The sequence below is a fragment of the Myotis daubentonii genome, chromosome 4 (assembly GCF_963259705.1).
Source record: "Myotis daubentonii chromosome 4, mMyoDau2.1, whole genome shotgun sequence".
NCBI classification, from domain to species: Eukaryota; Metazoa; Chordata; class Mammalia; order Chiroptera; family Vespertilionidae; genus Myotis; species Myotis daubentonii.
In genome coordinates, this window is record NC_081843.1 from 9045154 (window position 1) to 9185893 (window position 140740).

At 51.6% G+C, this 140740-nt stretch overlaps 4 protein-coding genes and 2 pseudogenes across 5 annotated transcripts in view; 2 read left to right on the top strand and 4 right to left on the bottom strand.

Annotated features, from left to right (window-relative positions):
• Positions 1-19228: 19228 nt before the first annotated feature.
• On the bottom strand, positions 19229-29087 carry LOC132232550 (large ribosomal subunit protein eL15-like; annotated as a pseudogene).
• A 2031-nt stretch (positions 29088-31118) lies between these two features.
• Positions 31119-31816, top strand: LOC132232322 (cytochrome c oxidase subunit 6A2, mitochondrial). The gene is made up of 3 exons (XM_059691810.1): positions 31119-31290; positions 31405-31541; positions 31688-31816. Exons 1-3 carry the CDS (start codon positions 31206-31208, stop codon positions 31769-31771), a joined length of 306 nt encoding a protein of 101 aa, XP_059547793.1. The 5' UTR covers positions 31119-31205; the 3' UTR covers positions 31772-31816.
• Positions 31817-32514: 698 nt separating this feature from the next.
• On the bottom strand, positions 32515-62282 carry ITGAD (integrin subunit alpha D). 2 transcript variants are annotated; one of them, XM_059692158.1, is made up of 30 exons: positions 62153-62282; positions 60538-60643; positions 58492-58595; positions 58293-58363; positions 58066-58180; positions 55416-55546; positions 51952-52097; positions 49030-49183; positions 48767-48917; positions 48505-48578; positions 47258-47390; positions 46972-47114; positions 46665-46805; positions 46362-46571; positions 45603-45733; positions 45343-45500; positions 44445-44599; positions 44051-44182; positions 43190-43263; positions 42801-42942; positions 38737-38850; positions 38548-38627; positions 38364-38447; positions 34855-34933; positions 34585-34692; positions 34404-34481; positions 33990-34103; positions 33738-33839; positions 33369-33479; positions 32515-32892 (listed from the first exon to the last, which is right to left on the bottom strand). In XM_059692158.1, the coding sequence occupies exons 1-30, from the start codon at positions 62181-62183 to the stop codon at positions 32794-32796; spliced, it is 3471 nt and encodes a 1156-aa protein (XP_059548141.1). In that variant the 5' UTR covers positions 62184-62282; the 3' UTR covers positions 32515-32793. The 2 variants fall into 2 exon arrangements, with proteins under 2 accessions (XP_059548141.1, XP_059548140.1); XM_059692157.1 differs by having other exon boundaries at positions 45343-45518.
• Positions 62283-80633: 18351 nt separating this feature from the next.
• ITGAX (integrin subunit alpha X) lies at positions 80634-100174 on the bottom strand. The gene is made up of 30 exons (XM_059692159.1): positions 100039-100174; positions 99364-99466; positions 98415-98518; positions 98051-98121; positions 97798-97912; positions 95092-95222; positions 94832-94977; positions 94442-94595; positions 94029-94179; positions 93556-93629; positions 92872-93004; positions 92591-92733; positions 92284-92424; positions 91983-92189; positions 89975-90105; positions 89699-89856; positions 89441-89595; positions 88401-88532; positions 88241-88314; positions 87885-88026; positions 86047-86154; positions 85885-85964; positions 85714-85797; positions 83308-83386; positions 83099-83206; positions 82906-82989; positions 82563-82676; positions 82324-82425; positions 81941-82051; positions 80634-81120 (listed from the first exon to the last, which is right to left on the bottom strand). Exons 1-30 carry the CDS (start codon positions 100073-100075, stop codon positions 81022-81024), a joined length of 3471 nt encoding a protein of 1156 aa, XP_059548142.1. The 5' UTR covers positions 100076-100174; the 3' UTR covers positions 80634-81021.
• A 15371-nt stretch (positions 100175-115545) lies between these two features.
• The window catches only part of LOC132232700 (integrin alpha-M-like), a 50804-nt gene continuing 25609 nt past the window's right edge, over positions 115546-140740 (bottom strand). The window contains exons 11-30 of the mRNA XM_059692162.1: positions 138832-138961; positions 138460-138602; positions 127489-127629; positions 127188-127397; positions 124364-124494; positions 124122-124285; positions 121594-121748; positions 121373-121504; positions 121142-121215; positions 120795-120936; positions 120583-120702; positions 119692-119771; positions 118817-118900; positions 118395-118470; positions 117544-117651; positions 117283-117366; positions 117041-117154; positions 116860-116961; positions 116510-116620; positions 115546-115865 (exon numbers count right to left, since the gene is read on the bottom strand). Of these exons, the coding sequence (XP_059548145.1) occupies positions 115794-115865; positions 116510-116620; positions 116860-116961; positions 117041-117154; positions 117283-117366; positions 117544-117651; positions 118395-118470; positions 118817-118900; positions 119692-119771; positions 120583-120702; positions 120795-120936; positions 121142-121215; positions 121373-121504; positions 121594-121748; positions 124122-124285; positions 124364-124494; positions 127188-127397; positions 127489-127629; positions 138460-138602; positions 138832-138961 (2373 nt within the window). The 3' untranslated portion in view covers positions 115546-115793. The remainder of the gene's footprint in view (positions 115866-116509; positions 116621-116859; positions 116962-117040; positions 117155-117282; positions 117367-117543; positions 117652-118394; positions 118471-118816; positions 118901-119691; positions 119772-120582; positions 120703-120794; positions 120937-121141; positions 121216-121372; positions 121505-121593; positions 121749-124121; positions 124286-124363; positions 124495-127187; positions 127398-127488; positions 127630-138459; positions 138603-138831; positions 138962-140740) is intronic.
• On the top strand, positions 135943-136062 carry LOC132233959 (small nucleolar RNA SNORA31; annotated as a pseudogene).

Sequence of the window (140740 nt, forward strand, 5' to 3'; positions counted from 1 at the left end):
AGGGGTCTTGCACAGGCTTCCTCTTGCTGGTGGGAATGGGCATCGGCCGGGTGGGACGACGCCTGAGATACACCTCCTCTGGTGTGCGAGACTTTCGGGCCCTCTGTGTCTGCTTCCCTTTCTGGACCTTCAAGGGTCTGCAGGGGCCCTGTTCTCGGTGATGATCTGCCATTGGCCACACCGCCTAAGACCTTCAGGTCTTTCCTTCTGGGCTGTGGACTTCTGGAACTCCTGCTGTGACTGGGTTGGCTGGGGCTCAGATCTCAGACCTGGTGCAGAACCAGGGCACTGACTGCAGAGCTGGAGCACTCTCAGGAAAGAAATGCTGTTCACCCTGACTTCAGCTAGAGCTAAAAGGAAACCAATGCAATGATTTTCACCCTAACTTCAGAGAGTGCCAAAAGGAAACCAATGCATTTCATCCTAACTTCAGGGAGTGCCAAAAGGAATGCAACGTTTTTCAACCTAACTTCAGACAGTGCCAAAAGGAAACCAATGCTTTTTTCATCCTAACTTCAGCGAGTGCCAAAACCAATGCAATGCTTTTAACCCTAACTTCAGAGAGTGCCAAAAGGAAACCAATGCTTTTTTCATCCTAACTTCAGTGAGTGCCAAAGGAAACCAATGCAATGGTTTTCACCATAAGTTCAGCGAGTGCCAAAAGGAATGCAACTTTTTTCAACCTAACTTCAGAGACTGCCAAAGTGAGTGCATCATGTATCATCCTAACTTAGGAGAGTGCCAAAACCAATGCAATGTTTTTCATCCTAACTCAGGAAAGTGCCAAAATGAATGCGATGTTTGTCACCCTAACTTCAGAGTGCCAAATGAATGCAATGTTTTTTATTCTAACTTCAGAAAGTGCCAAAACAATGCAATGTTTTTCATCCGAACTTAAGAGATTGCAAAAACGCAAGCAATGTTTTCATCCTAACATCAGAGAGTGCCAAAATGAATTCTGTTTTTTATCAGAACTCCAGAAAGTGTCAAAATGAATGCAATGTTTTTCACCATAACGTCATAGATTCCCAAAAGGAAACCAATGTTTTTCTTCCTAACTTCAGGAAGTGCCAAAAGGAATGCAACGTTTTTCACCCAATCCTCAGAGAGTGCCAAAAAGAAACCAATGCTTTTCATCCTAACTTCAGGGAGTGCCAAAACCAATGGAATGCTTTTAACCCTAACTTCAGAGTGCTCCAAAAGGAATGCAAGTTTTTTTCATCCAAACTTCAGAGAGTGCCAAAATCAATGCAATGTTTTTCATCCTAACTTCAGAAAGTGGCAAAAGAATGCAATGTTTTTCATCCTAACTGAAGAGATTGCCAAAATGCAAGCGATGTTTTTCATCCTAACATCAGAGAGTGCCAAAATGAATTCTGTTTTTTATCCGAACTCCAGAAAGTGTCAAAATGAATGCAATGGTTTTCACCCTAACTTCATAGAGTGTCAAAAGGAAAACAATGTTTTCGGGGTTTTTGCAGAATTTTATTAGTATGGAATAACAAGTATATAAAACAGAATTTAATAAAACATTTCATAAAGCAAAGGCACAAAGTCATCAGAAGAGTTCTACTGCAATAACACAGCTCAGGGACACAGTGTGGCCTCAGGGCCACAGGCACTGCTGACAAACTGCAGACCTCACAGGGGGCCCTGGCCCAGGTTCCCCAAGGCAGACAGGGGCACCGCTGGTAGAGCTTCATTACATAGCTTCCTATTTCCACTAGACTTGAAGGCCACTATTGAATCTAAGTTTCCAATACAATGGATTAACCCTTACAAAAAGAAATCTACTTCCTTCACCCATTCTATAAGTACCAAGTACAGTTTCGCCTAAAACTTCCATTTGACATCTCACACGACCCCCAGTGAAAAGTGCAGTAACTGGGACCCTGTGTCAGCAAGCCTTGTTGGACTTGCCACCATCTGAACACACAGCAGCAGGGGGGCTCTGGTCCACCAGAAACAGCTGCACCCGGTGGTGTCCCCTTCCCAGTTCCATAGTCTCCGCCAGGAGGCCTTTAGGCCAAGGAACAAGTCTTGGCTGACAAGGGGCCTCTCACTGGCCATCGCTCTCTTCAGAGGAAGAGGAGAGCTGAAGGTCCTCTTGGAGGACAGCCCAGGGGCCCTGTGACGGAGTCCCTCTGACTTGTCTGAGGTGAGGAGGGCTCTGAACAGCAGACCTGGGCTTCTCAGCAGGAGGGCTGGAGGGAGCTGTCACCAGCCTGCAGCTCCACTGGCCTCCATGGAATCTCTTAAATGCCATTCTGATGGGCTGGTATGGGATCCGGGGACTTGGTGGGACCTGGCAGGGCTGCAGGGTCTTGGCCAGAGGGCCGACGACCTGCGGAGGCTGGAGGTCTGCTGTGTGCGTGCTCTTCCTGCGGCACAGGCAGGGCCTGATTCTGCGTTTCTTTCTGGCCTTCTGGCAGAGCTGGATGGATGTCTGGGCAGCTCTCTTGCCTGGTGCCTTGGTGCTGAGATTGGAGTCCTGGCACCCACTCTGTGCAGCAGTATGTGGCATGCTGGGCGAGTTTCCATCAGGGAACCTGGCTTGTTCCTGAGACATCACGGTGTGGCCCAGGCAATGGGTGCTGGAGCCAGAATGGGGCTTGTGCATCTGCTGGACAAAGCGTGCGCATGCTGGCTGAGGGGTGTCAGTGACAGGAACTGACCGCCCAGGATTTAGCCCAGAAGGTGAGCAGGCGCTCCCCTCAGCGTTTTTGAAAGGAGGCGCTGGGGATGTCACCTCAGGTTTCCTGCCAGGTGACCCAGGGCTGAGACAGGGGTCTTGCACAGGCTTCCTCTTGCTGGTGGGAATGGGCATCGGCCGGGTGGGACGACGCCTGAGATACACCTCCTCTGGTGTGCGAGACTTTCGGGCCCTCTGTGTCTGCTTCCCTTTCTGGACCTTCAAGGGTCTGCAGGGGCCCTGTTCTCGGTGATGATCTGCCATTGGCCACACCGCCTAAGACCTTCAGGTCTTTCCTTCTGGGCTGTGGACTTCTGGAACTCCTGCTGTGACTGGGTTGGCTGGGGCTCAGATCTCAGACCTGGTGCAGAACCAGGGCACTGACTGCAGAGCTGGAGCACTCTCAGGAAAGAAATGCTGTTCACCCTGACTTCAGCTAGAGCTAAAAGGAAACCAATGCAATGATTTTCACCCTAACTTCAGAGAGTGCCAAAAGGAAACCAATGCATTTCATCCTAACTTCAGGGAGTGCCAAAAGGAATGCAACGTTTTTCAACCTAACTTCAGACAGTGCCAAAAGGAAACCAATGCTTTTTTCATCCTAACTTCAGCGAGTGCCAAAACCAATGCAATGCTTTTAACCCTAACTTCAGAGAGTGCCAAAAGGAAACCAATGCTTTTTTCATCCTAACTTCAGTGAGTGCCAAAGGAAACCAATGCAATGGTTTTCACCATAAGTTCAGCGAGTGCCAAAAGGAATGCAACTTTTTTCAACCTAACTTCAGAGACTGCCAAAGTGAGTGCATCATGTATCATCCTAACTTAGGAGAGTGCCAAAACCAATGCAATGTTTTTCATCCTAACTCAGGAAAGTGCCAAAATGAATGCGATGTTTGTCACCCTAACTTCAGAGTGCCAAATGAATGCAATGTTTTTTATTCTAACTTCAGAAAGTGCCAAAACAATGCAATGTTTTTCATCCGAACTTAAGAGATTGCAAAAACGCAAGCAATGTTTTCATCCTAACATCAGAGAGTGCCAAAATGAATTCTGTTTTTTATCAGAACTCCAGAAAGTGTCAAAATGAATGCAATGTTTTTCACCATAACGTCATAGATTCCCAAAAGGAAACCAATGTTTTTCTTCCTAACTTCAGGAAGTGCCAAAAGGAATGCAACGTTTTTCACCCAATCCTCAGAGAGTGCCAAAAAGAAACCAATGCTTTTCATCCTAACTTCAGGGAGTGCCAAAACCAATGGAATGCTTTTAACCCTAACTTCAGAGTGCTCCAAAAGGAATGCAAGTTTTTTTCATCCAAACTTCAGAGAGTGCCAAAATCAATGCAATGTTTTTCATCCTAACTTCAGAGTGCCAAATGAATGCAATGTTTTTTATCCTAACTTCAGAAAGTGGCAAAAGAATGCAATGTTTTTCATCCTAACTGAAGAGATTGCCAAAATGCAAGCGATGTTTTTCATCCTAACATCAGAGAGTGCCAAAATGAATTCTGTTTTTTATCCGAACTCCAGAAAGTGTCAAAATGAATGCAATGGTTTTCACCCTAACTTCATAGAGTGTCAAAAGGAAAACAATGTTTTCGGGGTTTTTGCAGAATTTTATTAGTATGGAATAACAAGTATATAAAACAGAATTTAATAAAACATTTCATAAAGCAAAGGCACAAAGTCATCAGAAGAGTTCTACTGCAATAACACAGCTCAGGGACACAGTGTGGCCTCAGGGCCACAGGCACTGCTGACAAACTGCAGACCTCACAGGGGGCCCTGGCCCAGGTTCCCCAAGGCAGACAGGGGCACCGCTGGTAGAGCTTCATTACATAGCTTCCTATTTCCACTAGACTTGAAGGCCACTATTGAATCTAAGTTTCCAATACAATGGATTAACCCTTACAAAAAGAAATCTACTTCCTTCACCCATTCTATAAGTACCAAGTACAGTTTCGCCTAAAACTTCCATTTGACATCTCACACGACCCCCAGTGAAAAGTGCAGTAACTGGGACCCTGTGTCAGCAAGCCTTGTTGGACTTGCCACCATCTGAACACACAGCAGCAGGGGGGCTCTGGTCCACCAGAAACAGCTGCACCCGGTGGTGTCCCCTTCCCAGTTCCATAGTCTCCGCCAGGAGGCCTTTAGGCCAAGGAACAAGTCTTGGCTGACAAGGGGCCTCTCACTGGCCATCGCTCTCTTCAGAGGAAGAGGAGAGCTGAAGGTCCTCTTGGAGGACAGCCCAGGGGCCCTGTGACGGAGTCCCTCTGACTTGTCTGAGGTGAGGAGGGCTCTGAACAGCAGACCTGGGCTTCTCAGCAGGAGGGCTGGAGGGAGCTGTCACCAGCCTGCAGCTCCACTGGCCTCCATGGAATCTCTTAAATGCCATTCTGATGGGCTGGTATGGAATCCGGGGACTTGGTGGGACCTGGCAGGGCTGCAGGGTCTTGGCCAGAGGGCCGATGGCGTGCGGAGGCTGGAGGTCTGCTGTGTGCGTGCTCTTCTGGGGGCACAGGCAGGGCCTGATTCTGCGTTTCTTTCTGGCCTTCTGGCAGAGCTGGATGAATGTCGGGGCAGCTCTCTTGCCTGGTGCCTTGGTGCTGAGATTGGAGTCCTGGCACCCACTCTGTGCAGCAGGATGTGGCATGCTGCGCGAGTTTCCATCAGGGAACCTGGCTTGTTCTTGAGACATCAGGGTGTGGCCCAGGCCATGGGTGCTGGAGCCAGAATGGGGCTTGTGCATCTGCTGGACAAAGCGTGCGCATGCTGGCTGAGGGGTGTCAGTGACAGGAACTGACCGCCCAGGATTTAGCCCAGAAGGTGAGCAGGCGCTCCCCTCAGCGTTTTTGAAAGGAGGCGCTGGGGATGTCACCTCAGGTTTCCTGCCAGGTGACCCAGGGCTGAGACAGGGGTCTTGCCCAGGCTTCCTCTTGCTGGTGGGGATGGGCATCGGCCGGGTGGGACGATGCCTGAGATACACCTCCTCTGGTGTGCGAGACTTTCGGGCCCTCTGTGTCTGCTTCCCTTTCTGGACCTTCAAGGGTCTGCAGGGGCCCCGTTCTGGGTGATGATCTGCCATTGGCCACACCGCCTAAGACCTTCAGGTCTTTCCTTCTGGGCTGTGGACTTCTGGAACTCCTGCTGTGACTGGGTTGGCTGGGGCTCAGATCTCAGACCTGATGCAGAACCAGGGCACTGACTGCAGAGCTGGAGCACTCTCAGGAAAGAAATGCTGTTCACCCTGACTTCAGCTAGAGCTAAAAGGAAACCAATGCAATGATTTTCACCCTAACTTCAGAGAGTGCCAAAAGGAAACCAATGCATTTCATCCTAACTTCAGGGAGTGCCAAAAGGAATGCAACGTTTTTCAACCTAACTTCAGACAGTGCCAAAAGGAAACCAATGCTTTTTTCATCCTAACTTAGGAGAGTGCCAAAACCAATGCAATGCTCTTAACCCTAACTTCAGTGAGTGCCAAAGGAAACCAATGCAATGGTTTTCACCCTAAGTTCAGCGAGTGCCAAAAGGAATGCAACTTTTTTCAACCTAACTTCAGAGATTGCCAAAATGAGTGCATCATTTATCATCCTAACTTAGGAGAGTGCCAAAACCAATGCAATGTTTTTCATCCTAACTCAGGAAAGTGCCAAAATGAATGCGATGTTTGTCACCCTAACTTCAGAGTGCCAAATGAATGCAATGTTTTTTATTCTAACTTCAGAAAGTGCCAAAAAAATGCAGTGTTTTTCATCCTAACTTAAGAGATTGCCAAAACGCAAGCAATGTTTTTCATCCTAACATCAGAGAGTGCCAAAATGAATTCTGTTTTTTATCAGAACTCCAGAAAGTGTAAATGAATGCAATGTTTTTCACCCTAACTTCATAGAGTTTCAAAAGGCAAGCAATGTTTTTCATCCTAACTTCATTGAGTGCCAAAAGGAAACCAATGTTTTTCTTCCTAACTTCAGTGAGTGCCAAAAGGAATGCAAGGTTTTTCACCCAAACTTCAGAGAGTGCCAAAAGGAAACCAATGCTTTTCATCCTAACTTCAGGGAGTGCCAAAACCAATGCAATGCTTTTAACTTTAACTTCAGCGAGTGCCAAAAGGAATGCAACGTTTTTCACCCTAGCTTCAGAGAGTGCCAAAATGAGTGCAATGTTTTTCCTCCTAACTTAGGAGAGTGCCAAAACCAATGCAATGTTTTTCATCCTAACTCAGGAAAGTGTCAAAAGGAAAGCAATGTTTTTCATCCTAACTTCAGCGAGTGCCAAAACCAGTGCAATGCTTTTCACCCTAACTTCTGAGAGTGCCAAAAGGAAACCAATGCTTTTCATCCTAATTTCAGCGAGTGCCAAAACCAATGCAATGCTTTTCACCCTAACTTCAGAGAGTGCCAAAAGGAAACCAATGCTTTTCATCCTAACATCCTAGAGTGCCAAAATGAATTCTGTTTTTCATCCTAACTCCAGAAAGTGCCAAAATGAATGCAATGTTTTTCACCCTAACTTCATAGAGTCTCAAAAGGAAAGCAATGTTTTACATCCTAACTTCAGTGAGAGCTAAAAGGAAACCAATGCAATTCTTTTCACCCTAACTTCAGCGAGTGCCAAAAGGAAACCAATGCAATGCTTTTCACCCGAACTTCAGAGAGTGCCCAAAGGAAACCAATTCTTTTCATCCTAACTTCAGCGAGTGCCAAAAGGAATGCAATGTTTTTCACCCTTACTACAGAGAGTGCCAAAATGAATGCAATGTTTTTATCCTAACTTCAGAGAGTGCCAAAATGAATGCAATGCTTTTCATCCTAACTCCTGAAAGTGTATCATAATGAATGATATGTTTTTCATCCTAACTCCAGTAACTGTTCCATAATGAATGCTATGTTTTTCATTCTAACTTCAGAAGGTATGCCATAATGATTTCTATGTTGTTCATCCTAACTCCAGAAACTGTGCCATAATGAATGCTATGTTTTTCAATTTAACCTCCAGAAAGTGTGCCATAATGAAGGCAATGTTTTTCAACCTAAACTCCAGAAAGTGCCATAATGAATGCTTTGTTTTTCATCCTAACTCCGGAAAGTGTGCCATAATGTATGCTATGTTTTTCATTCTAACTCCAGAAGGTGCCATATTGAATGCTATCATTTTATCCTAAATCCTGAAAGCCTGCCATAAAGAATGCTATGTTTTTCATCCTAACTCCAGAAAGTGCCAAAATGAATGCAATGTTTTTTACCCTAACTTCAGATAGTGCCAAAACGAAAGCAATGCTTTTCATCCTAACTTCAGAGTGCCAAAATGAATGCAATGTTTTTCATCCTAACTTAAGAGATTGCCACAGGAAGTAAATGGAGGAGGTATAGACGGATGTGTCCCATACCTTGTCCCAGAGCAGATAAGGGTGAGCAGCTGAAATGGGTAACATACAGCCCTAATAAGCAGAAGATATTCAGCTGGGAGACAGTTTGCAGCTGGGAAAGACAGAGGATTCCTGGAGAAAGGGGACGGTTGGAGACTGCTGCTGAAATCTCTCCCAGAGTGCCGGCTCAGCCGCAGAGAACGTGCCATCTTGAGTGGCTGTTATTGGGAGCGTATACATCCAAAGACCTGGCATCCACGGCATCCAGAGATCGGTTACTAACCTGGAAACAACGGACCCCAAGCAGCAGGACTACATGAACTTAGAGGAACCCTGCTTCTCCCCACAGAAAGCAGAGAGAGAACTATATAACCAAACATCTGGAGAAAAGAGATCATGGTGAAACAAAGAACCAGCCCACATATGAAAGAAAAACAGGCATCACCAGAAAAGGAAATAAATGAAATGGAGGAAATGGAGGCAAGCAACCTGTCAGAGAAAGAATTCAGAGAAATAGCCATAAGGTGGATGCAAAGAATGGAAGACAAATTCAACAATATGTGTAAGAACCAAGAGGAAATGAAGAAAAACCAAGAAGAAATGAAAAATGACATCACTGTTATATAGAACTCAATAGAAAGCATCAACAGTAGACTAGAAGAAGCAGAGGACCGCATCAGTGAGCTAGAAGACAAGGTAGGAAAAAATACCCAAGCAGAGCAGCTTCTAGAAAAAAAAAAATTAAAAAGCAGGAAGAGAGCCTAAGAGAACTCTGGGACAACATGAAACAAAACAACATTTGAATAATAGGGGTGCCAGAGGGAGAGGAAACTGAGCAAGGAATAGAAAACCTGTTTGAAAAAATAATGACAGAAAACTTCCCTGATATAGGGAAGAAAAAATTCACACAAATCCAAGAAGCTCACAGAGTCCCAAACAAAATGAACCCCAAAAGACCGACACCAAGGCACATTATAATTAAATTGGCAAACACCAATGACAAAGCAAGAATCTTAAAAGCAGCCAGAGAGAGACAGAAAGTTACCTACAAAGGATCCCCCATCAGACTAACGACTGATTTCTCAACAGAAACACGTCAGGCAAGAAGGGAATGGAATGAAATATACAAAGTCATGCAAACGAAGGGTCTGAATCCAAGAATACTGTACCCAGCGAGGCTATCAATCAAAATTGAGGGTGAAATCAGGAGCTTCACAGACAAAAAAGAACTACGGGAGTTTATTACCACCAAACCAGCAATGCAAGAAATGCTGAAGGGTCTTCTGTAAAAAGAAAAAATAGGAAACGAAGAAGGAACATGGGTAAAGAATAAAAATGGCGAGAAACAAGTATTTATCAATAATAACTTTAAATGTAAATGGATTAAATGCCCCAATTAAAAGACATAGGGTAACTGAGTGGATAAGAAAACATGACCCATATATCTGCTGTCTACAGGAAACCCACCTCAGAAAAAAAAGATGCACACAGACTGATGGTGAAGGGATGGAAAAAGGTTTTTCAGGTGAATGGAAGTAGAAAAAAAGCCAGGGTAGCAATACTTATATCTGACATCTCAAAGTGAAGGACATAAAAAGAGATAAGGAAGGCCACTTCATAATACTAAAGGGAGCAATCCAACAAGAAGAAATAACTCTGGTAAACATATACGCACCCAATATAGGAGCACCCAAATACATAAGAAATCTTCTGGAGGAGATCAAGGGAGAGATTGACAGCAACACAATCATAGCAGGGGACCTTAACACCCCATTATCACTACTGGACAAATCCTCTAAACAAAACTCAGCAAAGAAACATCAATCCTAAATGACACACTAGATCAGATGGAATTAATTGACATCTTCAGAACATTTCACCCCAAAGCCACAGAATATACATTCTTCTCAAGTGCACATGGGTCATTTTCAAAGATAGACCATATATTGGGTCACAGGCAAAGTCTCTTCAAATTCAAGAAGATTGAAATCATATCAAGCATCTTCTCAGACCACAATGGCATAAAACTGGAAATCAACTACAATAAAAACAATCCAAAAAAATCAAACACATGGAGACTAAATAGCACGCTATTAAACAATGACTGGGTTACCAGAGAGATCAAAGAAGAAATAAAAAGCATCATGGCAACAAACGATAATGAAAACACAACAATCCAAAACCTATGGGACACAGCGAAAGCAGTCTTGAGAGGGACATTCATAGCTCTACAAGCCTACTGCAAGAAACAAGAAACAATGAGAATAAATTACCTAACCCTACAACTCAAAGAGTTAGAAAGAGAGCAACAAGAAAAGCCCAGTGTAAGCAGAAGGAAGGAAATAATAAAGATCAGAGCGGATATAAACAACATAGAGGCAAAAAAACCCCACACAGTACAAATGATCAACAAAACCAAGAGCTGGTTCTTTGAAAGGATAAACAAGATTGATGAACCTCTAGCCAGGCTCACCAAGAAACAAAGAGAGAGGACCCAAATAAACAAAATCAGAAATGAAAGAGGAGAAATAACAACAGACCCCACAGAAATACAAAGGATTGTTAGAAAATACTATGAACAACTCTACTCCAACAAACTAGACAACCTGGAGGAAATGGACATATTCCTAGAAAAATACAACCTTCCAAAACTTAATCAGGAAGAAGCTAAAAATCTCAATAGGCCAATCAGGAAATTGAAGCAGTCATCAAAAAGCTTCCAGCAAACAAAAGCCCAGGACCAGATGGCTTCACAGGGGAGTTTTACCAAACATTCAAGGAAGAAATAAAACCTATCCTCCTCAGACTACTACAAAAAATTCAAGAAGAAGGACCACTTCCAAGCTCATTCTATGAAGCCAGCATCACACTAATACCAAAACCAGATAAAGACAACACAATGAAAGAGAATTACAGGCCAATATCCCTCATGAACATAAATGCCAAAATCTTCAACAAAATCCTAGCAAATCAGATCCAGCAGTACATCAGAAAGATCATACACCATGACCAAGTAGTATTTATTCCAGGGATGCAAGGATGGTACAATATCCACAAATCAATAAACGTAATACACCACATAAACAAATTGAGAGAAAAAAAAACCACATAATCATATCAATTGATGCAGAAAAAGCTTTTGACAAAATTCAACACCCTTTCCTGATAAAAACTCTCAGCAAGGTAGGAATAGAAGGATCATACCTCAACATAATAAAAACCATAAATGACAAACCCACAGCCAACATCATAATCAATGGGCAAAAACTATAACCATTCCCCCTAAAAACAGGAACAAGACAGGGATGCCCCCTCTCACCACTCCTGTTCAACGTAGTACTGGAAGTACTAGCCATTGCGATCAGACAAGAAGAAGAAATAAAAGGCATCCAAATTGGAAAAGAAGAAATAAAACTTTCCTTATTTGCAGATGACATGATACTGTACATAGAGAACCCTAAAGACTCCATCAAAAAATTATTAGTCTTTTTTTTTTAATTAAATCTTTATTGTTCAGATTATTACAGTTGTTCCTCTTTCCCCCCCCCCATAACTCCCCTCCTCCCAGTTCCCGCCCCACCCTCCGCCCTCACACCCCACCCACTGTCCTCATCCATAGGTGCACAATTTTTGTCCAGTCTCTTCCCGAATCTCCCACACCCCTTTCCCCCCCAAGAATAGTCAGTCCATTCCCTTTCTATGTCCCTGATTCTATTATAATCACCAGTTCATTCTGTTCATCAGATTATTTATTCACTTGATTCTTAGATTCACTTGTTGATAGATGCATATTTGTTGTTCATAATTTGTATCTTTACCTTTTTCTTCCTCTTCCTCTTCTTAAAGGATACCTTTCAGCATTTCATGTAATCCTGGTTTGGTGGTGATGAACTCCTTTAGCTTTTCCTTATCTGTGAAGCTCTTTATCTGACCTTCAATTCTGAATGATAGTTTTGCTGGATAAAGTAATCTTGGTTGTAGGTTCTTGGTATTCATCACTTTGAATATTTCTTGCCACTCCCTTCTGGCCTGCAAAGTTTCTGTTGAGAAATCAGCTGACAGTCGTATGGGTATTCCCTTGTAGGTAACTGAGTTACTTTCTCTTGCTGTTTTTAAGATTCTCTCTTTATCTTTTGCTCTTGGCATTTTAATTATGATGTGTCTTGGTGTGGTCCTCTTTGGATTCCTTTTGTTTGGGGTTCTCTGCGCTTCCTGGACCTGTAAGTCTATTTCTTTCACCAGGTAGGGGAAGTTTTCTGTCAATATTTCTTCAAATAGGTTTTCAATATCTTGCTCTCTCTCATCTTCTGGCACCCTTATAATTCTGATGTTGGTACGCTTGAAGCTGTCCCAGAGGCTCCTTACACTATCTTCGTATTTTTGGATTCTTTTTTCATTTTGCTTTTCCGGTTGGGTGTTTTTTGCTTCCTCGCATTTCAAATCATTGACTTGATTCTTGCGCTCCTCTGGTCTGCTGTCGGGAGTCTGTATAATATTCGTTATTTCAGTCCGTGTATGCTTAATTTCTAGTTGGTTCCCCAATATAACATCGAGGGTCTCATTAGTTTTCTTGTAGATCTCATTAAGTTTATCGGCGGCTTCTAAACAGTTCTTGAGAGACCTTAAGAGTGTGGTTCTGAACTCTATATCTTCCATTGACAATTTTGTCCTGTTTCTTTGTCTCCGCATTTTGTAATGCTTCCTTGGTGCACCCCCTAGTGGTCTTTGTTCGCAGTCTTATAGTTAAATCTTGATTGTTGTAGCTAATACCAGGGAGGGTTTGACCTCCAGGCCAAGTGGCTATGAGAATCAGCTGTGTCAGCAGTGAGAGAACTTCTGTCCTCTAGGGAGGTGCTAATCTAGCCTTTGCCTGAGGCTATCCCGCAAATGCCTCTGTGCAGGGCTTGGGTAGGGCGGGTCGCACAGGATCAACAGGGTGGGCTGGAGAGAGCAGTTATGGCGGCTCTCAGTCCTGTCCCCAGGGGCTCTGCCTCTCTGAGTCCCAGCACCCGCTGCAAAGCTGGGAGAGAAAGCTGCACTCGCTCTGACCGAAGCCAGATAGTCCCGCTTCTCCCGTTTGAGTCTGGGTCCCTAAAGACTCACCTGTATCTGGAGCTCAGAGTCTGTGACTCCCTCCCGATTGAAAACAACAACCGCGCCCTCCGCCGCCAGCCCGCTCCGCGTGCACTCCGCACCTCAGAATTTGACTTCAGCACTGTGCTTCCTCTGAGTGTCCGTATGTGTTTCTCTTTCCTCCTAGTTGTAGGACTTCCACTCAGCCAGCATTCCTGTGGTTCTGGGTGATGTCCGTTCAGTCTTTTAGTTTCACTTTTGAAGTAGTTGTTCAAAGCAGCAAACTCCGGCGTTAAACTATGCCGCCATCTTGGTTCTCCCTCCAAAAAATTATTAGTCTTAATAAGTGAATTCGGCAATGTAGCAGGATACAAAATTAATGCCAAAAAATCCATGGTATTTCTTTACACCAATAGTGAACTTACAGAAAGTGAGACTAAAAAAGCAATCCCATTTACCATCGCACCAAAAAAATTAAGATACCCAGGAATAAACTTAACTAAGGAGATAAAAGACATATGCGAAAAACTACAAGATACTGAAAAAAGAGATAGAGGAAGACATAAACAGATGGAAGAACATACCGTGTTCATGGATTGGTAGAATCAACATCATCAAAATGTCCATACTACCCAAAGCAATCTATAGATTCAATGCAATCCTCATTAAATTACCAACAGCATATTTCACAGATCTAGAACGAACGTTCCAAAAATTCATCTGGAATAAAAAAAGACCTCGAAGAGCTGCAGCAATCCTGAGAAAGAAGAACAAAGTTGGTGGGATCTCAATACCAGATATCAAACTGTATTACAAAGCTACTGTTCTTAAACAGCTTGGTACTGACACAAGAACAGACATATAGATCAATGGAATAGAATAGAGAACCCAGAAATCTACCCAAACCACTATGCCCAATTAATATTTGACAAAGGAGGCAAGAGCATACAGTGGAGTCAAGTCAGTCTCTTCAATAAATGGTGTTGGGAAAATTGGACAGATACATGCAAAAAGATGAAACTAGACCACCAACTCACACCATACACAAAAATAAACTCAAAATTGATAAAAGACTTAAATGTAAGACGGGAAGCCATAAAAATACTAGAGGAATCCACAGGCAGCGAAATCGCAAACATATGCCGAAGGAATTTCTTCTCTGATAATGCTCCTAGGGCAATGGAAACTAAAGAGAAAATAAACAAATGGGACTACATCAATCTAAAAAGCTTTTGCACAGCAAAGGAAACCATCAACAAAACAACAAGAAGACCCACTACATGGGAGAACATATTTGCCAATGATATCACCGATAAGGGTTTAATCTCCAACATTTACAGGGAACTCATGAAACTTAACAATAGGAAGATAAACAATCCAATCAAAAAATGGGCAAGGGACTTAGATAGACACTTTTCGAAAGAGGACATACAGAAGGCCGAAATACATATGAAAACATGCTCAAAGTCACTAATTATATGAGAGATGAAAATCAAAACGACAATGCGGTATCATCTCACACCTGTCAGACTGGCTATCATCAACAAATCAACAAACAACAAGTGTTGGAGAGGATGTGGAGAAAAAGGAACCCTTCTGCATTGCTGGTGGGAATGCAGACTGGTGCAGCCACTGTGGAGAACAGTATGGAGTTTCCTCAGAAAACTAAAAATGGAACTCCCATTTGACCCAGTGATCCCACTTCTAGGAATATATCCCAAGAAACCAGAAACACCAATCAGAAAGGATATATGCACCCCTATGTTCATAGAAGCACAGTTCACCATAGCTAAGATTTGGAAACAGCCTAAGTGCCCATCAGCAGATGAGTGGATTAGAAAACTGTGGTACATCTATGCAATGGAATACTATGCTGTGGTAAGAAAGAAGGAACTTTTGCCTTTTGCAACAGCATGGATGAACTGGAGAGCATTATGCTAAGTGAAATAAGCCAGTCAGAGAAAGATAAATACCACATGATCTCACTCATTTGTGGATTATAGAGAACAACATAGACTGATAAACAGGGACAGATCCAAAGACAGAGAAACAGCGATCAGACTATCACTCCCCAGAGGGAAAGTAGGGGAGGGAAGGGATAAGGGGAAGAGATCAACCAAAGGACTTATATGCATGCATATAAGCCAAACCAATGGACATGGACAACAGGGGGATGAGAGCATGAGTGGGGGGGGGGGGTTAATGGAGGGGGGGATAAGGACACATTTATAATACCTTTACTAATAAAGATTTAAAAAAAAGAGATTGCCAGAAGGAATGCAATGTTTTTCATCCTAACTTCAGAGAGTGCCAAAACCAATGCAATATTTTTCATCCTAACTTCAGAGAGTGCCAAAACCAATGCAATATTTTTCATCCTAACTTCAGGTGTGCCAAAATGAATGCTATGTTTTTCATCCCAATTCCTGAAAGTGTGTCATAATGCATGCTATGTTTTTCATTCTAACTGCAGAAGGTGCCATAGTGAATGCTATGGTTTTTATCCTAAATCCAGACAGTTTGCCATAATGAATGCTATGTTTTTCATCCTAACTCCAGAAAGTGCCAAAATGAATGCAATGTATTTCATCCTAAATCCAGAAGGTGCCATAATGAATGCTATGTTTTTCATCCTAACTCCTGAAAGTGTGCCATAATGAATGTTATGTTGTTCATCCTAACTCCAGGAACTGTGCCATAATGAATCCTATGTTTTCACTTTAACCTCCAGAACGTGTGCCATAATGAATGCTATGTTTTTCATCCTAACTCCAGAAAGTGCCAAAACAAATGCAATGTTTTTCACCCTAACTTCAGAGAGTGCCAAAATGAAAGCAATGTTTTTTATCCTAACTTCAGAGAGTGCCAAAATGAATGCTATGCTTTTCATCCTAACTCCAGAAAGTGTGCCTTAATGAATGCTATGTTTTTCATCCTAACTCCAGAAAGTTTGTCATAAGGAATGCTATGTTTTTCATTCTAACTCCAGAAACTCTGCCATAATGAATGCTATGCTTTTCATCCTAACTCCAGAAATTGTACCATAAAGAAGGCTGTGTTTTACAATCCTAACCTCCAAAAGATGCCTTGAAGGCTATGTTCTGGAGTCCTAACCTCCAGAAGCCTCCATAAAGTAGGCTGTGTTCTGGAGTCCTAACCTCCAGAAGGTTCCATAAAGAAGGCTGTGTCCTTGCAGAATTTGCACTTGGAACCACTGTGTGAGTTCTGGGGTGTATGACCCCTTTGAAGGAGAACTCTCTTTATAGGGTAAACTAGAACTGATGGGGCCCGAGGTGTCCAAAGTGAAGGTCCAGGAGACTTGTCTGTTGAGTTCAGGGGTGATTTGTGGCATTTCAGGGCAGGGTCGAAAGGCCCAGGGTTTGTCTTCTGCCCCATTTCCTTAAGTTCCTTCCCTCACAGGTTCCCCAGGCTCTTTCTCTGCTCCCTCAATAAAGGAAAACATGGTGAAGATTCACTCGTGCCCGGACACTGGGGCCTGAACATGGCCCTTGGCCTGGGCACTGGGGAGGGCGGCCCAAGCAAAAATGTCTATTAGTAAAAGTTAGAGTGTATGGGAGCGAGATGGAGGTCTTCCCAAAGCACTACATGATCTGTGCTCGGAGCACAAAGGCCCTCCTCTTTCTTTCTCATAGCTGCCGTGTTCCTGAGGCTGACCAGACCCAATGTCCAACGCTGCTGGGCTGTCCTTCCACGGTTAGCCCCATGCATTTGGTGCCCTGTCTCCAGATTTTGCCTTCTTTTTTTTAAATCCTCACTCCAGGTTATTTTTCCATTGATTTCTTAGTGAGAGAGAAAGAGAGAGGGGAAGGCAGAGAGAAATATCAATATGAGAGAAACACACCCATTGGTTGCCTCCTGCACGTGTCCTGAGCACGGCCTGGGTTGGGGAGAAGCCTGCAACCGAGGTATGTGCTCCTGAAAACAACCAAACCCAGACCCTTCGGTCTGCAGGCCCACGCTCTATCCACTGAGCCAAACCAGCTAGGGCGGTTTTTGCCTTTTTTTTATATATTAAATCATTATTGTTCAGATTATTACAGTTGTTCCTCTTTTTTCTCCCCATAGCTCCCTTCCACCCGGTTCCCACCCCACCCTCTGCCCTTACCCCCCCCCCCCCCCACTGTCCTCATCCATAGGTGTATGATTTTTGTCCAGTCTCTTCCCGCATCCCTCACACCCCTTCCCACCCCCACCCCCCACCGAGAATAGTCAGTCCACTCCCTTTCTATGCCCCTGATTCTATTATAATCACCAGTTCATTCTGTTCATCAGATTATTTATTCACTTGATTTTTAGATTCACTTGTTGATAGATGTGTATTTGTTGTTCATAATTTGTATCTGTACCTTTTTCTTCTTCTTTCTCTTCTTAAAGGATACCTTTCAGCATTTCATATAATACTGGTTTGGTGGTGATGAACTCCTTTAGCTTTTCCTTATCTGTGAAGCTCTTTATCTGACCTTCAATTCTGAATGATAGCTTTGCTGGATAAAGTAATCTTGGTTGTAGGTTCTTGGTATTCATCACTTAGTCACCTCAGAAAGGTGAAGGTGGAGGACTAGGGACTGGACAGGTATTATGAGAAAGACCAGGAAGTGCATGGGAAAGGCTAGCCTCACATGAATGGGTTTACAAGGCTTTGAAAATCATAGCCTAGCCCCACTCCAGAGAGCCAGCCTTCTTTCCAACTTCAGCTGCTGAGGCCTCAACATGGAAAGAAAAATACGGTTCAATTGCATATAATAAATGAATAGATTCTGTTCTACCTTGATTCGTTACCGATCACTGCCACATTGCCATAGGAAAGCCCATGTCTTTTTGTCTTACTGACCATCAGAGAGAGCCAGCAGTAAAGAACTGGCCCCTGTCTCACCTCCTCAAGAGATTTAAAACAACAAACGGTTTCTGTGGGCCAGGAGTTTTGGCTCAGCTTAGCGAGGCTCTTCTGGTTGCAATCAGGTGTCACCAGGGCTGATGTCATATCAAGGCTCGAGGGGGGAGGGTCCACTCCGAAGGTCACTGTCATACCTGTTGGCAGGCTTCCGGTCCTCCCTGGCTGTTGGCCAGAGACATCAATTCCTTGACATTTGGGTGAAACCTTAGGGCATCGTACAACTTGGCAGTTGGCATCAATGGGTCAAGCAACCAAGGGAGTGACAGAGGACACCCATGTGGAAGCTGCAGTCTTTGTAATGTGATTTTGGAAGTAGCATTTCTGCCACATTCTATTTGCTAAAAGGGAGTCACGAATCTAGTGCACACTAAGGGGCAGGGATTGCACAAAGGCATGATTCCCGGGAGGTAGGAATCATTGGGGCCATCTTGGAGGTTGCTTCCCACACTCCCAGAAAACTGTTGTTGACCATGCACATGCCTTGTGAACTGTCTCTGGCTGTCACATGTAACCTTCCCTAATTTCCACCCAATTTTCAGGGTGTGGCTACCTAAGGTGGTGGCAGCATTTTTCTGGGCTAATAACCCCAAAGAGTTGCGAGGAAAGGCTTGGCAAGGGTGAGGAGGTGGGGACATGAAAAAAAGTCAGAGGCAGACAAGAGCAGAGCACGGAGAACGGCTTCCGGAGCCTTCATCCTCACACTTATTGGTCACTCTGTACCAGTAGTTGCTCACATTTTCCAAGACGTTGGGTACAAGGAACTAGATTCTCAGAAATAAGCAGATGTGAAAGTGTTTGCAACCTAGAAACCGTGAGTTTTTTTCAGCACCCTGGACAGTATATATTTTTACAAGTAAGAATATCACTGTATTTATTTTCCTACAGGCAATTTTTCTATTTCTTCATCATTTACTCTTCAAAATTAAAAGAACAAAAAAATTCCTGAAGCTTAGAATGATATCACTTGGCTCTTTCTCTTTTATCCTCTCCCAGTTTGAAAGGCTTGCATCTCTTCATGGCCAGTGTCCTCTTGGATCTGAGGTAGGCACAACACATTCAAGCCTCAGCACAAATCTTTGTAAAGTCTGAAACTCTTTGGATACCAAGAAGGTCCCTGCAGATTTTTTTCCAGCCCACCCATGCCGACCTCTTTATGCCACTCTTTACCCCTCCCCCAATCACTTCTTCTCTCTGGGCTTCAGTTTCTTCATCTGTAAAATGAGCAGATAGGATAAAATGGTCTTCAGGGCCCCTTCCAGAGCAACCCCTCGATGAATATTATTCTCCTAGGTGTAGGGGGCACACTTATGAGCATGGGTTCACGCCTGCATTAAAACTTGCCTTCCCTGCAGTTTGGATGTCATTTGACTCTATTGTCTCCTTCATCTAATGAGCCTCTCTCGGCTGTAGATGTTGGAAAAGTAAACACCACATTTCCTACTTTCCCTTGCATATGAGGGTCTTCCATTTAGCCTTGAGAGCGGAGACCACCTCTGTCTTGTTCACTGCTGTATTAGCACAAAATCTAGCACTTGGAAGGCGTTCAATAAGTGATTTTGAATGAATGACGTTACTCAGTATATCCCAAGGAAGCTGAGGAATGTCACAGCCAACAGAGCCTGGAAGAGGCGAGGAAGGATTCTGATCTAGAGCCTCCAGAGGGAGTGCAGCCCTGCCCACACCTTGCTGTCAGACTTCTGTCTCCAGGACTGTGAGCGAATGAAGTTCTGTTGTTTTAAGTCGCCCAATATAGGGGAATTTAGTATGACAGCCCTAGGAAACCAACGTAACTCCCAAAGTCCTAAACTTCCTGCTAAGTTGAGAATTCCTTGGTTCTCCTGCCATCCCTGACACACTCCACAGCTGTATGCCGGGGGGGTGAGGATGTAGAAAAGGAGCAGGATACAAGCACCCTTTCTTTTCAGGAAGGGGGATTGTGGAGATAGTGAGGAGTTATTGTCAACATTTCAAAAAGTCAAACAGAAGTCATACGTTTTCTTACACACACCCCGATAAGTAATTACCTTGGCCTGAGGTAACTACCGTCACCCCATTAACCTGATGTCACCAAAGCAAAGAAACTTAGCAGGCCACCCAGTCAACTGGCCAAGGGTTCCCCTCCCTGCAGAAGCAGATGTCACAGAATCACAGGATTTTAGAGCTGGAAGGAACCTCAGAGTTTTGAGAAGTTTCACACGTTGATGACTCTTGTTATGACAGATACTGCATTGATTATCTATTGCTGTATAACAAATTATCCCCAAATTTAGCAACTCAAAACGACAAGTATTTATTATGTCACAGTTTCTGAGAGTCAGAAATCCAGGAGCAACTTAGCTGGCGATGCTGGCTCGGCGTCTCTCGTGGGAGTGCAGTCAAGTTATCCTCCGGGGCTGTGGACGTCTGAAGGCCTGACTGGAACTAGAGGACCCACTGCCAACATGACTGTTGTCAGAAAGCCTCAGCTCCTCTTTGCCTGTTGGTTGAAGGCCTCAGTTCCTCCCCATGTGGGCTTCTCCACAGGGCTGACCACGACCACCTGCTGGCTTTCCCCAGAGTGAGTGATGGGGGTTTGGGGAGCAGAGAAGGAGAGAAGCTGTAGTGTTTTTTGTTTGTTTGTTTTACTTTTCGAGACTGTTTATTAGGTAAGCATTTTACATATATTACTTTTATGGGTAATGGTGGAGCTGGGCAGTATTGCGCCTTCTCCAAGCTGCAGGTGAGAACCACGATAGTGTGGCTCTTTCCAAGGCCATGGCTCTTGCAGCCTGCAGACGTCAGCCCTCACATCTTCCTATGCTTGTGGACCGGTTTGGTGAGCAACGGGGGTCAGGATTCCATCTGATGGCTTCATGGATTGGATCGATGAGGATAACCTCAAAGAGTCTGTACATGGAATCTTCACCAACCCAGTAAGAATTCAGGACTCTCAGAGCCCCACAGTGGCGCCCAGTTTGCTCCTCCGCAACAGACTGAAGACTTCGAGTGAACTTTAGCTGGTTACCACCGTGATGGACAGGATTGTCTTAGGTCTCACCCTTAGAAGCTGGGTATTTGCAACCATAGCACACATAAATCTGATATCCTATACAATAAAAGACTAATATGCAAATCGATCAAACAGTGGAACGACCAGTTGATATGATGCACACTGACCACTACGGGGCAGACACTCAATGCAGGAGCTGCCCCCTGGTGGTCAGTGAGCTCCTAAAGAGGGAACACTGCTCAGCCAGAATCCGGTTCACGGGCTGCAAGTGCAGTGGCGGTGGCAGGAGCCTCTCCCGCCTCTGCAGCAGCGCTAAGAATGTCTGACTGAAGGCTTAGGCCCACTCCCTGTGGGCCTAAGCCTTCATCCAGACATCCCCTGAGGGCTCCTGGACTGCAAGAGGGTGCAGGCTGGGCTGAGGGACCCACTTCCCCCCACAAGTGCACAAATTTCATGCACTGGGCCTCTAGTATGACATAACCTTGGTTGGCCTGGTATCCCAGCCTGTGTGCTTTATCAGGCTGGGTGGAGGCTGTGTAGCACAGAAAGCTGGCAGTACTTCTAGGAGTGCACCCTGAGAAGAAAACACATCGCAGGGTACTGCTTCCTCCACAGGTCCTGGACGTCCTCGTAAGCTTCACCTTGCTTACGATGGCTGGAGCCAGGCAGAAAGGGGAGAGGCTGCAGTGTCTTTTTGAAAAACAGCTTTATTGAGACATACTTCACATACCATACCCTCCGCCATTTCAAGGGCACAATTCAGTGGCTTTTGGTATATTCACAGAATTGTACAGTCACTACCCTATCCTTTAGCTGTAACCCCACAATCATCCTGGACACTAACCCTCACACATCTCTCGTATGGTTATTACCAGGGAGGAGAGGGTAAAGGGGGATAAATGGTGATGGAAAGAGACATGAGTTGGGCTGGTGAACACACAATACAATATCCAGATGATGTATTATAGATTTACACCTTAATCCTATATAATTTTATTAACCAGTGTAACCCAAATAAATTCAATAAAAAAGGAATGAAATACTGACACATACTACAACATGCATGAACCTCGAAAACATCATGCTGAATGAAAGAAGCCAGACACAGAGGACCACAGGCTACATGATTCCATTTATACGAAACGTCCAGAATAGGTCATCTAGAGAAATGGGAAGTGTATTAGCGGTTGCCTAGGGCTAGGAGGATAGGGAGTTTACTGGACAAACTTTCAGAGGGATTTGCATTTTGAAAAAGTTAAGTGAATTTAACTTCTTCAAGGAGAGGCCTGAGTCTTTTTTTTTTTTAATATATATTTTTTGTTGATTCCAGAGAGGAAGGGAGAAGAGAGATAGATAGAAACTCAATGATGAGAGAGAATCATTGATCGGCTGCTTCCTGCATACCCCCCACTGGAGATCAAGCCTGCAACCCAGGCAGTTCCCTTGATCAGAATTGAACCTGGGACCTTTCAGTCCACAAACCGACATGATCCGCTGAGCCAAGCCAGCTAGGGTAGGAGGGGCCTGACTCTTGAGCATCCCCAGGACATGGTGCAACTGAGAGCAGTCAGGAGACATTCTGAACAGGACTGTGGAGCCTAGTGGGCCCATCAGGCTCAGTCCTTCCCTGGTCTTCAATTAATTGTCTGAGTCCACTAATGGGTCACCAGCCCAAGAGGACTAGGTAGGGACAAGTGAAGAAGGCATTGATGGTGGGTTAAGGAATTGCACCAATTCCTCAGATGTTAGATTTAGATGATGTGGCTGTTTCTGTAACCCTGTTATAAAAGTAGTCGGGCTGGCCCTGGCCGGTGTGGCTCAATTGGTTGAACACTGCCCCATGCACCGAAAGGTCTCCAGTTCGATTTCCAGTCAGGGCACATGTCCAGGTTATGGATTCATTCCCCGGTCAGGGCATATGTGGGAGGCAACCAATCGATGTTTCTCTATCACATCAATGTTTCTCTCTCTCTCTCTCTCTCTCTCTCTCTCTCTCTCTCTCTCTCTTTGAAATCAATGAAAACATATTTTTTAAAAAGTTGGGCTGGAACTTCAAGATCATGCGTTTGGGTGATAAGAGGTTTAATCCCTTTGAGGGTTCTGGAGACCTGGCAGGAGCTCACCAGGACACCAACCCTCACACATCTCTGGTAAGGACTCGAGAACACTTGCTCTTTGCACTTAGCTCAGTAACGTCTTACCACCGAGACTCCATCTTCACCACGATTCTGGCCTTGGCTTCTGAGCAACAACCTTGGGGCCATCCTGATTCTGCCACTTACTGCCTGACAAAGGGTCGGCTACAGCACTAGGACATTTCATTCATTTTGCAAACTATTATTGAATATCTACCATGTGCTAGGCACTGTTGTAGACACTTTCCTACCTTTTCCAGCATTCAAAAAAATGTCCTATGTACAGAAAAGTACATAAAACCTATGTGTGCATCTTAAAGAACAAAAGGCAAGATTCCTGTGACCACCACCCAGGGAAAGAAATGTACCCAGAGCCGCCTTGGCAGTTCACACCTGCTTCTTTCCTGGGGCTATAACACTATCCCGACATTTGTGGTAATTTATTGCTTGACTGTTATAGCTTCTCATCTACATATAGATTTCTAAGTGATATTTGCTGGGTTTTAGACCTTATAGATATGGAATTGGACTGTATGTTTTCTCTCTCGTTTCTTTTGTGATACAACGTTAGTAAAGTTTATCTCTGTAGCTGCACATGGTTGGGATCATTCATTTTGGCTGTGTAGTTTGAAACGCCACTCATTTATCCATCCATTTAACTGCCGATGAACGTTCTTTCCAGCTCTTGGCTACTAGGACCAATGCGTCTAGGCTCGCTTGGTGCTCACGTAGAGGCACGTGACATTCCCACACTGTGGGAATCACCGCTTTTGAGAATTACCAAGACTGTCCTCAATTGTGTAGCTGGAGTCCCCCTACTGTTACAAGGGTCACTGAAGCTAAGGGGGAGTGTGACTGGCCCAGGGTCACTCAGGCAGCTGGTGGCAGAACTGAGCCCACAATCGGGGTCTCTTCTGAATGTAGACTTGGCAGAGGCAGCACTAGAGCAAGATGAGAGGGGCACTAGCCTCTGGTGCAAAATGTAAGGGGACGCAGACCTATTTGGCACCCAAGACAAGTAAGACGTGAGTGCCACCTTTAACCAGGTACCTACAGCCTGTGCCAGCCGCCTGTCTGGGGTGAGGCGAGTGAAGGAGGGTCGTGAAAATATGAGGTCGAATGTTTTTATTTTAAAATTTGATATTTTATTCATCATCGATTTTTCACATTAAATTTTTGGTTGTGTGTGGTTGTTTTTTTTAAGATTGCACTTAAATGTTGTTTACCTTGATTGCTGCTTGGGGCGCCCCCTTAAATTCTGTGCTCGAGGCCAGTGCCTCCCTCGCTTCACCCAAATCCCAGCCCGACCACCCAGCGTTCCTCAACTTCTTCGCCTTAACCCTCCAGCGCCTTCCAGCCCGGCCCCTCGCTGCCTCCAGCCACTAGGGCGCGCTGTCGTCCTGCCCCGCGCCTCACCCGGGAGAGGAGCGCAGCGGGGGCGGAGGGGTGGGGCGCGCTGGGCGTGGGGGGGCGAGGCTGGGTGAGAAGGCGGGGCCCTCGGCACCGGGACTGGGAGGGGGGTTCATGCACCGCCCACTCCCAGGCGGCTTTCGGAGCGGAGCTGGCACGGAGGCTGCCTGCCCTGGGCCTCAGGGGCGCCCATTTCCCGGAGCAGAGCGCCTCTGAGCCGCCGCGTCCCCTGGGATGGGGGGTGGGGGCCTTCTCGGGGTTGGGGCCTCTGCAACACCACCCCATGGCCCTTCAGGAGCGTGGGGTGCGCCCCCAGGCGTCATGCAGCAGACGTGGGCTCGGCATCTCACTGGGGCAACGCTAGCCCAGGACAGCAGCCTGGACACACCCCTTTGCCCTTGTGGTGGTGACCTCACCCCCCCCCCCCCCCCCCCCAGCACATGGTGCTACCAAAGCTGGGAGGACTGCTCACGCCGTTAGCTTTCCTCTGAGAAAGCCGTCCATCTGCTCCAGCTTCTCGGACTTCCTCAGTGTCAGCCCATGGTCCTTGGTGCCGATTCCAGGCCCACAGGAATCCCCAATTTGGGGTGCAATGAAGAAGGAAACTTCATTCAGCCCGAACAGCCCAGCTGTGGTACAGCAGCGGGTGAGAACAGCACGGCTGTGGGCAGCTCAGTGTCACAGCTTAGCTGTGAGGCCTGAGGTGGCGCTGGGGTGAGGCCGCCCCGCCCTGCCCAGAGGTCCATGTCCTGGCGAGGGTTGGGTGGGGGGGGGGTGTGGGGGGGTGTCCAGCCAGAAAAAGCACAGGACTCAGTAGGAAGGGGAATTCTTTGCTCTCTGAGCCAGAGGGGAGCTGACCTTTAGAGACAGAAGTGTGTCCTGGTGGCCCCCTCCCCCCTGGTCCCAGATGAACCAGTCCACATGTAAATAAACAACTTTACATCCTTGCAGTTTGGTTGGTCCAGAAGGCTCCGTCCTGCTCTGGTTGGCGGGGAAGATGCTGATGTGGATGGAGTTGCACAGTTCCAGTTGGTCAGGGAAGCCTCACAGGGTGAAATACAATTCCAGACACGCCTTATAAGCGCCGCCCAGGTGTTGGGATGGCCCAGGCCGGTAGCTCAAGGAGGCAGGCAGCTTGGCGCCGGCTTGTCCTGAAGCTGGTTCGTGTGAAAGGCCCTGCTCCCTGTGGGCTCTAGACCCTGCTTTGACCTTGAGCCCAGTGAGCCCCAGGAGTCTACGTGGGAGGCCTCTTCTTTCTCAGCGTTGGCGGCTGTAACAAGTATTCGGGCACCCACGAGGCCAAGACCAGAAACCCATGATGCCCCCATCCCTTTTTAACAAAAAGTGAAATGTTCTTATAACCAGAGTCCAGACTCCAACTGTGATTAGACAAACGAAAGGATAACAATTATGACACAAACATATGAAGAAGAAAACAGTCTGGAGGAAGATCACCATTCAATTCTGGTCAGGACACATGCCTGGGTTTCAGGCTCCATCCCCAGTAGGGGGAGTGCAGGAGGCAGCCAATTAATGATTCTAATCATTGATGTTTCTGTCTCTCTCCCCCTCTCCCTTCCTCTCTGAAGTCAATAAAAATATTTTAAAAAAATCAATGGATGCTGTACACCTGAAACTATTACAAAATAATATTGAACATAAACTGTAACAAAAAAAAGATTTAAGGGCTGTAAGTAATACTGTGGTTCCTTTACATCCTGTAACCCCAATCCACATACCTTACTTACTACCATTCCAGCAAACAGCAACGATTTCTCACTGGTGGAGTTAGGCAGTGCATTTTTTCAGTATTCCAGTAGACCAAGACAGTCCATATCATTTTGCCTTCACCTGGGAAGAACACCAATATATGTGGACTGTTATGCCCAGGGATATAGTGAAAGTCTCACTTTTCTCAGATATTGGAAATAAACGTAGATGACCTTGAATTTCCAAGAAATTCGACATTTTTTTCAAAACGTAGGTCTGTTTCTGACACTCTGGGACTCAAGATACTTTTCACTTATTACAACAATTGGCCTCCAGGGGGCATAAGGTCTCTAAAGACAGGCTCCGTTTTTGCCTACCTAAGGTAAAATATCTTGGACATTTAATATCACAGGCTGGACTGTTAATTAATCCTGAACAAGCCAAAGGAAGTTCAGCTTTCTTTCTTCCCCAAACAAAGAAACAATTAAGAGGACTTTTAGGACTAACAGGTTATGGTAGCAATTGGGTGCCAAATTTTTCACTTGTTGCTCAACCTTTATGTGCTCTACTCGACTCAGACCCACGTGACACGATCGCATGAACTCCAGGTGAAAAAGCTGTAAATACCTAAAACCCCACTTAACTCCAGCTCCAGCTCTTGGGCAGCCTGACTATGATTTGTCATTCGTTCTTTTTATATATAAGGATAAAGGTAACACTTTAGAAATGATCACCCAAAAATACCGTAATCACCATTGGCCTAAAGGCATTACAGTCAACATCTAGATTCCATAGCAAAAGGGCTGTCCCAGGCACAAAAGCCACCCACAGTGGCCCTGTTATGCAGGCTACTGACGGAATTGTCTGAACTGTCGATGCCCTACATTCAGTTGAGACTCTTAAACTCTCACTATACTCAGGATCGCTCAATCAGCTGTTTAGCCTCATGTGAAGCACTGTGTTGCTTTCTGTACCCAACATTACTTTAGCTCAATAACATTCTTATTTTACTTTGTTTTGTTTTGTTAATCCTCACCCGAGGATATTTTTCCATTGATTTGTAGAGAAAGTGGAAGGGAGGGGCAGAGACAGAGAGAGAGAAACATTGATGTGAGAGAGACGTGGCTCCAACCAGACCTGGGGATCAAGCCTACAACTGAGGTATGTGCCCTTGACTGGAATTGAATCCTTGACTCTTCAGTCTGAGGGTTGATACTCTAACCACTGAACAAACCCAGTTAGGGCCAGTAACATTCACACTGCTACTTTGCTTCCTTCCCACAGAACAAAGATGGCCATGACTGTGTTCTTGTGCCCGATTATCTTCTGACTCCTAGGAATGATTTAAGGGAGACGCCTATTGACAATGCTGGTCTATTTTGGTTTACAGATGGATTCTATTTAAAGGGTGAACAGGGAAATTATCATGCTGGGTATGCCATTACCTCTTTAGCTGACCTAATCGAAAGCTTTTATCTGTCAGGAATAAAGTCAGCACAACAGGCTGAATTAATGGCATTACCTTGGGCCTATCGAGCATGTCAAACTCACGGCCGGCAGGCTGCATGCCTCGTTAAATAAATGTGAGTTTGACATGCTTGAAAGATCTGCCAGCAAACACATGTGCTGACAGCCACTGTGCTTTGGGAGTAGCACGTGACGTCAGCATGCAAGGGAAACATGTTCTGCTGATTCAGTCTCTAACCCAGCCATGCCCATCTCTCCCTGACTTCTCACCTCAGCCCTTCTTTTCATGGTCTCTGAGGCACCAACTCTCTCTCCGGTATTCAGCCCTCTCTTATTCCTCCTCCACCCACCCATCCCCAGCATTCCTCCCCGTTGCCACTGCTACTGCCTGAAGTGCAAGTCCTTGTCATCGTTTGCCTGAATTATTCCAAAGGACTCCTAATCGGCTCCCTTCTCCCCGTCTCTGCTTTCCGGTTCACCTTTCATATCATCCACCAGTTAGATTCCTTCCTTACACCCCAGACTCCAATACTAGTCTGACATCACTCCCTGCCTGAAAGCAGCCTGCCCGCCACCACCCCACTCCCCAGCATGGCCTGCGGAACAGAGCTCCGTGCTTCAGCACAGCCTGCAGGCACCTCTCGGTCTAGCATTGCCCAGCGTCACCGGTCATGGTCACTGGTCATGGCCTTTGACCCCTCTGCGCCCTGTACTTTTTTTAGTTCCCTCATTGCCCAGAGTGCCCTTCCCCCTTTTCTGTCACCAGAACTTGAGCTCCGTGAGAGCAGAGACTTTGGCACAGAGCCTGACTCACAGTAGGCACTTAGTAAGTGTTAGTTGAATCAAGGAACCTTCCCAGTTGCTCAAGTGTGTGTGTGTGTGTATGTCTGTGTGTGTGCGCGTGCGTGTGCATGTATATTGCGTGCGTTGTGTGTGTGTATGTTGCATGTGTTGTGTGTGTGTGTTCTATGCTAACTCAGGTTTCTTTTATCCTTGTTGTTCTCCCAAGATACACTTGGAAAGTTAACCAAAGTGATCACGAAAGTGACCACACCTGACCCAGGTCTTCCTGGCCACTTTGCCTGCCATTCAGCGACTGGATGGTTATTTCTTTTAAAATATATATATATATTTTATTGATTTTTTACAGAGAGGAAGGGAGAGGTATAGTTAGAAACATCGATGAGAGAGAAACATCGATCAGCTGCCTCCTGCCCCCCCCCCCCCCCACTGGGATAACTTAACATGACATAACATCTGCCTGTTTCACATGGTTACTAAAGAACCTTACTCGGACAATGTACCTTCCTCTTTTTCCTTCTGCATGTTTCGTTTAGGCTCATAAAATCCCCTTTCCTTTTGTGGGTTCGCATTAGGTGCGTCCGCTCTGGCTCGAAGCTGGAGGTACATTGTTATTAACTTAATTAGGGTATTCCTAAGGCTTAGGAAGAGCCACATTCAAGGGGCCAAAGAGCCGCATGTGGCTTGCGAGCCGCAGTTTGCCAACCATGGGTCCAGTCCCTTCCAGGGGCAGAGGGAGCTAACGCCTCCTTTAGACCCTATCATACCATTGTCATCAGCCCACTGGGGGCTCCACCTTGATCGTCATCTCCAACTCCCTTTCCCATTCCTCGCAGCTAACCATGTCCTGAATCACCACTCAGCTGTCTTTCTGGAACAGTTCCAATGTCAAGTATGCTGTCCTAGAGCCCCATAAGCAAAATGTACATTTAGTAGCTCACATGTTGGGATTCTCTCTGCTCTGGAAAGCATGCTCCTGATATGCAGCATCTCAGGAAGGAGGCCCAAGAGAACTGACATGGAGGCCTCCCTCCACCCCCTTCACCTCCAACAACTGAGGAACGTTTGAAAGGGGCTGGGATGCTGCCCGCAGCTCTCAGTAAACACGGGCTTGTGCTAGCAGAGCGCCTGCGCCTGCGCCTGCGGGTCTGCCCTGCCCAGGACCGCCGCCCTCTGGTGACCTTCGTGCCCCAGGCCTGGGGGGCTCTCTTCATTCCCTCCAAGTGGTCAGACTTTCCAGGTTGAAATGACACACTGAGCAGGAGGCAGTGGTCAGATCTGTGGCTGTCCGGGATCTTCTGGATCCTCTTCCTATATTTGGGGATTTTCTCCAAGATAGATTCCGCCCCCCTAAGGCAGCAGCCAGAACTCAATTACCCGGACTTCCTCGAAACTAGAGCACAGGCCAAGGCCTGGGTGCTGCCAGTGGGGCCCGCGCGATTCTCGGGTCCAGAAGACAGCAAACCACAGGGCCAGCTTCCGAAGAGGCCCTTTCGAGAGGGGGTGAGAGTGGAGGAGCTGGCTTTCCCGGGCAGCACTGCTCACGTTTGGCACCCAGCGTCCAGCGCGGGAACGTGTGGTGTCTGCCTGCAGCTGCCCCAGAAGGGTTCGCGTCTGCTGTGCAGATGGCAGGCCTCCTCGGAGGTCCTGTGAGCTGCCCACGATTCGCAGCTGCTTGTCTTTTAGAAACTAGTTAGAGTGAGTTCTGCTCTTTGCAAAGAAGTGTGACTGCCCAAGCCGGTTTGGCTCAGTGGATAGAGCTTCAGGCTCCTTGGCCTGCGGACTGAAGGGTTCCAGGTTCGATTTCAGTCAAGGGCATGTGCCCAGGGTTTGGGCTCTATCCCAAGTAGGGAGCGTGCAGGAGGCAGCCAATCAATGATTCTCTCTCATCATTGATGTTTCTATCTCTCCTTTCCTCTCTAAAATCAATAGAAATATATATATTTTTTAAAAAGAACAGCGACTAATCTATTTATTGAGGTACTGTTATCTGCCAGATTCTAAGCTGGTATCTCTTATGTTACTTTATTTAAATTTCATAAATATAATTTAAAGTACAAATTATTATACATTTTATAGATTTAAGAAACTGATACTCAAAAAGACACAATTCGTTTTACAAATGTTTTTTTAAAATATATTTTATTGATTTTTTTACAGAGAGGAAGGGAGAGGGATAGAGAGTCAGAAACATGGATCAGCTGCCTCCTGCACACTCCCTACTGGGGATGTACCGGAAACCAAGATACGTGCCCTTGACCGGAATCGAACCTGGGACACTCAAGTCCGTAGGCCGACTCTCTATCCACTGAGCCACACCGGTTAGGGCTTTACAAATGTTTACCAATGGCCGACGGTGCGCCAGCCACTGGGAATAGAGTGTTGAACAAAATCGCTCCCCGCACCATACAGAGCGGCGTGTTGTATCTGAAACGCCCCGTAAGCAAAATAGGAGGCGCCGCGCAGCAGCTGTCTGCTCGGAAGGCCCGCATGCCAGTCAGGCTTCATGTTAAATATAGAAAACCCCTAAAATAGCCGCCCAGTCACAGACTCAACAGGTGACTGGCCCCCGCGAGGGGAGGGGACAGGCCCCGGCGAAGGAGAGGGAAGGACAGACGGCGCTGCGGACCGGCTGCGGGCGCGATGGCTCTGGCTCTGGCTCTGCCGCTGAGGTCCTGCAGCCGCGGCCTGGCGAGCGCGGCCCAGGGCGGCCACGGAGGCGCCGGAGGTGAGTGGGCGCCCCCCACCCCCCCCCCCCGCGGCCCCGCGGCTTCCCCACCGCGCACTGTCCCCGCGCGGACACCCGCCGCTGACTCCCGCCCCCGCCCTGTCCCCGCTGCAGCCGGCACCTGGCGCCTCCTGACCTTCGTGCTGGCGCTGCCGGGCGTGGCCGTCTGCACCCTCAACTGCTGGCTGCACGCGGGCCACCCGGAGCGCCCCCCCTTCGTGCCCTACCACCACCTGCGCATCCGCACCAAGGTAGCGGGGCCCCGCGGCTGGCGGGAGGGGCACTGGGGTGTGTGCGGGAAGCGGGGTGCGGGGGCAGCGGCCGCGGGACGCTGGGGTGCGGGAGGGGGGGCGCGGGGCGCCTGGGGTGACGGCTCGCTCTCCCGCTCTCTCCGCAGCCCTTCTCCTGGGGGGATGGCAACCACACTCTTTTCCACAATCCCCACGTCAACCCCCTGCCCACCGGCTACGAGCATCCCTGAGGCCCAGGCGGAGGCCCCGCGCTCAATAAAGATGTGGAAGCCGTGGCTGCAGCTCCGTGGGGACCGGGCGGGAGGGATGGGGCGGGACGGGCGTCTCGGGGTCCGCCTGGCGCCCGCGCATGCACACAGTGCGTGCTTCCCTCGCGTCTCCCCCCACCCCCCAAGGCCCGATGCGGGCGGGGCTGGGAAGGCTTTCTCTGGCTCACGTGTTAATAACGTGTTAATAACGAGGGCTCCAGGCTGCCCAGGCTTTCGGGGTGAACGCGTGAGTCCGGCTAACGGAACAACCCTGACTTCAAACAGGGTCTGCAGCGCGCTGGAGGCTCGGGCCCCAGCTCCGAGGGGGAGTGCTTCCCGTTCTCCACGGCCACCTGTACGGGCCTCTGTGCGGGTTTGGGGAATGAGGTGCTTCCTTCTGGAAGCCTGGCTCTCCTAGCTTCTGGGAACCCATTCGAGGGGGGCACTGGGTAACCAGCTCTGGGCATTGCACTCACTAAGACAGTCTGCTCTGCTCAAGGTGCATCACCAAGGGGCACGGAGCCTGGGCTGAAATCCAGTACCCCCCCGCCCCCCCCCCCACACCTCCTCCCCTGACCCTACTCACACCACTAGAAGGCAGAGGCAGCCTTCACCCGAGAAAGAGCGAGAACATTGTCTCCACACACAAAGGGTTCGCCCGACGCTTCCGCTTCCGGGAACAGCACTCGTGCCCTGGATCGGAGCTCTTTTATTCAAGGAAAACGTATTTTAGATCCCCATTTAATGTGGCAATTCCCACAGGTAAGAAAACCCCTGCTGGCCTCAGGCCTGCTTGGGTACAAGGGGCTTCTCACTGAAGGAGGTTGGCAAGGCCTGGGGAGGGGGTGCAGCGCCCGGCGAGTCCCTCAGGCCAGTGCGTTCTATGCAGAAGTTATCCCCAGGGAAGTGGGTATAGACTCTATATTGTCTGTAGTATACCTCTATATACTATAGAGGCTCAGCAAGACCAGCCCATGGGGGAGAATAAACAGAGAAGCAGACTATTAGGACAAAGGCAAATTGGGGGCCTCCCCGCTGGACATGGCAGCGTCTTCGGGCTTGTCATCCATCATTTCTTTATACCGACGTTTGAAGAAGCCAAGCTATGAAGGGAAGTAAACAGAAGATCTGGGTAAGAGGGCAGGGGAGACGCTGGGAGTGAGGAAGGAGCCGAGCGAGAGGGGAACCAAGCTGACGGTACAGTGTGCAGAACATGATGTGAGCAAGCTGCACGTTCCCAGTCGCCACTGTGTTCCAGGTCAGTGGTTAGACACATCATCCGGAGCAGGAAAAGCACAGATACTGTCTGTGGTCAGGCAGGCCTGGGACGTAACCTGGCCTCATTTCTGTCTTGCTGTAGCCACTCCGTGATGCAGGCATTATTATTATTATTTCAAAAATGGGAAACAAACCCAGAGAGCTTGAGCAGCTTGCCTGACATTAAGCGGTAAGACGGAGCCGAAATGTACCCCCAGGCCGGCCTGACTCTGTGGTCTGCGCGCTTCCTGCTGGGCCGCCCGAGTGTGGGAGGCCTTGGGTCGGCTGCGGGTAGCCCCAGGTGTGGGAGGGGAGCACTCACCTTGAAGAGTGTGGCTGTGATGAGAGCCAGCAGCAGCAGTCCTCCCACACAGCTGCCCACGACGAGGGGCAGAGGGTCATACACCTCATACTCTTCCAGCACCATCTCCATCTGATGGGGGAGCAGAAAGCATCGGGCCTCTGGCTGCCCCGGCTCCTCCCAGCCTCTCCAACCTTTAACCTCCTCCCCGGCCTCCCCAGGCCAGACTCCACGGGCTGAGCCACAGAAGCCCTCGGGGGCTTAGGGACAACTGTCCCCCTCAGGGATCTTCACCCCCTCCCTCCAGCCTTGTGAGCCCCCACCCGGCACACGGATTTAGCATCAGAAGCTGCTCACCAACCTGGCTGCCGCCTAGCACACAGTCACTACCTGGGCTCTCAGAGACGCCTCCTGGCCCGGGAGCTGGGCATACACAGATCTGTCAAACGTGATTTCTGCCACACTCACGACCGATACCTTCTTCTGCAGAGTCTGCAAAAGGGCAGGAGAGCTGGCAGCTAGTCATGGGGAAAGCTCAGGGTCAGGGAAATGCCCTCGCTCTCCACTGAGGCCGGGCACAGACATTCAGGGCCCACCGGAGGCGGAGGCTGGGGGCGGGGCTCTGCCGCGGGGCCCACCCACCTGTCTGACCCAGCCGAAGCTGAGGTTGCCCTTCAGGGTGAAGTCCAGTTCCTCCTGGGTGCCGAAGGAGGGCACGTCACAGCGGAACCTCCGGCAGGCAGCAGCGGAGCAGTCCTGGGGGCAGAACAATGAAGTTAAGCAGGGCCTTAACTTAGGAACCACAAGACGAGAAAAAGTGTCAGATTTGGGGTGAGGAACAGGTTAACAATGATAGGACATATACAGGATGGCCAAAAAATGTGTATATACTTTCACAGTTGATAGTTCAACTTTGAAAATGAACTGTATTTTAATAAACACTGCCCTCATACATTTTCGGGGTTACCCTATAGACAGCTCTGCAACCTAGCTCTGCATGTCCCTGTGTGCCCCGATGAGTGCTGGTCCTATAGGGGAGCCCAGGGCCTTGCTCACCAGCACAAGACTCCGTGGAATCAGAGTCTGGAAGTCAGAATGCCGGGGAGGTTCCGTCTCTGACACACAAGAGAGATTCTGGTGAGAGAGAAACAGCCGCAGAATGATCCAAACGTCACTGGCGAGAGGGTGCGAGGCACCGTGGGTCAGCCCTGCACGCGGAGCCGAGCCAGGCAGGCACCTGTGAGGCAGCCACCGCAGCCACATCCCACACAGCCACGCCGTTCAGCAGGACGGGAACCCAGAAGTGAACGCTGATGGCCAGATCCCGCTGACTCAGGTTATTCACCTGCAGAAAATCGAGACAACATTACGGTGGCCCCTGGAGCATCCCAAATCCCATTTCTTTCCTTTTGGCTCCAGCCCTCAGGTCCTCTCCACCTTTCCCCACCAACTTTCCATGTCAGCAGCACCGTGGGAGGGCAGACACGAATGTTTCCTGGCCTCTCACATGATATCGATGCTCAGCTTCTGTCCTGCTCTTCTCATCAGAAGCGGAAAAGTTGAGGTACTTGGTGGAGTCTTCCTTCCTGGAGAAAGAGGGCTTGTTGGTGAGACAGGGCGCTGGGACCGTCCGCAGGTGACGCAGGGCTCCCACAAGCCTCTGCGGCAGTCTCAGCGTCAGCTCCCCCGGTGCCCTTCGCCCACTTCACCAGAGCTGCCAGCTCGTCCCTGGGTGCCCTGGCCCTCCCAGATCCCCATGCCTCTGCCCTTACTCACTCCCCTTCTGGAAATTTTCACTCAAAGGCATAACTTAAACATCACCTCCCATAACATTTGAACATTTCCCACGGGAAAAAGGTGTTTACATGCTTTTTGTAGATTTGCTTTCTCTAGCCCCAATTTTCAATCTGTGCTGCAAGAATTTTTAAAACATGCAATACCTATTTATTTAGTCAGGAGCGCTGATCTCTTTTCCCTTAGATTGTTAAAAAAAAAAAATGACAACGGCCAACACAAGGATAGCAAGCCAATGTGAATGAATCAAAATTATACCTATTTTTGGTCAGATTGGCAAAACATATATCTTCTGGGGGTGCCACAGAACTTTAGTAATTAGTTTATGTGCCATGAGACAAAAAGGCTGGAAACTGCTGCTCTAGTAGATTATGGTTGACTTCGGGTGAGGCTTGCTCAGGCTACTGTAAGAACACATAAGCCTAAGGAGACTCGCAGGAATGATGACTGGATCACTCAAAAAATGGAGCATGAGCGCCTCCAAAATGGGGATGAAGAAAATAGACATGACTATCCCGGGCAGTTAAATAAACGTGATGGAAGATGGCACATGGACACAAGCTCATGGACTGGACATAAATGTTCTTGGCTGCAGGTGGCTTACCATCCTTCCATCTTTCCATTCATCCATCCATCCACCTATCCATCCATCCATCCATCCATCCATCCATCCATCCATCCATCCTTCCTTCCATCCACCTATCCGTCCATCCATCTACATATTCATCCATCCATCCATCCATCCATCCATCCATCCATCCATCCATCCTTCCATCCACCCATTCATCCATCCACCTATCCATCCATCCATCCATCCATCCATCCACCCACCCATACAACCATCCATCCATCCTTCCATCCACCTATCTACCCATCCTTTCTTCCATCTATCCATCCATCCTTCCATCCATCCATCCTTCCATCCATCCATCCATCCATCTGTCCATCCATCCATCCATCCATCCATCCATCCATCCATCCATCCTTCCATCCACCTACCCATCCATCTTTCCATCCTTCCATCTACCCATCCATCCATCTTTTCATCCATCCATCCATCCATCCATCCATCCATCCATCCTTCCATCCATCTGTCCATCCTTCCATCCATCCATCCATCCATCCATCCATCCTTCCATCCACTTATCCATCCTTCCATCCACCTATCCATCCATCCACCCATGGCCTCCTCCAGTAAACATTTACCCTGTGCCAGGCTGTGTGCTTGGCTCTGGAGAGTCAACAGTTAAGTCATAAATCTTGCCTTTGCAGACCCCACAGCTGTGGCTGTCACTTTGATGATTAAGAACATAGGAGCCAGCCCTGCCAGTGTGGTTTTGTGGTTGAGTGTCAACCCCTGAACCAGGAGGTCATGGTTTGATTTCCAGTTATGGAACATGCCCGGGTTGTGGGCTCGACCCCCAGCAGGGACAGTGCAGAAGGCAGCCGATCAGTGATTCTCTCTCATCATTCATGTTTCTATCCCTCTCTCCCTCTCCCTTCCTCTCTGAAATCAATTGAGAGAGAGATAGAGAGAGAGAGAGAGAGAGAGAGAGAGAGAGAGAGCACACAGGAGCTGACTACCTGCATTCACATCTCAAGTCCACCACTTCCTGCATGAGTAATTTAAGGCAAACTATGTGGTCTCTCTGGAGCCCTGTAGTTATTTACTCTTTAAAGTAGGGCTTCTAAGAATAGTGGCAACCTATAATGGAGTTGTGATGTTTGCAGCAGTGCATAAATGTGAGAAGTTGTTTCCTTTAGTATTGTTAGTCTTCCTCTCTGCTCCCCACCCAGACCCCCTTCTCTGCATCAGTTTTCCACCTTAAAATATTCTCATTTTAAATCTCTTTTCATATTTGAGTCAGTCACTCAGTCTTCCCACTCCTTAGAGAAGATGTTGTCTGGCCGCTGGCATAAGCTCTGGACCATCTAGGTTTCACTCCTGGTTCTGCCACTTACCAGCTGAATGTCAGGGCAAGTTATTTAACCCCTTGATTTCTTTGTTGGTAAAAAGGGGGTAACAATATATCATAGAGTTGCTAGAAAGATTAAATAAACATAAATACATGTGAAGTACTTCAATGCCTGGCACATCATAAGCACATATCACTGTAAGCTCTTATGATAAGTTTTAGTACTTTCCCATAGACATAAGGGGAAAATGCGCAGAGTTTGGATGGGCAATGACATTGCTTGACCCCCATCCCTCGTTCCCTAAAAATTCACACATCAGCATCAAACTGTTCCATGGCAACATTGCAAGTTCCTACCAAGTCTCTAAGCCTCTGGAGTTTAACCAGGTTGTGGAGTCCTTGCCCTGCTTCCCGCCTGGCCTGCCCCTACTCTTCCACCCTCATCACCCAGAGCAGCGTCCCTGCACTGGCCTTTCTTGTGGCCTGCCTTGGCCTTGGGCTGTTAGAGGCCTTCCCCACGGTTTCTCACACCTCTGCTCTCCTCTCCGTTTTGTGAAAACCTGACCTTCCTTTCCTCTGTGTGGGGAAAGACCATATCCTGCCTCCGGGTCTCAGAAGAGCCCCAGTCTCAGTCTAGTAGCCTAGCGTTGCCACACTCCTGTTTAGCACAAAGGACAGGACTGGCTCCAGGTTAAAGGGAGGCTGCATCTCAGAGAGAGGAGGTGGCACACAGCAGCAGCCAGGGGTGTGCATCCCCCCGGCAGGCCAAGTCGTCAGAGAAGAAGCAAGAATTATGCCACAGGCGCACCTCAGAGATATTGTGGGTTCGGAACCAGACTGCCTCTATAAAGCAAATATTGTAATTGAGTCCTTCGAGTCTTTTGGTCTCCCAGTGCCTATCAAAGTTATGTTTCCAGGAACACTGTAGTCTATTAAGTGTGCAATAGCATTATGTCTAAACAATAAACATACCTTAATTAAAAAAATATCCTTGCTAAAAAATGCTAACCATCCGAACCTGTTGGAAAATGGCACAGATAGACTTGCCTGACCCGAGGTTGCCACAAACCTTCCCTATGTAAAAAAACACAGTATCTGTGAAGTGCAAGAAAGTGAAGTGCAACAAAGATATGTCTGCATGGGGTATTGTGGTGTAAGCATATGGCAGGTCACAGATATTTACATGTGAGGAATCAGAGGGACTAGTTTAGCTACCCATCCCCAGAAGAGCAGGCTGGGCTGCAGGGGGAGGCACTAGCCTTGGAGGAAGGTCAGAGGTCCCAGGGAAGGGCCAGGGATTAGTCACCTGCTGATCACTGTATAGACGGCATATTTCACTGGGAGCTCCAACTGGAAGGTGGTCTTGTTGGCTGCAGGCTTATTATTCTCACTGGAGAGAGAGGGGAGCCCAGTTGGGAAGGAAACCAAGAGAGGAATCTCTGGCTGGTACAGGAGACGGAGAAGGACACACCATACCTGGTCTGGCTTACTTGCTTACATTGGCCCTCAGAAGCAACGTGTCTCCCAGGGTGGCCTTGTAGAAAACATCAAATGTGACTATGAAGGTGCCCTGATGGAGAAGAAGAAGGAATGGGGAGAGGGAAGGTATGGGGGACTGAGGGAAGGAAGTGGGTCAGGACAGTGAGAAGAGTGATGAGGATTTGGGAGTAAGCACTGACCTTACTGCCCTCTCGGAAAATGGGGTGGTTGATGCTACAGCTACTGCTCCTCAGGCTCTCACTCCCTGTGGGCACCGCCTCACATGCCAGGTGTAGTGGGCGCTGATGGGGTTGCTTCCAGAGCAGGAGAAAGAATTCAAAACAGTTACCCACATACATATATGGGCTTGATATATGACAGGGGTGGCATTACAGAGCAATAGAAGAAAGGACAAACTTTTCAATTATCCTGGGAAAATTGGCCCATACAAAACAAACAAACAAACACAATGAAATTGGATCCCTACCTCACTCCATACATTAAATAAATTCCAACGAAAAGACTTAAATGTCAAAAGGCAAAATTATAAAGCTTTTAGAAGATAATATAAGGGAGTATTTTTTTTCATTACCTTGAAGGAGGGAAATATTTCTTAAATAAGATCCACACATAAAAACACTAGAGGAGGACCTCTGGTCAAGATGGCAGAGCAGGTAAACTCTGTGATCACCTCCTCCCATGGCCACATCTAAAGTACAGGCAAACTACAGAACAAGCATCACTGAGAAGCACCCAAAGACTAGCTGAATATAAGTCCTATAACTAAGGCCATACAGGAGAAACCACATGGAGACTGGAAGGAGGGGTGCAGACATGGAGCAGGCTGGTCCCAAACCTATGTGTGGTGGTTAAAAATCAGGAGGGATATTTTGGCTGTGGGGGTCCCTTCTGAGGAGCAAGGAGTCTCAGCCGCCCACCAGGCTCCCCAGTCCAGGAAGAAAAGCATCCTTAACTTCTGGCTGTGATAACCAGCAGGGATTGTGGCTGAGTGAGATGGGAAACACACAGATGGAGATTGAAAACAAAAAAGAACCAGTCAAAAATAAAGAATACAATAATTGAAATGAAGAATACCTTAGAGGGAATCAACAGTAGTTTAGATGAAGCAGAGGGTTAAATCAGCAGTTTGGAAAACAAGGTAGCAGAAAACACAGTTTAAGGGGCCTCTGGGACAACACCAAGTGCACTAGCATTTGCATCATGGGATGCTGGAATGAGAAGAGAGAGCAAGAATTTGAAAACCTATTTGAAGAAATAATGATGGAAAACATCATTATTGTATGTAATGGAGGAAGAGGAGGAGAAGGAGGAAGAGAAGGAGGAGGGAGCAGGGAGGAGAAGGAGAAATAAAAATACGAATAATAAAATGGAAATAACTACATACCTATCAATAATGACTTTATTTAAATGTTTTGGTGACTGGATAAAGAAGTTGAAGGGATTAGCTAAAGAACATAGCAGCAATAACTTTAAATGTAAATGCATTAAATGCTCCAATCAAAAGACATAGGGTAGCTGAATGGATAAGAAAACAAGATTCATCTGTATGTTGTCTACAAGATACCCACCTCAGAATGAAAGACACAGACTAAAAGTAAAGGAATGGGAAAAGATATTTTATGCAAATGGAAATGAAAAGAAAGCTGGGGTAGCAAAACTATACTAGACAAAATAGACTTTAAAACAAAAGCTATAACAAGAGATAAAGAAGTACTCAGCAATGCCAGGTCTGGGCATTTATTTAAAGAAACCCAACACTACTTCAAAAAGACACATGCATTGGTCTGGCCGGTTTGGCTCAGTAGATAGAGCGTCAGCCTGCGAACTGAAGGATCCTGGGTTTGATTCTGGTCAAGAGCACAGGCCTGGGTTGCAGGCTCCATCTGCAGTAGGGGGTGTGCAGGAGGCAGCCGATCAATGATTCTCTTTCATCATTGATGTTTTTGTCTCTCTCTTCCTCTCCCTTCCTCTCTGAAATCAATAAAAATATACTTAAAAAAAAGACATATGTATCCATACGTTCATTGCAGCATTGTTTACCATTGACCAAGATATAGAAACAACCTAAGTGTCAATTTGATGGATGAATGGATAAAGAAGATGTGGTACATATAAACAAAAGAATATTACTCAGCTACATAAAAGAATAAAATCTTGCATTTGCAACAGCGTGGATGGACATAGAGGGTATTATGCTAAGTGAAATGGGTCAGACAGAAAAAAATAAGTGTCATTGATTTCACTTGCATGTGAACTCTAAAAAACAAGCAAACAAAACAGAAACAAACTTAAAGCTACAGAGCATTTTGATGGTTTCCAGATGGAAGGGGGTTTGGGGAGGATGAATGAAAAAAGGGAAGAGGCCCTGGCCAGTGTGGCTCTGTGGATAGAGTGTCGGCCAATGCAACAAAGGGATGTGGATTCAATTCCTGGTCAGGGCATGTACCTGGGTTGCAGGTTCAATCCTAGCCCCAGTCGGGGAGGTTACAGGAGGCAACCAATCACTGTGTCTCTTGCACATCAATGTTTCTCTCCCTTTCTCTCTTTTTCTCTCTCCCCCCGCCTTCCTACCTCCCTTACACTCTCTCTAAAATTCAATGGAAAAAATATCTTCTGGTGAGGATTAACAAAAAGAAAAGGAGGGCAGGAGATTAAGGTATACAAATTGCCAGTTATAAAAACAGTCATGGGGATGTAAGGTACAGCATGGGGAATGTGGTCAATAATGTAATCACCATGTATGGTGTCAGATGGGTAGTAGACTTATGGAGGTGCATACTTTGTAAATTATATAAATGTCTAATCACTACTCTGTACATCTGAAACTAATATAATATTGTGTCAACTATGATTAAAAAATGAAAAATTATTTAAAAATATACTAAAGATTTATAAAAATCAACCGCAATCAAATTAAGACATTTATTTTTTTTAAATATATTTTATTGATTTTTTACAGAGAGGAAGGGAGAGAGATAGAGAGTTAGAAACATCGATGAGAGAGAAACATCGATCAGCTGCCTCCTGCACACCTCCTACTGGGGATGTGCCTGCAACCAAGGTACATGCCCTTGACCGGAATCGAACCTGGGACCTTTCAGTCCGCAGGCCGACGCTCTATCCACTGAGCCAAACCGGTTTCGGCAAATTAAGACATTTATTAAAAGACACTATAAGGAGACTGAAAAAAACAAACAACAGAGATATTTATTAGAAAAGATATTTGAGCACATGTAACTGGAAAAGGAGTAGGAACCAGAATATGTATAAATTCTTACAACTCAATAAGGAAGAGGTGGACAACTCAATAGAAGAATAAGAAAAGGACTTGGACAGGAACTTCCTAAAAGAAGACACCCAAGTGACCAGGAAATATATGAAAAGTTGTTCAACTTTATTAGAGAAATAAAAAAACTGCAAGGAAATATCATTACTCACCCACTGGATAGATGAAAATTAAAAAATTGGACAATGCCAAGTGTTGGAGTGGATGAAAGTCACAAGAACTCTCATACACTACTGATAGAGTGTCAATAGGCAAAAATGGTCCGGCTTTACTTAAGAAAATTGAAGACACACATACCCAATGATCCAGCAATCCCACATGTGGTACATACTTCCAAATATTAATGCATAGGCACACCAGAATATATGATCAAGAATGGTCATGGCCAAAATCAGGAAACAACTCAAAATGACCATCAATTATGGAATAGGTAAATAAATTGTGGTATAGTCATACAAAAGGGCTTCTATATAGCAATGAAAGTGTCCCACAGCCACAAGCAACAACATGAATGAATCTCACAAACATAGTATTAAAGAAAAGGAGAAAGACAAAAAGTAACATGCTTCTATTCAAATAAAGTTCAAATATTGGCAAAATTGAACAGTATTAGGGATGTACTCATGGGCGGTAAAAACGATAAGAAATACCAGGAGTTGATTGTCACAAAGTCAGATAGCGATTACACTGGGGAGAGAGTGAGGTCATGATGAGGAAGGTGCATATTGAGAGGGTTTCTGGGGGTGCTAGCCCTCTTTTATTTCTTGACCTGGATTTATTTCCCACGGGGGTGCTAATTGCATAGACATTTACTTAATATTATTTGTTAAAGTATATATCTGCTGTACACACTTTCTGTGTGTTTTATATTTTATCATAGGAGACATAAAAAGAACCTACTATAGCCCACGGTAGGGCAAAGGTCCCAGCCAACCAGAGCCCAAGGGAGCTATTTACCTGAGTAACTAACACTCGTCGATAGGACAGCCCTGCTGGGTAGTAGAAGTTGATCACAGTTCTGTAGGAATCCTCACCCTCATTCCACACAGCCACTGTCATGTTGAGTTCTAGAGAGCTTCCCACCACCAGGGCCTGTAGGCTGAAGGAGGCAGTACAGCACTGAAGAGAGATCCACTGGAAAGGGTTTGGAATTGGATCAGGGGCAGGGGCAGGGGCAGGGGCAGGGGCAGGGGCAGGACACTGGGAACTCATGAGCTATTAGCTGATAACATTGCAATCATTTCTCGGTTATAACGCCAGCCAAAGGGGAACACAAGCACTTCTCATCCTGCTGGTAGGAGACCCAAAAGCTTGAGTGCCCGGATATGGCAGGAGATAGCACTCACCCTGAGAAGCTGAGGTTGACATTCAAGTCCCCTTCACAGAGGTGATCTTGCCCACAGTTCTTCTTAAAGGGGAGCTGCAGCAAAACATCATGTCTCTTTCCATCCACGTCTTAATCCTTCTCCAACTCCCTCATGAAGAGCTCTCCTCAACATTGACTATTACTGAGCCCACACCCTGCACCAGGCACTGTGCTAGCCACTGGCAAGGGGTGGGGTGGTGGGAGACGGGCAGTTAGACTATGAAAGAAAGCTACGACAGATCCTTGGCTTTGAGGAACATAATGTTTAGCTGAGAAATCAAATCTAACTCACACTGGAACAACTATTCAACAGACGTTGTTGAGTCGATACTGGGACAGGTTTTGGGTTGGATGGGCTTGGAGAGGTGGGAAAGGTAGAAACTACAGGTGGATTAGACCTGGTTCTTGCCAAGAGAGCCACAGAGGTGGGTGCAGATGGCTATGATTCCAGCCATGCGACAAGTGGCACGTCACCATGACAGGCTACGAGGCCAGGGGAGAAGAGACAGATGCCGAGTGTGGATTCCCAAAGAAAGGGAGAAGAGACTGGGGCTTTAGGGACTAACGATGGCTGAGGTGGAGAGAAGAAAATGTCTTCCAAATCAGAGATACAACACGGTCACAGGCACAGGGGTAGGAGCGAGGCAAGTTAGGAAGGATCTGCAGAACGAAAACCAGAGTTGATGCATGTGTAGGGTCCAAGCGGACAGGGTCTCGGAATCGGGCGGTGCCCTTTTGGACCTGATGTGGTCAGTGGGCGATTGGGAGCTACTGGAGTTTCTTATGCACATGAGGACACATGGACGGCCACCCATCCCTGGGACTTCATCGTGAGACTCACAGAAGCAGCGAAGAGGTCCTGGGAGCCCACAGCCAGCACCGGGCGGAGGTTCTGGGCGGAGGGGATGGGCTGCCCCACCAGGGAGAAGTTGACCCGCAGGACGATGGGGCTCACCACATCCTCCACACAGCCCTGAGGGGGGATGGGCTTTTCAGAACCCACTCTCTGCCGCCCTCCTTTCCCACCGGGGACTTCTCCACTGGACTCATTTCCCACTGTCACACACTGCCCTCCCCACGCTGTGGAGCCAGCCTCTCTGACCCCAACTTCCCTTTCTCCAGCCCCAGGCCCTCTCCCCACTCCCACTCCCCACCTCACTCAGCGGGGAACAGGGAGGCCAGCCCTGGGCTCCCCCTCCCTCTCCCCCTCCCTTCCCAGAATCCAAAGTCCTCACTGATAAAAACAACTTCAGGGTTTCACAGTACTCTCCCAGCCCCAAGATTTTCCTTCCCGTCCAAGTCCAGTTCTTGGTCTCTTCAAAAATGGCGCGAGAAATCAGACGGCCTGGGTCCAAGGCCAGGTCATACCTGACGGAGCTGTGGACGTCCCCTGAGGTGGAGGAGGATGGAAGGTAGAATGTGAAAGGGAACCTCCAACGTTCTTTCATGTGTTCATGCAGCAGGTACTCATGTCGTAGTTGTTCCAGTGTGAGTTAGATTTGATTTCTCAGCGAAACATTATGTTCCTCGAAGCCGAGGATCTGTCGTAGCTTTCTTCCATAGTCTAACTGCCCGCGTCCCACCACTCCACCCCTTGCCAGTGGCTAGCACAGTGCTTGGTGCAGGGCGTGGGCTCAGAGCAGTCTCTATGGTCCATGTGGATTAAGGGGGAATGGGGCGAGGAGAGGCTGGAGTCGGGAGGGGCCAGGTCACTGTGGAGAGGGGCTTTGGTCTTCACAAACAAAGGCAAGGGGAGAGCTGAGGGGTGTTAAGCAGGGGCATGAGGAGGCCAGGTTTGCATGTTAGGGCTAATCACTAGGAGGAGGATGGGAAGGTGCAAGAACAGACGTGGGAAGAGCTCCAAGTGGAGTAGGAAGACGAAGGGTGGCCTCCAGGCAGGCAGTGGCTGGGCGGGTGGAGAGGGGTGCGCAGACTCCAGAGTGATGCTGGAGACAGGCCTTTGGCCTGGGCCGGGGTGAGGGGGAGAGAAGGGACCCAGGTTTCCAACACCAGCAGAAATGGATATGCAAGTGAGATTTGGCTTCAGGGCCCCTCTGTCCTGAGGATAGGGCTGGGGACTTGGGGGTTGGGGCCTTGGGGGCTGAGGGCCTGGGTCCATGGGAGGAAACTCACCTAGCTGGTCAGGTGAGCTTTTGTGGATAGTGAGACAGACTGTGGCGCTCGCAGCTTCCAGGCGGGAGGGCGCCTCTTCCAGGCACTGGTCCTCAGGCTGCCCCACCTCGGAGGGGGCAAATCTGATGGCCACGCCCACGCTCAGCACTGGCCGGCTCCTGGGGGCACGCACAGGGCTGAGGAGAGGACTCTGCCTCTGGGAGGACCAGGAAGGGTAGGTCGGACGCACAACCAGCAGGGAGGGGTGTGGGAGCTGTCACCTGAGCAGCAGCACGTGACCTCGGGACCCCACAGCCAGGTCTGCCAGTCCATCCTGGGTGAGGTCCTGACCTCCGCTCAGCGACTGCCCAAAACTCTGGAGCCGGGGGGAGAGCTGGGAGCCTGCGATGCGCTGGCCGGGGAGAGGAGAAGTAGAGGTCAGGGGGAGGCGAGGAGAGATGTGACAAGAAAGATTTGGGAAGGAGGCTGCAGCGAATCGGATCTGAGTGGAGAAACGGAACAGAGGGGATGGGGGTGGGATGGAAGGCAGGCAGAGTGAGGGTCTCAGGGACCCTGGGCAAAGAGAGGGGAGCGCTTTGGGGCGCACTCATCCTGAGGGTGCAGGCTGACGCCAAAGTAAAAGCCTAACAATGGGAACACAATAGAGCCCGTTATTAATTTGTGTGTTTATTCATAAACGTGTGATGAACGGACTCCCATTGAGCTGTAGCTACACGAAGCCTGTGGAGGTGATTTGTTATTTAATGTTTCATAGGAGGAAACGAAAGCTAACTCGGCCCTTTGCCTGAAGGCGCACAGCTGACTGGCTGGCCAGGCGTTTGACACGGGCCTGCAGGCTCTTTCCGATCAGCCCCCACAAAGGCTGCCTGAAGCCTGCTGGAACCACAGGAGAGGAGACAATCTTCGCGGGGCTGGTGGGCGGGGCGCCGAGAGGAGGCGGGGAGGGCTCCTGCCAAGGCAGGTGTTGGAGCAGCAGCAGGTGACTCTAGGAAATGCGAAGGGGGCTGAGGGGGCCTCACCTGGCTGTGGGAGGGGCTGATGCCCGGCTCCGAGGTTCCGTGGAACAGGTACACAGCACCCCGGTTCTCCTCCTCCCCCGGGGCCCCGATGGCCACGTCCGTCAGCTTGTCGCCATTCACGTCCCCCATGGCGGTCAGGGCTGCCCCAAAGCGGCCCCAGGGGTGGCCCTGCTCCCCACGGAGAATGGCCCGGCACTGCCACCTGGCCCTCTGCAGAGCAGAAACAGTGCCAGTCCCAACCCGGGCAACCCCTCCACCCCACACACCCAGGCCCCACCCAGCCAGGCCTCCTCAGCCACTCACCCCCCGGGGAAAGGGGCACACGGACACCTGGCCCCCCCGGGTCGGCTCGTAGTAATGGGGAGCCCCGATGAGGACCAGGTCGGAGCTGCCATCTCTGTCCACGTCCACGGAGCAGAGGGAGGCCCCGAAGTAGGAGCCAATCTGGAGGGCAGAGCCTCACGTCACCCTGCCTGCCCTGGCGCAGGGCACCCTCTGGGCCAGGTCCCGCCTCTCCCTGGCACCAGGACCTCCCCCCATGAGGCCCGAACCCCTTCTTCTGCCCCCTCCTCCCCAGAGACCTGCCGCCCTCCGGTCTTCCACACCCAACCTGGGTCCCTGTGACTTCAGCCTTCGGCCTCCACTGCCCGGCCGCCGGGGTGAAGATGACGGCCTTCCCGGTGTGCTGATGGCGGGGGGCCCCCAGGACCAGGCTCTGCACCCCCTTCCAAAGGGCCAGCTCGGTGGAGTAACCTGAGGGACTGGGCCTCAGCACAAAGGCCATCCCCTGCCCCCCACCCGTCCCACCATGCAACCCCCCCCCCCACCCCCACCCGTCCCCTGTCCCCCAGGCAGCTCATCTCCCGCCTGTCCGCCCAGCCAGAGCCTGTTCTCACCCAGGTAGGAGTCCGCCATGTCCAGGTTCTCCTGAGACATGTTGATGAAGGTGGGAGGTTTCTTGTTTGGGGGGTACAGGAAGGCACCTCCAGACCAGCTGAAGCTCCCCACAGCGCCCAGAACTGGTCCGTCCTGGGAAGGAAGGTCTGGGCTGAGCCGGGGAGCAGGAGAGACAGCAACTCCAAGGCGGCCTCACCCATTGTTTGGAATTCCTCTTCCCCATCCGGGGCCCCTGCCCGGTCAGCCCCATCGCCTCTCACTGCCCCAGAGCTAGGTCCCCTCAAACCCAAGTGTGGAGCCGCCACCCTCCCGGGGAACCAAGATGGCACCCGTCACCAAGCCCCTGAGGGTGGCATCTAGGATCCACCCCAGTCAAACCTGTGGAGTCCCCTCTGTTCCCAAACACACCAAGCCTTGCGGGGCACCTCTCTCCCTCCTGCTGGGACTCAGCGCCTCCCTCTGGAAGCGGCAGCCTCCTCCCTCCTCTGGGGGTTGCTCCTCCCTCGGGAAGCCACGGGCATTCCCTGCTCCACACAGACCGTCTGCTGGTAAACTTTTGATTGTGGATAATTGAGAACATTTACAAAAGTGGAGAGAAGCGTATAATGAGCCCATAGTACCCATGGCTCAGCTTAGGGACCAATTCATGGCCAATCTCATTCCACTTCTATGTCCGCCTCACTCTCTCCACAAATTGTCTGGAAGCGAGTCCCTCTGGACATATGGCCCACACACCGACCTTCGGACAAGGCGTGCGATGTTGTCATGTCTGGTCTGCATGGTCTGGGCCTTCCCACCGCCTCGGCCATCTCCTTCCCCGCTGCCCTGCCTGCACTCTGCCCGGCTCTGCTGCCCTTCCAGCTCCCTATTGCAGTGACCTTGCTCCTGCCTCAGGCCCTTTGCATGTGCTTTCCCCTCTACTGGAGCCATCTCTCCCCACGTGTGTCCAGGGTTGGCCCTTTCTCATCGCCCAGCTTCAGTTCCCACTCCCCGGTCTCCTCTGAGCACCTCCCTTGCTCTCTCCCGACTCCCACAGTCTGAAAGGTGTTGTTTCTCGGTTGTCACCTCCCCCAAGAGAGAAGGAGCTTCGGCTAATCTGTTCTCTGCCGTGTCCCCAGTGCCCACACGCGCCCTGAACGTCTGGGCCGAACAGATGCTGAGCTGGAGGACAGGGTCCCAGCTGCCAACCGAGGGCTGGCCCAAGGTAGTGCCCGAGACCCGCTTGCCGTGCGCGCGCTCCACCCACCTTTGCGAGTGCCGAACTGAAGCCTTCTTGTGACATCTCATACTGGAAGGCGCTACTTGTCCTCGACTGGGTTCCTGTGGGAGCAGGTCGCTGCAGCTCCCGGAGGCCAGGAGACCGCAGGGGCTCGGAGCGGAGGAAGGAGGGGAGCCTGGGCTTGGGCTCAGTTTTGGGTGAGCTGTGCCCAGGGATGGACCTCAGACCCGCAGGGGACAAGTGGGTGGGGCACCTTCGGTGCTGAGACCTCAGCTCTTTCCCCATTTACCCTCCACCGCGAAGATCTTCTCCTGCAGCTGCTTCTGGATGCTGCCGAGCGCCGCAAAGTTGTTCACCTTGAACACGTGGTCCCGCGCGGGCGCGGAGCCGATGGTGTCCAGCTCCCGCCTGGCGGCCGTTTCCTGGAAAGCGCCTCCCACCTGCGCAGAGAGGCGGCTGAGGAGGAGCGCCCGGCTGCTTGCTGCGGGGCAGGGGCAGGGGTGGGGGGGGGAGCAGGCCGAGCCTGGGGCTGTCCACAGGGACAGCACGCACCCCAATGGCATAGCGGACGATGCCGGCTCTCTCCGCCTGGGGGATGACATCACTGTACTCCAGGGGGTCTTTGTACTTCTGTCCATCCGTGATAACAATGAGGATCTTCTTGGCACTTTTGCGGGCCCCGTTCCTACTGTGAAATAGGTCCTTCCTGGCAGGGAGGAGAGGGAGATGGCTGCTGAGGGGGACCGACTCCGGGAGGAAATGGTCTGTGGTACCAGTAGCTCATCCGGAGGGCTGGGGAGTCCTGGCGCCCTAGGCTGCCAGGCGTGTGAAGAAATCCATCCCTTTTTGAAAACCACGCTGACAATGATCAGGAAGGCCAATAACGAAGATTCCCGGGTCCTCTGCTCCTAGAATTCCGCCCACGGTGGCGTCTCACTCCCAGGAGGCAGCGTGGTTGCGGGCGGGAGCTCTGCAGGTGAGTTACCTCGGCTCTCTGAGCCTCTGCTGCTCTCCAGCAAGGTGAGAATGACGACTGTGCCATGGCTGGTCTCCCAAGATGGCCCCAGGGAGCCCCACCCGACCCCCTTCCCATACTGAACCCGGCCTGGGACCTGCTCTACTCGCCCGCATGCAGTGGAGGAGACACCATGCCCAGCTTTGGTAGCTTTTGCCCCTTGGGGAGCCCTTGAACCCCATGAGAGAGGTCTAGCTCCCCTGTTGGAGTGGCCACACGGAGAGAGGCCCAGCCAGCCCGGCTGAGCCCCGCCTTACAGCCACGGGAGTGCCACTCTCATGTTCCAGCCCAGGCGCCCCCTGACCAGCCCCACGAGGGACGGAGAGCCTGTGTGACATGGCTGAGCCCCGGATCATGAAAATAATAAAAAAAAGAGCTGCAGTTTAAGCCACCAAAGTTGGGAGTCGTTAGGCAACAACAGATAATGGAGGCAGATGGTATCGGGTGATTCTGAGGCCCCAACAAGGCCAAGCTTTGACTGCAGTGAGCGGCCTCTCAGGAAGCGTTAACTCTGTGGAGCTGCCGCACACCATTCACACTGTGGCCGTGTGCTCACATCCGCGCACAGGTAACACCGGAAACAGCCCCCGTCCAACATTAGGGAAGGTGCGTAGCACATGACCCAGAGCCCTGGAGAAGCACACAGACATTGCAGAGGAAAGCAGTAAAAGCTGTGGAGGCGGGTGGACGCGATCCACACAGCAGACGGAAACAAGGCGGACGGAAGCAGTGTCCACCTGGTCGTGACCACGTGAAATGTGTCGGCACGCAGACGGGGATGGGAGCCACACTGCTTTGCAGGCGGGATTCTGTTATCCGTTTGTACTTATTTCCTCTTATTGCAAAAAGCTGTGAGGGACCCCAGCCAGGTGGTCCAGTTGGTTGGAGCATCGTCCATACAGCAAAAAGGTTGTGGGTTCGATTCCCAGTCAGGGCACATGCCCAGGTTGCAGATTTGATTCTGGTTGGGGTGCGAGTGGGAGGCAACCAATCAATGTCTCTCTCTCTCTCTCTCTCTCTCTCTCTCTCTCTCTCTCTCTCTCATCAATAAACCTATCCTCGGGTGAGGATTAAAAAAAATAAAATACAGTGAGGCGTTTGGCTAGAGGGACAGTGGGTCCCCCAATATTTCCTTAAAGTTATTGCCCTTTTGTCTTTTTTGTAATAAAATTCCTACTCCCCACCCCAATCCCAGTCCGCGGCAGGAAGGAGCGGAGTCAGCCTGAGGTGGCTTGGCTCTGGGGAGCGGCGGGCTGTCCGCTGTCTGGGAGAGAGGAGCCGGGCGGCGGGAGGAGCAGGGCGGAGGGAGGAGCAGGGCGGCGGGAGGAGCAGGGCGGCACTGAGAGAACCTCACTGTGGCCGCCCCTGGACAGACCCCAGAGAAGAAAGGGACGACGGACCAGGACAGAAGCCTCACTCGGGGACGGAGGCTGTTCTCATGGTTGTCTGTCCCCAGGGGCCAGTGGCCAGTTCTGAGCCACAGGAGTGAAGAGGGGGCATTTGGAGAAGCACCTCTCTCTCCGGCACCACCCCCAGAGCCGCGCCCCGGAGCGTGCGGGCAGCAGAGCACCCAGGACACTCAGCCGCTCTCCCACGAGAGCCACGTCTTCCGTGCGGGCCTCGCACCCGGGCCCTCTCCCCGCCTCCGCACCCGGTGCTGACAGGTGCCCGGCCAGCGCCCAGCCGTGGGGCCGGGGCCACGTGTTATCCTGTGGCACATGTTAGTAATGCATCACATGTGCTGGCTTTAAAGATAAAGCAAACGACACCAACAGATACAGAATAAGACATAAGCACCAGCTAATGAAGAGGGCACGCGTGGGTGAGGAAGGAGGGGAGGGCGGGAGCGGGAGAGGCACGGTGCCTGCGGCAAAGGGGGCGAGGGCGGGGGCTCCCAACCCTGTCGCTGATCCAGCACCTTCCCTGCTCCTCACATGTTACCTCGTTTCGCCCTAAACAAACTGGTGGTTTACTCATTTGAAATGTACCGAGACAGAAAGGGTCAGTAACGCCCAGGGCTGCCCAGATAACCAGTGGGGAGCCAGCATGGGAACCCAGATATGTCTGAACCAAAGGCCAGGAGCTGGCTGCCCCAGGTGGGCTCTGGGTCCAGCCCAGGCAAGGCCAGGCAACCAGAAAGGGGGCAGAGGAGCTCTTCCTGCAAGGGGTGGGGGAGGGGAGGGGGGGATGCGGGGAGCAGGAGGCCAGAAGCGCTCCAGGAGGACTCTGCCTGCAGCCTCTCCCTTCCCTTCTGCATCCCTTTCCCGAGCCTCCCTCAGCTGGAGGAAGGGTGAGGCGGGGATCCCGCAGGCAGCAGGGGGGTGGGAGGCGGGGTCCCGCAGGCAGCAGGGGGGTGGGAGGCAGGGGTCCCGCAGGCAGCAGGGGGGTGGGAGGCGGGGGTCCCGCAGGCAGCAGGGGGGTGGGAGGCGGGGGTCCCGCAGGCAGCAGGGGGAGCTTACACCACCATCTGGATGGCTGAGGCTGTGAAGGTCAGTCCTTTCAGCTGGACGATGGGATCCAGCAGGCTCTGAGGGCCCGGGCTGCCCTGGAACTGGGTGAAGGTGAAGTGTGTCTCCATGATGTTGGAGTACTGCATCAGCGAGAACTGCGGGCAGGCGACAGGGGCCTGGGCTCAGGAGCTGTTGTTTTGGGGTTTAGTACGCTTTTTATTTCAGAATAATTTTGGGCTTGCAAACCATGGCCTGTGTTTTTTTGTTTGTTTGTTTTTCCATTTTAAGCACTTTTATTTTTTTAAAAATATATTTTATTGATTCTTTACAGAGAGGAAGAGAGAGGGATAGAGAGTTAGAAACATCGATCAGCTGCCTCCTGCACACTCCCTACTGGTGATGTGCCCGCAGCCAAGGTACATGCCCTTGACCGGAATTGAACCTGGGACCTTTCAGTCCGCAGGCCGATGCTCTGTCCACTGAGCCAAACCGGTCAGGGCCTGGTCTGTGTTTTTGAGGCCCAGCAAATATATACTGAAACCCACAAGAAAAGAAAATGACCCAAAAAGACAACCGGAAACTCAAAATCCAATAATGCTTCTTTCATCATCTGCAAAGAATAACCTTGCCAACCACAATATTTGTTAAACTTGCATCTAAAAAAATGATAACGCATGAAATCAATTTGTAGCCGTGTTTCCTCACTCCTCAAGAATGTGTACATACACATTCACTAATTACTGGGAGATAAAATAATAAGATGAAGAAGCCATGAATTAAGAATTATAAAGAATCATCAGGAGAAACTAAGATGGCGGCATAGATAAACACCGGGAAATTGCTGCTTCCCACAACAATTGATAAATGCATCAAAAACACAAGCCGGACATCACCCAGAACTACAGGAGAGCTGGCTGAGTGTAAATTCTACGACTAGAAGGAAAGAAAAGCACACTGAGAGCCAGAGGAGCTGAGGAGGTGGAGTGCAGAGGTACGGGGGCTCGCGCGGAAAGGGTCTGGCACCTGAGGACGCGGCTGTCTTTTTGAATCCGGAGGGAGACACAAGCTCCCGACGGCTCTGAAATCCGGTTCCAGGAAGTCTCTGGGGACCCAGGACTCATACAGGGAGAAACTGGTCTGTCTGGCAGCGAGCGAGCTTGAGGACAGCTTTCCCTCAGAGGTGCTTGCAGCCATTGCCAGGACACTGGGACTCGCGACTCCTTAGGGCGGGGCTGAGGCTCCACCATAGCTGCTTGCTCCGCCCTTTGATTCCTTGAGACCCCGCCCCGCCCAGGCTGCGGCAGAGGCTTTTGCATATGAATGCCCCGGCCATTTGCAACCTGTAATTACCTAACTGCAGCGGGCCAGATAGACCCAGAGCTTCCAAGAGAAGGCCCAAGGCCCCACAGCGGCTTGCATTGCTACACAGCTGAGCAGCATCAGGGCACTTCCAAACTCCAAAAAAAGGAAGGGGAATCTGCAGTTCTCTTCGTAGTTCCTGCTGTGTAACCTCAGGCAGAGGCTAAATTAGCACATCCTTAGATCCAAGAGCCACTGTACCCAGTGGTCAGAGGGGGACCATCCAGATCACAACTCCTCAGATCCATAAGGGACACAGTCAGGGTGCAGTCTCAGTGAGCACCAAAGCCCCACTTAAGCAAGTCTTGCCCCAGAAGGGTGTCTCCAGCACAGAAGTTCTCCCGCTGCAGACCCAGCTGATTCTCACTGCCAATTGGCCTGGAGGTCAATTCCTCCCAGTGATCCTACAACAACCAAGGCATAGCTACAACAAGACTGTGCACAAAGCCCACAAGGGGGTGCACCAAGAGTGTCCACCTCAGGTAACTGGGGAGGCTGAGCCACTGGGCCCTACAGGACACCTAGCACACAAAGCCACTCTATCAACACAGGGAAGCAGCCAAAATGCGGAGACAAAGAAACAGGTCACAAATGGTAGAAACGGAGGAAAGCAAACGACTGGATATAGAGTTCAAAACCACGTTTATAAGGTTTTTCAAGAATTTTATGGAAACTGCCGATAAATTTAATGAGTCCCTCAATAAGTATAGTGAGACCATGGAGGACATGAAAAAGGACCAACTAGAAATTAAGCATACACTGACTGAAATAAAGAATAATTTACAGAGATCCAACAGCAGACAAGAGGATCCCAAGAATCAAGTCAAAGATTTGAAATACAAAGAAACAAAAAATACCCAACTGAAAATGAAAAAGAAAAGAGATTCCAAAAATATGAAGATAGTGTAAGGAGCCTCTGGGACAACTTCAAGCGTACCAACATCAGAATTATAGGGGTACCAGAAGAAGAGAGAGGGCAAGATATTGAAAACCTATTTGAAGAAATAATGACAGAAAACTTCCCCTACCTGGTGAAAGAAATAGACTTACAAGTCCAGGAAGCGCAGAGAACCCCAAACAAAAGGAATCCAAAGAGGACCACACCAAGACATATCATCATTAAAATGCCAAGAGCAAAAGACAAAGAGAGAATCTTAAAAGCAGCAAGAGAAAGACAGTCAGTTACCTACAAGGGAATACCCATACGACTGTCAGCTGATTTCTCAACAGAAACCATGCAGGCCAGAAGAGAGTGGAAAGAAATATTCAAAGTGATGAATAGCAAGAACCTGCAACCAAGATTACTTTATCCAGCAAAGCTATCATTCAGAATAGAAGGTCAGATAAAGAGCTTCACGGATAAGAAAAAGCTAAAGGAGTTCATCACCACCAAACCAGCATTATATGAAGTGCTGAAAGGTATTCTTTAAGAAGAGGAAGAAGAAAAAGGAACTCTTACCATTTGCCACAGCATGGATGGAACTGGAGAGCGGATAAATACCACAGGATCTCACTCATTTGTGGAATATAATGAACAACATAAACTGATGAACAAGTACTGATCCAGAGACGGAGAGGCATTGATTGGACTGTCGGGCTTTGGAGGGAGGGTAGGGGAGGGTGGGGGCAAGGGGGAAAGATCAACCAAAGGACTTACATGCAGGCATATAGGCCTAACCAATGGACACGGACAACGGGGGGTGGGGGGGGGTAGAGGGTAACGTGGGGACAAGGACACATATGTAATATCTTAATCAATAAAAATATATTTAAAAAAAAAAAAAAGAATCATCAATGATCTGGCCAAGTTACTTTCAGTCACATTTCACAGCAGAATTATTTTACAAAGTTTTCAATGCTTTTAAACAGCAAAAACGTTATATTTTCTGTGGCATGTGGGAACCTATTAAATGCAATGGGGGGTGGGGACCTCCTAGGGTCAGGATGCAAATTGGCCTGCGCTGGCACCTTACCTGGACCCTGGACCCTGGCCTCATTCCAGCACAGGCCCGCCGGTCCAGCCACCCCAGCGATGCCACGCCCCCTCCCGGCTGTGGTCCCCAGAAGCAGACCCTCCCACCCCACTCCTCAGGCCCAGGGGACCCAGTCTTCACCAGGGTGCTGTTGCCCTTAAACTGGCCCATCACGGCTCTGACGAAGTTCTTCATCTGCTTAAAGTCACTTTGGCCAATGCTGCCCGAGCCATCGATGAGGAAGACAATGTCCATCTCTTGGTGCGGACACTCTGTGGGGAGGGAGGGAGGGAGGGGCCAGAGACGCACGTGTGGGTGCCAGCCACCTCCGCGGGCCCAGAAGCCTCCCCCCTCCACAGACGCGGGGGCTGTCCTGGGCATAGGAATCAATTCCCACCCGGTTTCCACACCCTCCACGGAGGAGACCCACGTCTGTGGCCCCAGCCCCGCTCCCCTCAGCGAGTCCCGGTGGCTCCCCTCTTCCCACAAGGCCTGAAAGGGGAAGGAGGAAGTAGAGAACAGGGGCCCAGTGGGTTCCTCAATCATTTAGTTAACAAATATCTATTGAACACACACTCTAAAGAGGCCATCGAGGTGAGGAGAAGGCAGTTTAGCAAAGTGGTCCAGAGTGTGCACCCTGGAGCCAGCATGCTGGGCTCAAGTCAGCTCCACCACCTGCCAGTGGTGGATTCAAGCAAGTTGTGTAACTCCACCGGCCTCAGTTTTCCCATCTGTAAAATGGGCATAAGAATAGTGCCTCCCACTTGGGATCATTGCCAGGATAAGAAGAACTGATGTGAACACAAAGTGTCTGAGGTAGGGGGTGCCCCCAATGAGCGGTCGCTGTTATCCCCATGGGCACCACAGGCTGGCGTGGCGCTGGGCCCAGGGAAGGACACACTTGCAGCTGGGGCTGCCACCAGGCCCGATCCCTATCGGGACGAAGCGCTCATCCCAGCCACAGGGAATTCGCTGTCCAGGGCTCCCGGTGGAGTCCCTCCCAGGAATCATGCCAGTCCAAACGGGAGCTGTCTTGCCCCCCGTTACACCTCCTGTTCCTGGAGGCAGCCTGTATCCAGCCACGCTCCCAGCTCTGAGCTCCGGGCTCCCAGCTCCGAGCTCCGGCTGAGGCCTCTGATCCAATGCCTCTGCGTCCACCCTCTCCCTCTGCGCAGTCCTGCTTTCCTCACACTCAGGGGCATTGCTCCCGAGACCATTCCCAAGGGAGCCTCAGAGCCTGTTCAGGGAGATGCACTATAAGATCAGAGCTTCAAAAAAGATGCCGTCCCTGCCCGGAGTCCACACTGCAGGGGAAAGCCAGGCCTTCAGCACGTGACAAATAAGACATTTCAGATTGTTCCCACACTCGTGCGGGGGGCGGTGGCCTGTCTGCCAGACCTCGTTGCTGCCTCCACTGTGCCCACATCCTGTGCTGCCCCGGGCTGGTGGGGGCCAGGGACCCAGCACTGAGGAGTGAGGCTGAGCTGAGGCCGCTCCTCCCCCGTCCTCCCGCTCAGCCAGCTGGTCCTCCCGCTCAGCCAGCTGGTGCAGAGAGCAAATGGGAAATCACATCCCCGTTCTCCCCAGGACTAGGACATCCAGCCCCACTGGCCACTGGCAGGCTCAGAGGCCCCCGGGCCCCCTTCTCACATTACCCCCGCCCCCAGCTGGGAGCTGGTGTTCCTGTCATCCTATCTCACACTTGTGCCCACTTTCTCAGCTGCATCTCGAAAGCACCGCCACACCCTCTCCGCCAATACGAGCTCCCTCGTAATTCCCTTCTGTGTCTTGCTCCTTTCATGCGATCCCCTGGCCTCCAACAGCAGCCCCTGCTGTACGGCGTCTTCTGGAAAAGGACCCGGCCAGGCAGGCTGCGCCCGAAGTCCCCCATCCCTAACAGTGGCGCTCACCTCTGGGACCTGCTTTCTCGGCTGTGGTGGGAGTCACCCTGCCCTGCACCCAGGATCTATCTCCTGAGGATGCAACTAGGTCGGGCGCCCTCCACTGCCTGGACGCTGCCCTGCCCCTTCCCTTCCAGGCAAAGGCCTTGCCTGCAGGTTTACCTCCCGAGGCCCATTTCCTCAGGCCCCGGGGACATCCGGGAGGCATTTACTTCCGAGCGTTTAAATGCCCCATCCCGGCCGGCCGGGCTGCACAGCCTCCGGGCAGGGCCGGGCACCCGAGGGCGGACACCCTCCTCCACGCTCTCTCCCTCTGCAGACCCTGCGGCCTGCGGGGCTCCTGCTGCTGCTTCACCTTCGGCTAAAAGCCCGCCACGTCTGGCGTCACGGCTTCCCTGACCCAACGCACTGTCCTCGGTCACATCCTCAGTCAGCACCAGGGAGGCCGGCCCTGCCCTGGGCCCGCTCTCCCCTCGGCCACAGAGGCGGCAGCGTGGTCTCCCTCCTCGCCACGGAGCCCTCGGCTAGGCCAGGCCGCGCTCTATGACTATTTAATCCCCACAAGCACCTTGGTGATTTGGCGCCATCTTACCGACGAGGAAACCAAGGCCCAGGGAATGAAGCGACGGCCCCGGGACACAGGAGGTGACCACGGGCAAGAGCCGCCTGCGGCGCCCAGGCCCATGCTCTGTGCACGATGCCCGTGCCGGCGCCCTGTGCACCCTCCCACGGCCTGCCATTCGCTGCCCTTAAGGGGGAAGAGTTCATCGGGGACTCTGGCAGCTCAGCCCCGAGGCCGCCTCAGCAGGAGGCGGAGACCAGGCCTCACGCCTGCCCGCTGCTCGGCGCCAGCACGCGGCCCCACGGCACTGCTGCCCTAGGAGGCCTACCTGGCTGGGCAGCGGGGACTCTCCGGACCACCTGCAGCTGGGAGTCCAACAGGAGGCAGGAGCCTTCCACGTGCATGTTCTCCCCGCAGGCTCGGTGCACGGTGGGGCCGCAGGCCTGGGGCAGAGGCCGGTGTAGGCAAGGGGCCCAGGACACTCCCGCCCCGGCCCTTCCCCAGCCTCCGCTGGCCCCTGCCCCTCTCGCCCCTGCCGTGACCCAGGAAACTCACCAACAGCCAGGGGCGGTGGACGGAGGCCGCGAGGGACAGGCCGAGGGACATGTTCACAGCCTCTAGGGGGACTGAGGGCCAGACACACATGGTCACATTCACGGCACACCCTCATTTTCGGGGAGAATCTGGGCTGGAGGCTGAGGGGGGGACTCAGGCACGGAGAGTCGAGGCCGGATTTCCGGGCAGAACCACTCACTGTGCAGTGAAAGGGGCTGACACAGGCCGGAGGCAGCGTCGCAGTCGTACAGCCGTCCGGTCTGGTTGGCTCCCACCACCTCCAGGGGCGCTCCCACCACGAGTCTGGAGGCACAGCCATGACACACGTCGCAGGGGGGGTGGGGCACAGTGTGCTCCCGGGGGGGGGGGGGTAGGGGGGAGGAGAAGTGAAACTTTGCTCTTGGCATTTGGCACTTGTGAGGCGACTCAAAAATCAGGGCCTAAGTTTAACCCACAAATGGGAAGGACCATGCGGGGCGTCGTGTGTGTGTGTGTGTGTGTGTGTGTGTGTGTGTGTGTGTGTGTGTGAATATATGTGTATTTATGTACACAAACGGTTTGGTTGTTTTTGGCGTGTGTTTTTTAACATTCGCCAAAAATAAAACTGTTCACAACAAAACAGCATTTCCCAACTGTGGGTAAGTGCCCTTTGTTTCTGGGGTGCCATCATTCTTAGTCACCCCAAGAAACAGATCACCTCAAGTTCAATGGAAAATTTTCTGAAGTCCTAGTTTTCGAAACCATCTGATGATTCTGTAATGAATTATAGAAAAATATAATAGAAGCAATTTAAATTGGACAATTTAAAACAGCTATAGCTATATCAGAATCCATAACTATATCTATCCTATATAATAAAAGCGTAATATGCAAATCGACCGAACCGAGGAATGATCAGTTGGCGGGGGGTGGGGTCTGCAAGCAGGCAGCATCAGGCCAGCCAAGGCTCACGCCAGTGGGCAGAGGGAGGGAACGGTGAATGGGGGAGCATGGTGGTGAAGGGGTGATGTGGGGGGGGGGGCTGGCACCATCCCCTGATTGGGCCATCCGGTCGTCTCCCACAGAGGGAGGCCAGACTGCACTTAGGCCCTCTCCTGAGCCGTCAGTAGGACATCCCCTGAGGACTCCTGGACTGTGAGAGGGTGCAGGCCCCGGGCTGAGGGGACCCCCCCCCCCACCCCCGTCCAGTGCATGAATTTTCATGCACGGGGCCTCTAGTAGTCATAGAAATGCAATGGTTTCTTTGCAAAACTTGAGAGAAGAGACTTTTTTAACTTTGGAAAAAAATTTACCACCACCAGCAACTCCCCCACTTAGATGAGAAAATCAGAGAAATACTGGTGTGTTTTAATTAATTAGCCGAGCAAGGCTTCGTTAAGCTGGTATTTACAGTGGCTTCCCTGGAGCCGCTCCTGTAGGGAGCGCTGAGGCCCCTGAGTGTCTAAGATGCTGGTGGGAACCGGCTAGACCCGGAGCAGCCTGGCCTGCTGGTCTCCAAGCACGAGCCAACGTTTAGTCAAACTATCATTCTGCGTGCTCTTCTTTATCCCATGCCTCACACGTAGGCTCCGTCTTTTCAGTATTTGGGCTATCATTCAGCAGGAACCAGGAAAAACAATAACCCTGTAACAATGGGAACTTCACCCAATATACACTCTTTCCTTTATTATAGATGCGGTGAACAGTGGCCAGTCAGTAGCTCTATATTCTTTTTTTTAAGACAGAGGGGCCTGAGCACAACGTGGTGGTGAAGGAAGTGGGACGGTGGCTGCCTTGGGATTTGTGGGGCACAGAGTGCTCCCGGGGGCTGGAGGGGGAGGAGAAGTGAAACTTTGCTCTTGGCATTTGGCATTTGTGAGGCGACTCAAAAAAGCAGGGCTTGTTGGGTGCTGAGCGATCAGCAGGGGCCCGGCCCCAGGGGGCCGGGGGTGGGGAGCTGGAGCTGCTCTCCGTGTTGATCTGGGTAGGGTTACCTGGCACACACAGCAAAGGTATTGAGTTGGGCCTTTCGGATTTCTGCTATTCAGTCTGTGTGTTACATTCCAAAGCAAACAAAGAAAAAACAAAACTCAGTGCAGGAGGGCGGATTCGCGGCCTCTCCCCCACGGCCATGTGTTGCCCAGCGTGTGGCCCGGCCCGGGATCGTGAATAGGGGTGTCCGCACCTCGCTGCGCTTGCCCCGGGACACCTGGGCACAGCCACCGGCTGAGGCGGCAGCGGGAGGCGAGGGGAGTGGGGGGCCTACCTAGATCTGCCAAACTGGGCCACGCTCTGCCCGAAGCCAGCACCGTCCTCCTGGAAGACCCTGGGCTCCTCCACATCCAGGTTGAATCCGTGACAAGCAGCCAGAACTGAGGGGATGTGGAGCGGAGGGGCAGGGTGGAGGGTCAGAGAAGCCCCCCTCCGGACCCCCCTTCTTGGACTCTTGATGCCCGCCCTCCCGCAGCCTGGGGTTCCCATCTGCCCGTCTTTGTTGTTGCCTGGTTTGCCGGCTGTGTGGCTCCTGTCTCCCTCCCTCCCTTAGAAATAATCAGAGCGCACTGCGAGGGACAGCGAGGCAGAGGGGGCCCTCGGGACCGCAGGGGGCGTCCAGAACCCGCATCAGGCCCGGCACCGCCTGGGATGTTGCATCAGGAACGCCTTCTAAAGACAAAGTGGCCACAGGGTTTACTGTCTACACAGGGACCTTCTGAGAGTGAAAGGAACACCATCAACACTGACACCAGGGACGCTGGGGCTGCCCCGCAAACCAGGGCATACGGTCACCCTGCGTCACCTTCTCCTCATCCAGAGGCCCTGGGGGCCAGCTTGGAGAACACACTTAGAATTCTGGGATTAGCCCTGGCCGGTGTGCGCAGTGGCTGGAGAGCTGGCCCGCGCACAGAAGGGTCGTGGGTTTGATTCCCATTCAAGGGCACATACCTGGGTTACGGGTTCGCTCCCTGCCCCTAGTGGGGCGTGTGTGGGTGGCCACCAGTCGATGTGTCTCTCTCACATCAACATTTCTCTCCCCCCCCCCCACTCCCTCCCCCCTTCCACTCTCTGAGGACCCGACTTCAACCCCAATGCCAGGGAAACTCCAGGGAAGCCAAGCCTCAGGCTGGGCCGAGACAGGGAGGGTCCAGACCCTCATGCCCGGGCTTCGGGGAGGAGGACAGACGTTTGGGGATCTGGGGCCTACGATGGCCACGTGGGGGGAGCCTCACGTCCTAGGCCTTCCTGCCAAAGAATGGCTCCGCCGAGGCCGGCGCGGCCCCAGGATCTGACAAGGAGCCTGGCGTCCAGGCCTCAGGGTGCCGTCAGCGAGAAGCGGCGTGTGAGCCCGGGAGTGAGGCCCTTAGAGACGCGGCCCTTCCCCAGGGGCCGCCATCACCTGGCACCAGAGCTGCCGGACCTTCCCCCTTCTGAAGAGAAGCCGGAATCGGGGTTTCTGTGTGAAGTCGGACTTTAAGACACACACACGACCGATTTTCAAATGATTCCTGGATGTGGGCCTGACACCGCTTCCAACGTCCAGAGTTTTCTCTCGGTGGCAGTGTGAGTGCCAACCCGAAACCAAGATTCGAGGGAGACGCAGGACCGGGTACCCAGGTGGTACCCAGCCGTCCCCCCTCTGCTGGCTCCTGTGGCCTCCCCTCCCGGCTGCTGGGGCTGCCTCCTCTCACCCCCCAGCGCCCGCACAGGCCACCCAGGGGAGAGGGCCTCTGCCCGAGCAGCACCCAGCGCCCCTCAGCTCAGGTCTCACCCTCCCCAGACTGCAAGCCAGTCCTCCTTCCGCACCCGTGGACCAGCCCTCCCCTGCCTTCAGCTCCGGGGAGAGCTGCCCCCAGGGCTTCTCCCAGCTCCGGGGCCCCACTCACCGCCCAGGAAGAGCACAGCTCCAAAGGCCATCGCTGAGCAGCCGCTGGAGGAGAGCCCTGGGGCTGAGCGGCCACTGAATCGCAGGGCTGAGCACCAGCTCGCTGAAGGCTGCTCGGTGAAGAGTTAATAACTACTCAGGGCCTTGAAGTGAGAAGAGAAGGCGCATTGAGGAAGTCCCTGGTTCACCATAGAGCAGAGGCAGGGGCAGAAAGCCACCACCACCCTGGGAGACAGTCCCCAAGTTCTCCCCCTCCACCACCTCCAGGGCCCGGCTGACCCAGAAGACACGCACCCCCGCCCCTCCCACCAGCCCTTTAGACCCAGCTGGCGCCTCCGAAACCAGGTGGCACATGAGCCCTAGGACATGGGTGTGAGCTGCAGAGGGGCAGACCACCCCTCAGGTCTACACCTACACTACTCTACACTTGACATTTAACCTACATTTGAAGTGTTAGAAATAACTGTCATGAATATATACTTAAAATAGTATGCCACGGTTAGGGATTTTCTCATATATTTTAACGTTACAGGACATTTATTTATGTTTAATTATGTAATACTTAAAGCACACAGAAAATTACAGAGAACAAATAGCAACCACACATTTACCTACTCCTCCCAGATTTAACAAATGCTAAAATATCCGGGGGGGGGGGGGGCAGGAGGGACATGGGCCAGGGTGCTGTTGAAAGAAGTAGCACCAAACTGGTAAAGTCATACACACGGACTTACTAGTGAGCAGTAAGTCACAGATGCGTGTGACAACACGGGTGAGCCTCAACAGTGTCATAAGCGAAAGAAGCCAGGAACCGGAGGCATAATGTATGAGTCCTTTCATACGAGCAGGTGCCACCAGCCCACGGAGGTCGAAGTCAGAAGCGTGACCGCCTCTGGTGGGGCGGGGAGGACACTGCTAGCATTCTTTAAATTTAACACTCAGCACTGAATATTTTAGCATTTGTTAAATCAGGGAGGGGCAGGTAAATGTGTGGTTGCTATTTTCTCTCTCTGTAATTTTCTGTGTGCTTTAAGTATCACACAATTAAACATAAATAGATGTTTTGTAACAACATGAAAAAAGGTCCGCTATAGAAGAGCCCAGACTTAGAAGGTGAAAATATATGACAGAATCCCTAACCGTGGCATACTATGTTAAGCATATATTTATGACAGTTATTTCTAACACTTCAAATGTAGGTTAAATGTCAAGTGTAGACAATATAAAATAGCTTTCTAAACAAAAATTTTAGCCCCAGTTACTTGAGCTGATACTCGATGGACAGAAGAGATCAGTTAGACGCTGGGAGGGGCACTGATGTGGCCTGGCAAGGACTGGGCCGGGGACTGCAACTGCAGGCTTCGAGGCGAACATTCCTACTTTCTGCAGATTACTGTTGGAGAGAAAACCACAGCCCCCAATGGAATCACTTGTGCTAAAAGCCCATGACACCAAACGTAGAGTGAATGCCTGACTTGACTGCAGGTGCAACCTCTCCCAGAAACGTAGTCTCACTTAACCAGCCGGGACCTTCTGGGTAAGCACCAGCCAGGTCATCTGTGACAGGGGCCTCCTCCACCCACCCGCAAGGAAGACAGGCCGGCTGGAAAGAAGTCCTGGCTAAAAAGAATCCTTCCTTTTCTTTTACTACTAACTTCCCCGCCACACCCTCTTCCCATAAAACCTTCCCAAGGAAACCGCCCTTCGGGTGCCAGATGGGGTGCTGCTTGACTCATGAGTCGCTTAGCAAAGCCCATCGGATCTCCACGGGTGCTTGGTGGAATTCTGCCTTTTAACACGATCAAGGCCAAGTTGAACAACAGCTCTCTCCCTCTGTGCTAAGGGGTCTGTTGCAAACAGCACCCTTTCAGCAGTTCCGCGGATCGGTGAACCTCTCTCTGTGTCTAGAATCTCAAAATAATTTTTTAAATATATTTTTTATTGATTTCAGAGAGGAAGGAAGAGGGGGCGAGAGACAGAAACATCCACGATAAGAGAGAATCATGGATCAGCTGCCTCCTGCAAGTCACCCACTGGGGATCGAGCCCACAACCCGGGCATGTGCCCTTGACCGGAATCGAACCTGAGACCTTTCAGTTCGCAGGCCGATGCTCTATCCACTGAGCCAAACCAGCCAGGGCTCAGAATAATTTTTTAATGATTTTCCTAAATCCCCAGACTTAAAGATCTCTTCATGTCTTCATCTTCACCGTTCCTCATTGAATAGACACGACCTTGAATGATATCACCTTTCACACATAATCTCTAATTTGGGACTTCCCTTCAAAAGCAAGGCTTAAGGCTAGCATTTTGCTGACTCGGCCACTGTAAAGATTTCCACCTTTGCTTCAATTATATTATCACTTGTCTCAGCAAAAGACTGTTGTTGCCCAGTCATTTTTAAAGAACAATAAGGTCAAATTGCAAAAAAGACAAGCAAGTGCTTGCAAAAACCACACGCTTCATGGAAGTGTCTTTCTCCCAGGCTGGGTGCAGAAGGCGTCCGGCCCCGCCCCCTCCAGCAGTTGCTGTAAGTGAGGTGCCGCCTCCTGGGTATCCCCAGGGGTTCCACACTCAGGAGAAGCACCGCCTCGCTAAGTATTTTTAAAGCCCGTGATATTGCCACTTATTATAAGAAATATATATTTTGTCGTTGTCCCATTTCTGGCACAGAGCTCCTAAAACTCTTGGAATTTCCTAAGTCCTAAGCGTATAACTGCAGAACCAGCTCAAACTGGTCCTTGTTTCTAACAAGGTACTGAGTTGCTTTTCAGAGACAACAGGCCAAAACTGCAAGTCATGCGGCCCAAGTCTGCAAAAAGGAGAGAACTTTGACCTCCAGGTGCACCCAGGACAAAACCCCTCTTTTCTCTCCCCCCCAACACACACACCACCACCACCACCACCATGATGGAACCAGAGGACCAGGACATGACGGAACCTGAAGGCCGGAACCCTCTCAGAAGCGAAGGGTCCATTGTCCAGAAAGATCCAGTGCCGGAGCCCCTTTACCATAAATGGCCAAGTTCCAAAACTCTTCCATCAAACCGGCCCTGCCAGCACTTCGAACACCAGCCTGCTCCCCATCACCCCTAAAACTCGCCTGAGCCCTGGATCTGAGCTCTGCCTCCTCCTCGCTGGTCAACTTAGCAATAACCTCTTCTCCTTTTATCCTTAAAAGCCCATGTCATAGCATCGGCTCCTGTGCACACATAGGGCAGCAGGCCCTCGGTCCATAGCAAGAGCAGTAAATAAATGTGCCTCTTGTTATCCTAATGAGGTGACTTTTGAAAACAGGGTGAGGGCTGGTTGCACAGACCACCACGTGATTGGAGGGCTGGAACTTTCAGCCCCACCCCAGCTTCCTGCGGGAGGAGCTGAAGTGCTTCCCTCACCAACGCTCAGTGACTTCATCAGCAGGGCCTGTGTGCTGAAGCCGCCACAAAACCCACTGGGATGGGGTCAGAGCGCGTCCGGGGCAGTGAACTCAGGAGGATTTGTGGGGAGCGGCCCCTCGGGGGGCACGGAAGCTCCAGGCCTTCTGCACATACCTTGCCCTGCGCGTCCCTTCCGCGAGCTGTTCCTGAGCTATACTGCACTGGCCATCCACAGTAATATGTTTCTCTGAGTGCTGTCAGCCATTCTAGTGAATTAGCCAAAGCCAAGGACGGAGGGTCGTTGGAGCCTTCAGTCTATGGCCAGCGAGTCACAGCACAGGTGATACAGGCCAGGCTTGCAACCCACATCTAGTGGGACAGCCTCGCAGGACTGAGCCCCGAACCTGCAGAACCTGACGCTGTGTCCGGGTGGAGAGGGTCCGAATTGAGCTGAATTGTAGAACACCCCGCTGGTGCTGAAGAATTGCTCGGTGATGGGGAAAAAAACCCTGCCCCCCCTGCCCCCATTGGAATTCGGGTGCTTAGAACCATTACAGTTATATGTAAAAAAGTAATTGAACAATACATGATGCTAAGTGAAATGAGCCAGTTACAAGAAGACAAACACTGTTGCGATTCCCCTGACTTGAGGTCCCAAGAGTCGTCAAATTCACAGAGACAGGCCGGAGAATGGCGGTTGCCAGGGGCTGGGGGGAGGGATAAAAGGGAGCGGTTTTCAATGGGTGCGGAGGTTTAGTTTTACAAGTTGAAGAAGTCCTGGAGTGGAAGGGAATGTACTTGACACGCCTGAAGTGTACACTTAAAATGGATAAGAAGGCAAACTTCACGTTTCGTGTATTTTGTCACAATTTGAAATAAAAAGCAAAATCTCACGCAGCCGCATTTGTCCCTGACATGACTTCAGTATGAGAGCGGCCTCCCACTTGCCTACCTCTCCATACAGAACAGCCAGTGGCCATATTTGGTCAGCTTCACAATTCTCTCCCCGAGTCAGCACTGAGCCAGGTGGGAGCCGCACTGCTGCCCTGCCCCCTCCCTCTGCAAATGAAGTGTGCGCAGACCGGCCCCCGGGGGCCAGCGCTCCCCCAACGGTGATGCCACCCCTTCCCGCCACGCACAGGACGGCCATTCATTACCAACAGCCAGACGTCTGTTTGCTCCTCGGTGGTCAGCAATAAACAAAACCCATCAAGCGCTTCTCCCTCGCATTTGCGCTGCAGGAAAGCCTGGGGCTGGTTCAGGCTTCCCACGTCAGTGAGCGAATCCCGTGTAAAGTGACTTTGACTCGCCATCGCTGCTCCCGTGGAGACCTCTGACATTACCCAGCGCCCGAGCTGTTCCTGGATAAAGGAGCGTTGCCCGCAGCTTATTCTTCCAACGTGACATTCACCAGGCAGGGGGGTGGCGGCCGCAGCTCCCTCTGACAAGAAGCCTGCAAAAGGCAGGTGCCCCCTTGCTCGGCGTTCCGTGAAGCCGGGGGACGTAGTTTAACTCACTCCTGGTCAATGGGGTCTAAGGGAGTATCTGAGGCGTTTACCTCCTTGATGTAGAAAGATGGGGGAGACACTGGGCTGGTTTGCAACCTTGGGGTTCCCTGGAAAATCTGAAACCAGCCCCGCCCCCTACGCTGTGGGCGTGGAGAGACTGAAGAAAGAGAGACCATCCGGGTTGCGAGGTGCAGGTTTAACAGGTCAGAGGACTCACCTGGGGGCCACAGGAGTAGATCTCCACCCCACCTGCCAGGATCTTAAGTATCTACAGAGGTTCAGTCCCGTGGTTCAGTCCCGGGACCACCCAGGTGGTCTCAACCACACGCTGCTCTCTCCCGGCTGCCTTGAATCAAGAGGACTGGCCCTGGCTTGTTCCTCCTGAATGTACTGCTTTGGAGCCGTCTGGTCTGCTCCTTGGGGCGGCGGCTCCCATTCCATTAATCCTGACCAGCTGGAGAGGAGCAGCTGCTCACATACCCAAGAGCTGGACTGTTCTGTTGCAGGGAGTGGGCCCAGGGAAGGGTATTTTCACCAGGTGCCCATCCTGTGCCCGGACCCCACAGGAGCAGCAGAAGTCGAAAGTCAAAACGGCGGGTATAGGGCAGGAACTTGCATCGGGGCCTCCCCTTCCGTAAGAATTACCCTGTGGCCTAAAGCTTAGGTGGCTGCAGCTTTAGGACTGGGCCTGCTTTGCGTCCCATTCATGCTGACCAGGGGAGGCTGCACCGTCAGCCACGAGGGGGTGTGCGGGCAGTTCCCTCCCGGGGGTTATGCATTGCCACAGGTCAGCTTGCAGCAGGACAACGGGGAACCAGCGGAAACTGGGTAGCTGCCCCTCACTCAGGGCACTTAGGGGTACGAAGTAACCCACCCACCCCGGCGGGACATCCCGTTGCAAATTCTAGTCCTAACACCGCTCCCGGGCATGACGGGCCTGGGTGTGCTCCGCAGCACGTGCCCCGCTGTGAGCGTGGGAGCAAGGCTGTCTTGGGCGCCTTCCTTACCTTTACGGTGTGGGGTGTCTTGGCGGGGTCCCCAGTCTGGCACATGGGGCAATGGACCCTCCTGCTTGGTCAACCAGATGTACTGGGATAGTTCTTTAGCCCCCAGCCGAGGGGGCTTTTCATGTTAGTAATTTAACCTGATGTTGTAATCTTCCCTCATTCCTTTCTGCCAACCCCGATGCTTGCGGGTCACGCGGGCGTAGAATCTCCATTCGATGCCACGCTCTGCGGCCCAGTCTTGCATATCAGGACCTTTGAATGGGACTCTGGGGCACTGCCTGTCGGCGAGGGTATCCACCCATGGTCCTCAGTGTCTCCAACCCCCCATGGTGACAGCCTGGTGTACACGGTGACAGGGGAAGCTGGAGTTAGGCCAGATGCAGGGTCCACGCAAACCAAGGTCAGACCCTCACGCAGGCGGAGCGGGCCAGTGTAATCAATTCACCAAGCCCTCCCCTGGTGAGGACTCCAGGGTGCAGCCCCAGACTCCTTTGCCAGTTGCTCAGGCTTGTTAAAAACCAGGGCACTAACCAAGTCACTGTACATCAAGGGCGATCCAGCGCCCTTGGCAATATGCCCCCCACCTGGGTGCCCTGTGGCCATGCTTCCCGTGCCCCAGTCTGCTGCGGCTACTGAAGGGTCTGTTGCTCGGGCTACACCTGCGCTGGGGCGCCGGCTTCCTGCTGGGCAGGGGGTCAGCTCCTTATGAGCTGGGGCGTGACAGGCAGACAGGACTGCCGCTGACTCTTACAGGTGAACCCAAATCTCCATCCAAAAATCTTGACCTTACAAGGTTCATTCATGAGAGTTCACCCCCCACTTTCCCATGGTCCAAGGCACAGGGTCAGATCCTTTAGAACAGCCCAACTGTCAGTGCAGAGGGGGAACCGCCAGGGCTCATGAGCGATCCCCTGCGATGCTGTGGTTCATTCCTGTTTCCATCCAGATGGTGTCAGTGTTGGGCCGAATAGCGACAGTGGTCCATGTGGCCTGGCTGCCCGGACCAGACCCACCTCTGTACCAGGCGTCAGTGGGAATTTCCCTCAGACTCTCTCTACAGGCTGCAGGGCTGCTGCCACAGGAACAGAGAGGGGCATTGGAGGCTCTGCACACTCTACAGGGCCGAGTGGCACCTGCACTTCCAGAGACGGCGGGCTGGTGGACAGGGAGCAAATGGAAATGCCACATAGTCAATGTGGGGTCTGAGCCACGGCAGAGGTGGCTAATGAGACATATGCCTGCCCAGCCCTAGAGAGGGAGAGCTCTCGCCATGATACGCTCTCCTTCCTGGGAGCCTCTGCCTGGAGCGGTGCTGGGTACCCTGCTCAGAGCTGGGACCAAAATCCTGGGGTGCTCTCTCCTGCTGTCTGCTGTGCCCAGCCCTTACCTCCTGGAGTCACAGACACAACTAACTCAGATGGTAGCCTCCGTGGAGATGCCCAGACCTTCCACCTGCTTCTCCAGTACTTTGCCTGCTCAAAGGCACTCGCTGCTCTGATCCCCGTCGCACGTGTGCCCTTTCCTCACCAGCAGCAGAAGGGACGGAGGCTCTGTGCCAGGTGGGGAAGGAACATCCTCCAGGCCCACACCCCCTGCGGAGGCTTACACGTCTTTCACCTTCTGAGAGGCTTGCCCCTCATCAATCACAGCGTCTGGGACAATGTGTGTCTTAAATCACCCAGAACAAGTCGGTGGTGCCTGGGCCTGGAGCTCCCGTGGGCTGGCTGCCCTCCCCCGGCCCCTCCAGATGTCCTGCAGCAGAGGCGGGTCTTCACAGGCTCACGTGGTCTCATCAACCTGACAGCCGTTTCCCTGCTGTGCACAGGAGACCGGGCGCAGACCTCAGGCGGCCATCCTGCGATATCTGGTGGGGCCCTGCGGGTAGCCTGGGCGGCACTTGCCAGTCCCATGGTTGCCCCTCTCAAACGAAGGCAAATTGCTCTTGTGACACAGAGCCGGAGGTATACGGGACATCTCGTGTGAAGGTGTGTTTTTTTAGTGGAAGTTATTGGGGTGACATTGGATAATAAAATTATATAGGTTTCAAGTGTACAATCTGTAATACAGCGTCTGAATATTGCATTGTGTGTTCACCATCCCAAGTCAAGTCTCCTTCCATCACCATTTATTCCCCCCCTCCCCACTTCTACCGCCCCCACCCCCTTCCCTCTGGTAATCACCATACTGTGGTCTGTGTCTAAGAGGGTTTTTTTCTTTGCTTAATCCCCTCAGCTTGTTCACCCAGCCCCGCAACCCCTCTCCCCTTTGTCAGCTGTCAGTCTCTTCTCTATCTATGACTCTGTTTCAATTTTGTTAGTTATTTTATTTTGTTCATTCCATTTCACATATGAGTGAAATCATACGGTATTTGTCTTTCTCTGACTGGCTTATTTCACTTAGCGCAATACTCTCCACAGCCATCCATGCTGTCGAAAGGGTAAGACTTTCTTTCTTTCCTTTTGTTTGCAGCTGAGTAGTATTCCATTATTAAATGTACCACAGCTGTTTTATCCACTCATCTACTGATGGACACTTGGGCTGCTTCTGAATCTTGGCTATTGTAAATAATGCTTCTACGAACATAGGGGCACATGTATTCTTCAGAATCAGTGTTTCAGGTTTCTTTGGATATAGTCCCAGAAGTGAAATTGCTAGGTCATAAGGCAGTTCCATTGGGAAAAAAAAAATGTTATTATTGATTTCAGAGAGAGGAAGGGAGAGGGAGAGAGGGAGAGAAACATCAATGATGAGAATCATTAATCAGCTGCCTCCTACACGCCCCCTACTGGGGATCGAGCCCAAAACCCCAGTATGTGCCCTTACCTGGAATTGAACCGGTGACCTCCTGATACATGGGATGACACTCAACCACTGAGCCACACTGTCCAGGCAAGGCAGTTAAATTTTTAATTTTTTGAAGTAACTCCATACTGCTTTCCACAGTGGCTGCACCAATCTGCATTCTCACCAACAGTGCATCCTGGCCAACACATTGTTGACTTATTGATGATAGCCATTCTGACAGGTATGAGGTGATATCTCATTGTGGTTTTAATTTGCATTTCTCTAATGATTAGTGACATTGAGAATCTTTTCATATGTCTATTGGCCATCTGTACGTCCTCTTTGGAGAAGTGTCTATTCAGGTCCTTTGCCCACTTTTTAATTAGATTGTTTGTCTTGGTGTTGAGTTGTATAAATTATTTATAAATTTTGGATATGGCCCTAGCTAGTTTGGCTCAGTGGATAGAGCGTCAGCCTGTGGACTGAAGGGTCCCGACTTGGCCCCTTATCAGATGTATCATTGATGAATATGTTCTCACATTCCATGGGATGTCTTTTAATTTTATTGATCGTTTCCTTTGCTATGCAAAAACCTTTTAGTTTAATGTAGTCCCATTTGTTTATTTTTTCTTTTGTTTCCCTTGCTCAAGGTGATATATCAGAAAAAATATCGCTATGAGAAATGTCTGAGATTTTATTGCCTGTGTTTTCTTCTAGGATTTTTATGTGTTTTAGTCTAACCTTTAAGTCTTTAATCCATGTTGTGTTTATTCTTGTGTATGGTGTAAGAGGTGGTCTGGTTTCACTTTTTTGCACATATCTGTCCAATTTTCCCAACACCATTTATTAAATAGACTACTTTGCCCATTGTTTGTTCTTGCCTCCTTTGTCAAGTGTTAATTGGCCATAAAGGCGTAGGTTTATTTTTGGACTCTCTGTTCTGTTCCATTGATATCTGTCTATTTTTACGCCAGTAACATTCTGTCCTGATTACTGTGGCCCTGTGGAGTAGCTGGATTTCAGGTAGCGTGATTCCTCTAATTTTGTGGGGTTTTTTTTCCCAAGATTGCTGTAGCTATTCAGGGTTTTTTTGCGGTCCCAAATAAATTTTTGGAATATTTGTTCTAGTTCTGTGAAACACACCATTGGTATCTTGATAGGAGTTGGGTTGAAGTTAACATTGCTTCAGGTAGTATGGACATTTTAATGACGTCAATTCTTCTGATTCATGAACACGGTACATGCTTCCACTTATTTGTATCTTCATGGTTTCTTTCTTCAGCGTCTTATAATTTTTTTAGTACAAGTCTTTTATGTCCTTGGTTAAATTTATTCCTAGGTTTTGGGGTGTTTTTTTATGCAACTGTAAATGGGATTGTTTTCTTAGTTTTCCTTTCTGATAGTTCATTATTGGTGTTCTGGACATCTTGTGTGAAGGTTGTTTTTTGTTTGTTTGTTTGTTTAAAGTCTGTTAATTGCAGAAAAAAAGCAAGCTTCCAAAACAGATATTAACCTCACCACTGGTTTTTAAGCTTTTTGGAAATTATGTGACGTGTACATGCTATTTCTGTAAAAGCAACTTTGATTTGTGCCACTGCCGTTCTTCTGTTTCCTGTGTATTTAATGATAAAATTAATTGATTTTGGATAGGAAAGCAATATGTTGTAGTTCTAAGAAATCTCTGTTGTTTTATCTAAGGGGTCACAAAAACGTTTTTAGCGTCATGCTGCTATTTGACATAGTTTTCTAAAGGACCACAGCCTAAGAGCAAACAGATACGGGACTACTTTTCAGATGATATGATATCTTCCTGACCTATTGTAATTTTCTGGCTCACAAACACTCATCCCTGCATGCCTACATCCCAGTACTAAACGCACCCTGGAATCTCACTCAGAATTAATCTCATGACATTATTCTAAGATGCAGCAATGTTTTATTTTTATCACAACTTTTATGCTTCAATGAATAATTTTTGAGCCATTGATCCGTTTTGTTAGTTGGAGATATAATACAACAGCAGCCCTGAAAATGCAAATATCATGAATGTAAGCTGTTACACACAAAGGAAAATTATGTGAAAATCACACCTGCCACCTGCATGTTAGGTAAGGGACCGTTGCAGACCTTGGGACCTATCGACGACTTTTAAGAACACAATTATTGAAAATATAGCGGGATTTCTGTGAAAGTCACCAGTTTCAAATGGGTGAGATGTGCGGGTTTAAACTGTTTCTTGCTTTTTCTTATTGTGGTATAATGACATACAATGTTACATTAGCTTCAGGTGTGTAACAGTGATTAGACATTTGTGTACATTGCAAAATGATCACCACATCAGTCTAGTTACCATCTGTCACCCTACAAAGTTAGTCCACTGTTGTTGACCATATTCCCCATGCTGCACTTTACTTATATGCCCATGGCTTATTTATTTTATATCTGGAAGTTTATGCCTCTTGATCCTCATCACCCAGGTTGCCCTCCCAACTCCCCTTCTCTGTCAACAACCAATCAGTTCACTTTATGACTCAGTTTTTTGTTTAGTTTGTTTCTTATATTTTAATACTAGAGGCCCGGTGCACAAAAATTTGTGCACTCGGGGTTGGGAGAGGAGGTCCCTCAGCCTGGCCTGTGCCCTCTCACAGTCTGGGACCCATCAGGAGATAATGACCTGCTGGCTTAGGCCTGCTCCCGGGTGGCAGAGGGCAGGCCCAATCCCTAGGTGCAGCCCCTGGTCGGGCTCAGAGCAGGGCCAATTGGGGAGTTGGGGCACCACCCCCTGTCATGCACAGAGCAGGGCGGATTGGGAGGTTGCAATGCCACCCTCAGTCACGCTCAGGGTAGGGCCGATTGGGGGGTTGGGGCACCGCCCCCTGTCACACTCAAGGCAGGGTCCATAGGGAGGTTGCAGCGCCACTCCTGTCATGCACAGTGCAGGGCCCATCAGGGGGGTTGGGGCTCTGTACCCTGTCACACACAGAGCAGGGCCGATCAGAGGGTTGGGGCTCCACACCCTGTCACACTGATCCCGGTGCTGGGAGGCCTCGCTGCTCTGCTGATCCCAGGGCCAGGACGCCTCTCGGCTCCCCTGATCCCTGGCCTGGAGGCCTCTCGGCTGCTGATAACCATGGCCTGTAGGCCTCTCGGCTCCGCTGATAACTGGGGCCTGGAGGCCTCTCGGCTCCGCTGATCTCTAGCCAGGAGTTCTCTCGGCTGCTGATAACCTGGCTGGGAGGCCTCTCGGCTCTGCTGATCATGAGTCCGGGAGGCCTCTGGGCTCCGCTGATCACCGGGGCTGGGAGGCCTCTCGACTCTGCTGATCACCTGGGCTGGGAGGCCTCTCGGCTCCGCTGATCACCTGGGCTGGGAGGCCTCTCGACTCCACTGATCACTGGGGCCGGGAGGCCTCTCGGCTCGGATGATAACCGGGGCTGGGGGGCCTCTAGGCTCTGCTGATCGCGGGGCTGGGCCGACTCTCGCCTCCCTGATCGCGGGGCTGGGCCGACTCTGGCCTCCGCTGATCACTGGGGCTGGGAGGCCTCTCGACTCCGCTGATCACTGGGGCTGGGAGGCCTCTTGGCTCCGCTGATCCCAGGCCCTGAGGCCTCTCTGCCCTGCTGCTTCAGGGCTCTTTGGCTTCGCTCTGCTTGGAGCCTGAGTATGCAAATTAACCACCATCTTTTAGCTTCTGTAATTGAAACATTGTATCTTTTGGAGTTGTTGCTTCAGGAGCTCAGAGCCCCGCAGCTGCGGGGATCCTTGACTTTCTCCATCGCTGGGGCAACCAAGCCTCCTATTCTCAGCTGCCTGGCTGCCAGCTGCCATCTTGGCTGACAGTTAATTTGCATATTTCGCTGATTAGCCAATGAAAAAGGTATCGGTCGTACGCCAATTACCATTTTTCTCTTTTATTAGTATAGGATAAGTAAAATCATGCAGTATTTGTCTTTCTCTGACTGACTTATTTCACTTAGCATAATCCCCTCCAGGTCCATCTATGTTGTCACAAATAGCAAGATTTCATGCTTTTTTTGTGCCTGAGTAATAGTCAATTGTGTGTGTGTGTGTAACATTTTATTTATCCATTTTTCCATTGATGGACACTTAGGCTATTTCCATATCTTGGCTATTGTAAATAACACTGCAATGAACATAGGCTGCATATAGTGCATCAAATTTGTGTTTTCATTTTCTTTGGATAGATACCTCAAAGTGGGATGGTTGGGTCATATGGTAGCTTTCTTTTCATTCACACCTGCATAGGATATAATATTCCATTCCTTAACTTTTAGTCTATGTGTGTTCTCCTGAAGTGAGTCTTTTGTAGGCAGCATATAAATGCATTTTATTTTTTTTAATTCACTCAACCACTTTGTGTTTTTTGATTGGAGAATTTAGTCCATTTACATTTAGAGTAAATATTAGTAGGTATGTACTTATTGCCAGTTTGTTGTTTTTGTCATTCCTCTCTCTCTCTCTCTCTCTCTCTCTCTCTCTCTCTTATTCCCTTGTGGTTTAATTACTTTCTTTACTTTAGATTTCTTTTTATCTACTATATGATTTTGCTTTGTGGTTATTGTGAGGTTCACATATAATATGCCATGTATATAACAGCATATTTTAAGTTGATAGAAATTTAAATGTGAACACATTTCAAAACTCTAGATTTTTACTCTCCTTCCCCATAAATTTTGGTTTTTTGGATGTCATGTTTTACATCTTCTTATGTATCCCTTAACTAATTAATGTGGTTTTAGTTAATTTAACTACTTTTGTCTTTTAACCTTGATACTAGCTTTATCAGTGATTATCCCACTACTTTTACTACATACCCCTTTACCAGAGATAATTTACTTTTGTATGTTTTCTTTGTTATTAATTAGTGCCATTATTTTTTAGCTTAAAGAAGTCCCTTTAACATTTCTTGTAAGGCTGGTTTTGCGGTGATTAACTCCTTTAGCATTTGCTTGTCTGGAAAACTCTAACTCTCCTTCAATTCTGAATGGTAACTTTTCTGGGTAGAGTATTCTTGGCGGAAGTTTTCTCCTTTCAGCACTTTGTAATGTCTCTCCCTCTGGCCTTCAAACCTTCTGCTGCGCTCTGGCCCAGTCACTCAGTTGATGGGGATGTCATCCTGTACACCAAAAAGGTTGCAGGTTTGATTCCAGGTCAGGGCACATACCTAGGATTAGGGTTCCATCCCTGGTCAGGGTGTGTACAGGAGGCAACTGATCGATGTTTCTCTCTCACATCAGAGTTTCTCTCTCTCCTGCTTCCTCTCTCTCTAAAATCAATAAAACATATCCTTGGGTGAGGATTAAAAAAGTTTTTTCTGCTGAAAAATTTTCTGATAGCATTATGGGATTTCCTTTGCATGTAACAAGTTGTTTTTCTCTTTCTGCTCTCATGATTCTCTATCTTTAACTTATATTGTGTCTTGGTGTGGGTATTCAAGATTCTTCTACGTGTTAGGTGTAACAGCTACCTCTCTGTCTTGAAGAAGTGGCCTTGTGTAGGTGATGAAACGTTTCAACCTTTCCCTAGCTCTTGATTATCTCTCAAACTTTTGTGATTGTCTAAACAGCTTGGTTTATTCTTATTAGTCCCCCACTGTGGAGGATGTGCCAAGACTTGTCAGTATTCCAAGGTGAGGACCCTCATTGGCACTTAGTTTCAGGCTGATTGGAAGCTAGCCCTCAGGCAGCAGAGTTTTTTGTTTCTTTGTTGTGGTTTTTTAAAATATTTTTATTGATTTCAGAGAGGAAGGGAGAGGGAGAAAGAGAGAACCATCAACGATAAGAGAGAATCATTGATTGGCTGCCTCCTGCATGCCCCCTGCTGGGGATCAAGCCTGCAATCTGTGCATGTGCCCTAGACCAGAATCGAACCTGGGATCCTTCAATCCGCAGGCCTACACTCTATACAGTGAGCCAAACTGGCGAGGGCGAAGCAGCAGTTTTTAAAGTTGAAAATAAACACACTTCTGTGTGGCTTCAATAAAAAACCCTGATAGTCCCCAAGCCAGGAGATCTGGAGGTGTCCCCTGGCTGACAGTTGCTAAACTCGGGGCTCCAGGTGAGTTTATAAGCTCCTTTCGGGAGGCATCATCAAGCAGTAGCGAGGCCAAGGGGTGTGCAGTACGGGGTCTCCTGCTTGTGCCCCTGGGAGCACCTCTGCAGCCTCGAGGTGTGTGGGAACAAAGCTTATTCTTGGGCTGGCGCTACAGGTAAGTCAATAGGCCCTTTTCACAGGGAGATGGGGGGCGGGTGGAGCGTGTCAGCCTGCTGATTGGTAGGCTGCCAAGAACTGTCTCCCTGCGCATCGCTGTCCTGTGGAGCCCAGGAGCACCAGCCCCATTGGCCACCAGGCAGGTGACCAAGGGGCATCTCCTGCATGAATTGCACGTGCCCACTGGTTTTCGCAAAGCGGTGAGAGAGTGTAGGGGGTGGGGTGGGCTTACAATCGTCAGAAAGACAGCAGGAGCCTGCCTTGGCTGCACACACCCTCGCGCTTCGGTGACGCAGCTGGAGAGTGTCTCGTCTGGTGCATGCCAGCTTCAGGGAGGGGGCCGTAGCCTGCCGTGATCACTCCTGCTCACGGGTGCCAGCCAGTGGGCGAGGGAGCGCCACAGCAGCCCAAGGCAGTGGAGGTGCCTGTGCCAGCTCACCGGCCTGTGTTAGCAGGGCAGGCGGAGAGGACAGCCACGGCGCCCACAGCACCTTGGCCTCTGAAGAGACTTCCAGCTGTCCCCTGGCCTGCGCAGATGCTTTAAGATTAGCAAACGAGCCTCCTTCAAGTATAGCCTGAGTGCGTCTCAAACTTCTGCTTTGCGCTGGGTCCTGGGGCGAGCGAGGCCACAGGCAAGCCCCCTACAGGGAGAATCTCAGCTAGCTCCCTCTAACGCTGTGGCCCCATTGGTTTTCTAAGCCAGGTGTTTTGGGGCTTGTCTCTTTGGTGCGGATCCCAAGGGCTGAGCCTGATAGAGGCCTGGCACTGGTGAGACCCCGCCCGCCCGTGAGTCCTCGCCAGGGGTGGGGTGTTTTGGGCAACAGCATGTCTCTGCCTCTCCTTCCCATCGCGATGTGGTCCTTCTCTCTGTTGTAAAGGAGGAGCAGTTCATCCACTTCCCAGGTCTTTTCAGAGGGAAGTGATCCCTGCACAGCTGTAGACTTGCTGTCCTTGGGAGGACGTGAGCTCAGGGTCTTCCTATGGCATCATTTGGACCCTCCATTTCTTGCTTTTTTTTCCTCTCTCAAACGTAGCACTTAGGATCTGGCCAGGTGGCTCGGTTGGAGAATTGCCCTGTACACCAAAAGGTTGGGGTTCAATTCCTGGTCAGGGCACATACAGGAAGCAACCAGTAGACATTGATGTCTCTCTCTCTCTCTCTCTCTCTCTCTCTCTCTCTCTCTCTCTCTCTCTCCCTCTCCCTTCCTTTTGCTCTAAAATCAATAAGCATTTCCTTGGGTGCCGAAATAAATAAATCTACACTAATAAAAGACAAAGATGCTAATTGACAGTACCCTCGCTACGCTCATCAGCCAATCTGAAGAGTATGCAAATTAACCCAACAAAGATGGCTGTTAAATTTGCATACTGCAGGCAGATCCTGCTGCACTGCCCTGTGCTGGCGGCAGCGCAATCCCCGGCCCGGGGCGGGGGCAGGCAGCAGCGCTATCCCAAGCCACCACCCACCCCAGCGTAGGATCCAGGCCTGCCGTGTGCGACCGGGGGAGACGGGGAAGGCACCACGGGATTGGGCGTACCATCTGCCACCAGGGGAACGGGCCCAAGCCAGCAGGTGGTTATCTCCCGAGGGGTCTCAGACTGTGAAAGGGCACAGGTTGGGCTGAGAGACGTCCCCCCCCCCCCCCCCGCCGCCAGTGCACAAATTTTTGTGCACCGGGCTTCTAGTAAGTAAATAAAAAGCCTTGGCACATAGGAGATCAGTGGAGATGAGACCACCAGTGGTCTGTGGAACACACTTTGAGAAACAGCACTCTAAAGCCGGATTCCAGTGAAGTCTTGCCTGGAGCCCACCATGAGGCTATTGTATGATAACTGGCCCTTCTGGAGACTCCAAAGCTTCCAGATACAAAAGGAGTTTGGACCCGAAGACAGTGGATGAGGGTATCGTTGGGTGGAGGGAAAGGGCCACTTTCTAGCATTCCCTCAGGTCACATGATCAGCTGCTTCCCCCTTTTTTTTTCCCAATTAAAAGATCCTCAGGCCTGAGCACCCTTGTGGTGGCAGCAACAGTGGGATCTCTCCCGGGCAGGGATGTGTTGGCTCCCAGCTCAGCACCAGGCACCACTTTGAGCTTCATGCCAAGATGAGTGGCACAATAATAACCTTATCAGAGGCAGCAGGTCCCTGATATAGGACTTCAGGGTGTCCCCGATCACTAGCCACATGCAAACAGTGTCAGCACCTCTCAGGATTTGTACAGCATCTGTGTATTGGTTCCCTCCAGAGGGAAGAGTAGCCACGAAGGGCTGCGCCTTCTCCTTGCCACCCCTCCCCCTCAGCCTCATCCGTTTCCCATCAGTGACATCCCTGCGAATGGAGTGAGCAGATGAAGAGGCCAGGCTACCTCCAATAAGGGATGTTTATAACACTGACCTGTTTAACTGTCTGGTCCTACCATGATGAGGGGACAGCATGAGCGTCATTTCCAGGACTCACATCCATAAAAGGCATTAATTTTAGATCTTTGACATGTTTCCCAATAAAGGTACATACATCTTTTTGTGCAAAGTGTTAATTTGTTAATGCAAATATTTAAAACTAGAGGCCCAGTGCAGGAATTCCTGCACCAGCAGGGTCCCTCGGCCTGGCCTGTGGGATCAGGCCAAAACTGGCTTTGACATCCCCTGAGGGTTCCTGGATTGTGAGAGGGCGCAGGCCAAGCCAAGGGACCCCATCGGGGCCAGGGAGGGACACAGGAGGTTGGCCAGCTGGGGAGGGACCACAGGAGGGCTTCAGGGCATGTCTGGCCCATCTCACTCAGTCCCAATCGGTCAGACCCCAGCAGCAAGCTCACCTACCGGTCGGAGCGTATTCTCCCTGGTAGTCAGTGCACGTCATAGCAAGCAGTTGAGCGGCCTTAGCATATCATTAGCACATTATGCTTTGATTGGTTGAATGGCTGACCGAACACTTAGCATATTAGGCTTTTATTATATGGGATGTGCAATTTTTATAATTACTAGTATGTTCTGGCATTTATTCATTTGCTATCTTTAGAGCCTCAAAGAGACCCTGAAGCTGGGCGAGCCAAAGTGGCACTGGGGACACCGCCCCTCCTGGGGCAGGGGCACCCTTCCCTCGTGGCCAGCAGTGCCGACCAATGCTAGAAGCCAAGTTTACAAATTCTAATGGAAGGCATTTCATTCCCAACTTCATTCAGGAAATCTGGACTGAGATTCCCAAGACAAAACCGAGACCAATACTGCCAGCACTTCGCTAGATGAGGGTGACAGAGCAGCACAGACCCTCATGCTGTGTGCTCCGAAGCCCATCTCTGGAAAGGGAGCTGGCTCCCGACATCCAGATGAGTAGTTTAGCTGCTACCCTGTGATTAAGGGGGAGCCACTGAAGATGCATGAGAACCAGTGACTTGTTCAAGACCGGATCTTAGGTGGTTGCCAGAGGGAAGGAGGTAGGGGTGAGGGGTGAAGGGGGCCTAATATATATGGTGGCAGAAGATGATTTGACGTTGGGTGGTAGGCACACCATGCAATATACAGATCTTGTATCACAGAACTGTACACTTAAAACCTACATGATCCTATTAACCAATGTCAGCCCAATAAATTTCTTTATTTTTTTAATCACAAAAAAACAATACTGCATTTTAGCGAGATCACTGGTGGCTAGTGGAGGAAGGGAGAATGGAGCTGGGGACTATGGTCCGTGTATTTCCAGGTAGAAATTTCAGGCCAAGTGCTCTGGGGGGCAGGGCAGGGATCCTGCCTGGTGTTTCCATCTGGAGCTTTGACAAGACAAACGGCCCTTCCCAGGCAGGACGCTTTGTGCAAATAAACTTCATCCTCCAAAGAGAGAAAGCAGCCCGGTGCCAGCCTCCCTCCTGTGGGACATTTGTTCCCCCTCAAGCTGGCGGGCGCGAGTAAAAGGGCCAGGAAGCCTCTCAGGGCAGAGCAAGTCCAAAAGAGAACAGGAGGGAGTTTCTCATTGGCCACCTTGGGGGCCCGGTGGCCCATTTTCTGGGGCAGCTTGTTCATTTGCTTCCGCCATCATCTCTTTGTACTGACGTTTAAAGAAGCCAACCTGCAGGGAAGGAAGGAGAGGAAGGGAGTCGGTGGAAGAGGGGGAAGGAGGTGATGGGGAAGGGGAGGGACTGCCACTCAGGAGCCCCTATGATGCTCAAGCAGTGCAGTGGCAACACTGACAGTTAGACTGGCCCACAGTTCTGTGAGCTGGTAATTACCTTTAGAATGTGAAACAAGACCCAGCGTGGACCAGGCACTTGCTAATCATAGAAAGAATCCATGGTGGTATCCACATCAAACCCAGGGCAGTGCTTTTTATGTTATAACTAGAGGCCCGGTGCATGGATTCATGCACCAGTGGGATCCCTCAGCATGGCCTGCAGGGATCGGGCCAAAACCAGCAGTCCAACTCCGCCTGCCACTCCTACCTGCAGCTCCCACTCATCCTGGCCCCACTGTGCATGCCACGGGCTCACGCCACCATGGGCCTTACGTCTGAGCGGTGCTCCCGCTGTGGGAGCACACTGACCACGAGGGGGCAGCTCCCGCATTGAGCGTCTGCCCCCTGGTGGTCAGTGTGCGTCATAGCGACCGGTTGTTCGGTTGCTTAGGCTTTTATATATATAGATTTGCTGTCAAGAGAAACATGTAGAAAGGCAGAGGTGAGTGGGAAAGAAAGGGAGAGAGACTAAAGGAAGCCTGAGAACAGATAGGAACACACACATGGGGGAGAGCTGGGGACTGCTGATGTCAGAGGTGGAAGAGGCTCTCTCGCATGCAGTGACTGAGCGAGAACGTGCGCCGACTCCAAGGGGAGTGCTGTCTTATGCTGTGAACAGTGGGAGCATGTGCTGGGGGGTCAGGAAGCGAGCACGCACCTTGTACAGTATGGCTGTGATGAGAGCCAGCAGCAGCAGTCCTCCCACGGAGCTGCCCACAATGAGGGGCACGGGGTTGTGGACCTCCTGCTTCTCCAGCACCACCTCCATCTGGAAGGAGGTGACCTCATCAGAAAGCATCGGGCCTCTGGCGGCCCCGGCTCCTCCCAGCCTCTCCAACCTTTAACCTCCTCCCGGCCTCCCCAGGCCAGACTCCATGAGCTGAGCCACAGAAGCCCTCAGGGGCTTAGGGACAACTTCCCCCCTCCCCCCCCAGGGATCTTCACCTCCTCCCTCCAGCCTTGTGAGCCCCCACCCGGCACACGGATTTAGCATCAGAAGCCGCTCGCCAACCTGGCTGCCACCTAGCACACAGTCACTACCTGGGCTCTCAGAAACGCCTCCTGGCCCGGGAGCTGGGCATACACAGATCTGTCGAACGTGATTCCCGCCACACTCACGACCGATACCTTCTTCTGCAGAGTCTGCAAAAGGGCAGGAGAGCTGGCAGCTAGCTCTGGGGAAAGCTCAGGGTCAGGGAAATGCCCTTGCTCTCCACTGAGGCCGGGCACAGACATTCAGGGCCCACTGGAGGCGGAGGCTGGGGGCGGGGCCCACCCACCTGTCTGACCCAGCCGAAGCTGAGGTTGCCCTTCAGGGTGAAGTCCAGTTCCTCCTGGGTGCCGAAGGAGGGCACGTCACAGCGGAACCTCCGGCAGGCAGCAGCGGAGCAGTCCTGGGGGCAGAGAAGTAGATCAGCCCAGAGTGTGTGTGTGTGTGTGTGTGTGTGTGTGTGTGTGTGTGTGTGTGTGAAGGCAGCAGACAGCATTAACGTGTCTGATTTAAAGGAGCAGCCACATCCGAATTCAGGAATGCCGCTCAGCAGACATCCCTCTGAACGTCACACGGACTCCTGAGCTCCGTGCCTCTGAGGTGTGGCGTCAGTGGGGGCAGCCAGTCCTCACCAGCACGGGATTCTTCTGAATGTGGGCCCGGGGGTCGGCCTCCGTGGGCACTATTCTCTCTGAAGAGCAGTTCATAGATGGGCTCTAGGAAGACAGAGAGCAGGCGTCTCAGAGGGGACATCAGAGAGTGGGAGGGACACGGGAAGCCAGGCAAAGGGCATTGGTGGGGGAGCCACACACGGTCCTCGGGTACCTGGGGGTGGAGGAGCTCCAGCTCTGTCCACACCGCCGCCTGGTTCAGCTCCACAGGCACCAAGAAGTAGATGCTGACAGGCAGGTCCCTCTGCCCCAGGTTGCTCACCTGCACGGAGGGCAGCGAGGGCAAAGCATGCCAAGGCCACGTCCCTCCCTGCTCCCTGGCTCCTGGGCCGCAGCCCCTGCTCTTGAGCCGCCGTCACTCACCTGGTATCTGAGCTGGGCCATGCTGCTCCCCTCCTTCTCTGAGGCCGAGAAGTTGAGGTACTTGGTGGATTCTTCGTGGCTGGGGAGAGAAGAGGCATGCGGGGTTTGAAGTTCCCCGGGGGCCTCCCGAGCAGCTCAATGGGGCCCTGGCTGTCCCGGATGAGGTGTGTGGCTGATCTGAGGAATGGGGAGATTAGGGAGCGGGCCTGGGCTCCCGGCTGGCTGCCCGCAGAAGCTGCCCACAGAGGAAACTGCCCAGGTGGGGCCGGGCAGGGGTGTAGTGAAGGGACAGAGGCAATCTGCGGAGGTCACACCTGGCTGCCTGCCTGTGGGTGCCCCGTGAGGTGTGCCAGCCCCAGTGCACGCTCCTGCAGACAAACTCGGACCCCGCACCTGCTGGCTGCCCAGAGCCCGGCGTGAGGTGCGGGGGAGAGTGTGGAGCTCTGGGCAGGAGGAGGGCAGCTGACAAGGCACGTGGGTGGACGTATCGGGGCAGCGTGCCCAGGCTACGTCCCACGGCCTGTTCCATATCACAAGTGCATACATCCCACGGGGCAGGGGTCTATGTCTGGTGATGATTACACATAATAGAGGATCTATAAATCTTTGTTGAAGTCAAATGAATGAATTTATGGAAAGCACCCACATCACTGTGCCTGAAATACAGCAAATGCTAGGGAGGTGTCTGCTCACAACCCCCTAGTTTCAAACACTTCATCCACCCCTCCTCGGGCGGCACCTACCCCTCATCATCCACCCCTCCTCAGGCGGCACCTACCCCTCATCATCCACCCCTCCTCGGGTGGCACCTACCCCTCATCATCCACCCCTCCTCGGGGGGCACCTACCCCTCATCATCCACCCCTCCTCGGGCGGCACCTACCCCTCGTCATCCACCCCTCGTCGGGCGGCACCTACCCCTCATCATCCACCCCTCCTCGGGCGGCACCTACCCCTCATCATCCACCCCTCCTTGGGCGGCACCTACCCCTCATCATCCACCCCTCCTTGGGCGACACCTACCCCTCATCATCCACCCCTCCTCGGGCAGCACCTACCCCTCATCATCCACCCCTCCTCAGGCGGCACCTACCCCTCATCATCCACCCCTCCTCGGGTGGCACCTACCCCTCATCATCCACCCCTCCTCGGGGGGCACCTACCCCTCATCATCCACCCCTCCTCGGGCGGCACCTACCCCTCGTCATCCACCCCTCCTTGGGCGGCACCTACCCCTCATCATCCACCCCTCCTCGGGCGACACCTACCCCTCATCATCCACCCCTCCTCGGGCGGCACCTACCCCTCGTCATCCACCCCTCCTTGGGCGGCACCTACCCCTCATCATCCACCCCTCCTTGGGCGACACCTACCCCTCATCATCCACCCCTCCTCGGGCGGCACCTACCCCTCATCATCCACCCCTCCTCGGGCGGCACCTACCCCTCGTCATCCACCCCTCCTCGGGCGACACCTGTAGCTTTTCCCTGACCACCCCCTCTCCTCCCCAGGAGCAGGCAGGGTGTTTGTCCCTACCCTTCCCAAGGGGAAGGGAGGAGGAGTGGTTCTAACGGCCCTTCAAGGTGTAAATCTGTTCCTTGCGATGAGAACTGTCCCACCCAGATGCCGCAGGCCCCTGCAACGTTGAGCTGAGGCCTCCCCTGACAGGAGCCCCTACCCCTCCTAGAAGCTCACAAAGCCTCAGCCCCGGGACCACAGGGAGGCCCTTGGTACGACTCTGCTTTGGGTCAGGGTAGCCTCGCTCCCAGTGAGGCCGCGAGAGCCTGGAAGACAGCAATGTCTCTCACATCTCTTACGGAATCCAGGGCAATCTTGGGGCTTTGGAGAAAGCCTCTGAGAACTATAACCGCTATTAAATGCAGCGTGTAAGTAACGGTAACGCCACACTTACTGTTGTCAGAGCCAGCCCACCATGAACACTCAGGATTGAGGAGCAAGTGCTACCAGCAGTTGCCAGCTAAGGACTGGAAGGGTAATGGGAGAAGGGTCGTGGGAGAGGGGAGAGGGAGAGGGGAGAGGGAGAGGGTAGTGGGAGAAGGGTAGTGGGAGAAGGGTAGTGGGAGAGGGTGGTGGGAGAAGGGTCGTGGGAGAGGGTAGTGGGAGAGGGTCGTGGGAGAGGGTAGTGGGAGAGGGTAGTGGGAGAGGGTAGTGGGAGAAGGGTAGTGGGAGAGGGTAGTGGGAGAGGGTAGTGGGAGAGGGTAGTGGGAGAGGGTCGTGGGAGAAGGGTCGTGGGAGAAGGGTAGTGGGAGAGGGTAGTGGGAGAGGGTGGTGGGAGAAGGGTAGTGGGAGAACCTAAATATCCCAGGGGTTTGGGTCGCAGGGACTGAGAATCCCCAGCCCCGTCAGAGTGAGGGGAAGGATCCCGCTCAGGTCCTGGTGCGGCACCTGCTGACCACGATGTAGACGGAGTACTTCACCGGCAGCTCCAGCTGGGAGGTGGTCCTGCTGGTCCTGGGGGAGTTGTTCTCACTGGAGGAAGAGGAGCAGCATTGGCGGGTGCTCCTGACGAGGAGGTGGGGCGCGAGGGGTGCCGGACCTGTGCCTGGCCCTGCTCACCTGCTCACATTGGCCGTTAGAAGCAGCCGGTCTCCCAGCATGGCCTTGGGGGAGACGTCAAAGGTGGCCACGAAGGTGACCTGAGGGAGAGGCAGGCACGGGGTTGGAGGCGGAGGTCACGGAGGCTGAGACTGGGTGGGGGCAGGGGAGTGGGAGACAGACCTGAGCTCCCTCGCGGAAGATGATGTGTTTGAGGCTGCAGCGGGTGCTCCAGGCGTCCTGGTTCCCGCTGTCGCAGGCCAGTTGCAGGGAGCGTGACGGCGGCCGGCTCTAAGCAAGGGCAGGGGCAAGGGCAGGGGCAAGGGCAGGGGCAAGGGCAGGGGGCGCTCGTTAGAGCGTGTCCCAAAGAGACTCCATGACGGAGTGACAGTTTTCTGGAATCTACCCTAAGATTATGTTTTGTTTTTAAAAAATCCTTAGACGCTATCTGGTCAAATTTCTTCCTAATGTAGAAATCTCAGATTTATTAAAGTTCTCCCCCTTTTTATTTATTGTTATTTTAAAAAGGCTTTCTGTTATGGGAATTTTCCAACATACTCAAAAGTAGAGCGACTAGATAAATCCAGCCCCATATACCCATCCCTCAGCTTCAAGTGCCAACATTTTTTCTACTTTTGTTTTATTCAGCTGCCTCCCCACCTTTTTTCGGAGTAATTGAAAGCACATTCTGAATATCACATTGTTTCATCCAGAAATACTTCAATATATCCCACCAACCGCAAGACTGAACAACTCACGCCCGGCAAAGTAAGCAACAGCTCCGTAACGTCGGCCAGTAGGCAGGGCATGCGCAGACTTCCTGGGTTGCCTCCAAAGATGCTACTTTACAGCTCGTTTTAAAAACAAATACCCAACAAAGGTGCACGTGCTGCATTTGGTTGGTGTGTCCAGAAGGACTTCCAGTGATGGGCACTCACCCCTGGGCAGCCGGATCTTGCCATTTCTAGTGCGTTCCTTTGAATGTTAACCAAACTATGACCCCATTGGGAATACTAGCCTAAGAGAGACGTAAGAGACCAACCAGCCAAACGTAATGTATAGGCCTAGTTTAGATGCTGGTTCGAACAAACCATGTATAAAAAGATATTTTTAAGCCAATTAAGGGAATTCTATTACGAATCACTGGTTTCACAGAATGCGATAATGGTATTGGGTCATGTGGGCTGTGGGGACAGTGCAGAACTATAGGGGGGAAGAGAGAGGAGTGACATGATGTCTGGGATTTATCTTAAAATATTTCAGCAAGTGGAGAGGGGAGCCAGATGAAATAAATATTGCAAGATGTTGATATTTATTGAATCTGGGTGATATGTTTTTGAGAGGTTTGTTGATCTACTCCCTACTTTTATAAATGTTTAGCATTTTTCGTAAAATTTTTGTTGAAAATCTGTTTCACTTTGGCCCTAGCTCCGTCTTCCAGAGCAGGCCTTGCCAAACGATAGCCCAGCACCACTTTTCACAGAGGAAGTTTTATGGGCGCTCATTCGCGTACGTCTCGCCAATGGCTGCTTTCACTCCACACCAGCAGAGCTCAGCGGATGTGACAGGCGCTCTATGGCCCACAAATTGAAATATTTATTTTCCAGCTCTTCAGAGAAAACGCAGGCCAAGACCTGATCTAGAGCAACCAATAAAGTTAACCCCTGCTTCTACAAGACAGTGTTTAAAATATTTGAAGGTTGAGGTGGGTTTTCCTTTAAAAGAAGAATATTGACATGCTGTGGAATACAAAAACGTTTAGGGCAGCGTGCCCTCTCTCTCCACACCAGCAGCCTGCTGGGCACTCATTCCTAATAGTCGGCGTCCTTAAAACGCGATGCCCGGAGTTGAGCACAGCATGAGCAAGCCCCCGATGGCACAACCACGTCTCTCCGACCAGCACCAGCCCGGATCCCTGGGTTTCTGAGAGGCTGCTGAGCAACTGCAGCCCCAGCCTGAGCATTGAACAGGAGTCTCTGCTGATCCCCAGCCATTGGCTGCTTCCCCAGAAGAAATAATACCTGGCTCACTGTCGCCCGCCGGTAAGACAGGCCTGGCGGGTAGGAGAAGGTGATTGTGGTCCCATAGGAGTCCTCGCCCTCATTCCACACTTTCACTCCCATGTTCAGCTCCAGGGTGTTCCCCACCACCAGGGTCTCCAAGCTGGGGGTGGGGGTGGAGGGCAGGAGATGAGCCTATGACCAAGGCTAGAAATGGTCTGGGGACGACACCCAGAGTGGAGAGGTGGGGTCCCCGGGGCCTGGGATGTCTGGTTTCTGAGCACAGGATGGAGATGGTAGGGAGAGTGAGATGGCAGCTCTAGGTCCCAGGAGAGGGGCTGGGAGACCAGGGCAGGTCTCAGGAGGCGGAAGCTCACCCAGAGGCGTCAACGGTGATGCCAAGGTCGTCCTGGCAGACATGGTCGTCCCCACAGTTCTTCTCAAACGGGAGCTGAGAGGGAAGGCAATGCGGGGGTGTCTCCAAGGCCTGGAGCCCACACCCCACTGCCCCCCGAAGATCCCAACCCGAGGACTCACAGAGGCCGTGAAGTGTCTGCGGGTGTCCGGAGCCAAAATAGGCTGGAGGTTCCCAAAGGAAGGGATGGGCTGGCCCACCAGGGAGAAGTTGAGACTCAAGGTGATGGGGATCATCGCGTCCTCCACGCAAGCCTACAGGGCGGCCGTGGGGGAGAGCAGGAGGCTCAGGACAGCACCTCACCATCAGTAGCTGTGCCCTGTCTCCTCATCCCTGAGATGGGGTGACAGTGAGGCCTGTCGCCTGCGCTGGTGAAACATTCATTGCTGATTCCACCTTGAGGATCCTCTGCTGGGCTTGCCCTCTGCCTTAATCCCCTCCCCCAGCCTCCCACAGGTCAGCCTGTTCAGGGCCTCGCAACCTCCCTGCTCAGAGAGGCCCGGACCCTCTGCTCTCTCCCTGGCTTCGTCACAGCGTTCATCACTACCTGACCCTGTTATCTAGGAACCTGATTGTTTTCGCTCTTTCCCTGCACGCCCTCTGGGTGTGGACTCTGTTGTCCAGGTGGTGTTCCTGGCACCTAGGACAGGGTCTGTCTCAGAGGAACGGCTCGATGCAAGAATCCCGGCCCACCGCTCTAGCTCTCTGACGCAGCCATGCGCTGCTCTGCAATCCAGCTGTGCGACTTCTGGCAGCTGCAGCCCACCCCTCCATTCATTCACTCACTCAGCCACGAATCCACTCACTTATCTGGCTAACAAATGGTAAGCTCCTCCTGCATGTGAGGTGACCTGCTGGGCCGAGCTAGCGCCAGGACCAGAACACACCTGGTCCTTTCCCCGCCCGGCCGCCGCCAGCCTCAGCATCGCCCCATCCCCAGCCCCAGGGACCCTCACAGCCTCAGCATCGCCCCATCCCCAGCGCCCGGGACCCTCACAGCCTCAGCATCACCCCGTCCCCAGCGCCCGGGACCCTCACAGCCTCAGCATCACCCCGTCCCCAGCACCCGGGGACCCTCACAGCCTCAGCATCGCCCCATCCCCAGCTCCAGGGACCCTCACAGCCTCAGCATCGCCCCATCCCCAGCGCCCGGGACCCTCACCGGGAGCAGCAGCTTCACGTCCTCGCAGTGCTGGCTCAGACCGAGGACTCTGACGCGGCTCAGATGCCGAGTGTTTGTCTCCTTGAAGATGGCTCGGGGACTCAGGTGGCCAGGGTCAAGGGTCAGGTCAAAGGTCACATCACTTTGGAGGTTACCTAGAGGGGGAAGTAGAGGGTGGGGAAGGCTGAGAGAACCAGGAACTCCCCAGGGGGCAAGGGGCCAGGCCGGAGACGGGAGTCTGGGCCAGAGAGGACTCACCCAGCCGGGTCCTGGGACTTTCATGGACACGAAGGCAGACTGTGGCATCACCCAGGTCCCGGATGGAGGCTGTGTTCTCCCGACACTCGAACACAGACCTAGCAATCTCTGTGGGTGTTGTGCGGATCTCCACCCACACCCTGAGCACAGGTCTGGTCCTGTGGGCAGAATGCCAGCCTTTGGTCCCAGGAGGGCCACCTGGGGTGGGTGAGCGGACAGGTGTCCTGGGTACACCTAGGGACTATCTGGGGAGTGACTGGGGAAGGCTGCTCTCACCTGAGCAGCAGTGCATGCCCCTGGGCCCCCACGGCCAGGTCCACAAGGCCGTCCATGGTGAGGTCCTGGCCTCCGCTCAGCGACTGTCCAAAGTGCTGGAGCCCGGGGGAGAGCCGGGAGCCTGTGATCCTCTGGCGAGAGGGACAGGCAAGCCAGTTTGGGGTGAGAAAAACGAGTTGGAATCAGCAACAGGAGAAAGGGGGAGGTAGGAAGGTGAGAGACAGAGAGGGTGAGGCGTGAAAAGATGTCACCATGAAGGGCCTACAAAAGCCACGATGACTAGAGCAAAAGAAAGGAGCTTCGGGGCCGCAGGGGGCCGCTGGGTTCTCAGCCAAGCCCCTCGCCCTCTTCTTAAAGTTCCAAGCTCTTTGAAACCCCTTCTGTTGCTAAGCTGTCTCCACAGTAATTGATGATAACGTAGCACCGACTGTGTGCCAGGCACATATGCATACGTCGGCCATAGACGCGCTACGTGCCGCCTACGTACTAACTCATGCAACCCTCACGGCAGCGGCCTGCGCGGGCTGGCTTCTTGTCACCAGCGTGGACAGCTGAGGAGCTCAGCACAGACAGGTGAGCCGTGACCACGACCACATCCCTGAGGCACAATTCACACACCGTGCAATTCGCCCTTTTAAAGTACACAACTCCATGTTCTCAGGGTGTTCACAGAGTTGTGTGACCACCAACAAATCAACTTTAGAACATTTTCATCACCCCCGAAAGAAGCCATACGCCTGAGCAGTCACCCCTAAGTCCCTCATTTCCCTCCCCAGCCCCTGACAACAACCTACGTTCTGTCTCTGTGGACGCCCCACCCCCCACCCCACCCCACCCCACCCCGCCGCGTTCTGGAGCTAATATAAATGGAACCAGACTCTAGGCGGGCTTTGTGTGGGCTTCTTTCACTCAGCATAATGTTTTCAAGGTCATTCATATTGTAGATGTGTCAGTCCCTCGCTCCTGCATACGGCCGAATACCTATTCCACTGCCTGGCCACACCCATTTGTCTATCTGCTCATTCGTCGATGGGCATGTGGGCTGTTTCGCCTTTGGGTTATTGTGAATCATGCTATATGAGCATTTGTTGTAACTTTCTGTGTGAACGTGTTTTCAGTTCTCTCGGGCAGAGTTGCTGGGTCATACAATACCTTCTGCTGCACCTTTCAGGACCTGCCAGGCTGCACCGGGTCCCATCCCCCCGCGGTACAGGAGCCTCCCCATCCGGCCCACACTTGTTTCCCGTCTCTCTATTCTCACCCGCCCCCCACCCGCCGTGGGTGTGAACTGCTGTCTCACTGTGGTTTGAATTGGCTGATGACTGATGATGAATGGTGTTCAATACCTTTTCATGTGCCTGCTGGTCCTTCGTAGATGATCTTTGGAGAAGTGTCTCCTGGCCCTTTGGCCTGTTTTTATTGGGGCTTCCTTGACTTTGCCAGGGAAGCAGCCCCCTTTCTGAGGGAGCCCTGACCCCCTGGGCCGGGGCCTCCTGTCTGGATGGGCATCTGGCAGGATTACTGATGGCAGCAGGGAAAGAAGTTGTGTGGCCTCCAGGGAGATGAAGGGGTGCGTGGACAGGCAGGCTGAGCAGCCAGGCCCAAAGTGACCGGCAGCGGGGCCCCAAGGGACCGGGCAGTGGTGAGAAGCAGGAGACCGGAACGGCCCTCATCACCATTCCCGATCCACTACCCACCGGGACCAGCCAAGTCACTGACTCCTCCAGACCCCAGGCCTCATCTCTAACACGGCTGGCTGGCGGGGCCTGGGCCGCTCGTGAAGCCGCCGGGGGATTAAAAGTCCTGGGCGGAGAACCCACCCAAGTATCAAGTCTCCATCGGACGTTTCCATTTCTCACGCCCCACAGATTTTGTTCGCTGCCTAGAGACGCCCGCGGTGGGCAGAGGAGGGCAGAGGTGGTGACAGACTTTTCCAGGTGCCAGCGTGGAAGACAGGGAGGAGCAAGGAGAAGGCGGTCAGAGTGACAGGATCTGTAACGGGCCTCACCTGGCTGTGGGAGGGGCTGATGCCCGGCTCCAAGGTTCCGTGGAACAGGTACACAGCACCCTGGTTCTCCTCCTCCCCCGGGGCCCCGATGGCCACGTCCGTCAGCTTGTCGCCATTCACGTCCCCCATGGCGGTCAGGGCTGCCCCAAAGCGGCCCCAGGGGTGGCCCTGCTCCCCACGGAGAATGGCCCGGCACTGCCACCTGGCCTTTTGCAGAGCAGAAACAGTGCCAGTCCCAACCCGGGCAACCCCTCCACCCCACACCCAGGCCCCACCCAGCCAGGCCTCCTCAGCCACTCACCCCCCGGGGCAAGGGGCACACGGACACCTGGCCCCCCCGGGTCGGCTCGTAGTAATGGGGAGCCCCGATGAGGACCAGGTCGGAGCTGCCATCTCTGTCCACGTCCACGGAGCAGAGGGAGGCCCCGAAGTAGGAGCCAATCTGGAGGGCAGAGCCTCACGTCACCCTGTCTGCCCTGGCGCAGGGCACCCTCTGGGCCAGGTCCCGCCTCTCCCTGGCACCAGGACCTCCCCCCATGAGGCCCGAACCCCTTCTTCTGCCCCCTCCTCCCCAGAGACCTGCCGCCCTCCGGTCTTCCACACCCAACCTGGGTCCCTGTGACTTCAGCCTTCGGCCTCCACTGCCCGGCCGCCGGGGTGAAGATGACGGCCTTCCCGGTGTGCTGATGGCGGGGGGCCCCCAGGACCAGGCTCTGCACCCCCTTCCAAAGGGCCAGCTCGGTGGAGTAACCTGAGGGACTGGGCCTCAGCACAAAGGCCACCCCCTGCCCCCCACTCCCCCCATTCAACCTCCCCGTCCCCGCCCTAACCCCCCGCCCCCCAGGCAGCTCATCTCCCGCCTGTCCGCCCAGCCAGAGCCTGTTCTCACCCAGGTAGGAGTCCGCCATGTCCAGGTTCTCCTGAGACATGTTGATGAAGGTGGGAGGTTTCTTGTTTGGGGGGTACAAGAAGGCACCTCCAGACCAGCTGAAGCTCCCCACAGCGCCCAGAACTGGCCCGTCCTGGGAAGGAAGGTCTGGGGCTGAGCCGGGGAGCAGGAGAGACCACAACTCCAAGGCGCCCACCCTTGACACCCGCCCTCACCTACCTCCTCCCTGCTCCCCCTCATCCCACACGCTCCCCTCATCCCACACGCTCCCCCCATCCCACACGCTCCCCCATCCCACACGCTCCCCTCATCCCACACGCTCCCCCCATCCCACACGCTCCCTCATCCCACACGCTCCCCCCATCCCACACGCTCCCCCATCCCACACGCTCCCCCATCCCACACGCTCCCTCATCCCACACGCTCCCCCATCCCACACGCTCCCTCATCCCACACGCTCCCCCATCCCACACGCTCCCCCCATCCCACACGCTCCCCTCATCCCACACGCTCCCCCCATCCCACACGCTCCCCCATCCCACACGCTCCCCCATCCCACACGCTCCCCCCATCCCACACGCTCCCCCATCCCACACGCTCCCCTCATCCCACACGCTCCCCTCATCCCACACGCTCCCCCATCCCACACGCTCCCCCATCCCACACCGGTGCCGGCCCACTCACGGGTGTGAGCACCGCGCTGAAGCCCTCCTGGGACATCTCCAACTCGAAGGAGCTGCTGCTCACGGTGTGGGTACCTGGGGGAGGCATGGCACTCGGGTTGGGGTGGGGGGAGGGGGACAGGCTTTGCCAGGACACCTCAGCTTTTTTTTTTAATCCTCACCCGAGGGTGTTTTTCCATTGATTTTCAGAGAGGAAGAGAGAGGGAGAGACAGAGGGAAACACCGATGTGAGAGAAACACGTTGATTGGTTGCCTCTTGCACACGCCCCAACCATGGCCCGGGCAAGGGAGGAGCCTGCACCCCAGGACCCTTTGGTCCTCAGGCCGACGCTCTATCCACCGAGCCACACCGGCCAGGGCAGGACACCCCAGCTTTAACAGGGCCTGATGGTGGAGACTGTGCCCAGAGGGTGGGGCCCAGAGGAAAGGCACCCCTGAATGAGGTGTCGAGAGCGAGTTCCAGCTCTGACTTACCCTCAATGGCAAAGATCTTCTCTTTCAGCTGCCTTTGAATGTCTCTCAGAGCATCAAAGTTGTCCACTCTGAATATGTGCTCCTGCGGGGGCCTGGACGCGATGGCGGTCAGCTCTGCGAAGGCGCGTAGGTCCTGAAAAGCCGACCCCACCTGTCCCCACAGGAAACCGACTCAGCGAACAGATGACAAGCCCACGGCGCCTGCCACGCTCTGGCGCCGTGTCCTCCAGTGATCGGGGCCAGTGTCACCCCTCGCCCCCCCCCCCCATCCGGGAGAGAAACCGAGGCTCAGAAAGCATCAGGTCCCCAGGCTAGCACAGCCTCCTCCCGCGGACAGTGGAAGCCGAGAGCTGGGTTCTGTCCCTGGAAGGGAAGTCCCCAAGAGGAAGCAGCGGGTAGCGTCCACATCCTACCCCGACCGCATAGCGGACGATGCCCTTGGCCTCAGCCCGGGGGATGACATCCTCATATTCCAGGTTGTCGCCTGTTTTATCCCCGTCCGTGATGACGATGAGGATCTTGGAGGCGTCCTGTCTGGCCCCCTTGTGGGCACTGAACAGCTCTTCTCTGCAGGAAAAAGGAGGGTCCAGAGGCGCCTGGGCAGAGCCCCTCCGCCTGGGCGGCAACGAGGAGGTGACTTCCTCTGGAGGCCTGATGCGTGCGGCCCAGAGCCCCCCCCCCCCGCCCCCACCTTGGTGAGGAGACCAGGCAGAATCTCAGTTCCATCGGCCCCTTTGTCTCCGGAGCCGGAGGAGGCCCAGGGGAAGGGCGGCCGCCTGGAGGACCGGAGGGTCAGGACTCACGTGACCCTCAGGATGGCTGAGGCCGTGTGCGTGTACTGGTTCAGCTGTCTCACAGAGTCCAGCAGCCGTAGTGGGTTTGAGCTCTGCGAGAATTCCTTGAACGTGAAGTGAACCCGGAAGGTGCTGGAGAACTGCATCAGGGAGAACTGGGAGAAGAGCAGGGGCTGGCACCTCCCTCCCCAGAGCGCCAGCGCCCTCCCCCGGAGCCCCAGTGCCCTCCTGCAGGCCTGCCCAGCGCCTGCCCTGCCCCCCGGGCACACCTGGGCCCTGGGTCTCTGGAACTGGCTCATCACAGCCTTCACGAATTTCAGCATCTTGGCAAAATCCCTGGAGCTGATGCTGCCTGAGCCGTCGATCAGGAACACGATGTCCTGCTCCTGCCTCGGGCACTCTGAGGAAGGCGGTGGCACGGTCCTCTGCGGGCGCTCCCAGAGCCCAGACCCTCCTGGTAACAAGGACCCCCCCCCCCCCCCCCGCCCAGGGGCCTCCCTGCTCCCTGCCCGGAACAGGGCCCGGCGGTCTCCTGGAGTCTCTAAGAGGCTGCACCTAGGATTCGGCTGCTCACACCTGCGCAGCCAGCCTGGTTGGTAAAAACATGGAAGGTCCTGCAATGCAGATGGTGAGAAGCTGCTCCCCTCTTCTACCTCGGGGGGCCGACCCCCTGGCCCTCCATGCCTCTCCCCACCGCATCTCCACTGCTCCAGGCCTGGCCAGGCTCTCTCCTCACTGTTTGGAGCTGAACTGTATTTTTGTTAATTTTTTAACTTGTTGCTGTTGTTAATCCTCACCCAATGATATTTTTCCATTGATTTTTAGAGAGTAGAGGAAGGAGGGAGGGAGGGAGGGAGAGAAGGAGGTGGAGAGAGAAAAAGACACACACACACACAGAGAGAGAGAGAGAGAGAGAGAGAGAGACATCAGTGTCAGAGAGACACATCGATTGGGTGCCTCCCGCACATGCCCTGACCAGAGCTGGGGATCAAACCTGCAACCCAGGTACGTGCCCTTGACCGGGAATCGAACCCAAGACCCTTTGGTGCATGGGCCGATGATCTAACCACTGAGCACACCAGGCCGGGGCTGTTAAATACTTCTAATGCCACCCCTGGCAACAGCCACACACTGGCCCTATTCTGTTCTCCGCTTAAATGCAGGACCCCACTTCCCTCCTGGGTGAACACGGGTCTGCCCTCAGGAGAGGAGGCTGCCCAGCTCTCAGCTCCCCTTTCTGCCGCAGCGGCCTCCCACCCGAGAGAGTGGCGTCCTGGGTGTTCCCTGGGGAGCCCAGTGCCTGTGGGTCAAGTTAGAGCGTAGAGGTGCTGCAAGGGGCACTGCATTCAGTGGCCCATGCTGGCCTCCCCAAGGGCCTGAGTGTGAGAGTGAAACCAGGGCGGGGCCTTGGGCTGCTGTGGGCTGTGTGAAGAACTCACTGTTCCACTTCCTCATTTTCCATTCCCACCAGCACCGGGAAGCCAGACGCTGTGCCTCAACCTGTGCACACACACACACACACACACACATCGTACACACTCACACACACACACACACACAAATCATACACACACAAAGATACAAAGACACACATACACACATCATACACTCACACAATTACATACACATCATACACAAATACACAGACACCATACACATCACACACATACATACACATACACACATCATACACACACACACAAATCGTACACACACACAGATACAAAGACACACATACACACATCATACACTCACACAAATACATACACATCACACACAAATACACAGACACCATATACATCACACATGAATACTCACATCGTACACACATCATACATACTCACACACACAAAGACACATGCACACACATCATACACTCACACAAAATACATGCACATCACACACACAAATACACAGACATAATACACATCATACACACATCATATATGCACAAATACACACAAATCACACAAATACACAGACATCATACACTATACACATCATACACACACTTGCACACAAATCATACACACACATACAGAAATCATACACTCACACACAAATGCACACATACACACATCATACTCATACACACACCATACACTCACACACAAATAGACACATACATCATACACTCACACACAAATCATACACACACAAATACACATGCATGCATCATACACTCACATGCAAATGCACAGACACCATACACACAAATACACACACATCAAACACACATCATACACACACAAATGCACACATACACACGTCATATCCTCGCACACAAATAGACACATACACACATCATACACATACACACACAAATACACACATATACTATACAGGTACACACATCTATCCCAGCTACACTGGGTGAAAATAAACCCCCTTCTCTCTAAAAACAATAGCAGTTGGCAATCGCTGAGCCCTCAGCACATGCCAGGCGCTGTGCTAAGCCCTGGCCGTGGACATCTGGTGTTGCTCTGTACTGGGTGTTACTAAGCCCATCCGACAGATGGAGCAGGGCCTCGGAGAGGGCGAGGGCACAGGGGAGGCCGCAGTGGCAGTCACAGGGCAGGCTGTGAAGGCGGCTGTGATTCCCGCCGTGTTTGAGCCACTACACAACCCAGTAAACCTTTTTCCAGATCCCTCTCTTCTTTTTAATGGTTTTACTGATTTCAGAGAGAGGATGGGAGAGGGAGAGAGAGAGAGAGAAACATCAATGATGAGAGCGAATCATTGATCAGCTGCCTCGTGCACACCCCCTGCTGCGGATCGAGCCCACAACCCGGGCCTGTGCCCTGATCAGCAATCGAACTGTGACCTGGTTCCTGGGTCAACGCCCAACCACTGAGCCACACCAGCCAGGCCAGTTCCCTCTTTTCGACCTGCGTTGGTAGAGTGTCTCTGGCCCCACTACGCCTCCAGTGAGATGTGTGTGGGCTCCTCGAAACACCCAGGGCCCAGACACTCACCCTGCAGGGCACCTGGGAGCCTCTGGGTCGGCCAGGAAGAGGAGGTCCACAGGAAGCAGACCCCGGCCAAGTGCATGTTCTCGTTGCATGCATGGTGCACAGTGGGGCCGCAGGCCTGGGAACAGAGGGTGGTGGGTGGGGCAGCTCCTGCCTCTGTCCCATCCCAGCACCCCACCCTCCACAAGAGCCCCGCTCCTGCAGTCCCAGGTCCCCACCCCTCCTCAGGATGCTCCGGTGACCCAGGGCGACTCACCAGCAGCCGAGGGGGTGTGGTGGCAGCTGTCAGGGATAGGCCCAGGGACATGTTCACAGCCTCTGGGGGCACTGAGGGGACAGGTAGGTGATGGTCACCCTCAGGACAGAGGAGCTATGCACAGTCTGGGCAGAGGTCGCCTCATCCCTGGGAGATAAGGGGGTCTGACACATGAAGGGGGCTCCCAGCTCTTGATGGAGCTCTGAGGGTGCAGGAGGCCCACGGGTAGGGAGGCCGGGAAGCATGTCTGGCGGTGAGGGTTTTCAGACAGAGCTGAAGCTGGAACGTGGGCCCCCTGTGCCCCGCACAGACCCCCTGGAGCATGGGCACCTGGACCTGGGCCCCAGGGGGGGCCGGGACTCACCCTGCAGCTGGATGGGCTCACAGGTGGCCACGCTGTAGTCACACCGGTAGAGGCCACCGGTTTGGTTGACAGCCTTTATCTCCAGGGGGGCTCCCACCACCACCCTAGGGGGGAGACAAAGAACACTGCAGTTAAGAGTGTGGACACAGCAGACAGAGAAAGACAAATACCATGCGATTTCACTTACTGGTAGATGTAGAATCTAAAGAACAAAAATACACACAAACAAAACAGACTCAGATACAGTGAACACACGGAGGGTTGCCGGGTGGGAGGGGCGAGGGGACTGGGGGAAAGAGGGGAAGGGAAGGAGAAGTCACAGGATAGTCGCGGGGATGGGAAGCACAGCATGGGGACTGTGGGCAATGTTTGTGTGGTGAGTACGTCCCGTGCCCGGTGGGTACTAGGATGATCAGGGGGGTCACTTCATAGATTATACAACTGTCTAAGCACTATGCTGGACACGCGAAACTAACAGAAAATAAAAGTAGTGTGGGCACCAACGCCAGACTGCCACTCCAGCAAGTGTGCTCCAGCTCTCTGTGCCTCAGTTTCCTCATCTGTCAAGAGGAGATTAATAACAATTTAAGTTCTGCATGGGAGGGGTTTCTGTCTGTTTTATTCTCTGGTGTATGACTGGCTCCTGAGGCACACAGTAGGTGCTCAATAATTGTTGAATTGAGGATTAAATCCATACCCACGTAAAGGGTGGGTGGCCCAGTGTCTGGCACCGAGTAAGTGCTCAATAAATGTTAGCGAGCTCTGATCATCGAGGTGGCCGGACAGCACCGCTTTCAGTCCAGCTCGTCATGGCCTTGGGGGAATGGCCCACCAGAGAGACGGGAGAGCTTGTGACCTAAGGGCGTGGTGGGGAGGAGCAGAACGCTGTGCGGGGAGAGGAGCTGATGAGGTGACCGAGGCCAGTCACGCCCCCACCCCGGGTCCTCACCAGTTGGCGTACTGGACCACACTGTGTCCAAACCCGGCGCTGTGCATGGGGAAGATGGTCGGCTTGTCCATGTCCAAGTTGAAGCAGAGAGAGGAAGCCACGCCTGGGAGGAGGGTGCAGAGAGAAGCTATGAAGAAGGTTCCTCCTCTGCTTCATCTCCCCGGGCCTGAGCCCCCTCTCCTCGCTAGGCCCAGCGCCCCAGTGTCTCCTGGTCTTCTGGCCGCCCACCCGGGCGTGGGCCGCCCCCGCCTCGCTGCTCTCAGACAGTCTCAGACGGCCCAGAGACAGCGCCTCACCCAGTGGCCGGCTGGCAAGTTTCAACTCTCAGTTTCTGCCAAGCTACACCCCCGCTCTCAAGGTGCGCCTTCCCCACCCCCACCCTGGGGGCTCCTAAGAGGGGGGATCCAGGGAAAGTTGGGGCCAAAGGGGCACTGTGGACAGAGCACACAGTGAGCTGGTCCTGCCTACCTGAGGGATCTCTGGATTGTCCGGGCAACCGGCCTCTCTCCCGGCTCCTCTTACACTCACCCAGATGGGTCCTTCCATCTCCTCTCTCCACAGACTCCAGATCTCAACCCCTAGATCCCTCTCCTGATGACTGAGCCCAGGGCACATGCATTCTCAGATCTCCCTCCCTGGACCCCATCCTCCTCGCCCCCTTCATTCCCAGCTTACCCATCAACAGGAGAAGGGCTGTCCTGGTCCTGCTCATGACGGGGAGGTCAGACGTGGGCTCCCGAGCTCCTGAGCCACTGGGGAAACGCGGGAGCAAGTGAGCAGAGAGGTGGTCAAGAGGCCGGAGCTAGAGAGGGAAGTTCAGAATGACTCAGACGTGGAGGGCGGAGAGTGTGACAAAAGCAGACACAGGGGCCCCCCCGCAGCCGACACACTCCATCCAGGAGTCGTTCTGAGCGGAGATGGCGTGACCTGCCCCCTCTTGCCTCGCCACCGATCTAGGCTTGTGTGGATGCCAATCCCCTGCCCACCTCTCCCAATTCCCCTGGTTCCAGCTGAAGGTTCCCCCTGACCTCAAAACTTCAGTTCACCTGCGGAGGGGGAAGGGGCAGGTGTCAGGGTGGGGTTAGGGCCCTAATGGAGATTCTGGGGCACCCCTCCACTTCTGGCCTGGAAACCTCTGGGCCAAGGAGTGAATACTCCTTGTTTGTTCGTCATTTACTCAGCAAGCCCAAGTGGAGGCTGAGGATATGTGCCCTCTGTTAGCAGAGTGAGGAAACCCAAACCACAAGGCCCCGGCCCTGGGGTCAGTGGACAAGGCAACGTGTAAACAGCAAGGCTTTGCTCTGAGGGGAAACCCGGTAACCACAGATACCTTCCCCGGGCCGGCAGGGGCAGGTCAGGGAAGGCTTCCTGTAGGTGGTCGCATTTGAGCGAAGTATTGAAGGCGAGCGCCTGACTACAGGGGTGCGTGTTTAGGAAGGGGTGGCCAAATGTGGAAGAGGCGTGAGACAGCGCGGGCTTGGGGAAGTGGGTGGTGGAAGCCAGAGAGGAGGTGGCGGGAAGTAACAAGGGATGAAGTCAGTGCTGTGCGGGAGGAGAGAAGGGGAAGCAGGCCCAGCCCAGAAAGCCCCTCAGGCACGTGATTTTATGCTGGGGCGGAGGGAAGCATTGATCTCCACGTTTCTATTTTCGGACGATGAGGCTGGAGGCAGGTCAGTCAGGAGGGAGATGAAGGGGGCCTGTGGAAGGAGCTAGTGGCCATGAGGATGGGCTGGAGGGTGACTGGTCAGACGGGAGGACCGTGGTGCTGGTCCCAGGACGAGGGGAGGGGCCGTGGGCCAGGCCAACTTTGGTTTTGAGAAAACCAAAACGCAGTGGTTAGGAGCTTGGCTTCTTTCAACCTCTCTATGCTTCAGTTTCCTCCTCTGCAAAATCGGGGTGAGAATAAAAGCATGCACCGGCCATTGCTGCTGGGAGCTGGAGTTCCTGTGTGAGAGCTTTGCCCCCCCGCTGTTATCCTGGCTACGCTGTGGTGATGGCTGCGTTAGGTAAGAGGGGCCTGAAGGGCTCCGGGAGGCAGCTGGGCGTGTGGGGCCGGATCTCAGGAGGAACCCCTGGGTTGGATGAGTGCGGGAGCCACCTGCAGAAGCGCTGGGTGAGATCCCGGTGGGAGTGCGAAGGGGGGGAGAAGGCTGTGCCGGGGGTGAGTCCGGGGGAAATGGCGATGATGGCAGCAGGGTGGGCGCCTGCGGAGGCTGAGAAGGAGGGAGTCCGTGAGGGAGAGCAGCCCGGGAGCGAGAAGGGCATCCTGGCAGGGCGGCCCAGGGAGGATGTGAGCAGTGTCACCGGCGGCCGGGCATCAGCGAGGTGAGACATGAGGACGACCCGGATCTGGCCACAGAGGCGGTGGGTGGCCCTGCCATGCAGCGCAGCGGGGGTTCAGGGGCCTGGGCATAAAGAATGTGGGCGGCGGTACTGCCCGGAGGAAAGCAGCCCTGAAGGCCTCAGACACCAGGTGGCTGGGAAAGGCCTTAGAGATGAAGACAATTTGAGAGAAGCGGGGAGAGGAGCTGGTAAATTCTAAGAGGAAAATGATGGCAGAAAACCCAGTAAGAGGAGGAAGAGGTGGCTCTGACTCTGGAGGATAAATGATGACAGACGAGTGACGCAGCAGCAGCCCGAGACTCAGGGCTGGCGTACGGGACTCGTGAGGACCAGGGTGGCCTCCGCCTTGAAGGAGCCTTCAGTCCTGGGCGTTCATTGCTCCCTGTCCTCGGGCTTGGGGTCCACACTCGGTGGACAAGACAAGAATAGTGGACGATAGTGCTTCATCCCCATGATACTTCAGAGAAAAACCAAGGCAATACACCTCTCCTTTGGCAAGAATAACTTAGACCATCAAAGTGTGGAACGGGGTGTACCCTTAATTCAACCCGCCCATTTTACAGATGAGGACACTGAGCCTCCAGCCAGGATCTTGAGTGTCTAAACCTCATTGCCCCATTTCAGTGCATCATGACGGACGTTTCCAGAGAAAGGATGGCAGCTGAGGGGGGATGATATAAGCGAGGAAGGGGCAGAACCCAAGTTACCCATCTCCTCAGCCGAGTGGGATCAGGCACACCCAGCTCTGTCCAGGCTGAGCCCATGGCAAGAGGTCAGAGGCCGAGAGAAGGTCTGGGCGAGTTTGGAGAGCAGCCAGCCTTCCCCTCTGCTGGCATTCCTCTGCCCATTCCAGCGGGTGGGGGCGTCGGGGGGCGGGGGATGCACCTGATCTGCCGCATATTGGAGGTGGAGGCGGGGGGGGGGGGGGTGGGGGTGGTGGTGAAGAAACTAGGGCAGAAGCTGGTTTAATTCAGGTCTGACGTGCCAGAGCGACGTGGAACTGAAGAATTTGGAGTCTGTCTCCTGGGGCGTTTCTTTTCCGTGGAAGAAGAAAACAGAAATCTGTATGCAGCAACCCTGGGATTTCTTAGTCCATTTCCACCCACACCCACCCACGGGCCCGAGCCCTCCTCTTGCTGCATGCAATCTGTCTCACTTCTCTGTCTCCAGCGGACACTGAGGTTGAGTCACGTGCCTCAGGTGGCCCAGCTAGGGCAGGTTCCAAGGCAGGGAAGCGTTGACTGCTAATGACCCTACGCCTTCCTCTGCCCACAGCTGCTGCGCTGCTGCAGTTGGTAAAAGCTGAGGGCGAGGGAGGGAGTCAGCACCAGCCTTCCTCAGTGACGGATAGAGGGTGACATCCTCTCACCGCAGTTCATACTCATTTGTCCTTGTCTCTCCGAGGATGGCCGTTAGACCTGGAGCAGACACGACTAGGTCCTACATGTCTGCTGGGCGTGTGGATGGGTGTGCGATGGGAGCGTAGAAAGGATTGTGTGTGAACAGGTGGATGGCTGAATGGGCTGTGGGTGGGTGGAAGGATGGGTAGGGCAGTGGATGGGTGAGTGAGAAGGTAGATGGATGGGTGGAAGGGGAGCTGCACAGATCTGAAGCGAGTGGACCAAGCGGTCAGTCAGCTCAGACGCCCTGAGGCCTGCTGAGTCATTGCACAAATCACAGATCAGGAAGTTTTAAAATAAGTCAAGTGGAGGACGTCAGGGAGCGAGCCAATGTGGACGTGGTGGATGTGGGTGGCGAGTGAGGCGAGAGGAAGGGCCCAGCGGGCTCAGACGCGCACGTCAGCTAAGCCCCTGAGCCAGCTAAAGGGTGTTCTTGCTCCAGCTCCCACAGCTGGCCAGTGACGAAGCCAGAATGACAACACAGCCCTTCATATGTATGTAAATTCTATGAAATAGAGGCAGAGGAGGGAAGGGGAAGTGGAGATAAGTCACTGGGCCCGGGGGAGAGGGAGAGGGAAGAGGAGAGAGAAACAAGGAGGGCAGGGTTAGGGCCGTGGGTCTGCGTGTTGGTGACAGGCCTTACCTCCTGCCGGGTGTCCCATCTGAAGGCCCCACCAGCCGCCTCAGCCCCAGCCTTCGGTGCAGCCGCAGAGCTGAGCAGGCAGACCCAGGCTGGAGCCCGCGCGCGCAGAGCCTGCCTGACCTTGCGCAAGGCCACGCACCCTCACTGGTCGTGGGCATCCTCTCCTGCAACACGAGAATCGCACGTGCCTCCCTGGGCAGGCGGAGGGATCCGTGAGCCCTGGCTGGGCACTGAAAGCGAGGGCAGCTGCCCCCTGTCTGAGCCGGGCAGGCCCGCAGCTGCGGCTGCAGGTGGAGGGCGCCTTGCTCCCAGGTGGCCACTTCCTGCCGACCCTGCTCTTCAAGTCGAAAGGAAAGCAATCCCAGGTGGAAAAGTAGGTGCACGCGAGGGCCCCAAACATCTCGTTTTCCTTCCCGTGACTATTTTGATATTTCTCTGGCAATGTCAAATATTGTATCATTTTCAAAAAAATGGTTCCCTCCACCTTGATGGCGCCTTAAACACAGGGTAACCGCGGGTCTGGTTTACCATGTGGCCCCAGCATAAGGGTTACCAGGGCCCTTTTCATCCCCCAAAGCTGCCTTCCTGGGCGCGCAGTGAGCTCAGGCAGGCAGCCTGGGTTTGAGCCACGCGGGAGAATCTGAAAGCTGCCGCCGTGGTCTTCCTGACCAGGGGCTGCTACACTTCCCGGCAGGGCACCCCTCTCCTGCCACACAGACACCCACTTCCCCTTTCCAAGTCTGTACAAGATTGTGCTGCCGGAGCCCTTAAGAAAGTCTGTAAACGCAAAGGCGGTGCCTTGCTGCTGCTGCAAGATGGACTTGGCTCACTCGTTCGTTAGCAGGCAGCCACCGAGTACCTACGCACTCCAGCCACGGAGTACCTACTCACTCCAGCCACGGAGTACCTACTCACTCCAGCCGCGGAGTACCTACGCGCTCCAGCCGCGGAGTACCTACGCGCTCCAGCCGCGGAGTACCTACGCACTCCAGCCGCGGAGTACCTACGCACTCCAGCCACCGAGTACCTACTCACTCCAGCCACCGAGTACCTACACACTCCAGCCACCGAGTACCTACGCACTCCAGCCACCGAGTACCTACGCACTCCAGCCACCGGGTACCTACTCACTCCAGCCACCGAGTACCTACTCACTCCAGCCACCGAGTACCTACTCACTCCAGCCACCGAGTACCTACACACTCCAGCCACCGAGTACCTACGCACTCCAGCCACCGAGTACCTACGCACTCCAGCCACCGGGTACCTACTCACTCCAGCCACGGGGTACCTACGCACTCCAGCCAAGCGTCGCAGCCAGGACAGGCACCACATCACTCCAGCGCGGTGTCAGGCGGCGTTAGGGTTATAAGGAAAACAAATGCGGCCACGGCCAGAGTTCCTTAGGATGCAGTCTCCTTAGTCTGGCTGTCGAGACTGAGGGCAGGTGCTGGCAGTGTGTTGAAGGAGGCTGTGAGGACAAGGGGATGGGGACGCGGGACGGAGCAGGGAAGAAGGGAAGTGATACTGAGAGGGGGAGGGAGGGCTCCGGCCTCGGCCCAGGGCCAGCTCTGGAGCAGGAGCCACACACGGAATGGGTCCCACCTCACCTCGAGGCAGGGGCCGGCGGAGTACTTGCTGTGTTGGTCAGTCACTGACCACTGGCCACTCCCCCCCACACACACACACCCCGGGACAAAGCTGCTCCTGTTCAGCACGGATGGTTCTCCAGAAAAGGGGGCCGTTGTGAGCCGTCAATGGCCACCACAATGCCGATGGGGCTACGCCAGTAGCGGGAGCTGGGAGGGCACAGACCGCATCTAGTGACTATCTGGTTGCATCTTAATCTCTTCTGGGGGGTGGAGGGGGCAAGGGGTCCTAGGAAGGTGGAGTGGGGCTCAGAGCAGACACCGAGAGTCTCAGGGGGAACGTGGGGCAGGCAGGGGCTGCGCACGGAGGGCTGGGCGAGGGATGCCAGTGGGAATTAAGCGAAGGAGGGATCCGGAGAGGAGGGGCAAGGCTGGGCTCTCCTGCTCAACTTCTATAGCTTAGCCCTGGCTTGGTAGCAGGATTCTCCTCCACAGGCAACTGCATATCTGGCAGGGCCTGGCAGCCAATGCATTCATTTCGTATTTACTCAGCCCAGCCTGACGAGGGGCCCAGAACTGTAATTCACGGACAGCAGGGGCAGGAGGCAGAAAGGGGGACTGATTTCAGCAGTTATTCTTCCAGGTCTGTGCCAAACTGAGAATGCCCACAGAGAAAATGGAACGAATGTAGCCCTGTATATACAATTCTCTCCCAGTGGCCCAATCAGAGAGTGTGAACATGCGCGAGGCCGCCCCAGGAGACCAGGCCAAGGCTGCTGCCCCAGCGCTTGCTCCAGCAGGGAGTCAGCCTCGAAGGCAGGCAGCGGATGGGGAAGCTTCGAGGTGAGCGGGGAAACCTGGAGCAGCTGCCTCCTGCACACCCCCTACTGGGGATCGAGCCCACATGCCGGGAGCCGGTCCATCCTTGCTATTTCAAGGGACCTGGCATATATGGCATACGGTTCTTAATATGTTTGCTCACCTTCTTGGCACTATGTGTTTTAACCAAGGTCACCTCTCCGAGAAAGGTTGAATCCCCAGGTAGGGATTTTCCCCTGAAGTTAGGGAGGGAATAAAACCCCTCAACTAAGTGCCAGGCGGGTAATTAATCCCTTTAACTATGAACAATCATGCTTAAGCTACATAATCTTTACTCCCTGGAATGGAGATAAGAAACGCCCTAACGTTTGTAATAGAGATTGACAGGATTAAAATGAACTGGTATAAATACAGATGTAACAAGACAGCAAGACACAGGGCTTAGAAGACAGGACCAAGAGAGGCAGAGCCTAGGCACAGAACCTACACAGAACGTTCTCTAGGGACAGAAGAACTTCGCTGGCGAGAGCATGCCAGAGGATCCTGGAGAGGGACTGGCCTGGGAGCCTGGAGGTGGAGCCTGGCGAGAGAGCATGGCAAAAGGTCCTGGACTGAACCTGACTGCGGAGATTGGCAGGAGAGCCTGACTGGAACCTGGTGACTGAACCTGACTGGAGTACCTGGACAGAACCTGGCTGGAGATCCTAAGCAGAACCTCTCTGGAGATCGAGACCAGAACTTGGCTGGAGATCCTGGCTAGGCTGCTGATCAACTGAACGCTGTCTCCGTGTCATTCCTTCTTCGCCGACTCCGTCCACGCCTTTGGGGACCCCTGGACCCGCTGGGGCTGGACCCCGGCACCCACAGCCTGCTCATGTGCCCTGGCTGGGAATCGAACCGACACCCTTTCGGTGCACAGAACAACGCCCAACCAACCGAGCCACACCGGCCAGGGAGGCACTTCCTTTTTCACGCGTGGTCTGCCCATCACACTGGTGCATGTTCAGTCCCTCAGGATTTAGAACATGTGAGGCAGGCACATGCAGTCAGATACTCTATGGCCCAGAAGAAAGGCGTTGGGCTGTAAGGAAACATGTTTGAGAGCCCTGTCTTCTGGTAGAGAACACAAAGAGAACAGGAAGCTACCCATCCATCCATCCATCCATTCATTCATTCATTCATTCTTTCATTGACTCAACACATACATTCAGCTGTTGCTTTGTTCCGTGTTGCAGATGCTGTCCTAGGGTTTCTGCCCTGCAGGCATGCACAGTCGCCGGGACGGAAATACAGGCTACTGGGGCGGCACATGGATGGAGCTCCTCCTCGCTGGAGTCAGGAGGCGGCGACCCCCAGCTGAGACAGGATCCAGGTGCAGGAGGAGAGGCAGTTCTGGGCGGAGGGTCAGCGTGGGCAAAGGCTGGGAAGCGAGAGGAATGTAGGGACCAGAGATACGTTCCCATCTGTCCCCAACAAGCCGTGTTCAGGCCTGACAATCCACTGTGATTACCAATCACACTTCCTTTTGCTTTCAAAGGGCCCTGATTAGTTCCCCTTAATATGGGGAAAGCCGAGGGTGAGAGGGAGGGACAGGAGCGGAAGTGAAGAGGAGCGGTAGCAGGGGCCAGATGGCGCAGGGCCTCGGCGGTCACCTTCCACAGGACGGCGCTGGCTCCCAGGCAGGTGCTGGGGGGTGAACCGGAGAGCCACGCCCTGCCTGGTGTCTCTCCAGCCGAGCCTCACGCTGCCAAACTCTCCCATTTCTTCAAGAGACACCATCAATCCGGATTTCTCTCAGAACTCTCTCCATGTTACAATGTCAGCAACGAATCAAAATCAGATCAACGAAACCAGTAAGGCCTGCAGGCTGAAGCTGGCTCAGAGATCACCGGTGTGGGATCTCTTTTCTAAACGGTAGGTGGTTAACAACTAAGGTTTCCAAAAAATTAGCCCAAAGCCTGAGCTTTCCCTGGGGAAGGGGAGCCGCGCCCTGAGGACACACCTTGGGGTCATCTCTCAGGGGGGAGTGGGGAGGAGTAGGGCCCTCCCCGCGTGCTCTCAGAGGCTGAGGGCAAATCCTTGAAGACTGGCCCAAGTGGGACACCAGGAAGGTCTTGCTGATGGAGAACATAACTGAAGCCTGTGACTGACCCCCAGGATGGATGAAGGGGGACACTCCTGGCCCCTCCATTCCGGTGCCAGCCAGATCTAGGGCCGTGATAAGAGGGGGAGACTGAAATGCTAGGAGATGGGGTAGCAAGACCATCAAGCAGCCTCCAGGCTTTGCCACGGGTTGAGCTTCTTGAACCAAGTGGGGAACAGAACGTTCGGGAGGTAGCGGATTAGCTACAGTGCAGGGGCAGCCGCTGGACCAGGGGATTGGAGCACCAGCCTCTGAGCCGAGATCAGCGCCCACTCCTGTCCCCGCCGTGGCTGTGAATGCGGAGCGGCTCTCCGGAGCGGCAGCTGCTCCTCCGCCGCCTCTGTCTCTCGGGCGGCCATTCCTGGGCTTGCCCTCGCCTGGCTGCCGGGTCCGCAGTGCTGCCCGTGGCGTTGGTGCTGCAGCTGCTGCCAAGAGGGCAAGGAGAAGAGGACACTCCTTCTCTCAACCCTGAACTTGTTCACCAACCCTGCCCACCTCCTAGGCCCGGAGCCCAGCCACCTGGCCATCCCTAGCTGCAAGGGGAGCTGGGAAATGTCCTCTCTCACTGGGCGGCTGTGCGAGTTATCCATTGCAGCACAGCAAATCACTCCAAACACCGCGGATTGAGACCATTTCTATTTGTCACAGTTCTGTGAGGTGACAACCTGGGCAGTTCTCCTGCTGGGTTGGCCTGGGCTGGAACGGCCACCAGGACCTCATGCCTGCAGCTGTGCTGGCGGCCAGCAGGGAGCCTCCGCCGTTGCCCTGTGGCCTCAAGGTCACCAGTGGGCTAGATCAGCGATTTCCAAAAGGTGTGCAGCAAGGATGCTGAAAACAGGTGCTACCTGACTCCTTTTCCCTCGGATTGTCAAATGAAAAAAGTGACAAGCGCCAACACAACCATAGCCATCCATCCAGTGTGAATGAATCAAAGGTATACCTATTTTTTGTCACATGGCCAAGAATGTATTTTTGGGGTGCCGCAGAATTTCAGGGGCGCGTTTCCATGTGCCGGGAGATGAGAAAGGTGGGACTTGGCGGGGCTGGACGGGCTCCCCATGTCGGCTCAGGGTTGTGAGCGGCCGCAGTGCTTTTGGGGGTCTGGGCTTCAGGTCGCCCCTCCACCTGCGTCCTATGGGTCAAGGCAGCCAGGAGCGCAGCCACATTCCAGGCCAGAGACAGGCCCCTGCCCCCGGATGGGAGGGGTCGCAATGTCACCGGGCAAAGGGGCGGGTGTAGGGAGGCGGGATTCCCTGGGGTCACAGCTGTAACAATCTGCCAGGGTGGCCGGGATGAGAACCCTATTTTAAGTAAGAAAAAGAGACTGGACACTGAAGGGATTTATTCTTTCTGAAGCAAGAAACCCCCGAACATAAAACCCAGGGTCGCTTGTCCTGGGCTTGGCTGCTCATCAGCAGCGATTTGCGGCTTGTCAGTGCCCGTGTGGCCATCTCGGGTCATCTGTCACTAAAAGGATTTCCGTTCTAACGCCCTGTAAAGCTCCGGTCTGGCCGCACTCGGCACAGCTGCCAATGCAAAGGTGCCCCTGTGGGCTCTGAGCCGCAGCCCTCGGCTGCCGACCGGGACCCGGGCTGCGCGCTCAGACGCCTTCTCCTCTCCGGTCAGTGAGGCTGCTGGAGATACCGAGCCCTTTCAGCTCTCACCTTAGAGAAAAGAAAAACATTCTGAATGGAGCTTACAGTCAGGAGAAGAAATGGTGCAGAACCATGGGAAGGCGACACGGGTGGCACAGCCAAGTGTACGCAGGGCCCTGCAATCAGTCGTCACCCTTTAGTGACATCCAGTGCTTTGAATACAACAGAAGCTCCTCACTCTGGCTTAGGGAGCCCTGCCCACGCCCTGGCCTCGCTGTGCTGCCCTCTGACTTGAGCCAGAGCCGGGTTCGAATCCCAGCTCCAGGCCCCTTTCCCTGTGTGCCCTCAGGCAATTGGTATGACCACTCAGCCTCCATCTGCTTGCAAGTGAAATTCAAATGCTACTAAATAGCCAGTGGAAGCCACTTAACATCACTGGTGTGAGAACCAGACAGGGCACATGCCCAGACCAGAGTCTCGGTCACTGCACTGGCACAAACACGGGTGTTGGCACCGGGGTGCTCCCGGAGGAGGGAGGGTTACCTGGAAGCAGTTATCCCAACTTAACCCAAAGCAACCTTGGTAGCAGGTGCTGCTGGTGCGCTGCCTGGATCCCCGGGGCCTTGCCTGGGGCTGTCCTCCTGTCGGACTTCCCCCTGGAGCACCCTGCATCCCTCCCTTTGGCCCCAGAGCCCACTCTGCCCACACTCAAGGCAGGCCAGAGGCCCCAGGGAAGGCACGCCCACCCCCTCCCTAGAGCAGCTCTCTGCCAATGATGGTGTGGAATTGTGTTTACACACGCCCATCCCTCTCTCCTGGGTTGGCCCAGTACAGGTGCATGGTCTGCTCCCAGTGGGGTTATGGTCCAGGGGCTCACAGCGGTGCTTCGTTTGATTGCCCACCTTTACTGGTTGCCTTCTCTTCCCAGTCCACATCCCTCCCTTAGTGGTATTTCTTCTTTTATTTCATTTTTATTTTTTAAAATATATTTTTATTGATTTTTACAGAGAGGAAGGGAGAGGCATAGAGAGTTAGAAACATCAATGAGAGAGACACATCGATCAGCTGCCTCCTGCACACTCCCCACTGGGGATGTGCCCGCAACCAAGGTACATGCCCTTGACCGGAATCGAACTTGGGACCCTTGAGTCCGCAGGCTGATGCTCTATCCGCTAAGCCAAACCGGTTAGGGCTCTTCTTTTATTTTTATTGAATTTATCGGGGTGACATTGGTTAATAAAATTATATAGGTTTCCGTGTACTATTCTATAATGCATCGTCTGTATATTGTACTGTGTGTTCACCACCCCAAGTCAAGTCTCCTTCCCTCACCATCTATCCCCTCTTTACCTTCCTCTACCTCCCCCCGCCACCTTTTCCCTCTGGTAATCGCCATACAGTTGTCTGTGTCTATGAGTTGTTTTTAGTGCGGATTTTGGGTGTTTTGTTTTGTTTTGTTTTTGCTTAATCCCTTCACCTTTTACCCAGCCCCTAAACCCCTCTCCTCTGACAGCTGTCAGTCTGTTCTCTGTATCTATGAGTGTGTTTCTATTTTGTTTGTTAGTGTTTTTTGTTCATTGGGTTTCACGCATAAGTGAAATCATATGGTACTTGTCTTTCTCTAACTGGGTTATTTCACTGAGCATAATACCCTCCAGGCCCATTCATGGTGTCACAAAAGGTAAGATTTCCATCTTTTTATGGATGATTAGTGTTTCATTGCGTAAATATACCACAGCCTTTTTATCCATTCACCTACTGATGGGCACTTGGGCTGCTTCCAGATCTTGCCTATTGTAAATAGCGCTGCTATGAACATGGATGTGGGGAGCAGCTACAGTGTTTGGACAGGTACAAGCCTTGGACTAATGAGAGGGCACAGTCCTCTCATTGCCACGTGTAAGTCCCAGCTTGGAGCACAATGATAGCCAACAGCTGTAGTTGTAAGCTTGAACCTCCAAACACATGGCCCCACGTGCCTCAGTGATGTAGGCTTGATAGAGTTCAGGGGCATGTAGTTGAGAAGGATTGAAACCCACGAGAATGTTGTAAACATCTTGATCACGCCCTTACTTTTCCTCGTGGCATCTGCTGTAAAATAAAGACACGGCTTGTGGGCAGCGTCGCTGTCTCTCAGAGAAGCAGCGTCCCACAGAGACCTGGCTTTCATTCTCTTGTCTGTCTTTTCTAAGCCTTTCAGCCGCCCCCACTCAGGTTCACCCTTGGCCGTGCTGGCGTGGCACAGGTGGAGGTGAATATGTTCTTTCTAATTAGTGTTTCAGGTTTCTTCTAATATGTTCCCAGAAGTGGAATTGCTGGGTCACAAGGCAGTTTCATTTAAAAAAAATTTTAAATATATTTTTATTGATTTCAGAGAGGAAGGGAGAGGGGGAGAGAGAGAAACATCAATGATGAGAGAGAATCATTGATCGGTTGCCTTCTGTATATCCCCTACTGGGGACTGAGCCCGCACCCTGGCATGTGCCCTTGACTGGAATCGAACCTGGAACCCTTCAGTCCACAGGCCGATGCTCTATCCATTGAGCCAAACCGGTTAGGGCTAGTTTTAATTTTTTGAGGTAACTCCATACTCTTTTCGACGTGGCTGCACCAGTCTGCATTCCCACCAGCAGTGCACAAGGGTGCCCTTTTCTCCACATCCTCGCCAACACTTGTTGTTTGTTGCTTTATTCTTATCCATTCGGACAGGTGGGAGGTGATAGCTCATTGTGGTTTTAATTTGCATTTCTCTGATGATTAATGAGAAGTTGAGCATCTTCTCATATGTCTATTGGCCATCTGTATGTCCTCTTTGGAGAAATGTCTACTCGGGTCCTTTGCCCATTTTTTAAATTGGATTGTTTGGTTTTTTGGTGTTGAGTTGTACGAGTTCTTTATAAATTTTGGATGTATCCCTGACAAATATGTTCTCCCCTTCAGTGGGCTGTCTTTTTATTTTGTTGCTGGTTTCCTTTGCTGTGCAAAAACTTTAGTTTGCTGTCATCCCAGGGTAGTATGCTAATTAGACCCGATGTCTTCCGGACGAACTTCCGGATGTCCTTCCTGACAAAGCTGGGCCGGAGGCCTGCAGCTGTGGCCGGCCCAGGAGAAGCCTCCCGAGGCCCCGGGCGAAGAAGCGGCTCCTCCGACCAGCCTCCGCCATGGCCTGTGCGGGGACCTGCCGGAGAGTTCGCCGGCTGCCGGTAAGTGAGGGGCCGCCCTGCTGGCCAGGAGCGGGGGGCGGGCGGGCGGGCGGGCGGGAGGCCAAGCCGCTTGCCTCAGGCCGGGCCCAGCTGCGCACTGCAGCCCCACCGCGTTCCTGTTCGCGGCCTAGGAGGAAAGGGCTCTGCTGGAGGGGAGGTTCGGGGCGCAGCGTGGGCCCCGCGGCCTCGGTGTGCGGCCCCCGCGGCCGCAGCCCGGCCCCGGTCGCTCCGCGGGGTGGCGCACAGCCTTCGCTCGGGCGGGCGCCCAGGCCTCGAGCCCGCGGCCTCCGGGGCCGGAATCGCTTTTCCCTGGAGCAGCGTCTGTCCGCGCGTGCGCACAAGGTCAGGGTTTCCGGTTGGTTCGTCTTTACCCCAGAGATGGAAGGGACCGCCAGCGCCGTCTTCCGGTTTCTGAAGCGTCCTCTGTGCGTCTCTGAGTCTCAGGGGGTAGTAGTGTCCCGGGTGGCGGGAAGTCGCCCTGTCCCCCAGTCAGGAGCTCCAGCCCGGCCCGCCCGTGGCCCGCCCTGACCCGGGGTGAGTCCCGGCAGCTGCGGTGTGATCCCCGCGCATTGGCCGCCGGGGACGGTGCCTCTGTTATTGCTGTGCGCCCGGGTTCTAGCTGGACAAACGCCCGGCGGTCCCAGGCGCCAGCTTAGCAAAGTCTCTCGGGAGGAGAATCTGCCTGGGTTTCCCAAATTCCCTCGCCCCTACTCCCCCCTCTGTACAGGCGCAGAACAGCGAGGCCCCTTCAATAAAAACCAGTCTCCAGCCACAGTGGGCCTCCCTCATCACAGTCGCTTGGACTGGAAGGCGTTTGAGTATTGATCTAGGCACCATGACAGGGAAACACAGGCTCCGGTCATGATCCCTGCCCTTAAGTCAGTGGTTCTCAACCTTCTGGCCCTTTAAATACAGTTCCTCGTGTTGTGACCCAACCATAAAATGATTTTCGTTGCTACTTCATAACTGTCACGTTGCTACTGTTCTGAATCGTCATGTAAATATCTGATATGCAGGATGGCCTTAGGCGACCCCTGTGAAAGGGTCGTTCCACCGCCAAAGGGGTCGCGACCCACAGGTTGAGAACCGCTGTATTAGAGCGAGAAAGATGGTGTCTGAGGTGCAGTAGAGGGACTCAGCACAGAGCTCCCAGCGGCTGTCCCTTCAGCTCTCTCTCCCCAGAGCCACAGACTCCAGTCTCTCCTCACATGATTCCAGTCCGCTATGCCCTTGCACTGCTAGGGCCCGTGGGAGCGGGAGGGAGAGGGGGGCTGCAAATGAGATTTTGTGCATTGGCCCTTTAAGAGGGCACCGTGTCTCTAGCAGACTCCCATCTCTCCCTGGCAGACAGAATCCCTGCTGATGTTCACAGCCAGATGTTATGAGTGAATCCCTGTGCCTGAGGGTACCTGGCTCCGCTGTTCTGGGCTGGGGAGCCTGGCTGGGGTGAGACCCCATGCCCCCCAGGGGGAACCTCTGCAGCTGAGCTATCACTCTGGGATCCCGGCTGCCACTCTTGGAAGCAGGGCCAGTCCGTTCTGTGTCTCTGCCCTTCCCACCGATCTCAGTGTGGTTTCTTCTGCAAGTCCTCGGTTATGGGACTTCTATTCTCTATTGGTATTTCCTGATACCGCGGTTAAACACAGTTCTTTCACTGAAATTCTTATCTTGGGTTTGCTTTTGGGAGAATGCAAACTTCTGGAAATATATCCTTTAAATTATGTTTACACATATGCAAAAATGACATATATTCAATTTATTAATTCACCATCGTTTTAATCACAAGAGATTGGACCAATATATCAAAAGGAGGCTGGTTAAATGCATTATGACTCATGACACAATGAACTAAGTACTTTATGTCTTATATGAAACAATGTCTGAGCTATATGATGAAAAAAGCATGATGCAGAAGAGGATAAATAACCTGTGCTGTCATTTGTGTGAGAAGCGTGTGTGTGTGTGTGCGTGTGTGTGCATGTGTTGGTGTGTGTTTGCATCGTCTTTGGGAAGGGGACCGGAAAACACATCGATTTGACTGCCCTTCAGAAGTGACTTAAATGGCTGGGGCGATGAGGCTGGAAGGGAGACTTTAGACTTATACTATGAACAGGTTGATCAATTCAAAGAATAAAAGTAACATTAAAGTAGTAAATAACTATAGGTAAAGGGAGGTGTGTCATTGCCTACTGGACGCTTTTAGCTCTGGTGTGGAGTGGGTTTGGCAGGACGCTGTGGCTGACCCGGTCCGGGCCTTAGCATGGCTCCCAGGCGGCCTGGGCCGTGGCTGTCCAGGCTTCTGCAGGTGCGCGCTCGCCCGCGGAGGGCGGCCTCACTTCCTTCCGAGGGGACGGCGTCTGTTGCCTCCCCTTCAGGTCCTCCCGCAGGAGCTGCCATCACTCTGTTCTGGAGGAAGGCTGAACGGCGAGCGGCTGGAGTACTCCCTGTGCCTGAGGGTTTGCCAAAGCTTCTGGCCCGCATTCAAGAGACATCCGAGACACACAACCCACACACTCACACACACTCGCACGCAAACATGAATGGGAAGGAAAACCCAAGCAGGTCTTTTCTGAGTGAGACATCAGCACCAGTCTCCGGACGGACAGACAGACGGACAGACGTGCCTGTGTAGCCGCCTGTGCGTTGGTCAGAGTCCTGCTGGCTGCAGGAGACGCCACGCAGCGGGCAGGAGCAGCTACTGGGGTGGGGCAGCTTCAGGAGCGGCGTCACTCATCATGTCCTTGTACCGCCGCTTGAAGAAGCCGAGCTGTGGGGCAGGGACAGGGGAGTCACGGCACTGAGGCCAGGGCCGTGCAGGCCCGAGTGGAGACAGAAGGACCAAGAGATGCAACGAATCGCGTGTGAGAGTATAGAAGGGACCTGGGAAAAGGGGGGCAGGGAGAAGATGGCATCACTATCGGGGCAGGGCCTTAGCTGGTGTGGCTCCGTGGCTAGAGCGTCGGCCTGCGGACGGAAGGGTCCCAGGTTCCATTCCAGTCGAAGGCACATGCCGGGGTTGCGGCTCGATCCCCAGTAGGGGGCGTACAGGAGGCAGCCAATCAATGATTCTCTCTCATCCTTGATGTTTCTATTTCTCTTTCCCTCTCCCTTCCTCACTGAAATCAATAAAAATAGATTTTTTAAAAAATATTGGGGCCAGGAAAGAAAGAAAATAAAATAACATAAGAAGGAGGAGAGCTGCTCCTGATACAGTGGCCACTCTGCTCCGGGCACTCTAAGCGCTCTGCACGCATCAACTCAATTACCTTCTCCAAATGGGCCTCTGCGTTCCCATTTTACAGCTGAAGAAGCTGAGGCCTGGGACTTGCCGAAGGTCACCCAGCGGCAGCCAAGCCCGAAAGGAAGCAGCGAGGGGGCGGGAGGGGCAGGCAGAGGGCGCCCAGGGGGTACCTTGTACAGAGCGGCTGTGATGAGGGCGAGGAGGACCAGCCCCCCCACGGAGCTGCCCACGATGAGCGGGACCGGGTCGTACACCTCATATGGCTCCACCTTGGTCTCTGTCTGGGGCAGGGAAGGGGAAGGGAGGGGCGCGCCAGGGGAGACAGGCTCTGGGTTTCTGGAGGTCCCCCAGCCAGACCTTGCACCCTGGGCCTAATGACTAACCCCTCCCCGTGCCCCCAACCCCAGCCCTACCTCCCCCTCCTCCCCACCTCTCTCAATCTCCCTCTCTTTACCCAGACAGCCCACAATCCAGCCTCCCCTCCCCCTTCCAGGAGCCCCTCTGGGCCCCGGACAGTTACCTGGGCCCTCACCAACGCCTCCTGTCCTGAGGGCAGGGCAAACCTCCGGGCATCAAACAGGATCTCCGCTGTGCTCACCACCTGCAGGTGGTTGTGCGGAGTCTGGGGAGAGACAGGCAGAGCTGGGCGCGGGCCTGGGCAGCATCGTGTCCAGACCCGCTGAGCCTCGGGCCCCGCGTACCTTGATGTACCAGTCAAAGGAGAGGTTGCTGGTGAGGGTGACGCCGAACTCCTCCTGGCTTCCGAAGGACGCGATGTCGCACTGGATTCTCAGGCACACAGCGACAGAGCAGCTCTGGGGAGGGTGGAGGAGGGGGCCTGGGGAAGCTGGTGCAGAGCACGCACCCCGGGCCACCCCCGGCACCAACCAGGGGGCAGTGCTGAGTCTGCGTGGCCCGAAGCTGGGGTTGCCCGCATTCTTACCAGCACCGGAGCCTTGCTCAGCTCAGCCAGGAAGCTGGAGCCAGGGGGCACCCTCTCCTCCTGGCGGCATGTCCTGTTCAGGTTCTGAGGAAAGAGGGGTGCTGTGAAGGGAGACGTGAGGGCTCCTGGGTGCACCCCGAAGCAGGGGGAGATGTCCTAGGCCCAAGAGACGGTCAGAAATGGCTCCAAAACCCAGCAGAGGAAACGGAGATTTTAGGAAAGACCAGGGCTGTGGAGGGAGGAGCGGGGCCCTGGGCTTACCGGGGAGAAGACGACGTCTGGGTCGCCCCACACGGTCACCTGGTTCAGCCGGATGGGGATCCAGAGGACCACACTGATGGGGGGGCTCCTCTGCCCCAGGTTGCTGAACTGCAAGCGGCGGGGGCGGGGTATGAGGGCACCGGCCTCGCTGTCACTGCACCCAGCCCCCACCTGCCCAGGACACCTGGTGACCAAGCGCCCGCCACCCACTTTCTGGGAGGCCGGCAAGTGTGGCCTTAAACACCTGCTCACGGGCCAGCGGGGCCGTGCTAGGCAGCGGCTCATCCTCACTGTGGTGAGGCCGCGGGCCTGTCATCAGCCTCGCTGAGCCGTGTCTCAACCTGTAAACGGGGCGGTGCCGCCGTCGCAGTCATTATGGAGGTAAAATGAGTGAATCGTGTCCGTGTGTGTCCAGCCGCCCCGCAGCACCCACGGGTTGGGCGTCGTGGTGAAAGCACAGAAGGACAATGTCCAGAAGGAAATGTTATGTTGTTGCTGATGTGAGCTATGCAGCTAGGCCTGCGGCGGTTGCCTAACGCGTGCCGACTTCTTGTCATCATTCCCTAAGCAGTACAGCACAACAACCGTTTACGCAGCATGTACACTGCGCTGGGATCTCAGTGACCCAGGGTGTGCGTGGGTTATAGGCAAATACGGCCCCATTTATATAAGGGGTTTGGGTAAAGGGGGGATCCTGCAACTAAAGCCCCGCGGAGACCGAGGAATGACGGTACGCACATATGTGTGTTTAGAGTGAGAGCGAGCTCGGACAGAGCCTGGCACACAGCAGGCCCCCGACGCACGCTTCCCATCACCATTCTGCACCCCGGCCCGGCCTCTCGGCTCCGCACCTGATACTGATGGTTTATAACATGGCTGGTCGTCTTTGAAGCTGTGAAGTTGAGATATTTGGTGGAGACCTCACGGCTGATGGTAGAAAGAAGGAGGAGCCGGTGAGAGAACATCAGGAATGTTCTGGAAGGGGAGTCTCGGACTACGTGTGTAAGGGGTAAACAGGCACATGGGTAATGCAGGCCTGAGAGGGTGCGAGCAAGGGGTGATGTGTGTGACTGGGCCTCACACACATGTGCACGCACATGCACACGCACGCACACGCGCGCACACATGCTCATGCATACAAATACCCATGTACACACACACACATGCACGTTCATCCTCAGAGCACATGGGCATACGCGTGCAGACTGACACACACTGGTGCTCAATGGCCCGTCGGCCGTGCGCAGGGGGAGGGGAGCTCTGGGCGTGGCACCTGGCGACCACCATGTAGACCGTGTACTTCACGGGCAGCGCCAGCTGGAACTCCGTTTGGTTGGTTCTCGGCAAGTTGTTCTCACTGAGGGGAGACAGAGCTTTTCTTCTCTCTCTCCCTCTCCCTCCACCTCAAACCAGCCACCAAGTTAGCCCTTTCTGCATCCCACCCACCACTGTTCTCCGCCCCTGCCTCCACCTCGCCCAGGCCCACCCTACTGCCCAGATGTGTGTGCTGCCTTCTTCTCACTAGTCCCTGAATTCCAAACTGCTCCCACCCCAAGCCCCAGCCCTCCTGGGGGTGGTCTTTCTACCATGCAAATGTGATCTTGTCACGCCCAGGTCACGCTGCAAATGTGCCAATAGCACCCACCAGCCAGTTTATGACACTATCTCAGTTATGCCAACATCTCAGCCACTCCTAAACCCTACGTCCTGTGCCTGGGCCACGCCCCACACAGTCCGATCTTTCCAGTCTCTGGCTCTTCCTCCGTACGCTCTTCCTTCATTCTGTCTTCACGCCCCCCCCCCACCCCAATTTATGCCTTTATTTGGCCAACTCACAGCCTCAGCACCTCTTCTCCGGGATTCCTCTCTGAACACCCAGCTCCCGAGAACACAGGACAGCCCATTTCAGTGTATGGTAATCGCCAGCGCTCCTGCCTACCTTTGCCACTAAGTGATAACCTCTGTGAGGGCAGCCTCAGTGTCTCGTCCATCCCTGTCCCACCAGCACTGGGCCCAATGCCTGGCACATGGTGGGTGTGGGTGTTCATTCAGTGTTTGTTGAATGAATGAGCTGAAGCAAGAACCAGTCCCGGGGGTGGGGGGGTGCGGGGGGGAGTGGGCGTGATCGAACGCAGAGGATGCCTGTACCTGGTCACATTGGCCTTGAGGAGCAGTCTCTCTCCAAGGGAAGCATCAGGGTCCACGTCCAACGTGATGTTAAAGGTGACCTGGAGTTGGAGAAGGAGCGATAACAAGAATAGGAGAGAAGAAACAACCACATGTTCCTTAATGGAAGCATGAATAAGTCAAGGGTGGTGCATCCATCTAACACGGGTCCTCAAACTGCGGCCCGCGGGCCACATGCAAATACAAATATTGTATTTGTTCTCGTTTTGTTTTTTTACTTCAAAATAAGATATGTGCCGTGTGCATAGGAATTTGTTCATAGTTTTTTTTAAACTATAGTCCGGCCCTCCAGCGGGCTGAGGGACAGTGAACTGGCCCCCTGTTAAAAAGTTTGAGGACCCCTGCTCTAACAGAATAGCCCTCGGCAGGCAAAAGCAATGAAGTTCTGCAACGTGGATGATCCTTGCAAACCTGCTGCTGCGTGAAAGAAGCTGATCACGGAGGACCACGCGCTATGGGACGCGCTGGTACGACCTGTCCAGGATGGAGGATCTGGAGGCCGAAAGTGGGCTAGCGGTTGCCTGGGGCTGGGAGAAATAGGAACGGGGGCTGATGGCTAAGGGGAGCAGAGTCGTTTCTTGGGGTAAGAAAATATTCTAAAATTGATCGAGGTGATGGACGCACAAGTCTGTGAACAACCTAGGAGCCACCGAATGGGAATGCTTTAAATGGGTGGGTGGTGTGGTATTTGAATTATATCTCAGTAAAGCTGTTTCTCACAAAAGGAAGCTTTACAAGAGGAATAAGAGGAAGGAGGAGGAGAAAGCGGGGAAGGGGAGGGGGAGGAGGAGGGAAAGAAGGGAATTCAGAAGACGACGAAGGAGAAAAGGTGAGGGGGGTCCGCAGCCTGACCTCTGAGTTGCTTGGGAAGATGGGGTGGTTTATGGTGCAGCTGCCGCTCTGCAAGGTCCTGGTTTGGGTGGAGGGGCCGGGATCACAGGACACGCGCCAGGATCGCCATGACTGCGGGGACTGGAAGGCAAGGGAGGCAGAGGTGGTGACGTCAGCCACGGCCTGGGGACCCAGAAAGAAGGCCAGGGGGAGCCTGAGAAGTATTTGGCTACCTGCACCCCTGACACCGTCCGATAGGACAAGCCAGGCGGGTAGAAGAAGGCGACCCGGGTCCCGTAGGAGTCCTCGCCCTGGTTCCTCACGGTCAGCGTCACGTTGAAGTTCCGGAGACCGCCCACCACTAGGGTGTGCAGGCTGTGGGGGAACAAGCCAGGCCAGAGATGCTGAGGGCTCCCCTGTGGGAGGTCAGCTCTGGGGGGAAGAGGCGTGGACACTTGGAGGGTGGGCAGCCAGGCAGACACCGCCAAAACAGCGGCTGTGCCCGGCTCCTGGGGCCAGGGAGGCCGAGCACCGGGTCTCCGCGTAGGCTGGGAGGCAGCGACGAGGAAGAGAAACTCACTTGGTGAAACTGAAGCTGATGCTGAGGTCATCCTGGCAGACGCTGTCATTGCCGCAATTCCTCTCAAAGGGAAACTGCAAGCAGATAGGATAGGATGACAGAAATGAGAGGAAATAGTGAAACGCTGTGAAATGAAACAATAAAATACAATTTTGAAATGAAATGAAATGAGTTCCAACCATGATGGCAGCGGGGCCGCCCGTGCCCGGCAGGCCCGCCTCCAGGACTCACCGTGGCTGTGAAGAGCGTCTGAGCACCCACAGCCAGCACGGGTCGCAGGTTCCCGAAGGCGGACAGGGGCTGCCCCTCCAGAGAGAAGTTGAGGCGCAGGACAATGGGCGTCACTGAGTCCTCTACACAGTCCTGAGAGACAGTGGTGGTTTGGGGGTGTGCCTTCTCAGCTTCCCAAACCCACCCTGTGCTGGGAGGCCCCTGAGCTGCCTCCTGCTCACCGGTAAGTGTAGCCTCAGTGTCTCACACGTCTGACTCAGCCCCAAGACCCGTATCTGTCTGCGTGTGCTGTTCTTCGTCTCGTCAAAAACGGCGCGGGGACTTGAGCGCGTGGAGTCTAGAGCCAGGTCATAGGTGACAGTGCTCCGGACCTCTCCTGCAGGGGCAGGGCATCACGGTGGTGAGCAGCCTGGCTTGGGCGTCAGACAGGCAGGCGGGAGGCCCGGCGCCTCTGCTCCGCAGCTCTATGGCTTTGGGCAGCTTATCTGACCTCTTTGAGTCTCGATTCCTTATTTTTACATGGAGGACAATAATTGTACCTTCCCGGTGGAGAAAATGAAACGGAATAGTGTCTGCAAAGCACATAGCACAGTGTTTGCCACACCGTAGGTGCTCAATACACGGTAGCTGATCTGTTACATACTAGAAAACCGCATGTTTTTTCTGGCTGCTTTTAGCGTTTTGTCTTTGTCTTTGGTCTTCAGCAGTTTGTGCCTTGATCTAGTACAGTGCATAATGTTGTGTACACCAGTGTATTGCACCATGGTATGATTTCCTTTATATTTATCCTACTTTGATAGAGAATCTTGATATCTTTCACCAGTTTTAGAAAATTCTTTATCACAATTTTTTTAACTGTTGCTTCTTTCTTATTCTCTCTCTTCTCTCTCTCTCTCTCTCTCTCTCTCTCTCTCTCTCTCCCTCGCCTTCTCCCTCTCCCTTCCTCCCTCCCTCCCTATTGGAATTCCAATCAATGTTTATTAGATCTTTCACCATGTCCCATACATCTCTAATGCTCTAATGGTTTCTTTCTATAGTTTTCATCCTTTTCTCTCTTTCTGTTAGTCTGTATATTTTTATTGCTTTACCTTCCAGTTCACTACAGTGATTCTCTGTTCTGCTTCTAATCTTCTATTGAAACTATTTATTGAATTCTTAATTTCAGTTAGCATGTTTTTCAGAGCTAGAGTTTCCATTTGACTCTATTTTATGAATTTCAAGTCTTTTCTGAGGTTCTCCATCATTTTGAATTCCTGTCTGATGACTCTAATTTATGAATCACCTGTGGGTCTATTTCTATGGTCTGTTGTTTCTCCTGATTGCTGGACTCAAGGACATTGTCCCAATAGAAAGAACAATTTGTTTACAAAGGCCCCTCCCTAAATCTCCATTTCCCCAGCAGCACGAAGCTGCTGAATTTCTGCTCAACTCTTTAGCTCTCCAGTTGCTGTCATCAACTGAGTTCCTTGGAGTTCTGACCTGCAAATGACTTGAGAGGAATTTCTGTGTAGATTTGGGGGTATTTTATCTGTAATCCTCTAATCTCCAAGACTTTGCTTTCAATTTCTAGCCATGCTGGCTGCCCCAAACTCTGACTGCTGTCACCTCAGCCCAGTAAGATTACTGCTAGAAACGTAATTTTATGATCGCCCCCTATTTCTCTCTAGTAGCACCACTACTATCCTCACCCCAGCACAATGTCGCTCTTTAAAAGTGGAAAACATAAGTCAAGTTCCTTACAATAAAATGCATGTCTGAGTGCTTTGTGAATTTGTGTTTAGCTTCATCAACACAAACTTTCCTTTAAAAGAGTTCCCCACCCTATGTAATAAAGAGGTGATATGCAAATTAACCCTCACACCCTCACGGGATGGCTGCCTATGACCAGGCCGGCACGGGGGTTAGTGAGGGACGACCAAATGACTGAACAAGCAGGCTGTGTGGGGCGACCAGGCCAGCAGGGGGGTTAGTGAGGGACGACCAAATGACTGAACAAGCAGGCTGTGTGGGGCGACCAGGCCAGCAGGGGGGTTAGTGAGGGACGACCAAATGACTGAACAAGCAGGCTGCGTGGGACGAGCAGGCCAGCAGGGGGGTTAGTGAGGGACAACCAAACAACTGAACAAGCAGGCTGTGTGGGGCGACCAGGCCAGCAGGGGGGGCCATGATGGGGGTAATCAGGCTGGCAGGGGGACAGTTGGGGGTGACCAGGCCAGCAGGGGGGGCAGTTGGACCAACCAGGCCGGCAAGGAGGTGGCAGATGGGGGCGATCAGGCCAGCACGCAGAGTCAGTGAGGGGCGATCAGGCCAGCAGGGGGGTCAGTTAGGGGCGATCAGGCAGGCAGGCAGGTGAGCGATTAGGAACCAGCAGTCCAGGATTGTGAGAGGGATGTCCGAAGAGTCCCGGATTGGAGAGGGTGCAAGCTGGGCTGAGGGAACCCCCCTCCCCATGCACGAATTTTGTGCACCGGGCCTCTAGTTAAAAAATAAAAAAGATCCCAGTTAATTCACAGGTGGGAGGCCCCAATTATCTGGAGACCTGAGAGAGTAAGAGCGTGCCACGGGCTCACTTCTTCGTCCGGGTTTGCTGGGCCTCCCCGCCCAGTAGGGGAATCACCCACTGGCTCCAGCTGAGCTCGGAGAAGGCTGCTGGAGCCAGTGAGCACTTTGCTCCGGACTGCCAAGAAGGCTGAGCCACCTGTCAATGCCCCCAGCCACTTAACCTGCTGAGACTTCCCCCCAGCCTCACCTTGGCTCAGCCGGTCCGCTGTGCTCTTCTGCACACGGAGGCAGACTCTGACCTCCCCAGCAGGTTGGCCTTTCACCGTATTTTCCCGACACTCAAACACACTCCTCGCCAATTCCGTGGGCGTGAAGGTCATGGTGGCCTCAACCCTCAGCACAGGCTGGGACCTGCAGAGACACCAGAGGTCTCTTTAAGCTGCTCCTTAAAGGGAAGACAACCAGGTGTGCTCTGAAAGAGGGTCTCACCTGAGCAGCAGCGCGTGCCCCTGCGCCCCTACGGCCAGGTCCATCAGGCCATCCATCGTGAGGTCCTGGCCCCCACTCAGTGACTGACCAAAATACTGGAGCCTGGGGGAGAGCTGGGAGCCTGCAATCCGCTGAGAACAGAAAAGAGGAGGGGAGGAAGGGAGCAGGGAAGAACAGGGAAGTGTGTAACTCAGTTACCCCAGGTGACCCAAGGAGAGATTGTCTGGTTTCCATTCAAGTCTCATCTCCCATAATTTCTCAAGGAGTCAGGGCAGCCACTCAGCTTTAGACCACAGTCTTGAGATGGCACCCAAAGTTTCCATTAGTCAGCTGGGGTTTTAGGAAACAAATAGTTTTACAGGAAGCAAGTGGCATAGCATTCTATTTGACTCATGAATCTCATTTACATGGTCCGGATGGTGCAAACCCTGAATATTGATCTAACCAAAATCATCGTGTAAATATCAGGAGTGGGGGTGGGGGGAGGCATGCGAAGGCGTGGCCAAGAGGGTCTGAAAGTGCTCAGGCCTGACCTCCCACACGGGAAGTCCATGCTAAGACAAGCAAGAAGCAGCAAAATCATGTTGTTGGGAAGTATGGAGGATCAGTAACAGTGCTTCCTGGAGACCCAGGGAAATAAAGAGGAAATCGAGTGTAGGAGGGGACACTGCTTTTTCATAATCAGCCTTTAAAAACGATTTTGAGCCCGGCCGGCTGGCTCAGTGGTTGAGTGTCAACCTATGAACCAGGAGGTCACAGTTTGATTCCCTCTGAGGGCACATGCTTGGATGTACGGGAGGCAGCCGATCAGTGATTCTCTCTCATCATTGATGTCTCTATCTCTTTCTTCCTCTCCCTTCCTCTCTGAAATCAATAAAAAGATGTTTTTTTAAAAAGATCGGCCCTAACCGGTTTGGCTCAGTGTATAGAGCGTCAGCCTGCGGACTCAAGGGTCCCAGGTTCAATTCCAGTCAAGGGCATGTACCTTGGTTGCGGGCACATCCCCACTACGAAGTGTGCAGGAGGCAACTGATCGATGTTTCTCTCTCATTGATGTTTCTAACTCTCTATCCCTCTCCCTTCCTCTATGTAAAAAATCAATAAAATTTTTTTTTTAAAAAAAGGGTGATTGGACTCTCTAGTCCATGTGCAAGAATAACACTGAAAGAGTAACAGCAAAATAAAAAGAAATTTTACCGACACACTTTAAAATGGTTAAAATGATGAGCTTCATGTCATGTATATCTCACCACAATTTTTTAAGTAATTTTGTTAACGGAAAGGAAGCATGGGGTGCCGGAAATTTGCTGTATCTTAACGTAAGTGCTGCTTACTCGGATTCACGGACACATAGAAATTCATCACGTAAGGTTTGTGAGTTTACTGGGTGTACATTATACCTCAAATTTTTTTAAGGAAAATGTATTGTATTCTGTTGGGATGAAGTTTGTTCTGAAATTGTGTGTCCTGTGGCGATTGGGAAATCCACAGCCTATTGGCTGGTCCAAACACCGAGCATCCCTGCCCCAGTCATAGGGAAAAGCAAGTAAAAATGCAGACAATGCAACTCTAGGGTAGTGTGGTCCTTTTGGCATTTCTTCTTCATTCCAAAGTCTGTGGGGTAGGCGTGCATGTGTGCAGACACATAACGTACCCTCCCCTTTCCCTTGATTTTCTCTGCGGGGTGGGTTACGGTGCAGGTAAGGGGAGGGAACTACAGGTTTTCACTGCTTACCTCCGATTTATAAATTTGTTCAAGCATGTAAAGCTTTTGTGATAAAAATAAAGTAAAACCAGAGCCTTCAAACGCCATTGACACAGAGAAGCAACAGGCGCCAATGAAAAGAGGCATAATCCTGCTGCTCACACACTGTGGAGAGGCTCCTGACGCAGAGAGGTGGCTACGGAGCGGCGCTCAGCAGTCAGGAGCCTGTGCAGACACTGGGCCTACGGAAGTCTAGTGGGCGGAGCTGATCTGTGGTGGACAGTGACCAGAACTGTGGTTCCCTCTGCCGCAGAGCGGGGTCAGAAGCTGGCCGGAGGGGGCAGGAGGGAACTCTCTGGGGTGATGATGGGTGATGGAGGGTGGGTTGCAGCAGGGGCATACACTCGGCAGTAGTCACTGACCGGCTAAAGAAGCAACATGTCCTGTTGGTAAATTTGATCTTAAGAATAACAGTAAGCAAATGTTGAATTCTAGTTCATGATATACGTGCTGAAGTGTTTACGGGTGAAGTGGACTGGTGTTGCATCTTACTGTGAAATGCATTGGAAAATAGAGGGACTGTAGAGAGGGAATGGCTATGCGGTCAAGTAAGTTTAGTAAAATGTTCATTGTAGAATGTAGGTAAATATATGAGTGTTCACTGTACAATTCTTTCAACTTTGCTTGTAAATTTGAAATTTTTCTGATTTCCCTGAGAGAGGGGCCCTGCGTGACTGCCCAGGCGACAGCCCCTGAATTGTGTGGTTCTGGGAGGCGGCCACTGGGAAGGTCTTCTGAGAGGGCGGCTTTCCCCCTAAAACCAGGCTGCCCGCTGCCTGCGGGCGAGGAAGACAGTGGCGCCGCACGTCCAGCCTGCACCCCTCCTCCAAGCCTTCCCCTCACCCGCACAGTGCGGCGCTGTGCCCCATGGCCTCCGGCTGGGTAAGAACTAATCTAGAACGGAGGGGTCTGAGGTTTCTGTGCAGCACGTTATAGTTTCTAAAGGTACTGAAAGGAGTAATGAGAGAGCTAATCTGGCAGCTGTGGGAACACTGAATGAGAAAGGGGCAGATCTGCAAAGAGTCTACTGTCACCATGGAGACAGTGAGGGGGCCTCACCTGGCTGTGGGAGGGGCTGATGCCCGGCTCCGAGGTTCCGTGGAACAGGTACACAGCACCCCGGTTCTCCTCCTCCCCCGGGGCCCCGATGGCCACGTCCGTCAGCTTGTCGCCATTCACGTCCCCCATGGCGGTCAGGGCTGCCCCAAAGCGGCCCCAGGGGTGGCCCTGCTCCCCACGGAGAATGGCCCGGCACTGCCACCTGGCCCTCTGCAGAGCAGAAACAGTGCCAGCCCCAACCCGGGCAACCCCTCCACCCCACACCCAGGTCCCACCCAGCCAGGCCTCCTCAGCCACTCACCCCCTGGGGCAAGGGGCACACGGACACCTGGCCCCCCCGGGTCGGCTCGTAGTAATGGGGAGCCCCGATGAGGACCAGGTCGGAGCTGCCATCTCTGTCCACGTCCACGGAGCAGAGGGAGGCCCCGAAGTAGGAGCCAATCTGAAAGAGATGAGGCCAGGGTCACACCTAAAGCAGGTCGGGGGGCTCTCCCTGTGAAGAGAAACCATGGCTGCTGGGCTGGAGAACGGCTTAGGAGCAGATGTGAGCCTCTCTACTCTCTGTAGTTGACGGCAAATTCTCATTTGAATGCGCTGACAGAAAGAGGAGCAGAGTGACGGGCAGTGCGAGGATTTTACCCCAAATAGTGTTATAAGGAGATAATGAAGATAACAAAAAAGAAGTTGGACTGGAAAATATAGACAGAAAAGCCTGGAAGAGCACACAGATCTTTTCAATACATTGGAAGTTTTTAGTTGGGTGGGGGGGGGGGGAAGGGTGTCAAAGTTGGCAGTCTGGCTAATAAAGAATCAACTAATATGGATTAAAAATATCTATTACTACAAGAATGTTTTTGTGAGATATTGAGAAATAATGTCTACCTTTTAAAAGAATTTTTTTAAAAACCCACAAAAGTATGTTCAATGTCAATGTGTAGAATTCACCCACAGGATTCATCCATTTAGTCATTCACCTACTCATTCATTCATTCATTCATTCAGTAAACAAGGGTTTGGAGACACAGAGCCTTCCAGGGCTCTTGGGAAGCATGGTGGAGCAGAGGGAATAGTAACAGGTAAACAGGGACATGTCTACAGCAATTTTGAACTGAGGCAGGTTCTAGGAATGAAAACTGCAGGGGATGTCAAGAATGACTTCTGCCCCTCGGCGTTGAGACAGGCCATGCTGACAGCCAACAAAGGCATTTAAGCTTCATCAATAGGATTTTTTGTTTGTTTGTTTGGTCAGCTTTATTGGGGCATAATTTACTTACAATAAAATTCAGCCTTCTTAGTGTAGTTTTATGAGTTTTGGCAAAACACACAGTCATCTAACCACCACCGTGGTCAGGATATAGATTAGTTGCATCACCCCCAAATACTCCCTCATGCCCCACAGTAATCAACCTCTTCCCTCAACCACCAGCCCCTGGAAACCCCTGATCTCTTTCTCTCCCTATGGTTTTGCCTTTTCCAAATGTTATATAAAGGGAATGACACAGTGTGTAGCCTTTTGGACTACATACTATATAGTATTTAGCCTTTGGCTGTGGCTTCTTTCACTAGAATAATGCATTTAAGATTCATCCGTGGTGTTGCATGTATCAGTAATCCATTCCTTTTTATTTCTGCTTAGTATGCCTTCATATCTACCACAGTTTGTTTAGCCATTCCAGTTGAGTGACCCTTGGGTTGTTCTAGTTTTGCACAAGTATGAATAGAGCCACTAGAAACCTTCACATACAGGTTTTCATGTAAATATCTCTTCTTACTTCTCCTAAGTAAATACCTAAGAATGGGATTGCTGGCATGGGAACTATATGTTGAACTTTATAAGATATTGACAAACTGTTTTCCAAAATGGGCATGCCATTTTCCATTCTGACAGCATTGTGTGAGTGTTTTAGTTGCTGCACGTCCTTGCCGGTACTTGATATTGCCCGTTTATTTTTATTTTATGCCAACAATTCTAATACATGTACAGTAGTCTCTCATTGCAGTTTTAATTGCCTTCCCTAATGACCAATAGCATGGAACATGTATGTGTTCATGTGCTCATTTCCCATCCATAGATCTTCTTTCGGGAGGTGTCTCTTCTAATATTTGGCTTATATTTTGGGGGGATTGCTTCTTATTGTTGATTTTGAGAATCCTTTATATATTCTAGATATATCCTTTGCCAGATATGTAATAAAAAAGGAAGGAAAGCCCTAGCTGGAAGGTCCCAGGTTTGATTCCAGTCAAGAGTACATGCCTGGGTTGCCAGCTCGATCCCCAGTAGGGGGTGTGCAGGAGGCAGCCAATCAATGATTCTCTCTCATCATCGATGTTTCTCTCTCTCCCTCTTCCTTCCTCTCTGAAGTCAATAAAAATATTTTTTTAAAAAAAGAACGAAAATTTACAAATATTTTCTCCAAGTCTGTATCTTATTGTTCATTCTCTTAGCAGTGTCTTTCACATAGCAAAAACTCTTCATTTTAATGAAGGCTTTTTTTTAAATCAATGTTTCCTTTATAGACTATGTTTATAGTATTATATCTAAGAACTCTTTGCCTAACACAAGGTCACGAGGATTTCCTCCAAAAGTATTGTAATTTTAGATTCTACATTTAGCTCTATAATCTATTTTAAATTCATCTTAATATGATATTAGACATGGGAAGAGGTTTTTGTTTTCTTGTTTTTTATTATACATGTCCAATAGCTCCAGCATCATTGAACTCTCCGTTCAATTGTCTTTGTGCCTTAACAAAATCAGTTGACTAGCCCTGGTTGGTGTGGCTCGGTTGGGCATCATCCCATGCATGAAAGGTTGCTGGTTTGATTCCTGGTCAGGGCACATGCCCAGGTTGCAGGCTTGATCCCCAGTAGAGGGCATGCGGGAGGCAGCTGATTGATGTAATGCTCTCACATCAATATTTTTCTCTCTCTCCATTCCTCTCTCTCTAAAAATAATCCATTTAAAAAATCAACTGACTAAAGGCTTTCAGTCAAGACAGTGGAGTAGCTAAACTGTGTACTCACCTCCTCCAGTGATCACATCAAAATTACAACTAAACTATAGAAAGCCATCATTGAGACCACCTTACGACTAGCTGAACAGAAGTCCTGTAATTAGGGATACAAAGAGGAAGCAATGTCAAGACTGGCATGAGGAGTGGAAAATACAAGAATTGGCAGGTCCAGCACCCACAGTGTGGCGATTCTGAATTGGGAGGGACATCTTGTCTGTGAAGGTCCCCTCTGAGGAGTGAGGGGTCCCAGCCTCATACTAGGCTCCCCAACCTGGGGCACCAGTGCAAGGAAGAGAAGCCCCCACAATATTAGGCTGTGAACACCAGCGGGGATTGTGTTGGAGAAAGACAAAGACGCTGCTCTTAAACAACCCACGCACAAATGCACTTGCTCACAAACCCACTGACTCTAAGCTCCAGCATAGGGACAGTAGCTCAAAAGTGCCGAGGACACATGAGGAGGAACTAGATTAACTAACTCAGGGTGAGGGCTGGAGAGGCAGGGTGCAGGGCAGCTCTCTCTAGGGGCAAGTGTGCTGAACAGAAGTACAAGTTAGCAGTGATAAAAATCCCATAGTGTATGAATCCTCTGCTAAATACCTAATGGTATTTATCTAAGTTCTTTTACAGAAACGTTTTGGAAATTCTACTTTCTATGATTTTTCATATAAATCTAAAAATTAGCTTGTTAATTATCTCTATAGAGAGAAGCCTAAGCAATCATTACGACTAGTCGACTGGTCACTATGACAATGCACTGACCACCAGGGGGCAGACGCTCAATGCAGGAGCTGCCCCCTGCTGGCAAGTGCACTCCCATAGCCAACCTCCCGCAGTCCCTCCCCCTGGCTGGCCAGCTGCCCTCTTTGGCTCCAATCGGGCCAATCATCAGCCAGGCAGAGGGACCCTACCCGTGCACGAATTCGTGCACCGGGCCTCTAGTACATAATAAACTCTAGGATTTTCTATGGACCTATGTTGCATCTACAGATCAGCTTGGGGAGAGTTGACATCTTAACAATATTGAGTCTTCTAGTCCATGAACATAGTATATTTATTTACTTAGGTCTTTGATTTCTCTCATTAGTGTTTGTAGTTTACAACATACACATATTGCATACCTTTTGTTAAAGTTACACAACAACATTTCATAGTCTTTGGTGCTATGATAAATAGTACTTTTTAAAATTTTAATTTCCGGAAGCATTATCTCAATTCGTTGAGGTTCTGCTTCCTGGCTACGTCGACAGTTTGGCTCAAATAAACTCACAAAAATTCAAAAAAAATAATAATAAATAAAATAAAATTTTAATTTCCAATGTTTATTGCTAGTATAGAACTACAACTTATCCTATATAATAAAAGGCTAATATGCAAATCCACCGAATGGCAGAACAACTGGTCACTATGACGCGCACTGATCACCAGGGGGCAAACACTCAACACAGGAGCTGCCCCTGGTGGTCAGTGCACTCCCACAGGGGGAGCGCCGCTCAGCCAGAAGCCCTGAGCCAGGCTCACGGCTGGCGAGCGCAGCGGCAGTGGCGAGAGCCTCTCCCACCTCCGTGGTAGCACTAAGGATGTCCAACTGCTGGCTTAGGCCTGGACATCCCCAGAGGGGTCCCAGACTGTGAGAGGGCACAGGCTAGGCAGAGGGGATCTCCCCGAGTGCACAAATTTCATGCACTGGGCCTCTAGTTTATATATATTGATCTTGTATCCTGAGAACTTACTGAAATAACTTATTAGTTATAATAGTTTTTTTGTCGATTCTTTGGAATTTGTCATGCAATTTTCCAAACAATCATGTCATCTGCAAATAGAGACAATCTTATTTTTTTCTTTCCACTCTGTATGCTTTCTCCCCACAACCTCTCAGCCCCCTGACTTTTTCTTGCCTTATTGCACTGGCTACATCTTATAGTATGAGGTTGAATAAGACTGGTGAAAGTGGATATTCTTGCTTTCTTTCCAATTTTAAGAGATAAATATTCTCTTACTTTTAAATATGATGCCAGCTATAATTATTTTTTATGAATGCTCTTTCTCAGGTTAAAGATTTTACCTTTAGTTCCTAGTTTGCTGAGAACTAAACATAATGAAAGGATTATTTTGTTAAAAAAAAAATTCTGTATCTATTAATATTATGTTTTTTTCTCTTCTAGTCTGTTGTTATGGTGAATTACATTGATTGCCTTTTTGTCATGATAGCTTTTTTAAAAAATATATTTTTATTTATTTCAGAGAGGAAGGGAGAGAGAGAGAGAGAGATAGAAACATCAATGATTAGAATCATTGATCTGCTGCCTCCTGCATGCCCCCTACTGGGGATCGAACCTACAACCAGGTCACGTGCACTGACAGAATGCATCCGTGACCTCCTGGTTCATAGGTGCTCAACCACTGAGCCACACTGGCTGGACTGATCGAGATAAAATTTACAAACATAAAATTTACCATTTTTAACTATAACACTTAGTGGGTTTTTGTATATTCACAAGGCTGTATAATCATCACCACTAATTCCAGAACATTTCCATCAGCCTGAAAAGAAATCTTATTTCTGTTAGCAGTGACTCCTGATTCCCCCACTCCTTCTATCCCCTGGCAACTACTAGTGTACCTTCTAGCTCTATGGATTTGTCTAATATGGACATTTCAGATGAATGGAATCATACTATATGCGGCTTTTTGTAACTGTTTTCACTTAGCATAAAGTTTTTTAAATATGTTTTTATTGATTTCAAAGAGGAAGGGAGAGGGAAAGAGAGATAGAAACATCAATGATGAAAAAGAGTCACTGATTGGCTGCCTCCTGCACGCCCCACACTGGGGATCGAGCCTGCAACCTGGGCATGTACCCTGACTGGGAATCAAACCATGACCTCCTGGTTCATAGGTCAATGCTCAGCCACTGAGTCACAGCAGCTGGACTATGACTAAATAGTATTTCATTGTATGTATATGCCACATTTTGTTTATGTATTCATGAGCTAAGTACAATTTGGTTGTTGCAGAATAGCCATGGAGATGTAAGGTACAACATAGGGGATACAGTCAATAATATTCTAATAACTATGCATGGTGTCAGATGGGTACAAGATTGATCAGGATGATCACTAAGTTATAAAATGTCTAACCACTGGGGTGTACATGTGAAACTAATATAATATTGCATGTCAACTATAATTAAAAAATTAAAAGTGATAATCAATGAATAGCCATTCTAGTGAAATCTCTATTGTGTTTTTAATTTGCATTCCCCTAATGACTGCTTATGTTGAACATCTTTTCGTGTACCTGTTGGCCATTTGTATGCCTTCTCTGGAGAAATGTCTATTCAAATCCTTATCCATTTGAAAATTACATTATTTGTCCTTTATTGTTGAGTTATAAGGGTTCTTTATACAGGGTGGGGCAAAAGTAGGTTTACAGTTATTTGTATGGAAATAATGCTCTAATTAATAAATAACAATACAAGAGTAAACTCTGTGTTTCACAACTGTAACCCGATTTTCGCCCCACTCTCTATTTTCTAAATACCAGAACTTTATCAGATATATTATTTATGAATAGTTTCTCCCATTCTTTTCATTTTCTTTATAGTGTATAGTTGCTCAAGAGTTTTTAATTTGATGAACTACAATTTGTCTATTTTTTCTTTGGTTTCTTGTGCTTGTGGTGTCATATTTAAGAAATCATTGCCAAATCTATGATTACAAAAATTCACCTATAGCTCATTCTAAGAGGTTTATAGCTTTAGTTCTTGCATTTAGGTCTCTGATCCATTTTGAGTTAATTTTTGTATATTGTGAAGTACGGGGTCCAAATTTATTCTCTTTCATGCAGATATCCATTGCAGCATCATTTGTTGGAAAAAATTATTTTCTCCATTGAATGAACTTGGTATCTTTGTCAGAAATTAATTGACCATAGACGTATGGGTTTATTTCTGTACTCTCAGTTCTGTTCCATTGATCTATAGGTCTATCCTTATCCAGTACCATACTGTACTGTCTTTATTACTGTAGCTTGTAGTGCATAAGACTAACTGAAACTGTAAGCAAACATAATTGGTCGGGAGGATCTATGGGAGGAGCTAGGGCTGATGGCAGCTCTCACACTCTATGTAATCAGGAGGACCCTGCTGGAAGCACTGTTTATAATAAAGCGCTCAGGTTCTGATTTCCTTGTCCCTTAACTTCCTTTTTCCTCCTATAAATACCCCTCGTCTTGGCACGCAGGCCAGAGTGTGCACGTGGCTTGCCATGTCTCATGCACTGGTTTGCAACCCTTCCTTTTTCATGAATAAGTCCTTTTTGATGACAAAATACTAGCTGATATTTTTCAGTCAACAGTACTTAAGTTTTTCCCTGAGCAGTGGTTGGATCGTCGGCCCCATGGACTGAAGGATCTTGGGTTCAATTTTGGTCAAGAGAATGTGCCCCGGTTTCGGGCTCAATCCCTGGCCCTGCAACCACTCTCTCTAAAAGGAAATGGAGAAAACATATCCTCGGGTGAAGATTTTTTTTAAAAGTTTTGAAATGAGAAAGTGTGAGTCCTCAAATTTCATTCTTCTTTCTCTTTTTTTAAAAAATTTATCTTTATTGTTGAAAGTATTACAGATGTCCCCTGTTTCCCCATTGACCCCTCCTCCCCATCTCCATCTTTACCCTGGTCCTCACCCCCTATTGTCTGTGTCCATGGGCTATGCCTGTCCAATATAATGAAAGCCTAATATGCAAATCAACCAAACGCTGGAACAACCAGTTCTGTGATGTGCATAGAACATAGAACCACCAGGGGGCAGACGCTCAATGGCTGGCAAGGGCAGCGGCGGCGGTGGCCGGAGCCTCTCCTGTCTCTGCAGCAGTGCTAAGGAGCCATGAGCAGTAAGAAGCAGCGAGCAGGCAGGCAGTAAGGAACGAGGGGTCCTGGACTAAAAGAAGGCACAGGCCAGGCTGAGGGACCCCCACCAAGTGCACGAATTTCATGCACCAGGCCTCTAGTATGCATATAAGTTCCTTGGTTAATCTCTTTCCTCCCCCATCCTCCTTCCCTCTGAGGATCTTCAGTCTGTTGCATGTTTCCATGTCTCTGGATCTATTTTGTTTATCAGTTTATTTTGTTCATTAGATTCCACATATAAGTGAGATCTTCATTCTTCTGTTTCAAGATTGTTTTGGCTATTCTGGGTCCCTTGCTCTTCCATTTAGAATCAGTTTGTTAATTTCTGCAACACTGTTGAACAAGCCCTAATCCCCGAGATAAACCAGACTTGGTCATGATGTATTATTACCCTTTTTGGAGATTACTGAGGTCAATTTGCTAATATAGTTGACCCTTGAACAATGAAAGGGTTTCGACCTATCCCCTCTCATGTAAATGAAATCCATACAGCAAACTTAACTACTAATAGCCAACTATCAACCAAAAGCCTTACCAATAGCATGAGCAGTTGATCAACACATATTTTGTATATGTTACATATTGCATGCGTTCATGACACAGCTTTTTTTTCGTGTTTTCAATATTTCTAGGCTATACAGTTTGTGAATTTTTCAAACTGCTGCAAATCTCCAAAAATTTTCCCAATATGGTATTTACTGGGGGGTGGGGGTGGATCTATACAGTTCTAACCCATACAGTTCAAGAGTCAACTGTATTTTGTTGAAATTTTTTAAATCTTTACTGGATATTGGTCTGTGGTCAACGAAGGGTCTTAAACTGAGGACTAATAAATGGTTTCTCACTTAGAAAGCTCATTGCTCTTTTGGTTTGCACTGGGATGCGAAAGGAAAATATCCTTGCGCTTTCTGCCGGTCTTTGTGGCGGCCCAGATTGAATAAGGGACTAAGTCTGCAAAAAAAAAAAAAAGAAAGAAAGAAAGAGAGAGAGAGAGAGAGAGAGAGAGAGAGAGAGAGAGAGAGAGAAAGGGAGAAAGAGAGAGAGAGAGAGAGAGAGAGAGAGAGAGAAGGGAGAGAGAGAGAGAGAGAGAGAGAGAGAGAGAGAGAGAGAGAGAAAGAAAGAAAGAAAGAAAGAAAGAAAGAAAGAAAGAAAGAAAGAAAGAAAGAAAGAAAGAAAGAAAGAAAGAGCAGCGGTTCTCAACCTGTAGGTCGCGACCCCTTCGGCAATCAAACGACCCTTTCACAGGGGTCGCCTAAGACCATCCTGTATATCAGATATTTACATTATGATTCATAACAGTAGCAACATTACAGTTATGAAGTAGCAACGAAAATAATTTTATGGTTGGGTCACAACATGAGGAACTGTATTTAAAGGGCCCGAAGGTTGAGAACCACTGGGTTAGAGGGAGGCAACATGGGACTTGGGAGACCAGTAGGAAGGTTACAGCTGGATCTACAGGAAAGATGATGATGGCCTGGACCAGGCTGTGGCAGTAAAAGTGGAGGGAGGGGGTAAATTTGAGATGAATCTGTTTCCTATCCTTCTCCTCAGTGTTTGCTCCCACCTCCTCCCCTTCCCCTACACTCACACTCCCAACTCACACTGTCTCCTTCTGACTGTTTCCTCTCCTCACTCCTCACTTCTCTAGTTCTTCCCCTTGCGCGCTGCCTTCAGGAAGCCTTCCCTGACGCTCTCCTGTGGGTGCCCCTCCCACTTGCTCCCATTTGACTGTTCCAGTGTAAGTATTTATCACCCTTGGTTGTAATTTGCATGTTTAATATTTGCATGTGGAGGGGAAGTTTGCCAGCTGGCCTTCCCCCTGTCATTCTGGACCACACACACACACACACAGAGAAGTAGCAACACACTCACCCTTGACTCCCTGGAATCCCCACACATTCTCCCCACCTGCCCCTTCTGTGTGTCAGGCCCTGGCGCCATCAATGGTCAATCTGTGTCGGTGAAACTTTTAAAGAATATATGAAGAATCTGACTATTGACAAAGAATTACAACAAAATCGTTCTGGTACAGAGCAAACTGGTTTCATCCACACGTGATGCATTAATTGCAGACCAAAGAGAACCACAGATGAAAATTAAAGGAATGCACACAGAACTACAGTATCATGGATATAGTCCTATTTAAGGAATTTGCAAGGATGGTTTTGACTAAAGATTTTTGCCTCACACACCACATAAGATGCAGCCACACCGCTTCTGCAGGGGTAATATTTAAAATAGGGAACTGTTAGGACTGCTCAGGCTCTGAGCAGGGACTTAGCCAGAGTAGGTCTTAGAGGTCCCCTGAGGTGCCCTGCCTGACTTCATAGTTGCTGGAGAAGTTCAAAGAGTACTGGGGCCCTAGCCGGTTTGGCTCAGTGGATAGAGCGTTGGCCTGCAGACAAAGGGTCCCGGGTATGATTCTGGTCAAGGGCATGTACCTCAGTTGCAGGCTGCACCCTGGCCCCAGTCCTGGTCAGAGTGCATGCAGGAGGCAACCAATCAATGTGTTTCTCTCACACTGATATTTCTCTCTGTCTTTCCCTCTCTCTTCCACTTTCTCTAAAAATCAATGGAAAAATATTCTTGGGTGAGGATTAAAAATAAAAAAAGGAGTACTGGGTAAGGGACCATTTTGCAAGACAGGGGCCACCGCAGGGAAATATGACAGATATGGAATTATTTCAATGCTTTAATAACTAATATGCTTATATTGATTATGTACTGTCAAATACCAGCTCCGTATACAGGTAAACTCATAGAGAGCTCTGTACAGGTCTGTGTTATTATTTACTAGAGGCCCAGTGTATGAATTTGTTCGCCAGAGGGGTCCCTCTGCCTGGCCTGCTGGGATCAGGCAGAAACCTGCTCTCTGACATTCCCTGAGGGTCCCGGATTGCGAGAGGGCACAGGCCAGGCCAAGGGATCCCACCCATGCACGAATCCGTGCACTGGGCCTCTAGTATGCATATAAGATCTTTGGTTAATCTCTTCTCGCCCTCCGTCCTCCCCCTTTCCCTCTGAGATTCATTAGTCTGTTCAATGTTTCCATGCCTGTGGTTTCCACTCCTGTGTTGAGCATCTGCCCCCTGGTGGTCAGTGCGCATCAAAGCCACAGGTCAGATGGCTGAATGGTTGGCCGGTCACTTAGACTTTTATATATATACATAGATTGTTGTGAGAGTATCCTCAAATGCAAAGCTGATTCTGTGAGTCTCCAGCCCAAGGCCCTCTGAGGTGCCTTTATAAACCTCTGTCACACATGGCACCTGGCAATGCCACCCTGGAATCTCTCCATCCCAGGTGCCTCTATGTGCACATTCATGGCCCACATGCTCTGCACTCACCTGGCTGCCCTCGATAATCGCGTTGGCCTCCCAGGCCCCAGCGCTCTGTCTGAACATTGCCACCAGGCCGGTGTGCTGGTATCGAGGAGCCCCCAAGGCCAGGGTTTGCACCCGGCCCCGCGAGATGACTTCGGCAGCATAACCTAAAGGTGATATCAAGAGAAGGTTGTTTTCTTGTAGGCCCTGCCCCCTCTAGCAGGCCCACGCTTGATAGGTTGGGGTAACTGGACCCCGCACTGTATTTCTCTTTGTTAACATAATTAAAATAAAATTTTGAAATTTCTGTCTTTAAACCTATCCCAGGGGCCTATGACAGTTCCAGCCACATCAGGTTGAGTGGTACCACATCCTGACCCTGTCCTCCCCACTTACCCAAGTAAGCATTGTTCATGTCTGCATCTACCCTGGTTGTGTTGATGAAGGTGGCTTTATCCTCTGACATATGCAGGAAGGCTCCACCCGCCCAGTCAAAGCTCCCCACAGCACCCAGCAAGGGACCATTCTGGGAAAGAGAATAGGACGGGATTGAACAATCTATAGCTTCAGTACAATCCACATCAAAATTGCAATGGTGTTTTCCATAGAAATAAAACAAACAACCCTAAAATTTGTATGGAATCACACACACACACACACACACACACAACAAAAACAAAAATACAACCCACACCTAAATAACTAAAACATTTTGAGAAAGAACAAAGCCAGAGGCAGTACACTTCCTGATTTCAAACTATATTGCAAAGCTATAGTAATCAAAAAGTATGGTATTGACATAAAAACAGACACATAGACCAATGAAACAAAATAGAGAGCCAGAAATAAACCCATGCATATGTGGTCAACTAATTTACAACAAAGAAGCCAAGAACATACAATGGAGAAAGGACAGTTCCTTCAAAAATGGGGAAGGGGAAACTGGACAGCCACATTCAAAAGAATGAAACTGGACCACTATCTTTCGCCATTCACAAACATCAGCTCCAAATGAATTAACTATTTGAACATTAGATCTGAGATCATAAAACTCCGAGAAGAAAAGAGGGGTGGGAAGCTCCTTCACATCAGTCTTAGCGATGGGTTGTTGTTGTTGTTGGATTTGACACCAAAAGCAAAGGCAACAAAAGCAAAAATAAACTAATGGGACTACATCAAAAGCTGTGCACAACAAAGGAAGCCATCAATAAAATGAAACAGGCAACCAATAGGATGGGAGAAGACATATATTTCAGTCATATGTCTGACAACGGGTTAATACATCCAAAATAGATAAAGAACTCATACAACTCAATAGCAAGAGAACAAACAACATGATTTAAAAATAGGCAGAGGATCTGAATAAACATTTCTCCAAAGAACACATATAGATAGCCAAGAGGTACATGAAAAGTGCTCAACAACACTCAACAAAGTCAAAACCACAGTGAGAGATCACCTCACACATGTGAGAATAGCTGTCATCAAAAAGGTAAAATATAACGAGTGTTGGTGAGGATGTGCACTGTTTGGGAATGTAAATTGGTGCAACCACTATGAAAAACTATGAAATTTTTTTTCAAAAAATTAAAAAAAGAATTACTATACGAACCAGGAATTTCACTCTAGGTATTTATCTGAAGGAAACGAAAACACTAATTCAAAAAGATAGCTGCGCCCCGTGTTTGCTGCAGCATTATTTACAATAGCCGAGACTTAGAAGCAAACTAAGTGTCTATCAGTGGATGGATGATAAAGAAAATGTGGCGGATACAATGGGATATTTCTCAGCCATAAAAAAAAAAAAAAGAAGGAAGAGACAGAGAAGCATCGATCAGACCATCAGACCTCAGAGGGAAGATAGGGGAAGCTGGGGGTAAGGGGGAGAGATCAACCAAAGGACTTGTATGCATGCATATAAGCCTAACCAATGGACACAGACACCAGGGGGATGAGGGCATGAGTGTGTGTGGGGGGGGGCGGAAATGGGGGGATAAGGACACATATGTAATACCTTAATCAATAAAGAAAAAAAAATTTTTTTAAAAGAAGGAAATCCTGTAATTTGTGACAACATGGATGGACCTGGAGGGCATTAGGCTATGTGAACAAAGTCAGACAGAGAAAGACAAACACTATATTCTCCCACTTATATATAGAATCTAAAGAACTACTCATAGATACAGAGAACAAATTGATGGTTGCCAAAGGCAAGGGATAGGGAGAGGGCAAAACAGATAAAGGTGATCAAAGTTACAAACTTCCAGTTATAAAATAAATAAGTCCTGGGATGTGATGTACAGCA

Bases quoted from the DNA above. Each gene is read 5' to 3' on its own strand.
- LOC132232322 (XM_059691810.1), top strand. From the start codon at position 31,206: ATGGCTCTGGCTCTGGCTCTGCCGCTGAGGTCCTGCAGCCGCGGCCTG. The intron at 31,291-31,404 runs GTGAGTGGGCGC...TCCCCGCTGCAG, and splicing joins CGGCCACGGAGGCGCCGGAG to CCGGCACCTGGCGCCTCCTG. The intron at 31,542-31,687 runs GTAGCGGGGCCC...CTCTCTCCGCAG, and splicing joins ACCTGCGCATCCGCACCAAG to CCCTTCTCCTGGGGGGATGG.
- ITGAD (XM_059692157.1), bottom strand. From the start codon at position 62,183: ATGGCCTTTGGAGCTGTGCTCTTCCTGGGCG. The intron at 60,644-62,152 runs GTGAGTGGGGCC...ACATCCCCTCAG, and splicing joins AGCTGTGCTCTTCCTGGGCG to TTCTGGCTGCTTGTCACGGA. The intron at 58,364-58,491 runs GTGAGTGGTTCT...TCTGGCCCTCAG, and splicing joins TCAGCCCCTTTCACTGCACA to TCCCCCTAGAGGCTGTGAAC.
- ITGAX (XM_059692159.1), bottom strand. From the start codon at position 100,075: ATGAGCAGGACCAGGACAGCCCTTCTCCTGTTGATGG. The intron at 86,155-87,884 runs GTATTATTTCTT...GCCCTTGCTTAG, and splicing joins GGCGGGCGACAGTGAGCCAG to AGCCGGCCGCCGTCACGCTC. The intron at 82,677-82,905 runs GTGAGGACTGGC...CTCTGCCCCCAG, and splicing joins TTCAGAAGAATCCCGTGCTG to GACTGCTCCGCTGCTGCCTG.